Genomic DNA, 144,179 nt, shown 5'->3' with positions numbered 1-144,179 from the left:
ATTTCCTTCCTGCGGGCCGGGGTTCCATTCCTGGCTCAGAGGCTGGATGTTGTATTGTCTTCAGCATCATTTCATCCCCATTCGGCAAACAGATCTCCCAATGTGGCGTCGAATGTAATAAGACCTGCACTAAGGCGGCCGGACCTGCCCCTAAGTGGCCTCTCGGCCAATGACGCCAAACGCTCATTTCATTTCCATTGTATTGTTTTCACCTGTTCGGCGTGAAAAGTCTCAAAATCTTCACGTAACTCTTGTTTAGTTGATAAATCGTTTAAGTTTTTGGAACACAAGTGCAATCAGATAAGCAGGCAAACTCTTAGTTTGCAAATCGGATTCACGTGAAACATTCTCTATTGGCACATTTGCTTCACGTGAAACATCATCATTTTCAGAGACTGCATTTAACATTTCATTGAATGTCGTGTTCACACAGAAGATTCTCAGGTAAAATATATACGTCCGTCTCAGGGCTCTATTCTGGTTCGGGCTCGGAAACATAAGAATTTTCTACCTCCACAGTGTCTAGCTCGCTTTGTTCAGCGTCCATTTCAACATCACTGTTCACGTGTAATGCCATTTTGTTCACTTTTCCTATTTGCACCACAACAAATGTATTTAATAACGTAATTTTGAAAAAAATTGTAAACACCAAGATTTGAAGCAATATCTACAGAATTATGCAGAGAATCAATAGTGGCTAGCGTAAGCAATTTGCTTCATTGCTTTCACTACGAAACTGGACATTTGCCGTTATACAAAAGTTAAGTAAAGAGCAGCCATGTTGTGACACATACCTCATGAGACTTTTGTACATAAAATTAAATTAAATAAACGCTAATTTACGTTTATTAAACGACTGTCGAGAAGTGTTCTGATAATTTCAGTTGTACACACTGAAGCAGAAAGCTTGTTATGCCTAAAGTCTACAATTGAAGGAGCGATGCTGTCGCGTTATCTTCAACAACGTGTTTCTCATTTAAAATTGCTTTATACGTCTGTGTGCATTTTTATTTCGATTTCAAAATGATATTGATTTCGTCTCACACTGGTGACGCAGAATCCCATGAAAAATAAAAGAAAACAATTACACTTTTAGAATTCGCTTCTCGGTCTCGCAATTTATAACGAAATTTACCTGGTTCAGTTGACAATAAAAGATTTCTCTAAGTTATTTTGAGAGAGATAATCTGTATTTTAACGGCAAGACTTTGAAATAAAAAACTGAAACGGCGTAAGTGGTTTCCTTGGACAGTCATAAATAGGAAGATGCAAGACCGTATATCAGTAGTAAAATTTTGAAAAAAATCGTATTCAAGAAACCGTTCTTTGATTGATCATGCAAATCTGCATATAGGCGGTTATAATGGCAGCCGATCAATCACATCAACGTTGCAAAATTTCCACGTGGTGTCATATTACAAATTCAGAAACAAATAAGAAGTGGGGTAGGACAAGGAAAATGTGACTGTTAGTAAAAATTAGTATTGTCATAAAATGTAGAGCATGAGAAAGCACTGTACCTCGTTATTACATAGTATGTCAACGAAGAGAGAGACGACGAGAGAGAGTAAATATGTCGGTCACAAAACAGGAGAGAGGGTGACTGCGAAAGAGATGAAATACCTCGCGAAAAGGAAATTAAAGTTCATCACCTGTTTCATATGATCCAGAGCCTTATACTACCTATTAATTTTGCCGGCCGCGGTGGCCGTGCGGTTCTGGCGCTGCAGTCCGGAACTGCGGGACTGCTACGGTCGCAGGCTCGAATCCTGCCTCGGGAAAGGGTGTGTGTGATGTCCTTAGGTTAGTTAGGTTTAAGTAGTTCTAAGTTCTCGGGGACTTATGACCTAAGATGTTGAGTCCCATAGTGCTCAGAGCCAGCCAATTAATTTTGAAAAATGGCTATTACAACAATTCGTATTATAATCAATAACAATCCTGTTACATAAAGCCAAGTAAAAAACTTGTTAACAAAAATGACACACTGCTACAATGGTCTTCTGTTTTGTGCATGAAGTTGCGTTGTTTGAATACCGTATTATGTGGCAAGCGTCCGTGATCCCAGTTGCGCGGTCAGCACCGTGAACCATAATACCATTCAGTCCCTCGTTCAAGACCGACCAGACAACCCGAACCACTTCGCTTCGGAGCGCACCTTAGGCGGGAACCGAGGATGGTTTGTCCGAATATCATTATTCGGATGGTAATAAAAGTTGGTATAAAAGTGAGATTTGAAATAGTGACGTTCTTTAAAGGTTCCTATTGAGAATTTATTGAGCATCACTGAAGATGAAACATGAACTAGGCTTTATCAAATGTTAAAGACTGAATGTAAGAGATTTGGCGCTCCACCTCCTGTGTCGGCCGCCAATCACTTTATCACCCTACTAAACTGATGCAGTTTCGGGCGTAATTGGTAGTGACTGTACCATCTGTTGTTTTCATCTCGTCCCATTATTTACATGATGCCTCATCTGCGGTAAATTCAGCTACACCATGGAGTGAATTCTGGGAAGGAATCTTATGGCTCCAAAGCCATAAACATCACAATGGGCCCACAACAGAGTTCAAGCTGTCATAAAGGTGAATGGTGGAAACACCTCACATTAATGTCAATTAATGAGTTCAAGGTATCAAATAGTATACAGACGTCGTAGGACGGTCGCCAACACTGGAAGGAAGAACGTTAGGGAGAAATTTGTGCCTTGTGGACTATGGCCTATTGCCCACAAAACAAAACCAACGAAGACGCAAGCCTGCCTTGTGTTAGCGATCGTCATTTCTTTTGTGTTTGTGACTGATTCTTCGCAAGGTTTGCAGGTGAACTTTGTGAGGTTTGGAAGATAGGCAAAGAGGTACTGCTGGAAGTGAAACTGTGAGGACGGGTTTTGAGTCGCGCATGGGTAGCTCAGTCCGTAGAGGCAAAGGTCCCGAGTTCGAGTCTCGGTCCGGCATACGGTTTTAATCTGCCAGGAAATTTCATATCAGCACACTCTCGCGGCAGAGCGAAAATTTCATTCTGGTGACAATTATTGTTGTTTGCTGTGATGCAGGTGTGGCGATAAGCGTAGAATGTACATTATGACGTACAGCCAAGGTTTGCAGTACGTACACTATGTCATCAAAAGTATCCGGACCCTCCAAAACATACTTTTTCATGTTAGGTGCATTGTGCTGCCACCTTATGGAAGGTAGTCCGTATCAGCGACCTACTGTCATTAGATATCGCGAGAGCGCAGAATGGGGCGCTCCCCGGTACTCACGGACTTCGAACGTGGTCAGGTGATTGGGTGTCACTTGCGTCATACGTCTGTATGCGAGATTTCAACACTCCTAAACATACCTAGGTCCACTGTTTCCCATGTGATAGTGAAGTGGAAAAGTGATGGGACACGTGCAGCACAAAAGCGTACAGTCGTCTGCTGACTGACTGAGGAGCGGTTATAGGCGGTTCAGTCTGGAACTGCGCGACCACTACGGTCGCAGGTTCGAATCCTGCCTCGGGCATGGATGTGTGTGGTGTCCTTAGGTTAGTTAGGTTTAAGTACTTGTAAATTCTAGGGGACTGATGACCTCAGATGTTAAGTCCCATAGTGCTCAGAGCCATTTGAACCATTTGACTGACTGAGACCGCCCACTGTTGAAGAGGGTAGTAATGCGTAATAGGCAGACATGTATCCAGACCATCACACAGAAATTCCAAATTGCATTAGGATTCACTACAAGTACTATAACAGTTAGGCAGGAGGTGAGAAAACTTGGATTTCATGGTCGAGCGGCTGCTAATAAGCCACAAAATACGCAGAGAAATGCCAAACGACGCCTCGCTTGGTGTAAGGAGTGTAAACATTGGACGATTGAGCAGTGGAAAAACGTTGTGTGGAGTGGTACACAATGTGACGATCCGATGGCTGGGTGTGGGTGTGGCGGATTCCCGGTGAACGTTATCTGCCGGCGTGTGTAGTACCAACAGTAAAATTCATAGTCGATGGTGTTATGGTGTGGTCATGTTTTTCCTGGAGGGGGCTTGCACTCCTGGTTGTTTAGCTTTGCACAGCACATGCCTACATTTATGTCTGAAGCACCTTCTTGCTTCCCACTGCTGAAGAGCAATTCCGGGATGGTGACTGCATCTTTTAACACGATCGAGCACCTGTGCACAACGCACAGCCTGTAGCGGAGTGGCTATACGACAGGAACATCCCTGTAATGGACTGCCCTGCACAGAGGCCTTTTTGAACACCTTTGGAATGTTTTGCAATGCAGACGTCGTGCCAGGCCTCACCGACCGACATCGTTTCCTCTCCTGAGTGCAGCACTCCATGAAGAATGGGCTGCAATTCCCCAAGAAACCTTCCAGCACCTGTTTGAATGTATGCCTGCGATAGTGGAAGCTGTCATCAAGGCAAAGGGTGGGCCAACACCATATTTAATTCCAACATTACAGATGGAGAGCGCCACGAACTTGTAAGTCATTTTCAGCCAGGTGTCCTGATACTTTTGATGACATAGTGTACGCCTAGTACGGTTGCTGAGACGGTACCTTAGCAACTTTAACGGTCGCACACCATAGCGTCCTGCGTGATTCATGCCACCGCTGTAGAGCTGGTGCGTGCCACGTCGTTTGTAAAACTGCCGAGTTGCTCGTTTCCCGTTGTACTCGGCCAATAGCGACCTGAACGCTTGGGCTGTTTACTCTCTGTGGCGGACGTGTTGACTGATAGCCGTCCCTGGTGCGTCCTCTGGAGCAATAAACCCCTCGCTGTTTACTCTCACTGTATTTGCTTCTGTGTACGTATCTCGGACATGTGCAGCAGTCTAGCGCCTGTCAAATACACGCCTCTACTATGCGTCGCGCAGAATGAATCTTGCACCCATTGTAGCCGTCTCTGATCTTTAAATGTAAACAGACAGGAATCGGGTTCATCACGTTTTGTCTCTCTCTTCGATTATCGGAATTTACATTTGTCGCCGGGATGGTATATCGATTTCTTGAAAGAACGATCTCCTCCGTCAGGTTGCATCAGTACTTGGTACCGTCACTGCCATGTCATCTGTCCTAGTAACGCGTGGTGGGAGACTGCGCTGGACTAATGGCTCTGAGCACTATGGGACTTAACATCTGAGGTCATCAGTCCCCTAGAACTTAGAACTACTTAAACCTAACTAACCTAAGGACATCACACACATCCATGCCCGAGGCAGGATTCGAACCTGCGACCGTAGCAGTCGCGCGGTTCCTGACTGCGCGCCTAGAACCGCGAGACCACCGCGGCCGGCGCTGGACTAATGACCTGTATTTCACAAACTGTTGAATACATGAAATCGAGTTTTTAGGTTATGATAATAGACAGAAGACACGTAATTTTATTCTACGTTTAAGCTTCTCATCGCGTGCATCAACGGAGATATTAACCAAAGCACGTTTTTTCTAACCGAATGACGTTCAATTAATCTAACGGCATTCTAAAGCTGTTGAAAGGAAGTGTACAGTACCGCTCGTTATTGCTGGCATTGAAACTTTTGACGAAAATGTTGGGAAAAGGTGTTAAAGAAAACGACAAGCCGTTTGGTATTGGCTATTGTGTTGTACACTTCGACGACTAGGTCTCTCACACCAGCTTGCTTCGTTATGGGCAGAGTGAAGATATATCTAGTCAACTGAGATGTAATTCATTTACTTTTGTTCGCAGTTTGGACGGCAGATGTACAAGGTCAGCTTTGTTTGTTAGAAATTTAACGATAAGCCATGTTGTAGAGCATCAGTAAAGGATCTGGAAAACTATATCACGTATGTAAACATGCACATGCTTTGGTGACCTGTCTCTGTGAAACAAATAAGCAGAGATTTAGTTGTCAGTGTTTACACACCAACAGCCGACGTTCAGCACCAACATTAATGAGCATTAGACATCGAAAACCTAAAGGACTCGACTAATATGTGAAGTAGTGCATGAGTCCCGCAGTGCTATCCATAAATCCTTTAGAGTATCAGCAGGTGGTAAACAGCATGACGCAAGGTATCCCAGGTATTCTCAATAGTGTTCATGTCTTTGGAGTTTTGTGACGAATGGAAGTCTTTAAACTCAGAAGGGTCTTCCTGGAGTAACTCTGTGGCAATTCCGGATGTGTGGGGTGCCGCATAGTCCTGCTGGAACTGCCCATGTTTGTCGGAATGCACAATGGACATGAATGTATGCAGGTGATCAGACAGCATTCTTACGTACGTGGCACCTGTCAGAGTCGTGTCTATACGTGTCAGGGGTCCCCTGTCACACCAACTACACACGCCCCAAAACATTACAGAGCCTCCACAAACTTGAACAGTCCCCTGCTGACATACAGGGTCCATCGATTCATGAGGTTGTCTCCATCCGCTCGATACAATTTGAAATGAGATTCGTCTGACCAAGTATCATGTTTCTAGTCATCAACAGTCCAACGTCAGTGTTGACAGGCCTAAGCGAGGAGTAAACCTTTTTGTCGTACAGTCATCAAGGGTACACAGGTGGGCCTTCGCCTCCAAAAGCCGATATCGATGATGTTTCGTTGAATGGTTCGCACTCTGTCGACGGCCCAGCGTTGAGATCTGCAGCAATTTGCGGAAGGGTTACACTTCTGTCACGTTGAACGATTCTGTTGAGTCGTCGTTGGACCCGTTCCTGCAGGGTCTTTTTCCAGCCGCAGCTATGTTGGAGATTTGATGTTTTACCGGATTCCTGATATTCACGGTACACCCGGGAAATGGTCGTACGGGGAAATTCCCACTTCATCGCTACCTTGGCGATGCTGTGGCCTACCGCTCGTGCGCCGACTGTACGTTCAAAATCTCTTAAATCTTGATAACCTGCCATTGCAGTAGCAGTAACCGATCTAGCAACTGCGCCAGACGCTTGTTGTCTTATACAGGCGGTGCCGACCGCAACGCCGTATTTTGCCTGTTTACACATCTCTGTATTAGAGTATGCATGCCTGTACTAGTTTCTTTGGCGCTTCGGTGTATATCCCGGAGAAATGTAGGAAAGCGCGGGGGAATACTGACCCTATGAATTATCTCAGAAGGCAGATTACGGTAAAGCAAACTTACTTTCACAGCATTTGTGGATTTACTGAAACGTTCTGACAATGTTGGTTGCAATATACCTTTGAAATTCTGAAGGTAGGAGGAATAAAATACAGACAGCGAAATGCTATTTACAACTTGCATAGAAACAGACTGCAGTTGCAAGTGTCGAGGGACAGGAAAGGGAAGCAGTGGCTGAGAAGGGAGTGAGGCTGGGTTTTGGCCTTTCGCCGATGTTATTTGTGGGGTCTTGCCCACTCGTTGCTTATTGGGTGCCTAAAGGGGATGGGTGCAGCAATGGCAGAGAATTCTGAGTTATGTTCTAACAAGGGAACCTCCCCATCGCACCCCCCTTAGATTTAGTTATAAGTTGGCACAGTGGATAGGCCTTGAAAAACTGAACACAGATCAATCGAGAAAACAGGAAGAAGTTGTGTGGAACTATGAAAAAAATAAGCAAAATATACAAAATGGGTAGTCCATGCGTAAGATAGGCAATATCAAGGATAATATGACCCAAAGAGCGCCGTGGTCCCGTGGCTAGCGTGAGCAGTTGCGGAACGAGAGGTCCTTGGTTCATGTCTTCCCTCGAGTGAAAAGTTTAATTTTTTATTTTCAGACAATTATCAAAGTTCTTGCACTCAAACATAATTGATTTCGCTCTCCAAAATTCCAGGACAAGTTCAAATTTGCTTGGACATATGCAGGATTTGACGGTCTACACACGGAAAAATTTGAAAACGTTAAAAACATATGCTTTGACAGAGCACAGGGAAAAGTGTGCGACTGTGAAACTGTTGCATTAATTTGTTGCAGTTTATGTGACAAACTCTTATGTTTTCATCACTTTTTTGTGAATGATTATCACATCCATAACAAAACCTAAATGGGGCCAATTAGAAGAATCTTTTTACGCATTCGCCAAGTGTACAAGTTAGGTGGGTCGACAACGCATTCCTGTCATGCGACGCACATGCCGTCACCAGTGTCGTTTAGAATATATCAGACGTGTTTTCCTGTGGAGGAATCGGTTGACCTACGACCTTGTGATCAAATGTTTTCGGTTTCCATTGGAGAGGCAAGTCCTTTCGTCTACTAATCGCACGGTTTTGCGGTGCAGTCGAAAAATACAGTCACTAAACTTATTACAGTGAACAGATACGTCAATGAACGAACGGACAGATCATAATTTTGAGAAAATAGAGAAAGTAAAATTTTCACACGAAGGAAGACTTGAACCGAGGACTTCTCGTTCCGCAGCTGCTCACGCTAACCACGGGACCACGGCTCTTTTTAGCATGTACAGTCATTCATATTGCCTATCTTTCCATGGACTACACAGTTTGTATATTTTGCTTATTTTTTCATAGTTCCACACAATTTCTTCCGGTTTTCTCGATTGATCTGTGTTCAGTTTTTCAAGGCCTATTCACTGTGCCAACTTACAACTAAATCTGAGGGGGGTGCGATGGGGAGGTTGCCTTGTAAGTTGGAAACATCTAGCTCTGCAGCTCTAAGCCAATGCGTGTGTTATCCAACCATGCAGAGAAATGCTTTTTCTGATGTCCTAAGGACGAGTGTTCACAATGTTTCCCCTACAGCGAGTGCTCTCTTACTCTGCTCTACAAAACCTATCTCGTTCTGAAAGTCTCTTCGGGTTTGCTGCCGGATCCTAAAATCCACTTGACTCGATATTTCGGCGATCCAACTGTTCGCCATCTTCAGGAAATGCTGCTCCTGCTGAGGAGTCCCGCTGAGAACTGACGCAAGATTGCAATTCGACGTCCTATATAGGCTACCGTTCAGTACACGGCGCATGCGCCGCCCATCACAGTTTCTGCCTTCCAAAACAGGGAGGTGGCGCCGCCCTTAGTGAAACACTGCTGGCAACGATATGTCGCAATCAAGGCCGCACCGAAGAACGTTCCGTCTTGATCTGAGATAATACAGGATTCCACGGTTTGCTAAGAGGAAACCCATTGTCTCTGTTGATTAAATTATCTGCCAACCTAATTTCAATTGCCTCTTAATAGACACTATTCCAAAAACCGGAAATGTTGGCAATCACAACAGTTTCCTCAAATTTCATTTTGTGTCCCTCATTTAGGCAGTGTTCTGCTACGGCCGATTTTTCCGGCTGTTGTAGCCTCGTGTGGCGGCGATGTTCCACACACCTGTCATTCACTGTGCGAATAGAACGGCCAACGTAAGCTTTCCCAAATTGACACGGGATTTTGTATACCCTGGGTTTCCTAAGTCCCAAATCATCCTTCACAGAGCCGAGCAGAGCCCTAATCTTAGAAGGTGGACGGATCACACTCTTAATGTTAAAATTCCTTAAAATTCGTCCAATCTTAAACGATAAGCCTCCAGCATAAGGAAGAAAGGCCACAGATCTATGTTCCTCTTCGTACACCTCCGGAGATGGTCCAAATTCCATAGCCCGACGAATCTGTTTCTCGATGCATCCATTTTCCTTAAAAAGAGTCATCAAATGCTCAAGTTCTTGGGTTAAGCCGTCTGCGTCGGAAATGGCATATGCTCTCCGTACCAAAGTCCTAAGGACGCCACTACGTTGGTGTGGTGGATGACAACTCTTAGGGTGCAGATACCAATCAGTGTGTGTCGGCTTTCGGTGAACACTGTGTCCCAAAGTTCCATCTGTTTTTTTATAAACCATTACGTCTAAAAATGGAAGCATCCCATCATTTTCAACCTCCATAGTAAATTTGATACGGGGATGAAGACAGTTGAAGTGGCCCAAAAATCTGTTAGAGCATCACTTCCATGCGGCCAGACGAAGACGGTATCGTCCACGTATCTCCAGAAGCACGTTGGTTGCAAAGCTGAAGTCTTCAGTGCCATGGCCTCGAAGTCCTCCATAAATAAATTGGCGACTATGGGTGACAAAGGACTACCCATAGCCACTCCGTCATTGTGTCAAAAAATGTTACCGTTAAATAAAAAATTCATGGAGGTCAGCACATGACGACAAAGCTTCACCAGCTCTTCATCCACTTTTTCACTGATCAAACTAAGGGACTCTTCCAGAAGAACTCGTGTGAATAGGGATACCACATCGAAACTAACTAACAGATCTGACCTGCAAAGATCCCATTCGTCGAATCGTAGCCAGCAGTGTTTCACTAAGGGCGGCGCCACCTCCCCGTTTTGGAAGCCAGAAACCGTGATGCGCGGCGCATGCGCCGTGTACTGAACGGTGGCCTATATAGGACGTCGAATTGCAATCTTGCGTCAGTTCTCAGCGGGGCTCATCAGCAGAAGCAGCATTTCCTGAAGATGGCGAACAGTTGGATTGCCAAAATATCGAGTCAAGTTGATTTTAGGATCCGGCAGCAAACCCGAAGAGACTTTCAAGACTTATCACGCCGGGAAAGCCTACGTAATCACTATCTCGTTCTGTCAGTACCGGAATTTCACAGTCCATCTGCAACAGAATTTGCATGGTCCGACTAATAATAATAATTCAATAAACATACCAACTCTTACAGACTCTTCAGTGGTTAAACAATGAAGTACATTTCTTCCTCGAAGTGAGGTAGAAGCAGAAAGTCTTCCCCACTGTGTGACAGACTTCCAGTTGCAGTCAGTCAGAAAATGTGCACGTACACACACGTGAGATCTCTCTCGCACCACCAATGTAATTGCTGAGAATCAGTCATGCATGCCCCTCCTGCATTCTGAAGATAAATTGTTTCGCCACGTCTGGGGCTTGTAGCTGGATTCCATTTTAGCAGAATGACGTTTTCTCCTCTCTCTCATATATTATCTTTGTTAAAAGGCTTTTTTTAATCTTTGCATATATCGAAACTTTATAACAGACTTAGCAAGATTCATCAGTCAGCTTCACTTTGTTCAGCTGACAGAGCATGCTTCTCAGTATGCCAAAGACTGCGCTTACAACAGAAACATTTGTATAACAAATGCGGTTCCCCTGATGACTCTGGACTTTCACCAGCCACCTAAAAGCGCCAGGCTACAGCATGTTACACTAATCGTTTGCTGTAGTAAAAGAAAGTGAGACAGAACTAATTAGATCTGCAGTAATTGGCATATGGTACTGCTGCTTGCCCCTTTCATCAATTTTAGTGGTGTGACTTGAGTTACTGGTCAGATCTGCAATTTTGAATTATTGAACAGGTTATGGAACAGTTTTGGAAATAACTGTCAAGTAACAGTATATAGTGAAAGCTCTTTAAGCCGATCATTTGAATTTTTGTTAAAAGTGGTCATCATGAGGGGTGGTCGTCTTAACAGGTGATCGAGGTAAAATGCTATACTGAACATAATCATTTAAACACAATTAATGATAACCACTGCTATAATGAAAAACCAATTCCTATAGGGTATTCATAACCATAATAAGTATGTACCTAATCGTGTATCTAGTAAAATATGTAGAAATTGATAACTGCACTTACATTTTGATTTGCTTTTTTATTATCACATTCTCAATATCCTTTTCCATCTCAGATAGTTTCTGGTTGGAAAGCTCAGAAGCGAGGGGGTTATATATAGCAATACTATGTTATGCATCGCCTAATGGGAATGCCTTTAGAGGAATAGCGCCACCTCCACTATCACACTTTTGCTTCTCACCACACAGATGTTCTGGGTTCATTTCCGCAACGAAAACTTCCTAATTATAACCACTATTGAAGCATTCAGATCATTCGTTCACTGTAGAAATGTCTAATATTGGTAGCACTGGTAGCATTGGTAGACTTAGAAATTTTCAGCGTGCCGTATATTTACTCGACCCGTGTTGCAGAAAAACTCACTTCCGGTACGTGTTATTCTTATGAAGGATTCGCGCTCTGAGGTATGTCTAATATTGGTAGCACAAGTGAAATGTTGTTTATTGATTCGTCGCCACGTCTTCTCTAGCGTTCACATATTTTGAAGACTGAAAACCACAGTTAATGAAGCATTTTCTCATTGTTACATATTTCACTTCATTTCATGCACTTGTAATACAGTTGACAGCATCACCTACGGTCACCTACCTAAGTTATAGGTCATACATGGATATGGTGTTGTCCATTATCGGAGCTATGGAATGCAGAATCTTCTTTCGGTAAGTTAATTTAAAAATTTTGATCACACCTTGCTCAAGTGGCTGAACGCACTATGATGTGTTATTTGGAAAAAAATTTACTTCCACATTTGATAAGTTTTCACTGAAATAACATGGTGCTTTATCTAAAACGTAGGATTTCTGAATGCTCAATTTTTAATGAAAGTCATTCACCCAAGAAAGAGAAATGTCACGGGTCATCCACGCATTTCTATTTGCATGCCACGGGACGTCAAGAAAGGAAACTTCTTTTTATTGTTATTCTGTATGTATCACTAGTGGTTCTCCATTTTCACAGCAGAAATTAGCCAAGGACCTTTATTTCGCAATTATGCCGCCCTTGCTTAAAAAAATATACCAGTTCCATCCATGTTGGAAATGTCACTATCACAATAGCCACTCACAATTACAGTAAGTCTCGACATCGAGTCGGATACATCTTCATCAAGGTCTGCCTTTTCTCCACAGTCACCTCGGAAAACAATACTGAGTCGAACATGAAGCAGTCCAACCAGTCCTTACTTTAATTGAAATTAGGAACTCCAATATCAGAAGCAAATTTAAGTGCAATTTGTAGTATCATTTGGCCCCTAATAGACAATCCTTTGCCACGTGTCCTATTAAACAACTGTATAAGAGCTTTAATAACTCTCCAACTGGTTTCCACCGGGTTATGCCAAGTCAAATCAAGACAGGGTCTAAATCTCACAATCTCAGATTTTCTTGAAGTTTGGCATAGGTTTACTGCTGGTATAGGCTTAGAAAAATATGAAATTATATTGAAATAAGTCAACTCGTTCCCCAGCTACAGAGTTCTAAAATTAACATAACCGGGCTGAACAGCAGACATGGTATGAATACGATCGTACAGCATTTTTCACGCTCTTTAGTGTGGCATATGACATATGTGTTAATATAAAAAATCCTTTTCAAAATAAAATTCTACTTCTTAAATTTTTTTTCAAAAAGTACATATTTTGAAAAGCCCAAATATATTCCATAAATAGGTAGTGTTGTTGTGACAGGCAAAAATATGAATTTTGTATGGTCATATATCCATTAGTAAAAAATGAAGACTGGAATTCTATTTGCATTAATTGAACTGTGTACTCATGTTAATCGTTACTCACTGTCACAGAATGAGTGCCCTTCCAGAGTGGATGTATTCAGAGATTTTTGTTTGTAATAAGTTAGTTACTTGTGAACTGGTATTAAAATTACTTATAATTTAGGCCAACTATTTTATGCTTCAGTATTACAAGGTGTTATTAACTAACTTAAAATGAATCATCAAAATCTAAAAGTTTGTTGCTAATTTTTAAAACTTGATTCTCTACTTTAATATTAAGCCAGTTAAAGTGTTTTTCCCTCCTAAATATGGAAAAAGACACACTGAGAAAACTGTGTTACAGTCCGTAACAAAAAAAAGCAAATCACATTGTTACAGACAGCAGAAAGCACAGAAATGCCACATCATGGATGCCTGAATTGTATCCACAATTAGTCAGTGATTCTAACATTTGCGATAAATGCAGGAAGAAAACTATTATGTTAAAAATGCGCCGTTCCTAAGTAACAAAACTGTTGACCATGATAATCCTCATTCAGAAACATTATTGCACACTGATGCAGAATTTGTAACTACTTCAGTAGTTGTTCAGGCACTTAATACATCTCTTGCACTGTTATGCGAGACTCCCATTGAAAGTAAGAAAAATTTCCACAGTTATGATTCGTGAACTTTATTCTGCTTCTGCTGAATGTTTATCATCAGAAAGCCATAGTGGTGTTGCGAAAACTGAAGTTGTAAATATCTGAAAAATAAGTTTTCCGGTTGTACCAGTAGGACGAAAGGCTAGTGCTTCTAATAAGTTTGTTAGATAATAGGAGCATTAGAAAGATAATGATTAAGTTTAAAGAGCCGAACTACACGACCTGGCAGCCAAAAAGAATCCTGAAGCACAAGGCTTTTTGGAACACCCACATTTAAAACCAGGTAAAACATTTCCAATACAGACATTACGACTATACGTTCATTTTATGAAGATGATGTAGTCAGCAGTTCCGTGTCATATATTAAAGACTTCATGATAGTTATTGAATCAGACGGAAGTATAGCAAGGATTTCGAAAAGACTCATTTGCGGAAGCTTAAAGAAGCATACAAAAATTTTAGGCCCAAGTTTTCGAGCATAAAAATAGGTTTCACAAAATTTGATGAATTGAGACCCGAACATCGTATACTACCTGGTCAAAGTAGCATAAACACTGTTTGTGTGCACAGATCCCTAAAACATGAACTATTTATAGAAAATATTAAATTGAAAACTGTACCAAAAGGTAAAATTCAAAATTACATGAAATGCCTTGTAAAAGTGCTTTGTAACCAATCATCTATCGATTGCAACATGGGGAAAATCTGCTTACTGTTCAGATGGCACTCAGACGTCTAAAATGTTTTGAAGAATCCATTGCTGAAATCTCAGTGCAAAAACTACAGTTTCACCAGTGGGTCTGAGTTGACCGTTGTAATCTAGTGACTTTGGAGAAATGTTCAGAAGAGTTTATTGATTAATCTGCTGCAAGGTGTCCTCTTTGGTTCATAATGACTCCATTCACAATGACTCCACTGCCAAACAGCAGGGATATTTTCTTAACCGCACAAAACAAAATATGAAAGAATAAGAATTGGTTTTCACCTGTGACTTGCTGAATGTTGCAGCATAGTTCTACAAGATGAAGCTCAGACTTATTACAAACCAAAAGAAAAGGTCACAGACCTTCCAGTTTTGTATGTGTGACTTGCTGTAAGTTGCAGCATAGTTCTACAAGATGAAGCTCAGACTTATTACAAGACAAACGAACATGTCACAGTCCATCCCTTTTTGTATATTTCAAAGAAAAAAAAATAAGTTGAACATCTGAATTATGTAATTGTTTCTGACGGTTCTATTTTTCAGAGAGATCAGCTGCCAGAAAAACAACTTCCTAAACCTCTGTTTCCAAGAGGAACATTTTAAAGGGATAGCTGAGTGGCACTTTCTCACCACAGCACATGAGAAAGGGGCTTGTGACAGTGTTGGAGGATGTGTAGAGAGACCAGAATCTCGCGCCAGTTTGCAAAAGACCCAGTGGAAACCCAGTGAATACCCCAATGGAATTTTCTGAAATAGCAGCAGAAGATATTACCAATGTAGACTTTGCATATACGGCGGAATAAGACTATGTTGAATCAGATTGTCTAGTAAAAAATCGCTTTCAACAGGCATTGACTATCAGGGGAACACATTAATACCCTGCATTATCTGAAAACTACGTCAAAAACATTGGTGAATAACCTTTCCTTTGATTCAGAAGTTTGGGGAATGGAAGTGTCATAAATCTCCTAATAAATTATAATTAACAAACGTATCAGGCTACATTACTGTTGTCTATCAAGCAAACTGCCGGCTCAGGAATGTGTTACAGCAAAATGAATAACATGATGAAGTAACAGTAACTTTTCTTCATCCAACTGGACTATGTACATTCTTCTCATATCCAAGAAATTCTGATTTTCTGTGGAATCGGTAACGGATCTTTTGGTGAAAGTAAATCCTGTCACTCCTACCGGAAGATCTTATACGTTACTTGAAAGTAAAGCCTTTTCGAACTTAAAATGATAATCAGATCCTGTTACTTAATAGTTAGTTGTACTGTGGGCAGTTTACTCGAATCTTTATCACAACATTGTTTATGTTTACATTCATTAAAATTTCAGTGTTGGTAATGTTGTAATATTTAACGTGAGTACACAGTCGAATTACTGGAAATTGAGCTTCTGGTTTGTTTTTTTTACTAATGAAGAAATTATCACAAATGTATATTTTGACGTGTGATTTAACACAATATTCTTCTCAAAAGGAAATTTAAAATTTAATTTTTTTCCAAATAGCACACGTTTTAAAATTCCCAAATATATTTCATGTGCAGTGAAAGTTAATGTCTTTGAAGGGGATGTTTCCAGTCCATTCGAAGATTGTAACTAATAATAAATAAACTAAATAATTGAAGTCAGAACTTGAGTTATTTGGTTGCTCAATTTTCTATCACCGTCATGAAAATATCAAAATAAATAAATAAATAACAACTGATGCGTGGCAGTAGAGGCAGGACGCTTACCAGCAAGGGTGCCATACGATAGTGTCAAGGAGGGTGGTTCAATAATTTTAATATTCTGAAATACGAATGGCGATTTGTAAGTAGCAATAAAGAGTTTTAGTTACGATTCAACTAAAAACCCACTTAATGCAGACCTCTGAACCATTTACCTGAAAGAAAAACACTTAACTCCACTATATTTTTTCCTTTGCCTTAGAGCTAGAGGGTAAGGCCTGGTGCTGAACAAGCCTTTATTTCGGCAATAACAGTGTCTTGCTCTTATATTCAACAGTGTCCAGGTAGACTGGTCAATTGCCAGAAGGTGAGGATATCACGTGTAGTTGCGTTGCAACAAAATTATTTGAACAGTTTTCTAAACTGATTAACTATGAGCTGGGAAATATTAGGTCGATCGGTAGGCTAATAGTGAGTACTGATTTGGTTTACTGGCGAAAGGTGGAAGTAGTTACGTATGTAACCGGGGGACGAAACAGTACCTTCGCTATTAGTCACTAGCTTCCGATGGTGGAACAAATTATTATTTGGACAGTTATTAAGAGGTTAACGCGGACAGTTGCATCGTGAAAGATTCTCTCACAAAAGCAGTGTACCAAAGGCAAATCTTATTTGAAAGTAGAATACACTTAACTTTCCATGCTTAAGTTGAACTTAGGAAGTGTATTACTTGTCAAATCGATGACCCTAGTAAAATGATTTACATTGTCTTTTCAATGCAGCATTTTCCTCCTAAAATTGTGAAAAACTTTAATATTCAAAAGAGACGCGGCCGGCCGCAGTGGTCGAGCAGTTGTAGGTGCTTCAGTCTGGAACCGTGCTGCTGCTATGGTCGCAAGTTCGAATCCTGCCTCGGGCATGGATGTGTGTGATGTCCTTAGGTTATTGAGGTTTATGTACTTCTGTCTAGGGGACTGATGACCTCAGATGTTAAGTCCCATAGTGCTTAGAGCCATTTTGAAAAGAGACGCGGGTCTGTAAGAGCCCAAAATGGTCATATTAACACTATTCAACAAGAGTCTGGAACAGTATCGTAAAATGTAGTCTACGATGCTAGAGCTCTCATTGGCCTACGAACTTCATCCATTATCCTGATAGAGTTCACTTATTGGACAGTGTTTGATACGCTCATGCTTTTCGCAGTCATGTAAATATACAGCTGCCGCAGCGGCAACCCACGAGCAGTCCAGTATAAACAGCAGCTCCATTAAGTTTGTGTACAGCACTGCAGTAACATGCGTCGTAGATGCACACAATACTTTGCTTAAGTCAGGGTAGTGACTTCACTTTCAGCAAGTCGTACAGAGTAAGATGTTGCCGATCGGTTACATGTTGCCCAAAGTGGCATGTCTAAGGTGTAGAGAAAGTACAGGGAGACGGGGTATGTGAACGATAGACCTCGCACAGATCATGCTCGTATAACAACATCAATGCTAGATCGTTTTCTTCAAGTGTCGGCTCGCAGGCACGCTACTGAGGGAAATACTGGAAATGACTTCTTCCAGGCAAGGGTGATTCCTGTCTCTGACCAAACACTGCTTAGAAGATTACATCAGGGTGGTCTTCACTCCAGAAGACCAATGAGAATTATTGCACTTAACCAAGGGAACCGACGCAGTCGAAGGACCTGGGCTCTTGCACATAAACATCGGACTATTGCCGAATGGAATAATTTCATGTTTGCTGCCGAGAGCGGGACTGTTTTGCGATCGGACACTAGACGTGTTAGAATTTGGAGACGCACTGGACGTCAGCAGGAGCGCCTATTTGTTCAGGGAGTCAGTTCGTTTGCAGATGGAAGGAGCTATCTTAATGGAACGACCTCACAGACGTGAAGTCGGTGACAACTCCACCATAGTCGATGGCAGCGCTAGACACCACCGTATTCTAGCAGTGTTTTGGTATCTTCAGAGACGCAACGTTAACCGAATGCATTGGCCAGCACAGTCCCCAGACATGAATGTAACTCAGAATACATGGGACCTGTAGAAGTTAGTCATTGCACAACGTTAGAATCCACCTGACGATATTCAAAACTTAATTGAAGCTGCCATTGAGGAGTGGGACATCATACCCCGAGATAAACTTGGTGGTTTAATTCAGAGCATGCGTCGCAGAGTGGAAGAACGTATCCGGTGCAGTGAGTAGATACTCATTACAAGAGACTAGTAACCATCATCATGTGTTGAAGATTTCCATTGATTTGGTTTTCAAGATGTCCACTTAGGATAAAGCCTCATTTGCATTGTGATAATTTTTTTAACCGACCAAAATATTTCTTGTTTTCAGAAGGAAACATTTATTTTGTTAATAATATATTGCTTAAACCTCAGTGGGTGTACTATAAGAAGTCACAGTAGTAGACTCTATGATATTCCAAACATTAGTTGAAGTGTGTATTTTGCATTTAAGAGTGCTGTCTCACATTTGCACCCGTCATCGGTTGCCGCAAACTAACATAAAAAAAGGAAAGATGTAACTCACAGCACTTTTACCGAAATCGGATTTCTAAACTGTACGTCTCCTTCCTCAGAGTTTTTCCCGCGCTTTAGTGGGGACTGCTCTTTTAGCTCACTGTCTCCTTTTGACGTGAAAATATATTTGGTCAGGGCAGTGGACAGCTGTCTTCAGGTCTCTGTGAGTATTTATCGTGTTGTTAGTTACCGAAAAGAGTTTATGTGTTTCGTTAATATTGGGGTCAATCTGTCTTGCAAAAACTCTTAATCAGAAAACACAAACAGCGGTGAATGCAAGGCATTGCTCAGGAGTCGATCGTTGGACAGGCTCATTAACGATGCAGAATTTCTGAAACGTGTTACAACAAGTGATGAAAAAGCCGGTCACGTGGGATCAAAATGAAGGTCATGCCCACGGTGTTCCTCTATTCTACCCGCACAGTGCACCTAGAGATCTTGCCACAAGTCGTTAAGTAAAGAGTGCTACTTACAAGTCCAACATCATTTTCGAGAAGAAATCCGATGGAAAACTTCAGGGTTTGTGCCGAAACAATTCGTCGATTTTACATCACGATAATGCTGTTGCTTACGCGTCGTTGTTATTTGTGAATTTTTGGCCAAAAGACAATACTATAATGATGGCGAACCTTCTACATACGCCAGAGATGTCTACATGCCGCTTACTCTGTTCCCCAAAATACCTAAAACACCCTAAAGGAGAGGCGTCTTACAAGCATAGACGAGAGAGCTACCCCAAAGCTCGAGTGACAGAAGTAATTCGAGGAACAGTAAAAGCGATGGTAAAACTATGTATAGAATGGTTTATAAGGAAATGATACAGACGAGTAGATGTTTATTCTGTTAGAAAAATCGGTGTCCCCAGAGACACCAATCTCCTTTAATGATCACGTGCTATCTGAAAAGGATCAGCGGGGGAGGTGGCAGTGGTTAGCACACTGGTCTCGCATTCGGTGAACGACGCTTCAAAACCGTGTCCGGCCATCCTGATTTAGGTTTTCCGTGACTTCACTAAATCACTTCAGGCAAGTGCCGAGATGGTTCCTTTGAAACGGCACAGCTGACTTCCTTCCCCATCCTTCCCTAATCCGATGGGATCGATGACCTTTCTGTTTGGTCCCGTCTCCCAACGAACAAACCTACCAACCAAAGAAGTTCTGTTGGATTAAGAACAATTTACATCCCATAGGGGTGGGAATGAAAGGGGGGTTACACTGAAGCACAACTCATTGGCGCCTGGAAAACTTTTTGAATGAAATTTAGTATATTCGTGACCCATTTTCTGCATAAAAATACTGTGCAACTAAGATTCCCCACGGTGTTTATGGGTGGTGCAGTTGTTGACCGGTGTTTGTTTCCTGTTTTTTGGTGACTTCTGTTGTTCAGTTCGCAAGTATGACTACTGCCACGAGCAATTAATCTCGTCAACCTGTTTCGGTGTTGCTAGTCCCCCCTGGGTGCATCGTCATATGGCGGATGGAGGAACGCTCAGAAGATATAGTGGGTACGGAGGAAATAAAATACTCGTGGTCGAGAAAAACTACCATGGCCAAGGGCGGATCAAAATGTGCATCCAAACATAATGTGCCCTTGTCCTGCACTCTGGGCTTTTGCAGAGGGTTATTAACCCGCTCTCAAAGAAGGATACATTGCTCAGGACTCCCTAGAGAAGCCTCGAAATCAGGGATATCTGATCTGGAGTTGGACGCGGCGAGACAAAGCGGTCTTCGCTTTTGGAACCTGGAATGTAAGGAGCCTACTCCGGCCAAAACTGCAGAGAGTGTGAACAAGGTGTTAGCGACTTTTAAGCTGAAAGTTCTTGCTCTCCAGGTGAATAGACAGAAGAAAAAAATTGAGGATATCCAGCATACAGAGTGTGGCGAGCGGCATGTGTTGTTGTTATGTACATGACGCTGTAATAAAAGCAATGAAAGAGTTTAAGCCCCTCTGCAACAGAATCTCCTACATTGCAATCGCTTTTCTGAATAGTGACGTACCCCTGATTAAGGCACACCCGAACTGCGAGGATAAGGAGCAATTTATAAAGGAGAAATTTTACACTAAATCGGACTGTATGTATAATTCGTTGGAAACGAGGATGTTAAATCGTACTGGGAGATTTGAACTGCTAATTAGCTGTAGAATAAGTCTGTAAACCGCTGATCGGTAATGCGTGTCTGCACCAAGAAAGCAGTGACAAAGTCACCCACTTCATCAAGTTCCAAATTGACAATAATATCTTCATTATGAGCACAAAAAACATATGTAATTATATAAAGGGAGACGGATTTCACCAAATGGGAAAACAATAAATAAGAAACATCACGATTGTCTTTAGAAAAGGCGTGCATACACCCTCAAAGATATGTAAAGAGAAGCAGATTATGACACCCATCACTTCATATTGAAAATTAAGAAACGTTAAATTTAATAAGCTGTTCAGACTAAGTAAAAGGGCCACAAATTACAATAAACACAGATTACAAGAGACAGGGATTAAAGGAAAATGCGAGACAAAACTAGAATATCTAAGTAAATGTGTGGTGTAAAATTAAGGAAACAGTAAACAGGATAGCACCCGAAATTCTAGAAAAATGAAAGCGGTGAGATAAGGATTTATTCAGTCAAGTGGCCCAGCAAAATGCTGAAGAGAGAAGGTTGGCAAGGAAAGGGTGGTTAGAAAATATGAATGGTGTGGATTTAAAAGACAGTTATATCAGAATAAGGAAAGATACAGCAACCACACTAAGGCAGAAGAAAGGAACTTATAGAAAAAATTGAAGAGGGCTGTATCTATCGCAGGACACGACAAATGTACCAAAAATGATAAAAGTAACACAGAAATATAAGGAAAAGGAAACATTTGTTAAAAATACTTAAGGGAAAATACTCACGAAGGATAATTAAGTAGAAACGCGATGGTCAGAGTACTTCACACAATTACTAAATTGTGATGACCCCATTCAGTGACTTCCACGTGAGTTACCAGACACCGCAAACTGCAAAGTAGATGCCCCCAACGCAGAAAAAAGTAGACAAATAATCAAAGACATAAAGAACAATTAGGCCTTCGGTAAAGATAAAATTGCTAGGAGAGATGAGAAAACTGGAGGGCTGATACTCCTTAAAATAATGGCAAAACTTTTAAAGAATGTCTGGAAATATGACAGATTACCTGACGACTATAAAATATCTGTAATCTCCCTTGTACTAAAATAGAACGATATGATTATTATTGAAGGATTGCGCTCCTTAATGTAAGATACAAAATTTTATCACACTTTCTACTTAAGAAAATGATCCCAATAGCAGATGCAGTTACAGGGAACTATCAGTGAGGTGTCAGAAGGAAAATATCGACTACAGATCGCCTTTTTATGTTTAGATTGGTAACCGAGAAAGGTTGGAAACATAACGTTGATATTCACGTGGTGTTTTTACCTTTAACAAAAGCTTCTGACAGCCTACTTAGCGGCACTGTCACAAATCCATTAAAAGAGTTCCAGTTTCCATAAAAGTTAGTAAAGATAGTACATATGTATTCAGAGGAAACGTTTTGCTAAGTAAAGGTCACTACAGGAATTTCAGAACAGTTTGAAGTCGGAACTGGTCTTCTATAAGGAAACAAATTATCTGCAATACTGTTAGACTTAATTTTAGCCAAAAATTGCACCTAACTTTAATTAAACTGTATAATATCACAATGAAATACTTCGTACATGTGCACGATGTTGCTCTAACGAGTGGCAGCACATACGAATTGCAACTCATGGCATGTTCTTACAGAAATATAGCAAGAAAAGCAGGATTACTAACTGACAAGGATAAAACTGAGTATATGGTCGTGAGCATGGCATTGATCAAATCCCATTGTTGATTGTTCATTTTAATGAGAGTACACATACGAATATTTAAATATTTGGGAAGAATTTTCAGCCGATAGAGTAGAATGGAAATTGAAATTAAGACATCCATCACAGTAGCAAATAGATTTTATTTTAGGTTACGGGATGTGCTGTGCAGTAGAGAGGCTAGGACGGTTTTTAAAATCTGTCTACCAGAGTCCAAGTCCCTATGCTGTATATGTCTCTGAAACATTTAAAGTAAGGAAAAAAGATGAATAAAACCTGCTAGTTTTCAAGAGCAAGGTATTAAGGAAAATATTTCATCACAAGAGGGACACCCATTCACAGGAGTGGAAGACACTAAAAAAAAACAGGAACCCGCAAACATATACTCACAAGCTGATATTGTGCAAAGGATGTAGAAAAGCGGATTGATGTGGGCTGGAAATTCAAATTGGATGGAAGAGGAAAGAATAGCATAAGTAACATTCTGAGGAACTATGGAAGGCAGAAGGAGCCATGGAAGGCGACAGGCAAGATGCATGGATGTTATTAACAGACGTACAGAGGCGATGGGCCAAAGAAAAGAAGAATGGGCCATGGAACAGAAATGATTCCGGGAGTAATGTAAAGAATGCATATGATCTCTCAGGTCTGAGCAACAATAAAGAAGAAGATATTTCAGGACTTAATTTCAAGTCACAGGGCTAGATACGACATACAAATTTAACATCCTATCTGGAGCCTTTTGCTGTAAAACAACAGATAGTCGAACATACGAGTGTGCACTATTTATGACGTCCACGTATGATCAACATCTTCTCATCAGCTCCTGGATAGATTTTAACCAAACATGATACACATTTTACTAAATGTCTTTGAAGCATTGTGGGGACAAACACCATCAACCTCCTGTTTGAGTTGGTGTGAGTGTGACAACGTACTGATGGACAAAGGATCGATTGAGGATGGTGTGGGCCGATGGAAAGGGAATGAAGGGTTGAGGAGAGGAACAAAGGGGGAGAGGGAAGGAGAATGAGACAGTGAAAGAAGATAATGTGACAGAGGGGGTGGGGGAGGATGAGGTGGACAGAGAGGGATGGGTGGAGGACATAGACGGAGACAGGGGTGATAGACAGAGAGGAGGAGGCGATGGATAGGGCGCGAATTGAATGAAGATGGTGTAAGGTGTCAGGCATATCCAACACCTTCCACGAAAACCCTGACATGATAAGCAAATCCAGTTGTATGTCACATAGCTCCGAATAAATCGTGACATTAAATGAACCAAAGTAATACGAGTAACGAGTGAGCAAATGGAATACCACAGACTAACACAAGAATGCCTAAATGCATGTCATACCTTCCCACCGTGAGACAGACGCAGTTCCGAGGGGAGAAACGAGAACAGAAGCCGAGAGCAGAACCGTGTTAAGCTGGAAGGCCCTATGATAAGTGATGGACGGACACCCACGTCGCCAGCTAAGTGCTAGGACCACACCACCCGCAAGTATTAGCGTGAGACTATTTCGCTTCTCTGTTACGTCAAGACCGACCCCCAGTCAATGTTAAAAGCTAGAGCCCTCCAGAGGAACAGTATAGATCTTACGATAACACAAAAAGGGCTACACCACCCACAAGTTTTAGTGTGAGACTTTTTGCGTCTCTGTTAGGTTAGGACCACCCCCCAGCCGATGTTAAAAGATAGAGCCCTCCAGAAGAACGGTATAGATCTTACGATAACGCTAAAAGGACCACACCAACTGCAAGTTTTAGCGTTAGACTTTTTCGCGTCTCTGTTACGTTAGGACCACCCCCCCCACCCCCCCCCCCCCGCACATGTTAAAAGATAGAGCCCTCCAGAAGAACAGTATAGATCTTACGATAACGCTGAAAGGACCACACCAGCTGCAAGTTTTAGTGTGAGACTTTTTCGCGTCTCTGTTACGTTGCAAACTTTAAAAAACATTGCCCCACCACGAAAAGTATAACGTTTCTCATTGGATAGACAGAATTTTTGTAGGCAGAGCTTAAGGTTAACATTGAGACCCTGATTGGTCAGATGAAAACACAGCAGATAGTTTTTTTTAAAACAACTTTGGTAAATTGTAGTAAGGAGAAGTTAGGTAGGAGTTGCTTTCGAGAGGGCGAGCTGGACGGAGCTGTGCTGCCCACCGCCCCCTGACGAACACTGACAAGGTAATGAACGCATGCGATGCCGCGTAACAGCGCATGAAGCTTCACTCAGAACTGCAGAAGTCTCATCTGTTACACCCGCTTTTTGCGTAATACTAGTGTCGATCGTCAATTAAAGCTCATGGTGTTCACTTTTGCCACTTGAAGTAAAAATCTGAAACGCGATGATTTTTCAATTATATAGTTAATGAGAATCCACATCAGCCACTGTAATTTACGACGAGTTAGATAAGTAATTAAAGATAATTGAGGGTCACTGTAGACCATTTTGATAGTTTTCTCTCTTCTGAAACTTAATTTAAACCTAGATTATAGATGTGATATGGCATAGGTCATCCTTCGATGTATTGTTGAACTTGGAAACCCATTCAGGGAATATTCGTTCACATTTTTGTTGAACGCAGTTGGTTTCTACCATCCTGTATTAAAACATTTCCTATTATCAATAATGCAAATTATAAACGCTGTTTAGTGAGTAGAACAAAATTTCCAATGGTAAACTGAACTGCTTTTTCGATGTTATTTTACCAGCTAACTAAAAATAGAAAAGCCTTGAACCCCTTCCACTAAATTTAGTTAGTATTAAGATTCTTTTACAGGGAGTGCAGTGGAGTTGATGCTGAAATCATTAAGTATTTGGTTATATTATCGCTAGTCTCACTGAACGCTTGTGAATTCTACATGTCATGTGTGGTCTGGCGTCTCGTTACCAGCAACAGGTCCCAGGTTCAAACTAGTCAATTCCCTAAAAAACACGCTCAGAGCGTCGTTGCGCGAAAGTGGTAGGGAGACACGATATAGAACAAACAGACACCACGCAGAATGTTTAGAAAATGGCGACCCTGCCAGGATGGTAAAATACCATGATTGATGGACGACCACATGCCTAACTAGATCAGAAAAATATCCTGCTGAAAAATTTTCGTTAAAAAAAGAATTTTTTTTGGAAGTTATAGATAGTCGAAAACAGTAGCTGCAGCTATAGATAGTAATAAAGTATTCAACAGATAGACATTCTAGCAGAGACAACAGCGTAATTAAGTTATGAATTTTAAATAAGGTTAGAATAAAGTTTTCTCCTCAATGCAAGCGCATAGGTGGCGGATACATCGTTGACAAGTTGGTTCTGACCCAACAAGTAAGTGAATGGTTTGTCAAGTCGTGTGAACAAAAAGTTTATGAAACGCGTGAGATCGAATGAGCGCATGTTGACGCGAAGTAGGGCGCGTGAATTGCTTTTAAAACAGAAAATAAGGGATTCGGAAAGATTAGCAATGGCAGATCGAGACCTTGACCGAAATGAGGTAGAGACCCAGCATGAAAATGGACACAGAATAGACGACAGTACAACAGACTATGCAGTATCGCGAGAAATAGGACATATAACGCACCATAACGAGGATAATGTACGCCAAGACACAGAAAACCTAGGTCAGCATACGACAGAGGAGCAGAAAAGTAAAGAGACAGTCGATGAGGATTCTAACTTGCGTCTTGAATACGTAGAACCTATAGTACAAGTAATCAGAGCTGCCTCACCACAGAGTACTAGGAATGCGGGCAGAAACGTGTCACAGCACAGTTCAATGCATTCGGTTGCGAACCAACACTTGGGCGAAAACACAGAGCGTAGGACGTCGGAAGAAATGCAGTAGGACCCACCAAATTAACAGAATTATTACAATTAATAACGGAAACCATGACAAGACAAAATAAAGCAATTGCGAACCAAATTAAAATTCAAAATGCAGAAATGACGAAACAACATGCAGAAACCACGAGACAAATGCGTGAGATTAAAGAACAAACCAAAAAAATTCAGTTACACCGAAGTCATATTGAAGATGAGGCAAAAGAATCTCGAAAAGTGATAGGAAACTTAATAACAGGTCACAATCAATTGAGAACAGACATTGACAAGGTACAAGCGGACGTACAAACATTGCGTAATGACACTCAGGACGAGATCAAAACATTATGTAACAACACCCAGGGAGAAGTCAAGAAACTAGAGAAACAGATAAACGAAATTACTAGACAAGCAGCAGGTACAGCTCGTGAAATTGCTGAAAACAGTGTGCCACACAAACGTATCACGAAAGCAGCGCTGGAAAGATATGATAACCATATAGTCAAAACAGAAGCGCAAACGAAGCAACAGTTTCAGAAATTGCGAACAGAGTTGTTGCAAACCATTGAAGATCGTAGTGAACAGGATCGAACAAGCACAGTGTCTGCAACCACATCCGTTTCTGTAACAGCGCCGGAAAAGCAAGCAATTAACGAAGATATTACACATTTTCGATTCCAATCACAGGCGGAAAGTAACATACGTCAAATCAGACAGCCTGCGCAGCAACAAACACGTTTCGAAATTCTTGATGAACAAACGTCATCACAAACACATGCGGAACCACAAATGTATGTTTCAAGACAGTTTGGATCGTGCAAAGAAGCGGCAAGGTTAGCCAGACAAGATACCCAACCAATACGTGACAATGGAAAGCCAGGTCGCGGAGAGTACAGTGCAATGCATTCAGCTACACGTTCACAACCGATGGAAGAAAATTATTGCGTACCACTCCAACGATACTACGCAAGGGTAGGCGAAAGTTACAGTAGACAATATCCAATGGATCTACCACACCCGATAAGAACGACGGGAGAAATGATCAGAAACAAAAGTGGCGAAGAATCGCTAATTTCATATGGAAATATGACGAAGTACGACAACGATCATTTCCTCACAGTCAGAAAATTTCAACACTTTCGAGAAGGAAACTCATTACATCCACGAACTTTTATTGATCAATTCCGAGTAGGATTACCAGAATACTGGACGCTAGCACACAAATTAGACTTTATATGTGCACACATGTCAGGAACAGTCGCAGAAACCATGCAGAATGTTGCAGCGACATGCCGATCGTACGAAGATTTCAGAGAGCAATTTCTCTCACGATTTTGGTCCAGCGAAGCACAGAACAGAGTGAAGTACGAATTATTACAGAACCCATATTTTGAAAATTCAGGAGAGAAGAGTCCCGTGCAATTTTTCGAATTAATGGCAAAGAAAAATCAATGCTTAGACGTACCATACAGTTACGGAGAGTTGATTAAATTATGTGCAATGAAGCTACCATTGAAATACATGCAATCATTAGTAGGCCGCGGAGGCAATGACGTCGATGCATTTAAAAGTATTTTAAGGGAACTAGCGTTCATATTTTCGGAAGATGACGCAAGAAAAAGACGAAGCGCACGTGAAAACGAAAGCAAAAAGCAGTGGAGTCCACAAGACACAGTACGAAGAAACAATACTTACTAACCATGTGATAACTTCGCACCAAGAAACGACAATAGATTTCAACCAAGAACCGGTTATGGATTTAGAAGATAATATGGCAATAACTATAATTCACCCAGGAACGGCAACTGTTACAGAGGGAATAACGACAACCGGAACGGGTACTGGAGAACCAATAGACCGACAAATTATCAAGAAAGAAACCACTATCAACAAGCTGAAGAAGAAAAGAGAATACACATAGAAGAGGTGGAGGTAAGACCACCAAACCCCGATAAACGTTCGAATTGACAGCTAAGCGCCCGTGCCAAAGAGAATGATGCACCGACCCAGGACAACTGCAGCACCCTGAACAGAGAAGTAAAAATCTTATCACGAGAAGAGAAGAAGGAAGAAACAAATCTGCAGGGACCAGATGAAAACGAAGACAAGAAAATAACAATATCGTGTTGGGACGAAATTAATTGGGAGAATACTGACGAGGAAGATGAATTACCAGAGGCATGCACAACGAAAGTAGGAGGAAAGGACGAAGTAATGAGTATTGCAGTGCTATTTGAGATGGAAACCAGGGAAAGCGAATTCAGTGAGGATAATGCGTAGTCGACAGAAGTTGAAAGTAAGTTACGACTGGGCACACAACCCAACGTATATAATGAAGGCAGTTAGGAAGCGATAATTAGAGCATTTAGATGCGATTATGTGGAAGTAGCGACGAAGAAGGAGAAGATAGACGAGGATGAGGAAAAAGTAGAGGATGTTGAAGAAAGCGTAAATGAAGGAAGAAATAGAGAAGAGGAAATAAAAGAGAGAGAAGTAGCAGTCGAAGCTAATCCAACAGAAAGTTGGAATTCACAAGGGAAATTTCTAAGAGGACTCATGTATGATTCAGTGGAGGATTCGTTGATGCAAGAAGAAGAAGCGAACCAACCCTTTCAAATTCAACCAGTTGTGAAGGCCATGGTAAGGCATATCCCACTCAATATTGTAATTGATAGCGGAAGTGATCTGACTGCGATCTCAGAAAATTTATTCGTGCAGTGTAATGCCAATGAGGAATTGCCAGTTCTGAAAACACGTAAGATTAAAGTAAGAAGTCTTATTAGAAAAAATTCTGCGGGAGCTACGGGACAAACAAGGTTAACTCATTCATGCCAAGGTCAAAAGATCGAAGCCAACTTCGTGATTATACCTAAACTAATTGTAGAATTTAGGTGCTGATATTTTAAATGAGAGACGAGCGATAATAGATATGGGGAAAGGTAGCGTAGCATTCGGGAATATCACACTTCTCTTTGAGCAAAAGCTAAAATTAGAAGAAATACCAGTTATAAACCAACAATTAAGAATGATGCGAGATAAAGAGGATGAAGAATTAGAATGGTATGCACAAAAGGGGGAATTGCCTCAACTCATGTTAGAAGTCCATAAAAAAATCGACGAAAAATTGCAAGAAGTTCAAGATATTTCGGAACACAGTAAAAGAGAATTAGAGGGTATTTTACGAGATAAAGCAGAGGTACTTTTACCTAAGACTGGCAGTATTAAACGCTTTCAGTACAAGTTTGAAGATTAATTTTATTACTGGTAAATAATAAGCACAATATTTCAAGATTATTTTGCAGATAAGATCGTCAGGAGAGAGAAGGTTGAAGAGAGAGGAAGGTGGGAAAAAGAAAGTAGTTTCAATAGAAACAAAAACAAAAATAACACCAACAGTACCATAGATTAAGGTGAATGGATAAAACGTAGATAGTGTAACAGCATCAAATACTAAAATGCTATACACCACAACACTACACAAAAATAAAAAACGAATTAGAGGGATCTTCTAGAAATTAAGACTAAAAATATCTTACAATTGTAACATGGAATGGGTGCCGAAATTTGTAAAGCTTTTAAAAAGGTGCAAAATAATGTAGGTACTAGACATATGTTAGATGACTATAAGTAAAACTTTTTCCAAGAACCATTGTAAAAACTCCAGCAAAGACCAGATGCAACGACCCACAAGTTGCAACGCGAGAAGTATCAAGAAAGAAAAGGACGTAATTAGCAGGACACGATTCCTACAAGGCAGAAGTGTCGAGAGAAGGGAAAGGACAGCGAGACCAAGAGAAGGCCCTTGTAACTGAAGTGGGCAATAAATCTAACTGCTAGGCGGAACCCTGCTGGAACAGAACACAGAGCCGCACAGTGATGGAACCCTGCAGAGACGCGACAGGACGCCGCCGAACGCTGCCCAGGTGCCCCCACTCAGTGGAGCGAGCAAAAAAAAAACGGCCCGACGAGAAGACCGCTTGGGCAAGCCACCACTGGCAAAAAATATGTGTAAAAGTCACACTACCGCCATTAAACAGCACACTGATGCATGAAGCTGAAGAAAACGTCCACAAAGTAGAAATGACATGTCCAAACCATTTATCAAACTGTTACTAAGAGGAGAACTTCAAAGCGACTAGTTATCAATAAATATTTCCATATCCTGCCCAGAGAAGAACCAAGAAGCCAGTAAGAAGCAGAGCAAAAGCAGGAATAACAGAAGTTGAAGATTCGCAAGATTGAGACCAAGAAAGAAGATGGGTGAACAACAGACAGCATACCTTCCCAAATCCCTATCCTATTGTAAACTAGTCGTCTGCAAAGTATTACAACGAAAAACGACCGCTTTCAGCGACACATAACGAGGACTTTCACGCATATAAAGCCAGTAAACCACGAGATTCTGCACTCACAGCTCCATTCCATTATGGGACCTCCACAACAGCAACACACACTTGCAAAACCAACAAGGAACGACGAACGAAGCTGTGCATCAAATACTTGCCCACATCAATCTCGCTCAAGTCCACCACCTTCGTGCAAACTCATTCACCAACCTCATGCTTAAACAATCATAGGATTGCGTGAATGTGTGAAATCAAATTATGTGATGCAGGAATTGTGCAAAAGAAATGTGTAAAAAACTAAATAAGTTAAGCACCCTATGCAGCTAAGATACCACAAAATAGCAGTCATTGACTATGGACTTAATTAAAAAATAGACTATCTATAAAAATAAGTCATTAGTTCTGAAATGGACAGTATATAAAGAACAAAAGTAAGGCATAATAAACACTAAAACTATGTGCCACTTATTTTCTCCTCATAAAAATAAGAAAATAACTATATTTTACTTATTTTCTCCATATAAAAACAAAGAATAAAAAATTATGTTGTTGGATGTTTTTATAACATTTGTACTATATGTTAGGATAATATCTCAACACTTGTGTATGCATATTTCTTTGTCGAAACAATTCTTGGAAATAATTCTTACTTGTTGGTGTAACAATGTTGAAATGAGTATCTAGAAACAAAAACAATTTACTTGCACATGATATTTACAAAATGTGTCAGGAATAGATTTAACTTAATTACTACATTTATAAAAACAATATTTCTAAGAAAATCGATGTGAAAGGCTCCTCACTTTCGATAACAAACTTCTTAAAAAACAAACTTCACACTTAAATAAGGAAAGAAAATAATTAAAAATTAATAATATCATAAAAATATTCTTCTCTTGTCATTTTTAAGAATAATGTCGAAGAATATAAAAATATAAATTAGTAATACAAACTAGCATAGAACCAGAATAACGTGGCTGGACAGTAGGCAACAAAATTTAGATAATGCAATCATTTTTGACTGACTTAGACAACATTACAATCATTGCCTAACTTCAGTCCAAAAATTAAGTTCGACGGGGGGTGATATGTAAGGTGTCAGGCAAATCCAACACCTTCCATGAAAACCCTGACATGATAAGCAAATCCAGTTGTATGTCACATAGCTCCGAATAAATCGTGACATTAAATTAACCAAAGTAATACGAGTAACGAGTGAGCAAACGGAATACCACAGACTAACTCAAGAATGCCTAAATGCATGTCATACCTTCCCACCGTGAGACAGACGCAGTTCCGAGGGGAGAAACGAGAACAGAAGCCAAGAGCAGAACCGTGTTAAGCTGGAAGGCCCTATGATAAGTGATGGACGGACACCCACGTCGCCAGCTAAGTGCTAGGACCACACCACACGCAAGTTTTAGCGTGACACTTTTTCGCTTCTCTGTTACGTCAAGACTGACCCCCAGTCAATGTTAAAAGTTAGAGCCCTCCAGAGGAACAGTATAGATCTTACAATAACACGAAAAGGGCTACACCACCCACAAGTTTTAGTGTGAGACTTTTTGCGTCTCTGTTAGGTTAGGACCACCCCCCAGCACATGTTAAAAGATACAGCCCTCCAGAAGAACAGTATAGATCTTACGATAACGCTAAAAGGACTACACCAGCTGCAAGTTTTAGCGTGCCACTTTTTCGCGTCTCTGTTACGTTGCAAACTTTAAAAAACAATGCCCCACCTCGAAAAGTTGTAACGTTTCTCATAGGATAGACAGAATTTTTGTAGGCAGAGCTTAAGGTTAACATTGAGTTCCTGATTGGTCAGATGAAAACACAGCCAGATAGTTTTTTTTTAATCCAACTTTGGTAAATTGTAGTAAGGAGAAGTTAGGTAGGAGTTGCTTTCGAGAGGGCGAGCTGGACGGAGCTGTGCTGCCCACCGCCCCCTGACGAACACTGACAAGGTAATGAACGCACGCGATGCCGCATAACAGCGCATGAAGCATCACTCAGAACTGCAGAAGTCTCATCTGTTACGCCCGCTTTTTGCGTAATACTAGTGTCGATCGTCAACTAAAGCTCATGGTGTTCACTTTTGCCACTTGAAGTAAAAATCTGAAACGCGATGATTTTTCTATTATATAGTTATTGAGAATCCACATCAGCCACTGTAATTTACGACAAGTTAGATAAGTAATTAAAGATAATTGAGGGTCACTGTAGACCATTTTGATAGTTTTCTCTTTTGTGAAACTTAATTTAAACCTAGATTATAGATGTGATATGGCATAGGTCATCCTTCGATCCAATGTAGAACTTGGAAACCCATTCAGGGAATATTCGTTCACATTTTTGTTGAATGCAGTTGGTTTTTACCATCCTGTATTAAAACATTTCCTTTTATCAATAGTGCAATTTGTAAACGATGTTTAGTGAGTAGGATAAAATTTCCAATGGTAAACTGAACTGCTTTTTCGACGTTATTTTACCAGCTAACTAAAAATAGGAAAGCCTTGAACCCCCACCACTAAATTTAGTTATTGTTAAGATTCTTTTACAGGGAGTGCAGTGGAGTTGATGCTGAAATCATTACGTATTTGGATATATCATCGCTAGTCTTACTGAAATCTTCTGAATTCTACATGTCATGTGTGGTCTGGCGTCTCGTTACCAGCAACAGGTCCCAGGTTCAAACTAGTCAATTCCCTAAAAAACACGCTCAGAACGTCGTTGCGCGAAAGTGGTAGGGAGACACGATATAGAACAGACAGACACCACGCAGAATGTTTAGAATGGGCAGAGAAAGAGGTGTCGAAAAGATGGGGAACAAGAAGAGCGAGGAGGAGATGGACATACACAGATGGAAGGAGGAGGTACGCAAGTGGAAGATTGGAATAAATAAATACCCATGCATTTCATGGTTTCTTAGCTTGTTTAATGTAAATGAAAAGATACGAGGAAAACGGTCTGATACGAACAGGCCTTACTAATGGAAGACAAACGTGCTGTTGAAAAAGGCTTTATACCAACCGAGTGATCAGGATGTTTGACGCCTATTGAAGAGGCAGATGGTTGACTATGCAATGCTTGTTTCAATGTAACGCACTGAATATGTCAACCTGAATATGATTATTACATGTACTGTGATTCTTTATGGTCTATGAAAGTGTAATGAGTAATTCATGAGAAGCTGGAAACAACGCAAGGGACACGAGTAGGATAACTACGACGTGCTTTAGAGAGCAACTAATTGCCTTAAAGTAGAATCCGTGGGCACAGGCAGTCTGTCCGGGACCCTAGTCATCTATGAGCACATATAGAGTGTAATCGGTGAAATTCTGCGGTTTGGTAATGCATATGAGGTCGACAAACTCTGTTATACGTGTCACGTATATCACACGTGGTTGCAGCAGGAGCTATGGTCTCCAGTAGGGTGGACTGTATTCATAATCACAGTGACGCGGTTCTAGACGCTATAGTCTGGAACCGCGCGACCACTACGGACGCAGGTTCGAATCCTGCCTTGTGCATGGATGTGTGTGATGTCCTTAGGTTAATTAAAGTAGTTCAAAGTTCTACGGGACTGATGACCTCAGATGTTATGTCCCATAGTGCTCAGAGCCACTTGAACCATTTGAATTTTGTACAGGTGTGGGGGGCCTAACAGTTCATATGTGTGAGGATTTAGCAATGTGACAGAGGCAGCCCTGTCAACATGAAATTTCACACGTTTCCCACACAGTAGTTAATGAACAAAAGGTTTGTTGTGCTGGCATAGCACCAAAGAAACGGCATGCTTGCTAGATTTGCTAATGCCTTTTGCAGGCTCTGAATATTTTACATTATTGACATGGGCCTTGTGACACAACGGCCAGCATCTGTCTCAAACTAGCACACAACTGACAGCTTATAATGGACAAGATGTTCCTATTGCCAGAAAATGTACTTTGCCCACCGTGTAGCGCTTGCATACGAGAACTTTGGCTTTTACGGTGCTACAATCACGCGAAGGCATTTGGTCTTGATTCATTTTATTTGTTTGGCTGTAACATTCAGGACAATGTGTTGTCAGTGTCTACATTCAATACAACAGACAGTATAACTACCTTGCTAAAAGAATTCCCAGAACTCTGTTCTGAAGGTTTAGGCAAGACTAACAATTTTGTTGAACATATTACTCGGAAAGACACTGCTCAGACGAAATTTTGCCGGGCCAGAACTGTTCCCATTGTATTACGTGACAAAGTCGCTGCTGAACTTAAAGAATTGTAAGAAAGCGGAGGTATTTCCCCCATACTAACGAGTCAATGGGCAAATCCACTGACTTTGCTCCCCAAACATTCAAGTCGCATTCGCCTCTGTGTTGACTTTAAGTCTACACTCATCCCACAAACTGTCATTGATACTTATCCATTGCCACTCCCAGAGGATTTCATGCGCAGATTAGGCGCTGGTCGCTACTTATCAAAAGTTGATTTGCGCGACACGTATCTTCAACTACGGTTCAAAGAAGACTCTGAAAAAGGGTGTGTAGTAAATGCCCATTTGAGTATGTTTAAATATTTGGATTTGTCTTTTAGCAGTGCTTCCGCACCAGTCATTTTCCAACGGTATTTGGAACAGCTGACTGCACTAGTACCAAACTGTAAAACTATTTGAATGATATAGCCGTAGCAGGTCGTACGGGTGAGGAACAAGGTGCAAATTTGCGTACTCTGTTTGGTGTGTTTTCTGATGCAGAACTAAAGTGTAGACTGGAAAAGTGTGATTTTCTTTTAAATCTGAGTTGCAATATGGTGGTCGTGTCATAAACAGTCAAGGTGTACATCCTTTGCAGTTGCATTTATCATCCATAACAAATTTGGCATTTCCTCGCAACATCACAGTATTGCAGTCAGTCTTAGGGAAAATGAAATATTATATTCGGTTCATACCGACTGATGTAGCACCACATTTCGAAATCTCCTATTCTCTTCTTGTCTAAACTATTTATCGTCCATGTTTCACTTCCATACATGCCTACACTACATACAAATACTTTCGGAAACGACTTCCTGAGACTTAAATCAATACTCGATGTTAACAAATTTCTCTTCTTCAGAAACGCTTTCCTTGTCGTTACCAGTCTACATTTTATTTCCCTCTACTTCAACCATCAGTTATATTGCTCCCCAAATAGCAAAACTCCTTTACTACTTTAAGTGTCTCACTTCCTAATCTAATTCCCTCAGCATCACCCGACTTAATTCGACTACATTCCATTATCCTTGTTTTTCTTTTGTTGATGTTCATCTTACACCCTCCTTTCAAGACACTGTCCATTCCGTTCAACTGCTCATCCAAGTCCTTTGCTGTCTCTGACAGAATTACAATCGGCGAACCTCAAAGTTTTTATTTCTTCTCCATGGATTTTAATACTGACTCCGAACATAACTAATGATGAGGTATTGAACAGAATTGGGGAGAAGAGGAGTTTGTGGCACAGGTTGACTAGAAAAAGGGATCGGTTGGTGGGAAATGTTCTGAGGCATCAAGCGATCACAAATTTAGTATTGGAGGGCAGCGTGGAGGGTAAAAATCGTAGAGGGAGACCAAGAGATGAATACACTAAGCAGATTCAGAAGGATGTAGGCTGCAGTAGGTACTGGGAGATGAAGAAGCTTGCACAGGATAGAGTAGCATGGAGAGCTGCATCAAACCAGTCTCAGGAGTGAAGACCACAACAACAACAAGCGAATGCTGCACAAATCGAGGCACCATTGCATCGCTTATGTCGCAATAATGTCCCGTTTGCTTGACAGATGAATGCCAAATAGCTTTTCAAAAACTTAAAGACGTATTGGCAAGTGATCGATGTTTAGTTCACTTTGATCCTGAAAAACCAGTTGTATTGCTAGTTGACGCTTCCTCTTACGAAATTGGAGCAGTGCTTTCGCACAGAATTGGTGATAAAGACAGGCCTATTGCTTTCGCATCAAAAAGGCTGTCCAAAACTCATTGTAACTATTCAGAAATTGCGATAGAGGTTTTGACTATCGTGTATGGTATCACCAAATTTCACACTATTTGTACGGCACAAAATCTTACTTAATAACGGATAACAAGCCGCTAATGTCCTTGCTTCATCCGACGAAACCGATTAATTTACGAACTGCCCAAAAATTGCAACCATGGAATTTGTTGTTGTCTCAATAGCAGTACGAGATTGTGTATCGTCCGTCAGCTCAACATGGTAACGCGGACGTACTTTCACATCTTCCGATTGGCTCTGACACAGACTTTGACGCTTCTGCTGCATCTTGATGTAACATCGATGCTCAGAATTCTGAATTGATTCAATCCTCCCCTCTGAACTATAGGGAAATTGCACGGGCCGCGGAAGATGATTCGGATTAGAACATTATACTGACATATATTCGCACATCTTGGCCTCGTTTCTTGCACAGTATAAAGAACTCTGTAGAGCGCCGATATTTTTCACGTCGGCATAGCCTTGCTGTACAGAAAGGTGTGATTCTTGTTCAAAGTGACTGCGGACAGTCACGTGTGTTGATCCCTAAAGCGTTGCAAATAAAAGTGTTGCAGTTACTTCACCAAGGACTCTGGGGGATTGTTTGTACAAAGCAGCAAGCGCCTCGAAACTGTACTTGACATGGTATGTACAACCCAAATAGAACAGATGACGACACCGTGTCACGCGTGTACGGAAAATCAGTCCGCTCCTCCACAAAAATTCTCTGCTTGGTCTAAGTCGCAATCGCCATGGCAGTATGTGCACATAGACTTCGTGGGACATTTTTGGAACACTCGTTGTTTGATTGTGGTTGACTCGTATAGCAAGTTTCCTTTTGCTGTGCCAATGAACTCGACAATGTCACGCCGCACAATTCACGTGTTCTCCTCTATTTTTTTGCCTCGAAGGTTTACCTTAAGTAATAGTGTCAGACTATGGACCTTACTTCACTTGAAATGGATTTGAAAAATTCTATGAACGCAATGGCGTACAGCATGTAACTAGTGCACCGTTCCATCCACAGTCAAAGGGCGAAGCGGAACGTTTTGTCAGAACCTTCAAACAACAGATGGGCCAACTTCGCTCCGCACACACCAGGGATCAAGCATTGCAACTGTTTATTTCCTCCTATCGTTGGCACCCACGAGATGGACCCTCGGCGGCGGATTTGCTTCACAGCCGCCGCCATCGGACGCTGCTCCACCTTCCTCAGCATCCGAAGGAAGGTCGCAAGTATCGCTTCGCGCCACGTGACGTTGTCTTTTACAGGGTTTCAGCGGCAGCAGACGGCGGACGCGAGGCAAGATAGTCCGGCGACTTGCAGCTGGCATTTTATTTCAGGTCCAGATGGCTTGCAGCCCCGACATCAAAATCGACTTCGCTACTGTCATGTGCACGGTGATCCTTCTATGTCTCTTCCCCCAGATTCACGGATCCAGACGAGAGCGCGGCCCCAGCAGCCGCCAGAGGGTGTCATCACGACACCGCGGGACGAAGCCTTCGCTTTCTCCGCCTCCTCTCGTCCTACCGATGGAGTCGGATCCGCCCACACCACAACTGCTGTCGCCTTCCACATCTGGTTATTGGCCTCCTGAGATGGACGCGTACCCTTCTGGTCGTTTCCGGGGGACATCTCCGCCAGAGCGAAGGCCAGATGGTAGGGTACGGCCAGAAGCTTGACGTCCCCTGCAGCCACAGCTTCCGGTCCAGCGCTCCCTACACGATGACGGTCCGTTGTTTTGGTGAGGGAGGGGGGGTGAGGTCTGTACGCGAAGAGCATATAAGCGCCGTTCCAGCCATCTTCGGCCGCACTGGGAGAGCGCCACTAAAAGACGAGCTGTCATCCTAACGCATTAGTCCTGACTTACGTGTTGTTCGCTTGGAAATGGTATATATCGAAGGACATTGATTATTTGCATGTCGCCAATGCCTCCGACATCTGTTTGTGAAAAGGCAGGGTTAAGTACGTGAATTCAATTTTCTGTAATAAATTCCTTTAACAAGATTTGCCTGAATAGTGTCTAGCTGTTCGAGAAAACAGTTTCTTAGGCACCCTACATTTAAACTAGCGGGCAGGATTCCACAGTAACATGTTTAGAAAGAGAAAAAATACACCGCATAGCCCAGTGCTAGAATGGAATGAGATGCGTGTAACTTTATCTCCGAAAGGGCTATTTAAGTATTTGTAGTAGTGTGTGTGGTACTCTCTTCTGCCATTAACAAATGTTCCATTAAAACTTAGAGTATCCCATGGCGAATACATGGATACGGACTCCATGTTGACATCTAAATGTAATGTCTACGAAGAAAAATGTACATGGTAATCAAGTGGTGAATTGGAATCAGATGCATTTAACATACGTCCCAGATGACTGTCAGGGCTCTTTCAGTACAGTGATGCTCTGTAGGGTACTTCTTTCCATAATTAACAAATTTTTCATTAAAACTACAGTGTTCTGCACCATAAAAATGTGATGTCACCGCCAGGCACCATACTTGCTAGGTGGTAGCCTCTAAATCGGCCTCGGTCCGTTAGTATACGTCGGACCAGCGTGTCGCCACTATCAGTGATTGCAGACCGAGCGCCGCCACACGGCAGGTATAGTCTAGAGACTCCCTAGCACTCGCCCGGTTGTACAGCCGACTTTGCTAGCGATGGTTCACTGACTACATACGCTCTCATTTGCAGAGACGACAGTTTAGCATAGCCTTCAGCTACGTCATTTGCTACGACCTAGCAAGGCGCAATATTCTTCAAGAATGTATTCTGAACTGATAATATTGTGGATCTAGTACCATCAAGAGCGACGTTCATCATTAATGGATTAAAGTTAAGTACCAAGTAGCTACGTCCGCTTTCTGAATTCTAATTCCTTGTTATGTTCCAGACCTCAGGTCAGTATAGTTCTTCCCTTCTCACGCCGGCCTGCGTGAGCTAAAACGCGTGCATTTCGGCCTCCCCTAGTAACATGGTGTTGGCTCTTCAGCCAACACAACAAAACATCTCATACTGATTTTTGAAATTTTTTTCCATATCACTAGCATTAAGACATATGCTCATATGAGAACAATTTGTTACCATAATTATAAAGCAGAGCTTAAAAACCAGGTTATTTTTACAGGGGGAAGATATAAACATTCTTTCCAAACATTACGTGTCACATGTATCCGTTCTGATTATCAAAGTACCTAAGCTAGTACTCATCCATAGAATTTCTCTAGAGTGTATACAGTGACTAGTGTTAAAGTACCGATACATGATATCATCTTTCCGTACAATATGTAGTGCATATGTTACGAACTCAAGCAGCTTCAGGTCTTTACCCTAAAGTAATTTCACATCTGGACGTAGGCAGCATTCGGATTTTCTTTTTCTCCCTTCAATACACCCCAGTACAGAATTTAGTCGCTACTAGCTTAGTAGGATGTACATGCCGCAAAACAGTTGTTAGCGGATCACATGCCACTCTGTAGCATAGATCTTAACACTAGCACTCTGCTGGGAGACGAAATGATGTTTTTTTTTTTTTAACCCCATGTAAAACGACCAATGCTGACAAAACGGTGGCATTGTACGTCAGTTCATTGCTTCCAACAAAAAAAACAAAAAAAAAAAACTTTCCTTAACACAGGTCATGAGGCGTTAAAATTATAATGTAACCATAGCTATCATGTTAAAAGCAGACTTTCGTGTGATGATCTGTGAAGAAAAACAAGAGTAGAACACATCGATAATGCCTTAGCCTTTTGGGTTCATTTTCTGGAATCTCAAGGGAAGCAGTACATATACTAGTGGAACAGTGCTGTCAGCTGAGATTTCGAGAGAATTAGCAGTGATCTGTGATTCGGCGGGGGACGTCTCTTATTCGTCGGAATCAATTGGACTCAAATGCTATTCGTCGAAGACTGTGATATTCATTAGAATATGTCAGCAGTGATACTCTGACAAAACGCGAGTTGAGATGTGAACTCTGTACCACTTGTTTGCTTCTTCTAAATATTTTGGGCAAATGTATTACAACCTCTCACAAACGTCCGCGAAGTGACTGCGGTTACTCAACTAGGGGCTAGTGCGAAGGTTATAACTGAGAGCGAATCAGCAGCAGAAATGCCATCATTTGTCTTCTCGATAAATAAATGACGATATTTCTCTGTGACTCTAAATGAGTGAACTTACATCTTCATAGGTAGACTAAATTTACTTCTACATCTGTACACATACTTAGCAAGCCATCATACGGTGCATGGTTGATGGTACCCTGTACTATTGCTAGGTATTTCCTTTCCCATTCCTATTCGTCTCGCAGATAGAGCGAAGGAGAAAAATACCACCTCCATGCCAGCGTATGTGCACTAATTGGTCGTTAATGGTAGTATATGTTGGCGGCAGTGGAACCATTCTGCAGTCAGCTTCAAATGTAGGTTCTCTAAATTTTCTCCATAGCGTTCCTTGAAAAGAACATCGGCTTTCCTCCAGGGATTCCCATTAAAGTTCTCGAAGAATCCACCCATTGATTTGGTGTGAGTCAGTAGGAACGCTTCTACAGGGCTGTATTCTCGGGGAAGCCCAGGTCTGCAGGCCCATACACTAGTCAGGCAGCAGATAGGAATTTTGATATTGTTCACTAGGCCAGATTTTGTGGCGTATTTCGAAAACACATTTCAGAACGTTTGAGTTTGCAGGTAGGAGGAGGAGAAGCATATTGTTCAACGTCTTAGTATTTATCCCAGTGACATTTAAGGGCCTAATCCTGAGAATAATAGGATAACTTTTGCGTGTCTGGTATCATTAACAATTGTCCGGCATGGCGAGTGGTGTGTTGTCGGCTGGGAGTGGTGCTGTCCTGACATGTGAGTGGTGGTAGTGGATGTGGCAGCTGTTCACATGCGACGCGGCGGCGGTGGGAGTGATCGGGACGAAGTGTCATGTGGGTGGAGCAGAGAGTGAAACATCCCACTGTCGCCGGCCGAAGTGGCCGTGCGGTTAAAGGCGCTGCAGTCTGGAACCGCAAGACCGCTACGGTCGCAGGTTCGAATCCTGCCTCGGGCATGGATGTTTGTGATGTCCTTAGGTTAGTTAGGTTTAAGCAGTTCTAAGTTCTAGGGGACTAATGACCTCGGCAGTTGAGTCCCATAGTGCTCAGAGCCAACCATCCCACTGTCCCCATAGGACCCGACAGGTCTCAGCATGATTTGCTCGTCAATAGTATACCAGAATTGTGTGCGACTTGCTTCAGGCAGCCCGACAATGCAACCAAAAGACAGAAAGTACTTAGCGTTGGATATCTTGAGCTATTTGATGATGTTAACACCCATTTTGGTATGGGAATAAAGACTACCACAGCGCCGAGTGATCGCGTGGTTCGAGGCGCCATGTCACGGATTGAGCGGCCCTCTCGCCGGAGGTTCGACTCCTCCCTTAGGCAACGGTGTGTGTGTTGCTCTTAGCATAAGTTATTGTTAAGTAGTGTGTAAGTATAGGGACAGACGACCTCAGCAGTTTGGTCCCTTAGGAATTCACACACGCATTTTGTAAGGGTTATCTTTCCTGTGGTAAGCTCACAGTGTCGTCACTGAAGCGTCTATGACGGTGACCTGACGAGTGTAATCTAACTGCAAGAATAAGATCACTCACCATGTGAAGGGACTATCATGATCAGTTCAGTTAATTAGTCAATCAGTTTGACATCTATGACATGTCGCTGGTCGGATATAACCGAGGGTAAGAGTACGGTGGATATGATTCGCAAGTTGGATCAGTTTTTCACCGTGTGGTGATCTTTTAACAAGGTTCTCAACCTCCCATCTACACAAGGAGCGATGGTCGCCCTAATAATATCAGGTACATTACGAAATTCATAAAGCGAGACGTTATGTTAACCTGGCATTTACAGCCCCTTTGTGCCGCCATTTGGTTACCTTAAAAGACTTCGTAGGTGGTGGTGCATTTGCTACCTTAAGAGAATTCGAAAGTGAGGGGGCATCCTGTGACAGAGGCAGAGCGTGATCTTAGCGTCATGGGCCAAAAATGAGTGCAATATTTTAGCCTTGTGACGCAGGACATAACAGATATTAAATTGATTAGGAAATACTTTTTTTCCTAGTGAGTGAATACTTAGAGGAAATATACAATATGTCATACTGTCGTACAGGATTTTCACAACGAGTAACGACAATTCAGCATATGGGAAATGCTTGTATGCTCTGATCTCTTTTGTCTTCGAAAATAACTAGTATAAAATGGAGAAATCTACACTACACTTGACAAATTCGATGCGTATGGACAAGAACATCCCCATTTCCGATTGGGTAAAGTGTATTATTTAAACTGGTGAATCTACGTCTGGGGCGGAATTTCATTTGAAGCCATACCTACGAGCTGTGCTCTCGCAATGTACTAGGAGTTAGCGACGCCCGTCTGTGGCCAGCGGCAGAAGAGGTCTTGAGGCTTCGGCTGGACAGAAGCGACGGCTTAGCGTCTCGAGACTGGCGGGTACAATGAAACGCTCCGACCTGTCGTCCCTCGCCCACAGTTGCGGTGGCAGTATCTGGCGTTGGCGTTCGCGGTGCCCTGTGGGTGGGTTAACAGCGAACTAACCAGTATGGTGGCTGGGCGGCGACTGAAGCAGACGCCATTGTTGCGCATATCTACCGATTTTCGCGTAGACATTTAAAAAGATTCAATATGACAAATGTTTGCACTAGACGATTAGTTGACGGCTGGGCAATCACAGTGACAGCTTTTGCGGGCTGTGAGTGTCTGGTATGGGTGGAGTGTAGATGCTGGGAGATGAGCGTGCAACTGCCGGTGTGGCTGACGTGTTTGCAGCTCTCTAGTCCTCTCCTGGCACTCCTGCAGTCGAATATGCTTAGCGCAAAGCGGAAACGTTATGATGGTATTGAGTCGGGCAGTACATGGATGAGGGTGCACATGTTCCGAAACGCTAGTGCATACATAATCTCAGATGTACTTAGCACTAAAATGTATTGTGGTGTTTCTTTTTTCGAAATTTAATTACTTTGTTTGCAAAATGTGTGTGTGTGTGTGTGTGTGTGTGTGTGTGTGTGTGTGTGTGTGCGTGCGTGCATGGTACTCAATTCCTGAAGACCTCATATAAATTTCCTTACAAAGAAGAATCGTCGTTAAGTGGTGATGAGTGTCCTAAGTGATCTATTTCACTTACACAATCGATAGATTTTTTCCTGCCATTTCCTGCCATGTTTCGTATCACAAACATGCCATCTCATCATATGTCCTGTGATATCATAAGGTTGGCCTATTTTTCTCACCAAAATAGAGAAAACCCTAGCCCCACATTTTCCACCAATTCAATTAATGTTTAATTAAATAAACAGTATATTGCTGAACTTTACTGCCCATTTCATAACATGATACCCTCCAAGCTTGGAAGCTGAACACCTACTGACTCTTTTAATGCAGTTTAACGATTTGGGAAAGATAGACTTCAGTATGACAATCTATCAATAGAATAATACCCTCAAAAATAAATGAAGACAATATCTTGCATCCTTTTCCTCCAGCAGCCCAGCACAGACTGTGTCTTCTTCCAGCCAGTTCACAAGTGGAGCATGAGAGCAGAATAGGGGAGGGGATGTGCAGAGGTGGGGCAAAAACGAATGGTGGCTCGGGACTGACCTGGGGAGTGGATGAGAAGAAATAGTCGGAATACTGGTGACACTTTTCCTAGAGAGATGGGGGAAGGAGGGGAGGGGTTTCTCAGAAGGACAGATTATCCCCAGGGGTTCATAAATCAATTAACATAATACTAGGTTAAGTGAATGGGAGGAGAATACTGGGCCCCCTTAATGCCTGCTTGCGTTTTATTGTATGCTGAGAGAGGACAAGTTACTCTCTCACCTATTTTTCGTATAAGGAAAATTATTAAAGATTTTACTATAACCTGACACACCTTGAGTGAGACTCTAGAAAGTTAACATCCAGAGCAGATATTGATCGAGACTGTTAGGGCACTAAAAACATGAGGTATTTTTATGGTTCTTAGCTCACAGAAAAGGCATGTTTGAAGTTGAAAGCAATTGGCGGCAGCTCCCCCTCAGTAAATCATACCAGACAGGTCCACAACCATACAGGGCAGACAGAGCAGCCTGTCGTTGAGACAGGTCTCGAGCAGAACAATGCCACGATACCTGCATTGGCGCCAGTCAAAGGCTGGGCTATGGGCGATGACTGAAGGGATGCATCTACACAGTGGAGTCGTAAACTGGGCATTGTGTGCAGAGCCATGCCTAATAAAAATAATTCACAAGTTTTCATGTTCGCTGATACAGCAAATAGGCCTGTGACCCATTTCCATCGGCTGCCTCGGTTGTATAAGGAACTCTGTTGTCTGAGGAGGGTTTGCAGATAGAATGTTTATTACATCTCATAGCCAGGACTAAGAAGCTCCAAGGCACAGGCGATTTAGAAAAAGATCTATAAGATTGCATCTGTTCGGTTGTTGCTGTGAGAGGCCACATGACTTTGGAGAAAAACATCTTCCCCACCACGAAAACTGAAAAAAGCCAGTAATTGGCGGTTTCTTTTTTTTCCAGTGATGCAGGTTTCTTAACACTTTCCCTGGTTAAACAGGAATTGGTGCAATCGTTAGGGAGTGGAGACATAGCGCCTCTAGAGCGCTGACATTGGCTCGAGATTGCGTGAAGGCGGTGTCGTTCGTGCACTTTGCGGGAAAACGGATTTTTTTCTGAAGAGGGGCGGGGCACTCAGGTGCTGGACTTTGGTCTGGTAAGAGCGACTTCTGGTTGAAGCTCTGGCATGTGTGGATGGTGCTTGGGACCTGTCCTTAGAATGACTTCACTTGCGAGTAGTTTAGAAGCTCTCACTGTACCTACAGTGCGACTTCAGACGTCTCAGACTACTCGTTTACCAAAGCCACACTTATTAGTTTTTGGTTTACCAGGCTTGACATTTGGTATTCTTGTGCACTCTGTCATATAAGTGAACCAAATTGGTCCTTGGTATGACCAGCAAAGGAGTGTGTCACACACAGAAATCTACTGTAATTTCAGGGCACTGGTAGAGAGTAAATTGCGATCTGTCTGCATGATCTCACAACTGTGAGATATTTGCATTTCTCTCCAGGTGTATGTTACATCATTGCATGAAGCAAACAGGGTAATGTACTGCTGCTCCGGCATTGTCAGGGCATACAGATCTCAATCGCCACTTGCTCTCAGCTGCACCTATGTAGTGAAACCACAGTAGATTTAATCAGTCAAAGTCTGCTCAACATCAAATCAGTTCAGAGTGCGTTATACAAATTTTTACGGCCAGAGTATTTGACTCACTGCTGTCACATATGATCCTTGTCCATTGTGGTCTTAAACCACCTGTTAGTTGCTTATGGTATTCAACCAATTACTTGTTTAGCATAATCTATACCTGTCTTAGTTTTGGGAAAATAAGTGTTGTTAGTAAATTAAATTTTGAATACATTCACAATCATTTACAACAGACACACAGGGTTATCTTTCAATGCTACCTACACAAACATGGCAGCACAGAATCGGATTACCTGCCTAATATTTGTCACTACATCATGATCCAATAATCACTTTTGGAATATATATTTTTTTCTTTGTTGTTACTTCATCCTCTCTATCCTCATGAGTGAGATTTGGCTAGCAACGGTCCAAAATTGTGGTTCCCAACTCCATCCCCATGAACCACGCAGCTTATCACTGGTGGGGAGGTTTGCATTCCTCAGCAATACAGATAGCATACTGTAGTTGCAACCACAATCGAGGGGTATCTGATAAGAAGCGCAACAAACGTGTAGTGCCTGAAGAAGGGCAGCAGACTTTTCAGTAGATGCAGGGGCAACGGTCTGGATGGCCAAATGTAGGAGTAGGTTTATAGATGAATAATAAAATATAAATATGGGTAAGCTACTATGAACAGCATGATGAATACATTACTGTAGCCAAAATAGGAGCAAAGCCCACACGCATAAGGTAGTACAAGTTTGTATGCCAACAAGCGCCACAGATGAGGGGGAGATTGAGGAGAGGAAATATATGATCAGATAAAAGAAATTATTCAGATAGTTAAGCTATACCAAAATGTAATAGTCCTTGGGGACTGGAATTTGAAAGTAGGATAAGGAAGAGAAGAACATTAGAAGGTGAATGTGGACTGGTTAAAGAAATGAAAGCGGAAACCAAATGGTAGAATTTTGCACAGAGCATTATTTAGTCATAGCTAACTCTTGGTTTAAGAAACATGAAAGAAGGTTGTATACATGAAAGAGACAGATTGTATACATGGAAGAGACGTTTTCAAGTCAGAACGATCCAGATTGATTATAAAATTGTAAGGCAGAGATTTCGAAACCAGGTTTTAAATGGTAAGACATTTCCAGGGGCAGATGTGGATTCTGAGCAAAATTTATTGGATGGGACCTAGATAAACCAAAAGTACTAGAGGTTGTAGGGAGTTTCAGAGGGAGCATTAGGGAACGGCTGTCAAGAATAGCGGAAAGGAATGCAGTAGATGAAGAGTGGGTAGCTTTGAAGGATGAAATAGTGAAGACAACAGAGGATAGTGTTTGCGAAAAGACCAGGGCTAGTAGAAATCCATAGGTAATGTAAGAGATATTGAATTTATTTGATGAAAGGGGGAAATATAAAAATGCAGTAAATGAAGGAGGCGAAAGGGATTACAAACGTCTAAAAAAAGGGATCGGCAGGAGGCGCAAAATGGCTAAGCAGGAATGGGTAGAGGACAAATGGGCAGAGGTAGAAGCATATATCACTGGCGCTATAATAAATGCTGCCTCCTGGAAAGTTAAAGAGACCTTTGGAGAAAAGAGAACCACCTCTATGCATATCAAAACCAGTTGTCACGAAAGAAGGAAAATAAGAAAGGGGGAGGAAGTGTAAACAGGGAAAGGAGGAAGGTGGAAGGTGTATATAGAGGGTCTATACAAGGGAGATGGAGTTGAGGGCAATATTATGGAAATGGAAGAGGACGTAGATGAAGATGAGAAAGGAGTAGAGAGGTTAAGGAAAGGCAAACCTACGTTTATAGAATTATAGAAAGCTTTTGACAATGTACCAAAGGCGACAAGGGTAAAATACAGGGAGCAAAAGGCTATTTCTATTTTGTACAGAAACCATATGGCAGTTATAACAGTCGATGGGCACAAGAAGGAAGCAGTGGTTGAGCAGGGAGTGAGACAGGGTTGCAGCCTATGTCCTATGTTATTCAATCTGTGTATTGAGCAAGGAGTAAAAGAAACAAAAAACAGATTTGGAGTAGGAATTAAAGTTCAGGGGGAAAAAATAAAAACTTAGAAGTTTGCCGATAACATTGTAATTCTGTCAGGGACAGCAAAGGATTTGGAAGAGCAGTTGAACGGAATGGACAGTGTCTTGAAAGTAGGATATAAGATGAACGTCAACAAAAGCAAAACGAGACTAATGGTGTAGTCGAATTCAATTAGGAATAAAATTAGGAAGTGAGACACTTAAAGTAGTAGATGAATTATGCTATTTGGGAAGCAAAATAACTGATAATGGTCAAAATAGAGAGGACATAAAATGTAGACTTGCAGTGACACGAAAAGCATTTCTGAAAAGACAAATTTGTTAACATCAAGTATAGATTTAAGTGACAGGAAGTCCTCTGTGAAAGATTTTGTATTGAGTGCAGCTATGTATGAAAGTGAAACATAGATGATAAACAGCTTAGACAAGAAGAGAACAGTAGCTATTAAATGTGATGCTACAGAAGAGTGCTGATGATTAGATGGATCAACCATGTCACTAATAAGGAGTTTCTCAGTAGAATTAGGGCGATCAGAAATTTATGGTACAGCCCGACTAGAAGAAGGGATAGGTTGGTTAGACACTTTCTGTGGTATCAGGGGAACACCAATTAGGTACTGTGGTGAAGTGTACGAGGTAAATATCGTAGAGTGCGACCAAGAGATGAATACAGTAAGCTAATTCAGAAGGATGTAGTTTGCAGTAGCTACTCAGACATGAAGAGGGATGCACATGCTAGAGTACCATGGAGAGCTGCATAAAACCAGTCTTCATACTGAACTATAGACCTTCTTTCTCTTTGCTAAAGAATGACAAAGAAATATTTGATACAACGTTAGATACTTGTGTACTTTCAACATTGCAGGACAGTCAGCAATCATGACAATCTAGTACATAAGAAATTATCAATCTCGATTGTGGTAATGAAACCACTTTTTACCTAGGTTTCAGCCCAAACAATCGATCCTTCCTCAGAAGATATACCTGATTCTATAATATGTCTACGACGCGTAGTAGCATTTTAAAAATGCGGTACATACGTACAAAGTCAACACCAATGCTTGACTTAAGCCCTGGTGTGCGCCTCGTCTCCATGGATGCCTTACGGTGAGCCTCGGGAACTCACGTGAAACTAAGTAGGACTAGACAACAGGATGCAAATCAACATGGCGGGGAACATTGTGCATGTCTAACTAACACCATGACTGTCGAAGATAAAGGACCAATGCAGTTGTATCTTAAATAACTTATAGTAAGGTTGAGGATTTTAAACATAATGCCTCTGCCCCAGGTTATGACTAAAGTGTAATCCTACATGTTGTGCCTTCAGATTTCAAAGTTTAGTTCAACCGTTTATAATTTTCAAATCGATTCATTCTGGGCTACGGGCAATGATTGGCTTGCTCGACGTAAAGACGAAATTGCGAATAAACATGACAAGAAGCATTGTAGCTTGATGAGTATGGTTAATGTAGACAAGAAGTCAACTAGTTACAATAGAGCAACAACCGTACCAAAAGAAAATTATTAACGTGTCAGTAATAAAACTAATATTATTTTTTCACCTTCTGATAGTGCACTATTAGCAAAGGGCTTAAATATAATGTTGAATCTGGGATTACAGAAACAAAAATCATGGAAAATCTAACAGTAGATCTTAAAGTCGGTTTAGAGTGGTCGAAACCCACAAGAAATACCCAAAGACGCATAGTCTTTCAGTTTTCCAAAATTTTAGAGAGTAATATAAAGAACAATCAAAAGGATGGTGACATACGTAAGACCATAAAAAGTATCAATCAGAAGTTAATACAGAACGATGCCATAGTTACGAAATTCGACAAAGGGAATTCGATAGTTATTTCCACTAAAACGGAATATATAAATAAAACAGAAGCGTCCTTAAATGAAAATGGGATTGTCCCACTTGATACTGATCCCACTCCCGTGGTGCAGAAAGAAATAAGGGTTGGGCTTCAGAACTCTAAAAATTTAATAGGCGAGTTCCGCAAAAAGTGACTTATCAATATGAATCCCAAACCACGTAAGACGAGGAGTCAGTTTAAGATTTACAAATGTAATCATCCGATAGGCCCGATCGTAGATAGTACAGGGAATGCCTACCACAAGTTAGCTAGATTTCTGCATCAGAAAATAAAAGATAATTTTGTGGTTGCAAAGAATTACGCCGTTAAAAATTCTACGGAGTTAGCCTACGCGTAACGTGCTCTGAAAACTCCAAGTTAGTGTCTTTCGATATAACAAGTCTATTCACCAATGTTCCGCTGGATCAAACTCTCCAGATTTTAGAAGGTAATCTGCATCAATATAAGAAAATGTCGGACAATGAAATAGATGAGTAAATTAAACTTCTGCATATTGTGTTGAAACATAATTATTTCATATTTATCGAAAAAGTATATTCCTAACCGTGTGGACCAGCAATGGAAAGCCCGCTGCCTGGCATACTGTCTGAAATTTTTCTAAATTATTTAGAACGTGCTTTTTTCGCCAGTAAGGTAAACATCATGGATAATATAACCTTTTACGCAAGATACGTAGACGATATACTTATTATTGACGGTAACCAAAACGACATAGACAAAGTTTTCCTAACATTTAACGAGCTCCATGCGAAGATTAATTTTACACTTCAAAATGAATCCTCTAACAGATCTTTAAATTATTTAGATCCTACCCGCAGTATAGTAGATAGGCAAATTGCTTCAGCATTTTTCGTAAAAGTAGATACTCTGATAATATCATACCGGCCGTTTCCGCCCATCCGCAAGCTCATAAGTTAGCTGTCTTTCATTCCAGCATACATCGTGCCCTGACAATTCCCCTGTCTCCTGATGCTTTAGAATCTGAATTAGTAGTAATTGAGGAAATTGCCTGAAATAATTGTTACAAGGCTGACTTGGTGAAGCAAATGTACAAGAAGAAACTAAATAAAAGAAATAACACGTCATCTACATTAGATAATGGAGGAGAAAATGAACCTGCTGTCGTTTTATCTATTCCCTTCATGCACACTGTTTCTTACATATTAGGTCGAATGCTTAAGAATCATGTGTTTAAGGTAGCATTTTCAACGAATAATAACCTGAAAAAAACTTTGCTCAATACACTGCAGGTATTACATGACAAAGTATTTCAGTCCAGGATTTATCAAATCATCTGTGGGGATTGCTCGAACTATTATATCGGTGAAACTGGCAGGGATAAGATATAAGGAGCACATTCCAACCAAAAGAGGTGACGGCACACGAGGTTCCTCCTTCACTGAAGACCTGATATAAATGGCACATGGGTCTAATCCCCTAACCAGCACGGAGCTACTTAATTATGAGATTAAAGGTACTAGATTAGAAAAACTAGGAGAAATGGAGATTTTTAAACATCTGCAGTTTAATAAGGATAATCTCATTAATGAGCTACTTCAGTTAAAAAAAACGAAACAAGAGTATTTTTGAATGTGTTACGCCATTATTCAGAATGTCATGACCAGATAATGGTTGGTGGGCAGGAGCCGTGCAGTTTTTCGGAGGCGGTGTGACACAGATGGTCGGTGTTTGATGCATTTTATTTTAGGTATCCCTTAAGGTATGGCTAAAATGCGTGCATTTCAGCACGTTACATTTTGTTATATGATTCCCATCAGGTGGACTTTCCACATACGGTGCTTACATAATGTGGCACACATGGTTTTCAAATAATTAAGATTCCTGCATCTATCTCATAGACAATAGTTATATTCACATAAGTGATTACTAGCCCACGAGAGGTGAAATGGAGCCTGAGGTGACAAGATGAAGTTTAGCTGGTCCGTCTCGACATTTTGGGATTTAATTCCTTATACATTTCTTTGTAGTTGATATCACGAGACGACTTCATGCTTGTCCATTTATGGCATGCACATTGGCATATTAGAAGATATCTTTTTTTAATTCTTCCCTATGAAGAACATGCCGTTTCCCATGTCAAGTGTCCACAAAATTTTCCTATGTGTTTTTTCGGATGAAGCACGTTTTATGATATCATATCTATTTAACAATAGTCTTTAATATTAGAGGCGATAATTCTCCTTTGTAGAGTGTAGTGGAATTGACCTCTGTCGGTCGATAAAGTATAAGGGCGATGAAAGGGTGCTGCACGTCCGTTCACACAATTACCATATTTTCTCACACATAAAATTTAATTTGACCTTCGTTGATCATTTTCTATTACATGGCGATGAAGTATTGATGTTCGTTCACGTTATTTTTAGTAATGAGGTAAAAAATTAATCTTCATAATATTCTTCATTCAGCGCGTCTCAGCAATAAGAAGTGTATCTACATCAACTGATAAAAACACCTACTCGACCGTCTGTGTACAGAATAACCGAGATATTCCATTATGGCGTTTATATACTACAATTTCACTGTTTTATGTCCTATGTCATCTTTCATGAATAACGACGGGTGTATAATGCAGCATTCTACATCTACATCTACATTGATACTCCGCAAGCCACCCAACGGTGTGTGGCGGAGGGCACCTTACGTGCCACTGTCATTACCTCCCTTTCCTGTTCCAGTCGCGTATGGTTCGCGGGAAGAACGACTGTCTGAAAGCCTCCGTGCGCGCTCTAATCTCTCTAATTTTACATTCGTGATCTCCTCGGGAAGTATAAGTAGGGGGAAGCAATATATTCGATACCTCATCCAGAAACGCATCCTCTCGAAACCTGGCGAGCAAGCTACACCGCGATGCAGAGCGCCTCTCTTGCAGAGTCTGCCACTTGAGTTTATTAAACATCTCCGTAACGCTATCACGGTTACCAAATAACCCAGTGACGAAACGCGCCGCTCTTCTTTGGATCTTCTCTATCTCCTCCGTCAACCCGACCTGGTACGGATCCCACACTGATGAGCAATACTCAAGTATAGGTCGAACGAGTGTTTTGTAAGCCACCTCCTTTGTTGATGGACTACATTTTCTAAGCACTCTCCCAATGAATCTCAACCTGGTACCCGCCGTTGTGAAAGGGCCGATATATTCTAATAGTACAAGTTGGGGTAGTGGGTTCGCACTTACATAAATCCATGCACAGTTTGTTCCATTTTAGTCATAACCTGGTGCAGAGGTTTAATGTTTAAGATTCTCAATCTTTATATAAGTTATTTATTTATAATATAACTGCATTGGTCTTTTATCCTAGACAGTCATGGTCTCAGGCATGCGCAATTTTTCGCGCCATGTTGATTTGCATTGCGTTATCTAGTCCTACTTAGTTACACGTGAGGTCCTTAAGCCCACCGCATGGCGTCCATGGAGACGAGGCGCACGCCAGAGCGTAAGTCTTGGTGTCGACTTAGTTCGCATGTAACGCATTTTTAAAATGCCACTACGCCTATTCAGGCTGTTTTAGTTTTATTTCTAGAACATGCCCTCTTAGACAAATTATAGATTGAGGTATATCTTCTGAAGATGGCTCAATTATTTGGGCTGAAACCAATGAAAAGGTTTGTTCCATTACCGCAATCCAGGCTGATAGATTCTTATATATTAGATATTTGTGTTAGTTGTAAAATGATTTGCGTGTCCCAGTCTACCTATAGTGAAGGTATGACTTGACTCCGGGAAAGAATTGCGTTATTTTCACAAGTGTATTATGACTCTCGTCCCCTTGCACACGTAGAAATGCCTGGGTTGCTCCACAGTTCATAACTTTGATTTATAGAACATTATATCTGTTGAGGTACTTCTTTGCACTTGCAGTATCGGAAAGTGTATTTAGCATTGTAAAAGCTTAACAGTGTTTTGAATGGGCTGAAGAATATAATTTCTGTGCAGATTATAAACAAAAGTTCATAGTCATCAGTAACCCTAGACGTTATTACATGCAACACTAACATATTTCGAGTGTCACATTAAAAATTTAAGTATGGTTTGATGCTGAGGATATTAATTTTGTTAGAAAGTAAAACTAAATTAGTTCTTGACTGTGAAAGTCCATATGGAGACATACCAATGAACGTCATTAATAAAAATTGCTGTGTCAACAATATCGACTAAAGTTTGTTGTTATTTTTCCCTTTTTTAATGGTAGAAATGAATTTCCTGTGAATTTAGCAATTTGCTATAGTCATGTCTTAGATATCATATCCCAGCCCTGCCATGGTATTTTACTGTCGCCATGAAGAGACTGACATTTGAATGAAGTACTATTGAGTGGGAAAATAAAGGTCTTGAAAAAGCTGATCTTCGAACCTCCACTATGTGATTGTTACCAAGCATACTACTGTGAGCTATTCAATTTTCATTTTCTTAATCGTTATTTTAAACATTTCTAAATTTTTGATGCAGAAGTTGTTCTCAGCAATTTGTTCATCCCTTGAATATAAGAATTTGCTGTTTTACATGCAGTAACTAGCATTATAAATACATGAGTACATTATGTAAATTTCAGAAGCAGGGTACCTACTTTAGGATTATAATTTCTCGAAAATACACATTTTCACTAACGATAAATTCGACTAACCAGTGTAATAGTTACAGTTCACTGCAGTGACTGTTTATTAGGACAGTGGGTTTAGTTGGCATACTAAAGATTCGCCCTACACTTTGTCTCCTCATGTCAGTCAATTTTCTCCAGAATCGGTGACATTCTGGTAAACTGAATACATAAAATCGCAATCGATTTTTATCTATATCGGTTCAAGTGGGAGGGGTACAGTACATGGTTTCATCAATAGAAAGTCCATCCTTTTCCATGGTAGTCTGAAAGTACGATACCTAATCACATATTATAGGTCTAACAGAACTTTGAAGTTTTAGCAACTCGGAATGAACATAGAGACATGAATATGTAAGAGGTGGTTAATAGCTTGATACCTACCATCCAGCTGTGCATTTGTAAATAATCGCTTTAAATCAGATTGTTATGAAGGTAATCGGGCCATAAGTTTATGTCTAGTGCTGTTTAAATTCATTTAATGTCCTGATCACCTTATACATTGTAACGAAACACTTAAGTCTTTCTATAAGGACACTGGTAAAATGAATATAAAACAAGTCATATGTGTAAACAGCATATTCGTTTTATTCAATTATAAATTTCAGATTACCATAGGATCTCATTCCACTTTGGGCTCACAACAGTGAAAAGAGAAATCCATTGAGTATACCTGAAATGCATATTTTAGCTGAATCTATAAAAATTGAATCTGAAACATACATTGTTTGAATATTACAGACAGTCTCATTTTGCATTACCTCCATGCCCTTCTGTAATGTGAAATAAAATTAAAAAAAAAATAAAGACAGTACTTACAGTAAATTACATACTAAGCGAAAACATCAGATGAAAGAATATCATCATTGAGCAAGTAATGCTAAAATCGTCTTCAGTAAGATGAATTTTTACCAATGGAAACATAATATTACTTTAGCTCTTTGTCAAAACTGTCAATTGTGTTTTCACTTTAATAACGCTGTTATTGGTTGAACTGAAGCACAGATTCAATATTTCCGTAAATTCTCTTCGTTGTGTTATTTATTTAAGATTTAGAGTCGTTTGAGAAAGCAACAACAAGTTCTAAGACACCGATTTAATCACTACTACAGAACACATTGCTGAGGAAAAAGACAGAGGAAAATTTCATCATTCTGTGCACTTATCCTACATAATTTACACTCATAGACACATAGATTAGCTACAGCCTAGACAAACACCAATTATTGTAGAAAATACTTGTCTGTATTTATGTTAAATGACAGTGTTGAAACGTTTTTAAGTACATTACCCTGTAGTTTCACCTGTGAAAATTTGTATAGTTACAAAAATAAATTTGTATTATCATTTACTGAGCTAGTTATGACACTTTAGAGGATGGAGAACATGTAATTATTTTTCAAGTGGGACATTTCTTCTCATGATTTTCACATGCAACCTGTTGGTTTATTGATCTCATCTGATGTAAATGATCAAAGCACTTGGCTTTGGTAATCTGTTGAACAATTTTCGATGTGATCAATATGTGAAGATTTAACTTTAAATCAGCTGTCATCTCAGTGATGCATAAATGTTCATGAAAGGTTAGTTTCATAGTAATTCCGATTAATAAAAATGGTAAACAGCATTCTACAATCCAGCTACTTACCAGTGACGAAAAGGTTGATCTCACTTTTATTCAAAATGTAGAGCATTCCACATAATGAAATGAAATTCACCATTTATATTACCAGAGATTTTCTAGTTAATTAAAGGGCAACATAGCCTATTGAAAACCAGCAACTGCTGTCAGAGTCATTATCTCTGGTCCTGGTGAAGTTGGACATACCTTTGGAAAACATTATTAATTGTTTAATTTCACTGTATGCCTCTTTAATCTTCGTGTTAGTCATAATGAAAATTGTCTTAATAACAAGGTAGAAACATGCCCCTTACTCGATTCATATTCTGTGTAGCAGTTTAATAAATATCTATAAAGGAGTAACAATAGCTGTTCAGCCAGTTGCATCTTTCATAATGGGTAACAATATTCCTTATACAAACGAACATGTTGTACGATAAGGTAAGTCACTCACGTGTAAAAAAAGGAAAGCAGAAAATGCAAACTTCTCTCGAATTATTTCACCCTTGTTTTAACTCTTTGAAGCACATCACATCAGGTACAAGCACTCACTTCGTTGCAGTCACATAGCAAGTGGACTTAGGATTTCAAATGGTTCAACAATCTCTGGAGATAATACCAGAAATTACGATTATTGAATTCCGAGTAACAACGGGAAGTGGGAAGCCCTGTGTATTTTCAATGTCACACAAATGTCGAGTGCACTTCCGTGCAGGAAACTGCGTGGTTGTGATGGTGATGATGATTAATGTTGTTTGCTACTGGCGGTGCACAGTTGTCTCCCATTGCCAACGACGCTCCAGCATTCGCCGCATGCCCGGCACCACGCTTGATGAGTGGGCAGAACAGTTGCGAAAAGGTGGTGCGGAACTGCCGGCTCATGGTGCAATACAGGATGAAGTTGACGGCGCCGTTGAAGAGCGCCAGCATGTCCATCACCTCGCTGAACAGCTTGTAGCAGTTGAGGAAGAAGCACGGCCGCAGCAGCACGCTCAGTACGCCGAGCACGCCGCTGGGCACCTCGGTTGCCAGGAACAACAGCAGCACGGCCACGAGCATGCGCGTGGTACGGTGCGCGCGCTGACCGCGGCCCGTCAGCGCCGCGTGCCGCCGCCCGCTGCGAACCAACGTGCGCACCAGCCACACGCTCAGCAGCGAGAGCATGGCGCACGGCACCAGCCGCAGCACCACCTGCAACAGCCGCGGCGTCGAAACAATGGAAACGCGTCATGGCGAGCTGGTGACAGCAACACTGTCTGCAGGAGTGATGGCAGAAGCCACACACTCAGCAGTGAGAGCATAGCGCATGGCACCAGCATAGCACCACCTGCAACAGCCGTGGCGCCAAAACAATCGAAACGTGTCGTGACGAGATGGTGACAACAACACTGTCTGCAGCAGTCATGGCAGCAGCTACCAACCAAGACACAGCAGCAGTGGGGAAGTAACCAATGCTGAGACTTTTACGAGTCCCAATCCAGCAGTGTACTGTATAGTATCGTCCATGTCCTTTGGTCGTTTAGTTTTTCAATTTTTGCATATTAATATAAGATTCAATAGACCAAGATCTCGCATATTCGTTTGTGTCGGATTTTGTCGACATTTTACAAGTTTCTAGACAGAAACGAATTATCTAGTCTCACATGTGTGCTTTGGTCATTCAGTTTTTTAAACTCTGTACGTAAAAAAAATTTATTAGACACAGTTCTCGTATTTTCGTCACTGTCTATACCAAAGTTTGGTAGCGTATGTCGATAGTCGTTTGTTTGTTCATTAATAATTGGCAACCAATGCTGTACAATCGCAATAAAATCATAAGATGTTCAATTGACTTTCTTATTAGAACACATTACGGGCTTTTGGATTACACCCATCTTCAGACATCTCTTACAAAAAAGTACAAAAAATAAGTAAACAGCACACTCAACACGTCTCAACGATACAGAAAATGAGATCGGGTCATATGAATTACATACCACAAACTTCAATTCCTTCCTAACCAACTAGGCATATAGCGTAGACAACTCAAAGAAAGTGTCCAATAACATACGACTATAGCTCGAACAATGGAAAATCCAGGATGGAACGCAACATTAGTGGAGAGGGAAAGTTGCTACTCAACCATATAGCGGAGATGCTGAGTAGCGATATGCACAACAAAAAGATTCACACAATTGTAGCTTTCGGCCTGTGCATGCGTGTGTGAGTGTGTGTGTGTGTGTGTGTGTGTGTGTGTGTGTTGTGCTGACAAAGGCCTTAATGGCTGAAAGCTGTAATTGTGTAATTCTGTTTGTTGTGCTTATCGTGACTCAGCATCTCAGCTATATGGTGAAATACGAATAAAACTACAACAAATGCAGTTTTGGAGCAGAGCATATACTGACACTACACACGTCAACTAGCAGTGAAGTGCGCTCGTTAGGGGGCTTTGCATGGTCATGTGCGCCATGCATTCACATGTAATTTAATAATTACTCAGCATATAACACCTAACAGGGTGTAATTACGACTAGCAACTGGAATGGTCCTCCCCCATGAACCATGGACCTTGCCATTGGTGGGGAGGTTTGCGTGCCTCAGCGATACAGATAGCCGTACCGAAGGTGCAACCACAACGGAGGGGTACCTGTTGAGCGGCCAGACAAACGTGTGGTTCCTGAAGAGGGGCAGCAGCCTTTTCAGTAGTTGCAAGGGCAACAGTCTGGATGATTGACTGATCTGGCCTTGTAACAATAACCAAAACGGCCTTGCTGTGCTGGTACTACGAATGGCTGAAAGCAAGGGGAAACTACGGCCGAAATTTTTCCCGAGGGCATGCTTTACTGTATGATTAAATGATGATGTCGTCCTCTTGGAAAAAATAATCCGGAGGTAAAATAGTCCCCCATTCGGATCTCCAGGCGGGGACTACTCAAGAGGACGTCGTTATCTGGAGCGAGAAAACTGGCGTTCTACGGATCGGAGCGTGGAATGTCAGGTCCCTTAATCGGGCAGGTAAGTTAGAAAATTTGAAAAGGGAAATGGATAGGTTAAAGTTAGATATAGTGGGAATTAGTGAAGTTCGGTGGCAGGAGGAACAAGACTTCTGGTCAGGTGACTACAGGGTTATAAACACAAACTCTAATAGGGGTAATGCAGGAGTAGGTCTAATAATGAATAGGAAAATAAGAATGCGGGTAAGTTACTACAAACAGCATAGTGAATTCATTACTGTGGCCAAGATACACTCCTGGAAATGGAAAAAGGAAGACATTGACACCGGTGTGTCAGACCCCACCATACTTGCTCCGGACACTGCGAGAGGGCTGTACAAGTAATGATCACACGCACGGCACAGCGGACACACCAGGAACCGCGGTGTTGGCCGTCGAATGGCGCTAGCTGCGCAGCATTTGTGCACCGCCGCCGTCTGTGTCAGCCAGTTTGCCGTGGCATACGGAGCTCCATCGCAGTCTTTAACACTGGTAGCATGCCGCGACAGCGTGGACGTGAACCGTATGTGCAGTTGACGGACTTTGAGCGAGGGCGTATAGTGGGCATGCGGGAGGCCGGGTGGACGTACCGCCGAATTGCTCAACACGTGGGGCGTGAGGTCTCCACAGTACATCGATGTTGTCGCCAGTGGTCGGCGGAAGGTGCACGTGCCCGTCGACCTGGGACCGGATCGCAGCGACGCACGGATGCACGCCAAGACCGTAGGATCCTATGCAGTGCCGTAGGGGACCGCACCGCCACTTCCCAGCAAATTAGGGACACTGTTGCTCCTGGGGTATCGGCGAGGACCATTCGCAACCGTCTCCATGAAGCTGGGCTACGGTCCCGCACACCGTTAGGCCGTCTTCCGCTCACGCCCCAACATTGTGCAGCCCGCCTCCAGTGGTGTCGCGACAGGCGTGAATGGAGGGACGAATGGAGACGTGTCGTCTTCAGCGATGAGAGTCGCTTCTGCCTTGGTGCCAATGATGGTCGTATGCGTGTTTGGCGCCGTGCAGGTGAGCGCCACAATCAGGACTGCATACGACCGAGGCACACAGGGCCAACACCCGGCATCATGGTGTGGGGAGCGATCTCCTACACTGGCCGTACACCACTGGTGATCGTCGAGGGGACACTGAATAGTGCACGGTACATCCAAACCGTCATCGAACCCATCGTTCTACCATTCCTAGACCGGCCAGGGAACTTGCTGTTCCAACAGGACAATGCACGTCCGCATGTATCCCGTTCCACCCAACGTGCTCTAGAAGATGTAAGTCAACTACCCTGGCCAGCAAGGTCTCCGGATCTGTCCCCCATTGAGCATGTTTGGGACTGGATGAAGCGTCGTCTCACGCGGTCTGCACGTCCAGCACGAACGCTGGTCCAACTGAGGCGCCAGGTGGAAATGGCATGGCAAGCCGTTCCACAGGACTACATCCAGCATCTCTACGATCGTCTCCATGGGAGAATAGCAGCCTGCATTGCTGCGAAAGGTGGATATACACTGTACTAGTGCCGACATTGTGCATGCTCTGTTGTCTGTGTCTATGTGCCTGTGGTTCTTTCAGTGTGATCATGTGATGTATCTGACCCCAGGAATGTGTCAATAAAGTTTCCCCTTCCTGGGACAATGAATTCACGGTGTTCTTATTTCAATTTCCAGGAGTGTATATTCGAAGCCCACACCTACTACAGTACTACAAGTTTATATGCCAACTAGCTCTACAGATGACGAAGAAATTGAAGAAATGTATGATGAAATAAAAGAAATTATTAAGAAAGTGAAGGGTGACGAAAATTTAATAGTCATGGGTGACTGGAATACGGTAGTAGGAAAAGGGAGAGAAGGAAACGTAGTAGGTGAATATGGATTGAAGTTAAGAAATGAAAGAGGAAGCCGCCTGGTAGAATTTTGCACAGAGCACAACATAATCATAGCTAACACTTGGTTTAAGAATCATGAAAGAAAGTTGTATACATGGAAGAACCATGGAGATACCAATGGGTATCAGATAGATTATATAATGGTAAGACAGAGATTTAGGAACGAGGGTTTAAATTGTAAGACATTTCCAGGGGCAGATGTGGGCTCTGACCACAATCTACTGGTTATGACCTGTAGATTAAAACTGAAGAAACTGCAAAACGTTGAGAGCTTAAGGAGATGGGACCTGGATAAACTGAAAGAACCAGAGGTTGTACAGAGTTTCAGGGAGAGCATAAGGGAACAATTGACAGGAATGGGGGAAAGAAATACAGTAGAAGAAGAATGGGTAGCTTTGGGGGATAAAGTAGTGAAGGCAGCAGAGGATCAAGTAGGTAAAATGACGAGGGCTAGTAGAAATCCTTGGGTAACAGAACAAATATTGAATTTAATTGATGAAAGGAGAAAATATAAAAATGCAGTAAATAAAGCAGGCAAAAAGGAATACAAACGTCTCAAAAATGAGATCGACAGGAAGTGCAAAATGGCTAAGCAGGGATGGCTAGAGGACAAATGTAAGGATGTAGAGGCATATCTCACTAGGGGTAAGATAGATACTGCCTACACGAAAATTAAAGAGACCTTTGGAAATAAGAGAACCACTTGTATGAACATCAAGAGCCCAGATGGAAACCCAGTTCTAAGCAAAGAAGGGAAAGCAAGAGAGGTGGAAGCACTATGTAGAGGGTCTATACAAGGGCGATGTACTTGAGGACAGTATTATGGAAATGGAAGAGGATGTAGATGAAGATGGAATGGGAGATTCGATACTGCGTGAAGAGTTTGACAGAGCACTGAAGGACCTGACTCGAAACAAGGCCCCCGGGGTAGACAACATTCTATTGGAACTACTGACACCTACGCAGAGCCAGTCCTGACAAAACTCTCCCATCTGGTGAGCAAGATGTATGAAACAGGCGAAATACCCTCAGACTTCAAGAAGAATATAATAATTCCAATCCCAAAGAAAGCAGGTGTTGACAGATGTGAAAATTACCGAACAATCAGTTTCATAAGCCACAGCTGCAAAATACTAACACGAATTCTTAGCAGACGAATGGAAAAACTGGTAGAAGCCGACCTCGGGGAAGATCAGTTTGGATTCTGTAGAAATACTGGAACACATGAGGCAATACTGACCTTACGACTTATCTTACAAGAAAGATTAAGGAAAGGTAAACCTACGTTTCTAGCATTTGTAGAGTTAGAGAAATCTTTTGACAATGTTGACTGAAATACTCTCTTTCAAATTCTAAAGGTGGCAGGGGTAAAATACAGGGAGCGAAAGGCTATTTACTATTTGTACAGAAGCCAAATGGCAGTTATAATAGTCGAGGGACATGAAAGGAAAGCAGTTGTTGGGAAGGGAGTAAGACAGGGTTGTAACCTCTCCCGCATGTTATTCAATCTGTATATTGAGCAAGCAGTAAAGGAAACAAGAGAAAAATTCGGAGTAGGTATTAAAATCCATGGAGAAGAAATAAAAACTTTGATGACATTGTAATTCTGCCAGAGACAGCAAAGGACTTGAAAGAGCAGTTGAACGGAATGGATAGCGTCTTGAAAGGAGGATATAAGATGAACATCAACGAAAGCAAAACGAGGATAATGAAATGTAGTCGAATTAAGTCGGGTGATGATGAGAAAATGAGATTAGGAAATGAGACACTTAAAGTAGTAAAGGAGTTTTGCTATTTGGGGAGCAACATAACAGATGATGGTCGAAGTAGAGAGGATATAAAATGTAGACTGGCAATGGCAAGGAAAGTGTTTCTGAAGAAGAGAAATTTGTTAACATCGAGTACAGATTTAAGTGTCAGGAAGTCATTTCAGAACGTATTTGTATGGAGTGTAGCCATGTATGCAAATGAAACATGGACGATAAATAGTTTGGACAAGAAGAGAATAGAAGCTTTCGAAATGTGGTGCTACAGAAGAATGCTGAAGGTTAGATGGGTAGATCACATAACTAATGAGGAATTATTGAATAGGATTGGGGAGAAGTTTGTGGCACAACTTGACCAGAAGAACGGATCGGTTGGTAGGATATGTTCTGAGGAATCAAGGGATCACCAATTTAGTATTGGAGGGCAGCGTGGAGTGTAAAAATCGTAGAGGGAGACCAAGAGATGAATACACTTAGCAGATTCAGAAAGATGTAGGTTGCAGTAGGTACTGGGAGATGAAGAAGCTTGCACAGGATAGGGTAGCATGGAGAGCTGTATCAAACTAGTCTCAGGACTGAAGACCACAACAACAACAACAACTGGAATGGTACTTCTGTACACGTTAACACTAAAGGATGTGTAAAAAAATTTTAGACGCTTCAAAATTTTTACATTGCCACACTATATCTATAGCCAGTAGTGACACTAAGCACAACTCAAACCATATGCCAATATAAAATAAATAATAGGGGGGAACCTCTTCGTGAATGGACCTTTCAACCTCCCAAATATCTAAAAGTATACCACCAACTTAAATATAACCAACATTATCCATCTTAAACTAAAACCCTATGATCAGCTCATGTTCACAAGCGACCTTAGGCGCCATCTATTAAAGCCAACGGCAAACACGTTGGCGGCAGCCATCCGCCTATTGAACTACAGCCAAGCGATATTCATGGGCCATGATTGCCGAAATAGAAGCCTTCAAACAACTACTTACACCCCTCAACCAACTGGGAAAAAATTAATGGTGAGAGGAACAACATTTTCATTAAATCCCAAATCACACACATGGGTTATACCTCATACACCCCTTATATAAACTAATGGCATCACAATTGCCCAAGTCCTACTTATGCTATCCGGATATTGGAGAGCTTCAGAATTTACTATTTTTAAAACTAAACATTTAAAGTGTTAAAATTTTGAGTTCTAAAACCAATAAAATAAACCATTGTCTCGCCAAGGAGCACCCAAAGGGTATTGTGGTGAACAAATCCGTATATGTCAATCTATATACTTATCTAACTTTCCCCATATGACAAACTAGCCAACAACTCAGCAAAAACCGAGCCTATTATAACGGTACATGCACGGAACACCGCCAGCGCCCATAAAATATACTATCATAACTTCTTATAAGGGGCTCACAGACATCCGTTGTGTAGTTTTCCATCGTCTTTAGTATGAATAGGAACTGCGATTCCTGTGTCCAGATGCGAGCTGAGTTGGTGACGCATTTCTCTTAGCTCCAGGCTGTGTAGGTTTCGGTTAGACAGCAGGAGACTACCCATGGGGATCCAACAAGCGTGCAGTATGACCCACAAGTCCGCCGGTCGGTATGCACTCGTGGCCAGTCCAAGTATGCCTCCAAAGAAGTTGACCCATCACCAGTGGACGAGGGGGGGGGGGGGTCACCTTTGGGTTCCAGACTTTGCAAAAGACTTTCTGGAAGGTCGAACATAATCTCACCAGGTGCTGTCTATGGCTGGCATTGTCTCTCAGCCACAAACTGTCGCTTATCCTGTTTCAAAGGAAAACTCTCAACCTGCAAGGTCCACGCAGTCACAGAGGGTACTATTATTGGTATCTGGTAGTTTCAGTAGTAGTTGCATTATGAGGCCCCTTTGGGGTACGCCTGCTAAGAAGAGGAGGATAGCAACATGCACTCCTTCTGCGTACCAGGTAGAGTCATTCCAGATATGGAACGAGTCCTTGCCAACCAGAGCAGAGCGAGCGGCCAACATCAGGTGACTGGTTATGTCGGTACCAATAATGTGAGTAGCTATGGATACATAAAGATTCTCTTTAGTTTCGAAAGGCTATTACAAGTGGTACACGCTGCCAGTCTCGCTTGCAAGATGGAAGTAGAGCTCATCATTTACAGCGTAGTAGACAGGACCGATTGCAGACCTCTGCTGAAGAGCCAAGTGGGGAGGTTCTGAGTCAGAGGCTCAGGCAGTTCTGTGACTGCGTAGCCTGCAGATTCCTCGATTTGCCGCGTAGGGTGACGGGGTTTCGCATTCCGCTAAATTGGTCAGGAAATGCAGGAGGCGGCTACATGGGTAGCGGGGGCTGTTTGGCATGGAGGTTTATTAGGCTAGAGAGCCTTTCGGAAACACAGAACGGGCTCCAGTCTCAAATGGTGCAGGCTGAACACAGGAAAAACATGGATCTAGAAACTATCGATACAATAGTTGTAGATTGTCTTGGCAGCGTGGGGAAAGTACCAGAGTCCCAAGCGCTAATAGAGAGCACTGATTTTCTAATCGCTATAACACAGAAGCCTGTCTCAAGCCAAAGATAAGTTCAGCCGAAATTTTTGGGAAGAAACTAACAGTGTTCAGAAACGTTAGCCTGAAAACATTTGGCGATGACGTGTTTGTTACTGTTGGAAGTGCTTTATCCTGTAGCGAACCTGAAGTAGATCGTTGCTGTTGGTTATTGTGGGTAGAGGTCTTTCTTGGGAACCGGGATAATATGATAAATAGATATTTTCACCTACTTCCAAACTCAGATCATACAATCGCTGAAAGTCTCAAAGAAAACTTGATTCAAATTTCAAGCACATACCCGATTTATTCAGTTATAGTTGGTTGTGACTTCAATTTACCCTCGACGTGTTGAAGAAGGTACGTATTTATATCCGGAGATGCCCGAAATTGTGCTAAACGCATTCTCTGAAAACTATTTCAGCCAATCAGTTCATGAGCTCACCGAATAGTATGTTGTTGTGGTCTCCAGTCCTGAGACTGATTTGATGCAGCTCTCCATGCTACCCTATTCTGTGCAAGCTTCTTCATCTCCCAGTACTTACCGCAACCTACATCCTTCTGAATCTGCTTAGTGTATTCATCTCTTGGTCTCCCTCTACGATTTTTACCCTCTACGCTGCCCTCCAATACTAAATTTGTGATCGCTTGATGCCTCAGAACATTGCCTACTAACCGGTCTCTTCTTGTAGTCAAGTTGTGCCACAAACTCCTCTTCTCCCCAATTCTATTCAATGCTTCATCATTAGTTATGTGATCTACCCATCTAACCTTCAGCATTCTTCTGTAGCACCACATTTCGAAAGCGTCTATTCTCTTCTTGTCCAAACTATTTATTGTCCATGTTTCACTTCCATACATAGCTACACTCCATACAAATACGTTCAGAAATAACTTCCTGGCGCTTAAATCTATACTCGTTGTTAACAAATTTCTCTTCTTCGGAAACGCTTTCCTTCCCATTGCCAGTCTACATTTTATATCTTCTCTACTTCGACCATCATCAGTTATTTTGCTCCCCAAAAGGCAAAACTCCTTTACTACTTTAAGTGCCTCATTTCCTGATCTAATTCCCTCAGCATCACCCGACTTAATTCGACTACATTTCATTATACTCGTTTTGTTTTTGTTGATGTTCATCTTACATCCTCCTTTCAACACACTGTCCATTCCGTTCAACTGCTCTTCCAAGTCCTTTGTTGTCTCTGATAGAATTACAATGTCATCGGCGAACCTCAATGTTTTTATTTCTTCTCCATGGATTTTAATACCTACTCCGAATTTTTCTTTTGTTTCCTTTACTGCTTGCTCAATATACAGATTCAATAACACCGGGGAGCGGCTACAACCCTGTCTCACTCCCTTCCCAACCACTGCTTCTCTTTGATGTCCCTCGACTCTTATAACTGCCATCTGGTAAGTAGCCTTTCGCTCCCTGTATTTTACCCCTGCCACCTTTAGAATTTGAAAGAGAATATTCCAGTCAACATTGTCAAAAGCTTTCTCTAACTCTACAAATGCTAGAAACGTAGGTTTACCTTTCCTTAATCTTTCTTGTAAGATAAGTCGTAAGGTCAGTATTGCCTCATGTGTTCCAGTATTTCTACAGAATCCAAACTGATCTTCCCCGAGGTCGGCTTCTACCAGTTTTTCCATTCGTCTGTATAAAATTCGTGTTAGTATTTTGCAGCTGTGACTCATTAAACTGATAGTTCGATAATATTCACATCTGTCAACGCTTGCTTTCCATGGGATTGGAATTATTATATTCTTCTTGAAGTCAGAGGTTATTTCGCCTGTCTCATATATCTCGCTCACCAGATGGTAGAGTTTTGTCAGGACTGGCTCTCCCAAGGCCGTCAGTAGTTCTGATGGAATGTTGTCTACTCCCGGATCCTTGTTCGACTCAGGTCTTTCAGTGCTCCTTCAAACTCTTCACGCAGTATCGTATCTCCCATTTCATCTTCATCTACATCCTCTTCCACTTCCATAATATTGTCCTCAAGTACATCGCCCTTGTGTAGACCCCCTACATACTCCTTCCACCTTTCTGCTTTCCCTTCTTTGCTTAGAACTGGGTTTCCAACTGATCTCATGATATTCATACAAGTGGCTCTCTTTTCTCCAAAGGTCTCTTTAATTTTCCTGTAGGCAGTGTCTATCTTACTCCTAGTGAGATATGCCTCTACATCCTTACATTTGTCCTCTAGCCATCCCTGCTTAGCCATTTAGCACTTCCTGTCGATCTCATTTTTGAGACGTTTGTATTCCTTTTTGCCTGCTTCATTTACTGCATTTTTATATTTTCTCCTTTCATCAATTAAACTCAGTATTTGTTCTGTTACCCAAGGATTTCTACTAGCCCTCGTCTTTTTACCTACTCGATCCTCTGCTGCCTTCACTACTTCATCCCTCAGTGGTACCCATTTTTCTTCTACTATTCTTCTTTCTCCCATTCCTGTCAGTTGTTCCCTTATGCTCTCCCTGAAACTCTGTACAACCTCTGGCTTAGTCAGTTTATCCTGGTCCCATCTCCTGAAATTCCCACCTTTTTGCAGTTTCTGCAGTTTTAACCTAACCGAATATTATATGGTTGTGAAAACACACTTCACCACTTAGAAACAAATAATCCCGATCAACTAACGGCTTTGGAAACGGATACATGGATTCGTAAATATAGGGCTGTTGTTGCGAGATTGAATAACATAACTCCGAGAAATAAACAAAAAGTATTTCTATTCATAAAGTACATAAAAATTCGTTTGATGTCTTCGTGAGAGGAAATCTCCATTTCTTCCAAATTAACAAACTAAATGTAGACAAAATGTGGCTTTAACTCAAAGAAAAAGCGACGGCAATTGAGAGATTCATACTAAATAAATTAACAAGTGACAACCTGATCCCGCATGGCAAACGCAACACGTGTGAACACTGTTTCAGTAAGAACGAAAGAATCATGCCAAATTCAAACGAACGGAAAACCTTCAGGATTGGCCACTTTCACAGAAGCTCAAAATTTAAAGCGAACGTCAATGCGAGGTGCTAATAATAGTTTCCACAACGAAACTTTGTCTCGAAACCTGGCTGAAAGTCGAAAGAGATTCTGGTCGTATGTGAAGTATGCTAGCGGCAAGACACAATCAATGTCTTTCTGCACGATAGCAATGGAAATACCATCGATGACAGTGCTGCTAAAGCGGAGTTACTAAACTCAGGGTTCCGAAATTCCTTCATCGAAGGAGACGACGTAAGTATTCCAGAATGCGAATCAAAAACAGGTGCCAACATCAGTAACATCGAAATAGGTTTCCTCGGCGTAGTGAAGCAACTTAAATCACTTTATAAACGCAAGTTTCCGGTCAAAATTGTGTATCAGTTAGGTTCCTTTCAGAGTATGCTGGTGCAACAGCTCCGTACAATTGTATACAACCGCTCGTTCGACGGAATATCCATACTCAAAGCCTGGAAAGTTGCACAGGTCATGCTAGTATTCAAGAAGGGGAGAAAGAATAATCCACTAAATTACTGACCTATATAATTAACGTCGATATGCAACAGGATTTTAGAACATATACCGTTTTCGAACATTATGAATTACCTCGAAGACATCTGTCTATTGACACCTAGTCTACGCGGATCTAGGAAACATCATTTTGGTGAAATCCAAAAAGCGTTGAGCGCTACCGATAACGGATTTCAAATTGGCGCCGAATTTCTAGACTGCGAGAGGGCTTTTGAGACCGTACCTCAACAGTGACTTGCAATATAATTGCGTTCTTATGGAATATCGTCTGAGTTATGTGACTGTGTTCGTAATTTCCTGCCAGAGAGGTCATAGTTTGTAGTAACTGACGGAAAGTCATCGAGTTAGAGCGAAAGGATTTCTGACTTTCCCCAAGGTAGTATTATACGCCTTCTGTTGTCCCTAATCTATGTAAACGATTCAGATTTATCGTCTTGTGAAGTCATCAGAATATCCGTACGAACTGAAAAACGACTTAGATAATGCGAAAATTGGCAATTAACCGTAAATAATGAAAACTGTGAGGTCATTTACATGAGCGCTAGAAGGAATCCCTTAAACTTCGTTTACATAATAAAGGAAGGAAATCTAAAGGCCATAAATACAACTAAATACCTAGGAATTACAGTTATGAATAACTTAAATTGGAATGAACACATAGAAAATGCGGGAAGGGGAATCAAAGACTGCGTTTTGCTGGCAGAACACAGAAGATTCTGCGGAGGTACTAAAGTAGACTGCCTAGACTACGTATGTCCTTTCGCTTTTGGAGTACTGTTGTGTGGTGTGGGATCCATACCTGGCAGGACTAATTGAGTACATCGAGGTAATTCGAAGAAGGACAGCTCGTATTGTATTATTGGGCAATTGTGGAGAGGGTGTCACGGATATGATACAGGATTTGGGATGAACATCATTAAAACAAACGAGTTTCGGGTTGCGGCGTTTTCTTCTCACGATATTTCAATTACCGGCTTTCTCCTCCGAATGCTAAAATAATTTGTTGACGCCGTCCTGCATAGGGAGAAACGATCGTCAAAATAAAATAAAGGGCATTCAGAGCTCGCATGGAATGACATAGGTGTTCGTTTCTTCTGCGTGAGGTTCGAGAGTGGAATAACAGAGAATTATTCTGAAGGTGGTTCGATGAACCCTATGCCAGGCACTTAAGTGAGATTTTTCACGTATCCACGTAGATATGGATGTAAATGTGGTCACAGTCACTAGCGTGGACCAGTATTATCACCACTACCAGCCATTACAGAATAACAGGTCTGGCACCATAATGCACACAGTATAGGTTTGGTATTAGTTGCAACTTGTCAACTTGCTTTGCTGCCTCCCACTGAAGCTCACGACTGATCACCGAAAGCATGACATGTGGCACCACAACAAACACAATGTTCCACAGGCACACCATGAAGGGCATGCAGACGGAACACTGCCCACAACAGCCATGGCACTGAGCATTAAAGAGGGGCACAACCACTAGTCTCAACAGCTGTATCACCATCTGTTGACGTAATGAAACAGAAACAACAATTCTGTCACCTTAATGCAAATAGTGAAGTAGATGCGTTAGATGCAGTTTGTAATCGTGTAGTACTGCCTGCTGTTGCATACCATCCACGCTGAGCAGTGCAAGTTTGACACATGCCACAAGCCCCAGTACCACCAGTAACTGTCACCCGTTAACAGTTAAGATGCTGTGGTGACACCGATGTGTACAGCCATAGCTCTGATCACTGTCATCGTATCAATAACTGCAGTGGGATTTAACTACATGCTTCCATCAGCTGCGAACACACTTGCAGTTGTAATTCACAAACAGTTCTGCACCTTATGCATGCGGTGCACTGCACCTACTGCTTGCAGCCCAGAACCACAGCGTGCATCCTTGCAGTGTTTTCCCGTATACGAACATGCCATGAGATGAGCTGATAGAGCGTGGAACATGGTTTTTGCCTCAGCACATATGCGATAACTACAGCACCGACACTTTAATTGCAGGAAGCCACCCACAGATTCCATCCAAAGCGCTACTTCTAACAAGCACGTTGTCACAAATTAAAAAGAGGCACAGTCACCAATATTCACAAGATGTATCACGACCCAACAGTTCTTCCACTATAACGTATGTCATCCAGTGCCCACAAGTACTGCTCGCTGCTTCTCTCTGTACACTGGAGTGTACACCAGCTGTAGCGTGTCGAATCATACCATAGAACATGGTACCAGTCACAGCAGCACGTGCAACACACAAAGCAGCACTAATCATAGAGTACAGTTGTCACCCCTAAGTTCGAGCCAGATAACTGCCTTCATCAGTGACGACATAGACGTTTTAACAGGAGTGTAATCGCCAACCACCTGCATTACTGCGTTTGGGTGAAGCTGAGTTAAAGTTATGGAACCACAGTGCACGTAGTGCAGTCCAAACTCTGGCTATGAGACGTGAGAGACGCATGGTTCCTCCCACTGTGTACCGTCATGTGTGCCAACTGCGGGCAACTAGGCACCTGGTAAGTCGTGACATCACTTAATTAGTGCCTTCCTAGCACCACTCCAAACTGGAATGAGGGAAAATTTACAGGATGTATGTCTGGATAGCAACCATTAGCTCCCTCGTTTGTTCTTACGAGTTTGAAGCATTAAATTCGTTCTAATGCCTGCAATAATATAAGATTCTCTAAATATTCTTTTCTCGCTTCTAACGTTTTGCCAAAAATTCACTTCTTTTCTTATATGCTCAAAGAGCTTTTCATTAGGCCTCTCATTGTAAGTAAATAGACCGGTAAGAAATGCTTCTGTATCTCTGTTAACTTTCTCGACATCCCTCATTAATCCGACCATATGGAGATCCCAAACATTTGAGTATTGTTCTTGTACTCCATACGCAGTCTTCTATGCACTTGAACTAAATTTTTCTAGAACTCTCCTAATAAACTGTTGGTGGCCATTCACCTTCTGCACAGCAGAGATTAAGTTGTTAATTCATTTAATGGGGCTTGGTAACGTAACGTTTCTATACCTATGTGACGTCGCCTAGTCATGGAACTATGATGTTACAAAATTGCATATAATTAATTATCTACTCAAACAGGACTAGAATAATTGTCCCACGAGTCCCCATTACCTTAGATTTACCCATATACATAGCAGCATATTGAAAGACTAATTCCTTGTACATTCTGAAAACAACAGCACTTACAGGTACACAACAGTGACATCTGTAAGTAGACTTAAAATGCTGCTCACCCTATCTGACAAATCATTTGTGTACTTGTAGAAGAGGTATGGTCCTAACACATTCCCCTTGGGCATTCTGAAGTTACCCTGGTCTCTGAGGAACACTCGCTGCCCACCAGAAAACCGTAGGTTCTATTACGACGGTGGCCGAGCGGTTCTAGGCGCTTCAGTCCGGAACCGCGTGACTGCTACGGTCGCAGGTTCGAATCCTGCTTCGGGCATGGATGTGTGTGATGTCCTTAGGTTAGTTAGGTTTAAGTAGTTCTAAGTCTATGGGACTAATGACCTCAGATGTTAAGTCCCGTGTTGCTTAGAGCCATTTTAATCATTTTATTACGAGGTTTATCCAGAGAGTAAGCTCCAATCGGTCGCGAAATGGACACCACAATGAAAACCCGACGAAGCTTTCCACAGATGTGTTGGGTAGTGTCTCTAGCATGAGCGTCGATCCCATCTACATCTACATCTACATCCATACTCCGCAAGCCACCTGACGGGGTGTGTAGGAGGGTACCCTAAGTACCTCTATCGATTCTCCCTTCTATTCCAGTCTCGTATTGTTCGTGGAGAGGATTGTCGGTATGCTTCTGTGTGGGCTCTAATCTCTCTGATTTTATCCTCACGGTCTATTCGTGAGATATACATAGGAGGGAGCAATATACTGCTTGACTCTTCGGTGAAGGTATGTTTTTGAAACTTTCACAAAAGCCCGTACCGAGCTACTGAGCGTCTCTCCTGCAGAGTCTTCCACTGGAGTTTATCTATCATCTCCGTAACGCTTTCGTGATATTTAATGATCCTCTAACGAAGTGCGCTGCACTCCGTTGGATCTTCTCTATCTCTTCTATCAATCCTATCTGGTACCGATCCCACACTGTTTAGCAGTATTCAAGCAGTGGGCGAACAAGCGTACTGTAACCTACTTCCTTTGTTTCCGGATTGCATTTCCTTAGGATTCTTCCAATGAATCTCAGTCTGGCATCTGCTTTACCGACGATCAACTTTATATGATCATTCCATTTTAAATCACTCCTAATGCGTACTCCCAGATAATTTATGGAATTAACTGCTTCCAGTTGCTGACCTGCTATTTTGTAGTTAAATGATAGGGGAACTATCTTTCTATGTATTCGCAGCACATTACACTTGTCTACATTGAGATTGAATTGCCATTCCCTGCACCCTGCGTCTATTCGCTGCAGATCCTCCTGCATTTCAGTACAATTTTCCATTGATACAACCTCTCGATACACCACAGCATCATCTGCAAAAAGCCTCAGTGAACTTCCGATGTCATCCACAAGGTCATTTATGTATATTGTGAATAGCAACGGTCCTATGACGCTCCCCTGCGGCACACCTGAAATCACTCTCACTTCGGAAGACTTCTCTCCATTGAGAATGGCATGCTGCGTTCTGTTATCTAGGAACTCTTCAATCCAAACACACAATTGGTCTGATAGTCCATATGCTCCTACTTTGTTCATTAAACGACTGTGGGGAACTGTACCGAACGCCTTGCGGAAGTCAAGAAACGCGGCATCTACGTGTGAACCCGTGTCTACGGCTCTCTGAGTCTCGTGGACGAATAGCGCGAGCTGGGTTTCACACGACCGTCTTTTTCGAAACCCATGCTGATTCTTACAGAGTAGATTTCTAGTCTCCAGAAAAGTCAGTATACTCGAACACAATACGTGTTCCAAAATTCTACAACTGATCGACGTTAGAGATATAGGTGTATAGTTCTACACATCTGTTCGACGTCCCTTCTTGAAAACGGGGATGACCTGTGCCCTTTTCCAATCCTTTGGAACGCTACGCTCTTCTAGAGCCCTACGGTACACCGCTGCAAGAAGAGGGGCAAGTTCCTTCGCGTACTATGTGTAAAATCGAACTGGTATCCCATCAGGTCCAGCGGTCTTCCCTCTTTTGAGCGATTTTAATTGTTTCTCTATCCCTCTGTCGTCTATTTCGATATCTACCATTTTGTCATCTGTGCGACAATCTAGAGAAGGAACTACAGTGCAGTCTTCCTCTGTGAAACAGCTTTGGAAAAAGACATTTAGTATTTCGTCCTTTAGTCTGTCATCCTCTGTTTCAGTACCATTTTGGTCACAGAGTGTCTGGCCATTTTGTTTTGAGCCACCTACCGCTTTAAGACCAAAATTTCTTAGGATTTTCTGCCAAGTCAGTACATAGAACTTTACTTTCGAATTCATCATACATCAAGACACTATTTTCCGTTGTGACCGCATTGTGAGCGAGTAAAAGTGACTAGAACAACGATGTCTCCCGCCAAGTAGGAGGGTCCGCCGAGAGGTTTCGCCTTAATGAATGCAGCCCATCTAACACAGCTGTCACACACTTCCTTCTTCATGGCAATTCTCAGCCGCACTCTGCAGGGGCAGTGAAGACGCTCCTGCATCCTTTTCGATGGGAAGTGTTCGATTACCAACTACACAGCCCTAATTGGTTCGTCCGGAGTATCTCTATTCACATGAAACGCTGGATACGAAGACAACACTTGGGCGTAGGCTACGAGCTATAGACCAGCGTAGAGAATTATCGGAAAGCACAGGCGACTGCCTTCTATGACGATGGTGTTGGAAATTTGGTATAACACTCCGACAAATGTCTAAGTCGGAGCGGCAAGTATGTAGAGAAGTATCTGGAAAGTGTAGCTAACTATTGCAAATTAAATGTTTCTGATTTTCACTGTGGTCTCCATTTAGCAACCGATCGCAACTTACTTTCTGGACAATCCTCGTATTACAAAAAGCCTTCAGTCCTGTCATACAGCAGTAGACTCTCACTGATTGGAACCTCAAGAAAGCAAATTTGTGCTGAAATCGATGCTTTGGTCAACTTAATAGAATTATCGATATGTCGACGATATCTGTTATGTTTTGGTAAACTTTATAAATGCAAGGAATTGTGATGACAGACCACTCGAAACACTCCATAATTCGAACAAAACCCGATTATTCGAATTGTTCAGATACGAAAGAAAGAATCAGAGAGCCAAAGCAATTAAAACCGAAGAAAATTAGGATGTACCCAAAAGGATAAAAGTATATGTCGGTGGTAATCCTAATCCTGCAGCAGAAAGATAAGATTGCTGAAAACATAAGGTGGGAGGACAGCGAATCCAGCGAGGTCAGTTCCCACATCTTGAGAAATGCTTTATTAATTTCGATGGCAAAATGTTTCTGCTGAGGGATCAATTTTAAAGAGAATTTGAGTTTTACATTGAGCAGTGACGGGTTCATCTTATGTGCAAGGTGGCACACAATTACTTTTAAAAAAGACTTAACTTCCTTTTCAAGAAATTTAGTAATGAAAACGCTAGTTTTGGTGAGACTGTTTGTTCGAAATGTAAAGTTGAGTGAAATTAAAGTTCTGTTAGGTACTGTCGAAAACTCGTGTGAGACTTTCGTCTAAAATATTAAAACATTATAAGGTAATAGTTGTAGCAGTAACAATTATAACTGCAATTTAAATAACGTCGTCTTTTACCATACATTTTACCATATATATATTTTAGCGCACATGTTTTCTGGACATTTTTTTCTTATTTTCGTCCATACTACCAATTCTCAAAATATGACAAGCAAAGAACTTGCAGTAGAAGAGATTTTTTTCAGAGTAAAGAAGATGAAAAATTGCCCGTATCTCTTAAGGTACGCATTTTCGACCATATGTTTAGTGAGACTTTTTCGCTTCTAGTATCGTGTGATATCAAATGTATGCGTTTACGCTATTAATTATGATACACCCTGTATATACCTGAGTAGATAAAAGACGACATTCTTTAAATTGCAGTTATACCTGTTACCACTTCACCTTGCAAATGAATACATTCGTTAGAGAAACTTCAGTATGGTACCATTTTCAGCCTATACTCATACTTTGCATTTCTCTTGATTCCATCGTATTGGACGGTCTTTCAGTTTCTTTTTTAACTTTTTTTAGGTTGTCTGAGCTGAGGTTGAGAAATGGTTAACAGAGTACAGCACAGTACACTGTGGAACACATTCTAAACATATACAAATATGCAGATATGCAGCTATTTTTATGTGTATTACCTTAATATCGACACACATCAGTGTCTTGTTTGTTTTTCCTCTACATCGAACAGTTTTCCCACAAACAGCTCACAGACTTTACGACAAGGCTCCAACTACACCACTAAGTGGACTACACCTGTCAGTATAGACTACTCGTTTTGCGTCCACATGTCAACACTTCAACATCTGACCTACTGCTCTGCAGACGATAAGACTTGCCCTTGCCATATGTACTTTGAGGTCATAACCAACATAAGACATACTATTCTTGTAGCTATAATTACTGGTCTGTAAATGAAGTAATCACTGATGAAATATTGTTCAGTACATCTTCGTCAGTCAGCAACAGAAATATCTGAAACTTGTAGCGGTTACATCTTGTAGAATATGTCTGTTGATATGCAGGATATTGTGTTCGGCTCGAGCCACGCTTTATAATTCCACGCTGATAATATCAAGTATGTGTAACAAAGACAGATTTGCTGGTCAAAGTGTTGACGCAGTACTGACCGAGTAGAGCCAGAAGCTGGCGTGGTAGAGCAGCCGGTCATCGCGCTCGGCGGCGTCGCTGAGCCCCACGTGGTAGAGCGTCACCTCGCCCTCCGGCTCTCGCACCTGCGTCTCGCGGATCTCGAAGATGGCGATGGGTGGGCTGCAGGCGAGGACGGGCAGCGCGTAGCACAGCGCGATGGCCGCGTGACAGCGCCGAAGCGTGCACAGCGTGCGCGCGCGCTCCGGGTACCTGCCGGAGAGCAGGGGAAGGGGAGCTGCGGTCAGTCAGCACCTGAGGTACGTTGGCCTGCTGCACGGTGGCCAAGGGAGAAATGGCCTCGAAAACATTACGTGAACCTCAAGGTAGGCAACCCAGCTCACACTATCTCTCCTGGAAGCTGATGATGTAACTGAGGTTGCCTATCATGATGTGCACAAATGGCACTACTGTGCAAAACTTATGGACGACCTTAATAAATTAACATATTAACTAATGGGAGGAAGTAAATGAAAATGTGAGAGCATGTTTCCACGGGTTTCCCTGTCATGCAGACAAAGATTGACATGACTTGGCGTGAGGTCTGCGTGATTGTAGCGCAAAATGGGACTGATCTCCAACAAGTAACAACTGCATAACGTTAGAAGATTGTGTGTGTTAGTTAGGTAGGATGTACGGTGTACAGAAATGGTGTACGTCATTACACTGTGGCTTCAGACAACATTTAGATTACTTCAAATGGGGAAGAATTATATGGAAACTAGAAGTGTGACGAAGTGTGATGAGTGCAGCTCAGTAGTTTGGTAATGATAACATCATTTTCGCTTGCATGGGGTGCGTTTCAGACCAAAGGCACTGCTGCCCGAGGGAGAGCACTGGTCGACCGTAGTAAACTACACCAGCAGAAGACCCTTCTTTGTCCAACAGGCAACAAGGCACTCAGGTCGAACAATGGTTGCAATTACAGTCACAGTTAACAGTCCGCCGGCCGAAGTGGCCGTGCGGTTCTAGGCGCTGCAGTCTGGAACCACGCGACCGCTACGTTCGCAGTTTCGAATCCTGCCTCGGGCATGGATATGTGTGATGTCCTTATGTTAGGTTTAACTAGTTCTAAGTTTTAGAAGACAATGTCAAGTTGAGTGCCATAGTGCTCAGAGCCATTTGAACCATTTGAACAGTTAACAGGACACCAAGGAATGCAATCTCACACTTCACTGCGGCACAGCGACTGTGCAAGTGTGGTCTCTGTCTTGCGAGCAGTACACTGTATCTTGTTGACACTCCCACATCGAAGGCTTCGTTTGGGATGGTGCATAGAGACTGTATCAGCGAGGAGTTGAGTTCCATGCTGTCTGAGTAGTCATCCTGATGTGGCGTGTGGTGGGAACACGTAATACACTGAGGCATGTGGCGTCACCACTTCGACAATGCCTCCAAACGCGTGAATGTGGCGTGGTGGCATACCGGATCGCCTCGTCTAAAGGAAGCTCAGTTTGCCCCAAATTTCGGAACAGTGATGGTCAGTATCTTCTTTCCATGAAGAAGGACCTCTTCTCATCGACTGAGCAGTATTGCAACAGAATTGTGAGGCTCAAGGAGCCCATCAAGAACAAGTTCGGGTGAAAGCTCTTGAAAAAGATCGTGATTCTCCATGACAAAGCTAGAGTACACTTGAACTTCTCCAGAAAATTTCTGGGGGAGGTCCTGGAACATTGTCCTTACAGCATCGTCTGGACATATTACTCATATATCTTCAGCTCCTTAAATTAATCTCTGGAAGATCAGAAGTTCGTCTGTGCAGGACACTGTGGAAAACTGAATCTTTTAGCAACCCACGAGTTTCTACACCAAAGCGATTCACTCCCTTCCTAAGCCTTGAGATTGGTGTGTTATTTTCAGTATCAATTATGTATAGTTATACTGTTCCACACGTAATTGTTATTAACATTTCCTTGCATGTAACTGTATTCTTGTTTTCATTTCATCATGTCTTACACTTCATATGCCCTGGGACTGGATGATGCAGGTTGTGTTGGTCCTAAGGTGCACGAAATACTGGGTGGTTAAAATTAAAGTGAAGCTACTCACGGAGATACAGTGTCAGCATTAATCATCATAGTGCAGCGAAACTTGATAGGTATGCTAATGTGTTGATGTGGAACTAATTTACAGTAGAAAAATATTAGTTCCACATGGTTCAAATGGCTCTGAGCAGTATGGGACTTAACATCTTAGGTCATCAGTCCCCTAGAACTTAGAACTACTTAAACCTAACCAACCTAAGGACATCACACACATCCCTGCCCGACACAGGATTCGAACCTGCGACGGTAGCACACCCGTGGTTCTGGACCGCAGCGCCTAGAACCGCACGGCCACCGCGGCCGGGTATTAGTTCCAACTATTGCCACCTGGTGCACATTTGACATTGTATGCTGATGGTGTGACATACATGCTGTCACTTGACAGGCAATAATATGAGTGAAAAATAACGCTGTCGAAAACAGAGACTGTGCAAAGAGCATAGAGACTGTATCAGCGAGCAGTTGGGTTCCATGCTGAACTCGGATGAGAGCAGACTCAGTCTGACTAGTGATCCTGGACTTACCTTTCAAGCAGTGAGTGGTGTGAACACATAATGCACCGAGGAATGTGGCGCCACCACTGCTTGTCAAACTGTTTTTGCCAACAGCAGCAATTGAAATGCCGCATTCAGGGAGTATCACTGACTGGACAGTCTGAGGAGAGGACCAGTGCCATTAAATAGTTTAAAGAATTTGATAATAAAATTCGAAAATATGGGTGAGGTCAGTGTGGCATGAGGAAGAATATGGCATCCTATGCCAGTGGAATTGCGAGAGACATATTCGGTCTCTACCTGGTCTCAAGTGTACAGGGATGTGTGGTTGAGATTTCACTGTAGCTGCCACCAGCAATTCCCAATCACGTCGTTTTGTGGATGCAGCTACTCCTTGAAATCCTGAACTCATACTGAACAAACTGTGTAAGTGAAATTTCGTAAAACAAATTCGTTTGGTTTCGATTTAACACATTAATGTATCTACCAAGTTTCACTGCTGGACGACAATTACAGCAGACACAAGGCCTACAGGAGTAGCTATACTTTAATTATAACATCTCAGTCAATCTTATGCCCCGTTATCGGATGTACCAAGTTGGGTTGCCTGCTGTGTGGAGTGACCGCGTGGTTTGAGGTGCCATGTCACTCTTTGTGTGGCCCTTCCCACTGGAGGTTCGAGTCCTCCCTTGGGAATGGGTGACTCTATGTTGGCATAAGTTAGGTTAAATTAGTTTAAGTAGTGTGTAAGTCTAGGGACCGATAACTTCAGCAATTTGGTACCTTAGGACTTCACACGCACACACACACACACACACACACACACACACACATTTGGATTGCCTATCTTAAGGTGAGTGAAATATTTTCTGGGGCAGTTTTGCTCTGCTCCTTTCTACATGTCAGCAGTGAACGACCGGTACTCACCTAAGTGAGATGTATCTCCAGACAGCCAGCGCAAGCGTGAGGCAGACGCTGACCGAGTGCAGCAGCAAGGAGAGGTGAGCGTGCGCGAGCAGAAGCGCGGCCCAGCCGTAGGGGAACTCCCGCTGCTCGGGCAGCACGACGTACAGGTAGGCGGCGACGGGCACGTACTCGAGCATCAGCAGCATGTCGGCGACGGCGAGCGCCGTCAGCAGGCGGTTGATGGGCGCGGCGGCCAGCTCGCGCCGCGTCAGCACCGCCACGTTGAGCGCGTTGGCCGCCGTGCCGAGCGCGCACACCAGCAGCGCACAGTAGCCGTGCGCGCGCCGGTACGCCAGCAGCGCCTCCTGCAGCGCGCCGCCGCAGTAGCACGCCGGCCTGCGCACAAGGGCGGCACACATCTCAGCAATCTGCTGTGGCGACCACTGGTGGGTCTCGCAAAACTGTAGACCTGCTAGTGGTGCCACAGATATGGATGAGGTCGACTTGTTGTCAGTCGATCATGGCGTATTGTTGTCACAACGTTTCGATGAGATTCGTACTCGCCATCTTCTGGCGTTATTTTCCCCTCAAGATGACGAGGAAGAAACTTGTAGAATCTTAGAACGCTTTGCACTCCGACTGGCTTCCTGTATCCGCCTTCCGTCCCCTACACAAACCCTGTACGACCTCATCCCCTTCGCCCACCTACTCCTCTTCCATGAACACGTCCGCACCCTGTACATTGCCTGCCAACTCGATTCCCCCCCCCCCCCCAACACACCCTGTTGCCCCCTCCCTCTCGGCCCCATGGCCGCGCCTTTACCGCTCTGAGCACTATGGGACTTAACATCTGTGGTCATCAGTCCCCTAGAACTTAAAACTACTTAAACCTAACTAACCTAAGGACATCACACACATCCATGCCCGAGGCAGGATTCGAACCGGCGATCGTAGCGGTCACGCGGTTCCAGACTGAAGCGCCTAGAACCGCACGGCCACACCGGCCGGCGTTTACCGTTGTCTACCACCCTATCTCCATGCCCTTCACCTCCTTTCCCAAGCCAACTTTCGGCACCTAGCCCTCCCATATGATGAACTTCGCCCTGACGTCTACCCCTCCTGCCAACTCTAATCCGACTTTCTTCCTGCCTCCTCCTCAGGGCTCCCTCTCCTGCCCCTCCCTACTCCTGAGCAGCTTTCTCCCTCCTACACCCCATCCCTCTCTTGTGCTCCCCTTCACTGTCCCTGCACTCCCTCCTGCCTTGTCTTCCCTCTTCATATCCCTCCCTGTCAGTCTCCTGCCCCTTGGTGCACCTCCTGCCCCCTTCTTTTCCTCTTCCTCCACTCTCGGCATCACCACCAAATATTCCTCCCCTCTTTTTCCCTCCTCTCCAGCCTCCAGTACCTCAGCAGGTCCTATCAGCGGTTTTTTATTTTTCATGAGAGCTCCGTCGTTTCCAGTGTTGTATTTAAGTGTCTTGTTATGTGTCATTTTTATCCTATGGCCACCTTTTAACTTGCATTTGCCTCCAGTGCTCATTTCAGTGCACTTTGATTTGACAGATGTGTTCTTTTAACTTCATGTCGACTTTTAGCTGTTCCCCAGGGCACGTCCGCATCAGTGTATATTTTAACTCCCATAATCCCTATTTACTGTGTTTTTTATATCCCCCTTTTATCCCCCCTTTTTATGTATTTTTGTAAAGCCCATTGGCCGTAGAGCGGGTGGATTGTGCAACTGCCAGCCCTCCCCTGTCCATATGGGATAGGGAAATAAAATTAGAATGAAGGAAAAAAAATCTTGTTGAAACGTTGTGACATCATGAAGCCAACCAATAAAATTCGCCAAGAAAGTCTGCACTCTATTATGTTGCAAGTAACTTGGTCTGCTTGATTCTCTATACAGCTTGTAAAATATTGTTCATGGCTGTTCCTGTGGAGCTGTCTGCTCCCTCTGCTGTCAGGGGCATTTCACCTCTCCTGTGCAATCTGGTACATGCAGGCCTACGAGGAGAACACGACAAGTGCCATAACCTGATTTTCCAGAAATTTCGCTGAATGGGAAAGGAGTGGAAATAAGTAAATTCACGTCTCAGCCTATCAATAGACATTCGACTGTGTCTGAGAAAACGACCGTCGTAGTTTCCGACATATTCTAGAAGCATTTTAGGGAACGAGAAGCTCAGCCCAAATAGTGGCGTAGTGGGCAGTTTCGCGACCTCTCACTTTTTTGCCCTGTGATTGAAACCTAAATATTATTTTGATTTATTTCATTTTTTCATGTATCTACCGATGTCCGCAGAAGGCTACTACATGAATGTTACTTATCAAGTTAGAGGATAGAAGGGTGTATTGTAAAATTACAGCTGGGTTTCACAGTAAGTGCCATACATTCATCACGTAATTTATATATGGTATTTTCAGGGCTTGTAATCTTTTTAAATTATCACACCATTATCGTTATATTTCATTCTTATATAAATTCCTAATTCTTATATATTATTTGCAAGTTTATTCTTCAGGAAGAATTGGTGCATTCCTTCGGATGATACCGATCGTAGAAACATTCGAAACACAGGCAGGCAGGTTTGCTACAGCGACATTTCGTCGTAAGAATCTCACTCAGGGTAGAAATGTCGTAAAAACTGCTGAAAATTTCATGCGTTGGGAACAATGTGGCAGAGAAGTACACACAACGGATCACTTGTTCAAAAATTACTGCTTGGTACTGATTATGAGTCAAAATACATAACAGGAATTCACCTAAAACAGTTAAAAATAATTTTACCAATCATTTGTTGTTGTTTTTTTAAGTTCATTCACCAGACATACAATTAATGGAAGAACAAGGTAAAGGTACTTCAGCATACACTGTGAAATCATTCGTGTAGTAATATTCTAAGGCCATGGTTAGAGAAATTAAAAACAAAAATAAAAATAACTATCGGGTATCGAACACCAGGCGCAAAAGTATGGAGGCGGCACGCTAGCCACTAGTTTGAACTGCATAGTCGCTAAAAGGCACATAAAGTACCTGAAAAACCTAGACGAGACACGTGTTCGCTTCTTATGATTCCTCTTTCAGAGCTAAATTTAAGAGAAATTGGATTATGGTACTTGTTGTGTTTTCCTCGTTAGTCCCACCCTTCGATGACAGGTAGGCCCTTCCTGTAATCCAGAAGTTCTGTAAAGTCCTGGCTAGAGCGGCATTTTCCAGAGCAGTGCTATGAGTGTGGGCAGGAAACAGCCAGTGGTCGTGTCTGCATCCTGTTCCCCATCCTCACTGGACGAAGAGTTTCCAGGAGTTTTGAGGCGGATGCCTATTGTGGAATCCCCTGGAAGCCCTCGCGTGGGTAGGCGGTAAGTCATTTGCCCACTGGAGTGGAGGCGATAGTTCAAAGCGTTACGCAGCTGTGAAGTAGGGAGGTGTTTATAATTCATAGCCAAGATATTTACTTTTCCAAAATGTAAATCCTACAAAGAGTCGAAACTCATTAACGACAGCCAGTTTCCCACATGCTCTGTTCTTTTATTTCGAAATATAGACATTCCTTCTTTATTTAAGTATAATCTAATTTCATCACCTTCGGCAACATAGTGCCACATTACAATGAAAAATATTACGCTCGCAGCATGTTATATTCCATTCTTCAGTACGAGGAAGAAACCGTTAGTGACGACATCGCAAGTAGCTAATTATATATGGAATATAAGGTTCTGTGAACAGGAAGCTTTTAATCGTAATGTACCTTGATAACCCAAATGGGGTAAATTTTCTTATTTCTAAATAAATGAATCCAGTTTTTATTTAAAAATAAAAGAACAGCTTACACAGGAAAAGGAGTTCATTTGAGAAGTTGATATGAGGTGAGTAAGCGTACATAATCGATACTGCTGAAAAAACTAGAAAATTCTTTCTTGTGCCGTTTCATAGACTTCTTTTTAGTCATTTTACGGTATTCCACGTTGCAGACAATTCAGAAATGATATGTGCGAAAAAGCCTCAGAGCACAGTGCGGCAAGATTAGCTCGCTATATGTGATGTTTATAAAAAGTTGGCAAGGTCAAATTATAGCTAACGAAATGCTGTTTTGGTGTGTATTTCGTAATACTGAGTTTAATCTGTCACCACTTAATATCTTTATGGAGATTTTCCTCAATAGGTCATCCAAAGTACAGCACTATTAAGAATGCAAAATCCTCAAGGATAATCCCACTTTATTCATAAGCGAGGTGACATATAGTTCAACATTGTAAGAGTACACGTCATTATACAAAATGAAACACACATGTCTCAGTAAAAGATAGTCGCATTACTACACAATGTACCCCCTCTGGAGCCAATGTAGGCATATGTTCTGGCATGCGGACAATCATAGATGTGCCGAATAGCTCCCTCCATCCTGCACCTTCTGTCGCAGTTAGTCAATGGTTCTTGCAGGCCCTGGAGAACGTGTAAGATGCCACGTCATCATCTCACATATGTGTCCAATTGGCGGGAGATCTGATGATATATGCTGTTCAGTGCCGCTGTTATACACCAAGACGAGCATGTTGGATTGCACTAGCCATATGTTGACGCGCATTGTCCTGCTCTAAAAATACATCGAATCCCTGTCAAAGACATGGCACTAGTATGGGGATAACAATCTGTGCAATGTATCAGACAGTGTTGCTTTATCCTGCAGAAACATTATATATGATCGCGAGATGCAACTGATGCCTAGGATGGGACCTGTGTGTCATTAGCGAATGTAGTCTCTAGTAGGCATGTCAAAGTCTACGACATACATGTGTACATCAATCACTTGCATACAGAAAGAACCCACTCTCGTCACTGATGACGAGACTGCACCAACCTACACGCCAATCAACACATTCACGACACTAGAATAGCCATGCTTGACTGTTTTTTTTATTTTATTTATTTATTTTTTATTTACACGTCAAGTTCCGTAGGACCAAATTGAGGAGCAAATCTCCAAGGTCATAGAACGTGTCAGTACATGTACTTACAACATAAAAGTAATAACACATACAAATAAATGTTCATAAACCTGAGAAAAAGTCTGTCCATAAGTTTAAATAAACGCTATCAGCAATACAAAAGAATCAGCTTAATTTTTCAAGGAACTCCTCGACAGAATAGAAGGAGTGGCCCATGAGGAAACTCTTCAGTTTAGATTTCAAAGCGCGTGGATTACTGCCAAGATTGTTGAATTCGAGTGGCAGCTTATTGAATATGTATGCAGCAGTATACTGCACACCTTTTTGCACTAGAGTTAAGGAAGTCCGATCCAAAGGGAGGTTTGATTTCTGCCGAGTATTAACTGAGTGGAAGCTGCTTATTCTTGGGAATAAACTAATATTGGCAACAAGAAACGACAATAAGGAATATACATATTGATAGGCAAGAGGTTCGTAAACTCACACCACTTATTGCTTTAACCGCCCGTTTCTGAGCCAAAAATATCCTTGTAGAATGGGAAGAGTTACCACAAAATGTAATACCATACGACATAAGTGAATGAAAATAAGCAAAGTAGACTAATTTATGTGTCGAAGTATCACTCACTTTTGATACCGTTCGAAATGTAAAAATGGCAGTATTAAGTCTTTGAACAAGATCGTGAATGTGGGCTTTCCACGACAGCTTACTAGTTACGTGAACACTGAGAAATTTGAACTGTTCAGTTTCACTAATCATATGCCCGTTCTGTGAGTTTAAAACGTCAGTTTTTGTTGAATTGTGTGTTAGAAACTGTATAATCTGAGTTATCAAGATTGTGAATAATGACTTTTGCTGCCTGTTGCTAAAGTAAGAGGTGAACCAATTGTGAGCTACTCCCCTTATTCCGTAATGGTCCAACATCTGGAGCAATATTGTGAGATCAACACAGTCAAATGCCTTAGTTAAATCGAAGAATACGCCAAGCTTTCGAAACTTTTTATTTAGCCCATCCAGTACCTCACAGAGAAAAGAGAATATAGCATTGTCAGTTGTTAAACGACTTGTAAAGCCAAACTGTACATTTGATAGCAAATCGTGTGATATAAAGTGATCAATTAACCTTACATACACAGCTATTTCGATAACTTTTGCAAACACTGATGGCATAGAAATAGGTCTAAAATTATCTATATAATCCCTTTCTTCCTTCTTATAAAGCGGCTTTACTACTGAGTACTTTAATCGCTCAGGAAACTGACCATTCCTAAAACAAAAATTACAAATATGGCTAAATACAGGGCTAACATGTGCAGCACACTACCTTAATATTCTGCTAGTCACTCCATCTTAACCATGAGAGTCCTTAGTCTTCAGTGATTTTATTATTGACTCAATCTCCCTCTTGTCTGTATCACAGAGGAGTATTTCAGACATCAATCTCGGAAAGGCATTTACTAAGTAATTTATATGATTTCCTGTAAAAACTAAATTTTTATTTAATTCACCAGCAATGCTCGGAAGTGATTGTTAAATACTGTACATATATCTGATTTATCAGTAACAGAAATATTATTACTGCGAACTGACTTTATATCATCGACCTTGTGCTGCTGACCAGACACTTCCTTCACAACTGACCATATGGCTTTAACTTTATCCTGTGAATTAGCTATTCTATTTGCATACCACATACCCTTTGCCTTGCTAATAACATTTTTAAGCACCTTACAATACTGTTTTTAATGGGCTACTGTAGTTTGTTTGTGACTACTTCTAACATTTTGATATAATTCCCACTTTGTTCTACAAGATATCCTTATCCCACTAGTCAGCCAACCGGGCTGTCCATTACTGCTAGTACACCGTTTAGAATGTTCTAATGGAAAGCAACTCTCAAAGAGCATGAGAAATGTGTTATGGAAAACATTGTATTTATCATCTATATTTTCGGCACTATAAACATCTTCCCACTCTTGTTCCATGACAAGTTTTAAAAAACTCTCTATTGCTGTTGGATTAACTTTCCTACATAGTTTGTAATTAAGTATGACATTGGTTTGAGTACAAAAGCCTTTTGGTGTTAAAATTTGGACATCATGGTCTGAAAGGCCATTCACCCTTTTACTAACAGAATGCCCATCTAGTAATGAAGAATGAATAAAAATATTGTCTATGACTGTGCTACTGTTCCCCTGCACCCTAGCTGGAAAAAACACAGTTTGCATCAGATAATATGAATTTAGGAGATCTACCAACATCTTTTTTCTTGCACAATCATATACAAAATTAATATTGAAGTCACCACATATAACTACTTTCTGGTACTCCCTACAAAGTGAATCAAGGACCCTCTCTAGCTTAAGCAAAAATGCTCTGAAGTCGGAGTTAGGGGACCTATAAACAACAACAATTAGAAGTTTAGTTTCACTAAATTCAACTAACGCTGCACAGCTTTCAAATATCTGTTCAGTGCAGTGTCGTGATACGTCTATGGACTCAAATGGAATGATGTTTCTTATGTACAGAGCCACTCCCCACCCCACAAGGAATTCCTTGAGAAACAGCCAGCTAATCTGTAGCCTAATAAAGGAAGCCTCTGAATTATCAAATTATTTAAGTGGTGTTCTGATATATCAATAATTTCGGAGTTAACATCAACTAGCAGTTCATTAAATTTATATCTAATACCTCTTATATTTCTATGAAATATGCTAATTCCTTCTCTACTTGGAAACATTACATCCTCTGAAGGTGAGCCCTTAGTTGGAGGGACTTCCTTTAAGCAGGTATACCTATCAGCTGACTTCAATCTAAAAAAGGTGGAGCTCTAACACCAGCTACTACAAGAATTTTTCCATGGTAACAGCACTACCACGACCACCACCACCCGCTACACTGTCACCTATAAGGTTAGCCAGCCTCCCCTTTCCATACCTACTGAGGTGCAGGCCATGCCTAGTGAAACCCCATCTACTGATAGACCCAACTGGCACCACTGAGATGTGATCTGTGCCCTCCGCCATCAGTGCCCTCCACAGCCCCACATTAACGCACCTAACAGCCGCATTAAGGTGAGGCCGATCATGACGCTGAAACAGTTGCACGAAATGCACATTAGTGCCACCAGTTCGAGTAGCTATCGTAACCAAGTCACCACTGACATCATATTCCCCGTCCGTATCGAGACTGTTCCCTGCTCCGCCCACTATCTCTACCTGATCCTCGTTCGTAAAATTCTTACATAACTCCCCTACGCTTTCAGCCACCTGAGCCAACCCTGCACTATGCATCACGATGCTGGTGAGCTGGTACTCACTCCCCAACACTTCCTGCAACTGCTGGCCCACACCTCTACCGTGGGAACTACCTAGCAGCAGAACCTTCTTTCTGCTAGACTTTGTAACTAACCTACGCCTCCTAATTGCTGAGGACTGCTGCAAGTTCCCTACATCTACAGCTACACGAGGCTCCTCTCCACTCAACTCCGACAGTTGGTCGTATCTATTGCATGTATGCAATGTAAAACTGTCTAAAAACCTCCTCTTCCTAGCTACCGTCTTGCCAACTACCAGTTCCCATTCCCCCCCACCCGTCACCCTCCTCAACCTATATAGTTCCTCCTTTGCGCAGTAACTTCACCTGAAGGGCACAGATCTGACGCTCCTGCTCCTCTATTAACTTGTTTCTACTACAGATTCTACATTCCCAGGAGAGGATCTCCCTAAAATGACCACTGCATTCCCCACTGCAGTCCCCCCAATGCAAATACTTTGAACAAATCCCACACCGTAATCCACTATCACAAATCTAAGACAGAGCCCACACTTATCACTCATGGTAAAATTTTCAGTTACTGAAAAAAAACTATACGTCTACGTTACCAACGTACAGTTACACCTGTGGAATTATTTAAGAACTAACAATAATGGTCTCGAAATTCTCTGCCTACTAAGAAAGCAGCTTCTTGTATTAATACTACTACAACACAGGCAATGCCAATACCAGCAGAACTTCGCAAGCTAAAACCAAAAAATTAAAACGACCACTGTAACACTAAGCGAAGTTAAAACACTGGATCAAAATTTTACTGAAATATTTCGCTAGAAAGAATAATAAACGTCAGCACGAAATTTACTAAACGACTTCAACACAATGAAAACTTTAAAAAGTACAGCGAGTGAACGATTATAAAAGTTTATGAAGTCGTTATGATGTCAGTGGTAACGTGGCCAGAAGCACATGTGATGTCAGTCCTGCTGCCAGCAGAGGGATGCTAGTGGGCTGTGATGACGCAGAAAGTGGAGCATGTGCCCAAATTTCGTCGCTGGACGATGTTCGGTCAGCCACCGCTGCTCGAGCATTGCGTCCATTATGACGTATGTTTGTATAACACGGTTGCCCAGAATTTAGTCTACAAGTGTGGGAATGTCTCACAGACCACGGTTGAAAATGGGAACACAAAACTAATACATTGTGTCCAACATTTGCAGCAATCCATCCACATCTCCACCTTTCAGCAGGCCACCAGGTGACCCTATTGAAATGGCTGATGCTGTTGTGCGGCAGTACGCACATGTCAGTGGGGTATGGTTTTACCGTAGAGTGAATATTGCAAACACTTTCCACCTCCAAACTCAGCACAGTTACTACCTGCGGAGTCAAAAGAGAGAATGAACAGAAAGGCCTGCTGAGCGCCAACTGATCACCGATTGCAGTGAAAAGTGAATCACTAGCACTAGAACCACTGTGATGTCACTGAATACAGTCAATGAGTGTGTTGCTTTTTTCCCGGTGGTGTAATTCTGAGGTGGTCTATTGACTTTTAACAGTTTTCAATACAGTGCCCAGATCTCGGAATCTTTCTGAACGCAGTCTTATAGCTACAAGGGGTGATTATTAGACGAAGAGTAGTCTAACACGTTTGACCTAGGCTCAGCTTCAATGAGGGTTTGGCGGTCCTCAATTAGACTAGTTTTAATAGTATCGCAGTGCCATGAATTAATCCTAATCTCCCAGTAATGCTTTCTCATTGAATCTTCGGAGCAATATGTCGCTAGATTTGTCTCTGAATGCTGTCTGTAACTGTGAATGAAACTTAACGCGGCACCATGTTTCCAACTGGAACGTAAATGTGAAAAGAGTTATTTTCATCATGAGTAAAACTTCTGTTCTGCCATCATATAGTCAAAAGACAGCCCGGATAATCAAATACGTACGTGAGCTTAGTACAAATGATAATAACAGAGAACTTGGTATTGACAATTATGGAAACTTAGCATCCTTAGAGTATTGTTTCCAGTATACTAAGACATATAGGACAAGGAGTAATGATCGATTCTTAAAACGCAGTTGGCTGTTGGAGGGACAGAGCAGCAGCAGTAGGTGTTGAGACTGATGTCTGCAGCACAGCTGACTCTCTACGTGGCAGAAATTTGTAAATCAGATTGCTGGTTTTGTCTTCTTCATGACTGGACTTAATAACACTGAGATTATCAATAGATGAATAATATTACCGATACTATGCAAACATCTGCAGTCGGGAGTAAGTAACGTGAAATATATTCTCTCCGTGGAGTCATGTCTTGATTAGTAACAATTGTTTGGAGCGCACTACACAAAGAAATACCGTTGTATTTGCTTTATTCTACTGAAAGACCTGAAAAGGGGGTTTCTTATTACAGTGTACACATCGATCCCTACGTGCAACCACCTTTCATTTCCTATTTTCTTCCGTAAATTATTGCTTTAATAATTAATGTACGTTTTGTAACAGACTGTATAACTATACTGTATCTTCACATGTATTTGGGCTGTCTTCACATGTATTTGGGGTGTAATGATGACGCACTTTGTAGGTATATCTGCTTGATCTGAGTTCTTATGGTAGAGGATTTGAAGTTCGACTGTAGTTAGTTTCTCAATTGGTTACTCAGAGACATTCTTTTCGATACTTGTATAGATGTAGGTGGCCGCGGAATGTAGCTTTGCAGTCAACATTATTACGCAAATATAGGTTAGAGCTATGTTAAACCCAGAGATTGTTAAGAAATTGCACTTCTGGATTTGAACTCTCTCTCTCTCTCTCTCTCTCTCTCTCTCTCTGTGTGTGTGCGTGTGTGTGTGTGTGTGTGTGTGTGTGTGTGTGTGTGTGAGTGTGTGTGTGTTGTAGAGCTGTATCAAGGAGGAACAAAGATTTTACAGTCCATTTCTTAAGTACAACAATGTGAAGATTAAACGGACAGAAAGTACCGAATTTGTGGGTCATACGCACATTTTGCGACTAAAATAAATGTGCACGCTCTGATAAAATAAATTTGGAAAGAACATGTGCACCCTCCGATATAATAAACTGGGAACGACCGTGTACTGTTGACTCTGTTAAACGTATTTTGTCCTGAAGGGTCATAAACTGTTAACCTAGGAACCGCCCGTTGTTGCTGAGAATTTCAGCCTGTCGCAAAGTGTCGAACGGTGGAGTCCTAGCGCAGTACTTTATCTCATTGAATTAAATAGACATTTTTGAAATGCAACTTCGGCGATACGCCATTACCAAGACCATCCACATTGTCTTGCTACAGAGGCGGTCGCATATTTTATTGCAGCCTCATCGCGGTTACGTCATCCCGCTGTATGTCCTGTCTGCATTTCCACTCTTCTTTGACGAAGCTCAGCGGCGATGAGAAAAGCTATTGAGAACTTCGTACGCAATTACTTGTTTGTGAGAGTGAGCTAAATATTCACTAAAATAGAATGTTGATTAAAGCTAGAGAGAGAATGAAAATGTTCTCACTTTCGAGAAAGAACTCATTTGTAACTAAACTAAACATTATAACTGGTCACCAATAGAAAGTTACGTAATGTGAACATTTTACTTTGGGGTCGATCAAACGATTCAAACTGGAATACACTATAGTGTTATTTATTGTTTCATAGAGATAGCTATAGGTGAACAGAACGCAGTTATTGTTAATCGAGTGGTTTTCAAGTGCCAGATAATGAATTTCATGCTGAATTATTTGTCGCTGGCGTCTGCTAACACGAGTCATTACACCAGCCAGCACCAAAATATGAACTTGTTTGTACAGCACGGCAATCATTTTAGTTGTTCATTTAACATAATATAGGAAACACATTTGCACTCATTCGCGTTTTATTTATTTGGCAGTTTAGGAAAGAGGCACGTTATTTCAACATTTTACTGCCTAATACGTTTTAAAGAGAACGTGTGTGTTGTGTGTGGTGAAGTTACGCTTATCTCCAGTACACAGGAAGGGACACCAGAATTTGCGCAGAAAATTCTTTTTAGTAGAGACAATGATGTTTCTGGCCGTAGCCTATGTAATGTTCTGTTCCCCAAGAACAGGCTAGATGGAATAGTTCAACTGTATTACAAACTGGATAATACAGGAAGTAATTTCGGAGACGGTACAGCTGAATTAAAGAACATTTAATTACATTCCATAGGCATTAATGATATGCATTTTTAGTGTTTAGCAACAGGAAACAATATACTGATATTCCTGTGGAGAATGATTGTTTCCAAGTTAAATATTTTATGGTGTTCAAACTCTATAAAGTGACCTAGTATTTTGTGTGTGATGTAGCATCAGTTCGATCTACTCCGGATGTAAAACTAGGCTTTCTATCCACTCAAGTGCCGCCTCGAATGTCTCAAGTGATTTTTCGTCCGGCTCTACACAGTCCCGATATCGCTAGTACTGAAAGTCTGACATACGTGATTAAAAGGTGCTTGCAGGCATTCTGGTCGCACCACGAACTATCAACAATGTCCTTTGTCGTACCCAACAGCCCATCACAGCACGATTCCAACTGGAGGACGGATATGGTTCTCGGGGATCGCCTTGTCGTCTGTGGACAGCCTGGTATCGACCTGGATGAGACTCATCACTGAATGCCACACAATGGCTTTTAATGTCCCCCTAGCGTCTAGCTCTCCACCATGCCGGTCTCGGCTTTCAGTGGCGTGGGTGTCTGAGATGAATGGACGGTGGTAACCTGTTCGCGGTGAGACTGTGCCAGTACGTGTGCAGTGACGACCTCAATTTTGACGGCTTGGCAATCCGCTGGAGCCACTAATTAATTTTGCTGATATCTGACTGTTCATATGTCGCGAACTAGAGTCGTGGTAGAGACGTATGTTGTTGGTTTGATGGGCCCTGGTACTCACAGCTAGAGGGCATGTGGCTGCCAGCGGTTGCTTTTGGGGACTCCTGCTTTCTGGTACGGGCATCGAGAAGCCGCGACTGATTAAATTAGTCGGAGACAAACCTTGCCGTCTCGCTTAAGGATTCATAGCGGCGAGTTGCGAGAAGAACAATGGATGTCGCGTGCAACCTGGTTGGCACATTCGTAGCCCACTCTGCAGGCTTAAATTTTACACCAACTCGAAGACCGCCTGTACGAGTTAGAGGCAATAACACCCTAGCTTGGAATCCTGGAAGTCACGGCTCCTTCACACCTGAGTGGACTTAACTGTTTATTTTATTTATTTTTTGGGTACTTGTTACTGTGAGGCCGTGTCTGCGTTAATGTGGAATTGGACCTGCGATATTAACGCGCCTCCGAGTGTGTATGATAATCGGTCGGTGGTCCGCCCCCAGTAGCTAAGTGGTCACCGCGACAGAATGTCAGTCCTAAGGGCCCGGGTTCGATTCCTGACTGGGTCGGAGATTTTCTCCGCTCAGGGTGTTGTGTTGTCCTAATAATTATCATCATCTCATCCCCATCGACGCCGAAGTCACCAAAGTGCCGTAAAATCGAAAGACTTGCACCCGGTGAACGGTCTACGAGACGGGAGGCCCTAGTCACACGAAATTTACAACGGTCGGTGTAACTGACGGTAATTTTTTGTTACAGGCCATATTACACACAAGCGTACGAGCATTCTGTGTAATAAATTGACTTGATGAAATGAAATTTACAACATAATTAGTGTTGGAGGGAAGGCACCCTTTGTAGATGAGTGCGCCCTACTCATTGCACTACCAGGTGCTGCAAATTCGTCTTGTAATTTAAAGATAGTTTTAAGGAGTGTTATGCTTGTAATTTGTATGTGTAGTTGCTTCTGCAACTTGTTAAAACTTCCTAAATTTTAAGCTTTCTCGTCTGTAGTTTTATTTAGCAGATTACAGTTCACTTCTGTCGTGTTTTCGCAGGTTACCTTTGGCAGGGGTCGATGTGTCCCTTCTCTCCGGGCACGGAGCAGAGGCTTGTTTTCCTACTGCTGCTGTGGCACTTCCATCGTCAACGACTAGGTTGTCCCGCTGTCTGATTCCTCTACCAACCGCACCATGTTGGATCGAGTTATGTAGAGTTGATCGTTTATTGCGTACCACAGTGAGTGTCACCAATTAAGTTGGAACTATTAATCAACATATTTGATTAATTCAGTAAGTTCACGTGGTTTGAAGCGTACTCCACAAGCCCGAAGTTCCTCCTCACTATACCTGCTCTTCAACGCTCATTTAAAAATTGCACCCTTATTGCTACTTCTGGAGCGTGTTTACATTTTAGACCGTTTACTTATGGATATGAACTGTTGAGCATTTCCACAGTCATTAGCTAACTCCACTCATTGTGGATGTTTCCTGTTTGTTCCCTGTTGGCTGTGATAGCCGCCTGCCGTATTTGCCAGTTTATTTGTATTTTGGGGAATTGTATATTTATTTAAGGGTGTTCTCCAGTGCCCTTGCTGGTGTGTGCCATTTGGAAATCACCTCTAAATTACATGCGTTCTGAGCTTTGCTTGTATTTAGGGGGGTTGTGTATTTTATTGCTTAAGGTATTTTATTAAGGCTTGTATATTACTAAGGGACTTACAAACGCCACAATCAGTGGTGTGACATGTTATCCTTTTTGTGTTTTGTATGAGCGTTATCCAGTTGTTCAACGTGTTATCAGTACTTGGGGATTGTTGAACCCGCTTGCAGCCACCCCTAGGTGGTGTGACTTCTTACTTGTGTTTGGGCAATGTATATTCCTGGCTTCAAGCCCTGCTCTTAACGACATAAATTGTTAAAGTTTATTATTAACGAATTGAGCCGGTTCAAGACCTTTAAATTATCGTGGGCATAGTTATTCTCTTAACAAGGCTTTTCAGATTGTGATTATAATATTGTTGTTAAGCTATGAAGTGTATTCTATGGCCGGCCGGTGTGGCCGAGCAGTTCTAGGCGCTTCAGTTTGGAGCCGCGCGACCGCTACGGTCGCAGGTTCGAATCCTGGATGTGTGTGGATGAGTGTGATGTCATTAGGTTAGTTATCACTAAGTAGTTCGAAGTTCTAGGGGACTGATGACCTCAGATGTTAAGTCCTATGGTGCCCAGAGCCATTTCTTTTGTATTCTATGAAACAACAAACGACGAAATATGTGGGTCCACCTTCCGTGTGTTTTTCCTTAAAATTATCCCAACCCTTGTTGTAAGGTATCAGTACGCTTTGTTCAGATTTCAGCTGTTATCCACCCACCTGATCGACAGAAAACGAAGGATTGATGCCTACTCTTCTTGTGACGCTGTCCACCTCGTCCCTTACTCGTCCTTCGGTTATTGCACTACGGCAGTGTCTCAAACCTATTGGCTGAAATTGAAATAGGTGAATAGTTGTTCTACGACAGATTTATATTTAGATACGGAACCAATCGTCGAAAATCTGCAAGCATATTTATTGTGTTACGTACCTGAACAGCGTGAACTGCGAAAAAACAACGTAGGTCGTAGTAATTGTTCAAAGCGACGACTGTCAGTCTCGGTGAGTGTACTGCGATGGCACATGTAGTTCAGCAGCACGCTCGCAAAGATCACGGCTGAGTGTTGAACACTGGATCAGGCAGCAGTGATAAGCAGCGTACGCCACCGACCACCAAACGGAAACGCTGCACACAGCTTATAGCCGATGTGTCATGCGACGGCTGCATGCATCGCACTAGTGAATTAACCTGTGCTGCGTGCACACCACTATTCCTTGTGTCAGTTGTCCAGTGCATCAGACAGTCTGTGTTTGTCCACGTTGAGGTGTGCTATTGCGTGCAGTGCATGACACATACTCCAAAACGGAACGTTACTCGTCACTAGAGTTGGTTGACATAAATTTAATGTATGGTTCGGCAGAATGTAGTGCTGTGAATGTTCACAAATGTACAGGAACGCTTTCGCAACGGTCGTCAGCCGAACTGTAAGAAGTTTATCTGAATGGTTACCATCTTACGATGGATAGAGTCGTTCACGCCATAAAGAGATGTCTAGCGTTCAGTTCCACCAATGGATTATCCACCATCAGCAGCGAAATTTGTCTCAATACTATTGCACCGAGGCCTCCAACGAAATGAGTATTTCCAGTTCCTCGTACACGCCGCGAAGTACAAAATTATCCACGCATACTGGAACTGTTAATTCGCCCAGTAGATTGCTTACATGCACTACCTTCTGCGTATAAAACAATGCCTTTCATCTAATGCTTCATTGTTCTCCAGTGGCTCAACAAAAACTAATACATCGAAATTCACGGTTACCCAAATCAACTTCACAACTGGTTCAAATGGCACTGAGCATTATGGGACTTAACTTCTGAGGTCATCAGTGTCCTAGAACTTAGAACTACTTAAACCTAACTAAGGACATCACACACATCCATGCCCGAGGCAGGATTGAAACCTGTGACCGTAGCGGTCACGTGGTTCCAGACTGCAGCGCCTAGAACCGCTCGGCCACACTGGCCTGCGCCGCGATGTACAATGGTCCCTTACTTGTACAACACTTTTCGCCGTATCCGTCCACAGTCCTCAACTTGATGCGAGTGCATACAATGCATCTGCGATAAAAATGTAGAGAAACTCAGTGGCATGGAGGCCACCATACTAACCTGCTGTCCCTAGTAGGTCGTGGCTTGTGGACTGAGCAAGAAGCAAACGATACCCACTGTCCGCTGTGAGGAGGCGCAACCATGTCTGCAGCATCCTCGGTCATGTTCGCAGGAAAGACATGAGGGGCCACACAAATCGTCCATGTGATAAAATATCACAAGGTGATTTAAAGCATACATTCCATTCGTTTGACTGCTTTCGTGATCTGCTAGTAACTTTCGTTAAGTGTCTACGCTGTTCCCCCTAATACCACCAGTATCCTCGCTCCCGAAATTCCGAAGTCTTCTAAACTGATCATGGACGTTTTAAGAAGCTGTAGCCTGCACATGTTTTTGCATGGCTCTTCCCACAGAGAGCTTCTATACCATGCCGTGTACTGTGTCAGGCGGCATAGCTGTAACTGAGTACTAGTAGTCTATACTTCGTCGAAACTAAAGAAGAACCCGAAGATCACGTCACAGTATTACTACAGAACAATTTACAGTATTACTACTTTTTTTTAATACGATTTTCTGTCAGCAGTCTGAAAAAAATTTATGTCCTGCCTTTTGTCACGATAGTTTTGTGGTCTAAACAGAAGGTTGTTTACATTATCAGATTTAACACATATGTACTACATGCTAGCTGCACTGAATGTCCACTGAATACAAACTAAAAAAAATAAAACGTCGTTCAGCATAGAAGCTTCATAACTATTACGAAATAAAGGCGCTAGTGGTGGGTCAGGGACTAGAACGAGAGTACGGAGAGTCTGCACAGAATACGGTGTGCGCTGCGACAAGTTTTGGTGGAAAGGGCTGGACGAGTTCATTCGTTTGTTCAAGAAGGGAGGCCGACAACGTTTGACCGTTTTTGGCTAATCACCGAAATGCTGCGATGGTAGGTTCGAGGTGCATGACCCGCAATATTTGTCAAATGATTTTGTGGAAAATATTCCGTAAAAAAATACATTGTTACATTTATATGTCAGCTCCATGAGGAAGTGCCATCATTTAGTTAATGGTCATAGGGACTGTGATACTTGCATGTAAGTAAGATACGGTGCAAACTTCGAGAAAGTTTCCAGTGAGTAACAGAGGTTGCTATAGTTATGTGTTCGGTGTATGAAATTCGGCGTATGAAATTTAGCTGACATACTCAAGCTTCCTTTAGACGTAATGGAGAACTCTATCTGTCACCAAACCGTAGAAAATTGATCTGATGTAGTACACTCATTTGTGTTTGCCCGCACTAGCGATAATACCAGAATTAAACATCTACAACAACTCTCATACACTGAAGAGCCAAAGAAACTGGTGCGCCTTCCTAATATCGTGTAGTGCCCACGCGAGCACGCAGAAATGCTGCTACACAACGTGGCATGGACTCGACTAATGACTGAGGTAGTGCTAGAGGGAACTGACATCATGAATCCTGCATGGCTGTCCATAATTCCGTAAGAGTACGGGGGCGGGGGGGGGGGGGGGGGTGCAGGTCTCTTCCGAACAGCATGTTGCAAAGCATCACCAATATGCTCAATAACGTTCATGTCTGGGGAGTCTGGTGGCCAGCGGAAGAGTTTAAACTCAGAACAGTGCTCCCAGAACCACTATGTAGCAATTATGGACGTGTGGTGTGTCGCAGTGTCCTGCTGGAATTGTCCAAGTCCGTAGGAATGCACATCAATGGATGCAGGTGATCACACAAGAGTCTTACGTACGTTTGACCCTTGAGAGTCGTATCACTCCTACAGGACGCGCCCCACACCACTACAGAGCCTTCACCAACTTCAACGGTCCCCTGCTGAAATGCAGGATCCACGAATTCATGAAGTTGTCTCCATACCCGTACACGTCCATCTGCGATACAATTCGGAACGAGACTCGTCCGGCCAGGCAAAATGTTTCCAGTCGTCAACAGTCCAATGTCAGCGTTGACGGTCCCAGGCGAGGCGTAAACCTTTGTGTCCTGCAGCACAGGAGTGGGCCTTCGGCTCCGAAAGCCCATATCGATTATGTTTCGTTGGATGTTTCGCACGCTGACACTTGTCGATAGCCCAATATTGAAGTCTGCAGCAATTTGTGGAAGGGTTGGACCTCTGACACACTGAACTATTGGTTTCAGTCGTCGTTGGACCCGTTCTTGCAAGATCTATTTCCAGCAGCAGCAATGTCTGAGATTTGATGTTTTACTGGATTCCTGATATTCACGGTAAACACGTGAAATGGCCGTATGGAAAAATCCCCACTTCATCGGTACCTCAGCGATGTCGTGTCCCACCGCTCATGCGCTGACTGTAACACCACGTTCAAACTCACTTAAATCTTGATAACCTGCCATTGTAGCAGCAGTAACCCATCTAACAACTGCGGGAGGCACTCATCTTATACAGGCATTGCCGATCACAGCGCTGTATCCTGCCTGTTTGCATATCTCTGTATGCGAATACGCATGCCTATACCAATTTACTTTGGCACTTCAGTGTATTTCATAAACGGTTTAGGAGATTGGAATGAGATTTTGTCAAATGATAGCATACAAGGAGAAGAGTATTTTGCCATATGATTATGAAGTACAACTTCATTATGTACCGCGTTATTCAACTAACTACTGGTGTTTGCGGTGAAATAATTGTAACGTCTAAGGGCCATCGATAGCTGGTGAAACGAGAAATGCCGTGGGTTACGGAAGAGCGTAACAGAGGATTTTAGTGGTTTATTTTTGTACCGAGAATGTGTTTTTTCAGTAGCTGTTGACTTTACTTTCCCTCAGTTCATCACTTAATGATATTAATAAACCGCTGTTACACAATTTCCTCGGAGTTGTCTTCGCAGCATGCTAGTGAAGTAACACTATGTAAATTCTCTTGTGTTTCATAAGAAGAAGGAAATTTTAATATGGCAATAAGAGAAATGTGGGTTTCACTCAACATTTTCAACTCGTGATGCATCTCGGAAAAAATAAATCAATGATTTAGTGGCATTTTCAGCCGAATTCTTTGCAGATACTAACTAAAGCAGACGTCACACAGAGCTTTTTAAATGGTTATTATGCAAGTGGGAATGTGGAGGGACTCCACTTACGTGGGGACGTAGGCAAAGTTGATCAAAAGTGATACAAAAATTTTCCACCAGATAGTTCTGTAGCATATTAGAAATACTGTCTCCAAATTTCATACATTAATTCGAACTACAAATGATAAAAAAAAGCTGTCTTGTTTCAATCACTGCTCAGCACCACACCAACTTTTTAGACGTCACCCTTCTTGTTTGCGATGTTTTATTACTTAAAGCATTGGAAGAGTACAGAACGCTGTGGACCCGTTTACGTCGTGTTATCTTCCGCTAGCTAATTTTGCAGCTGTTGTGGTCTCTGCTGCAGAAATATAAACATTTAAGTTCTGCTGCCAATGCGAGAATTAGGACTGCGTTCAAGGTTATTTTGTATGATTTACCGTTTAAATTGCCAATATATGATGGTAAAGAGTTTAAGAAAGTGGCTAAAGCTCGCCATGTACGTGTGAATAACAAGTTTCTACAAGTGAGTCAACATAATTCCGCGGAAGATAGTTAATAAGACGACGAGCAGTTCATAGACGAAGCTTGGTACCAACGTAGAATTTCAGTCCTCTAAAGAGAAATGGAATTGTGGTTTCAGGATAATTGATTTAGAAATTATGTGTTCTACTATTAGAAATTCATGTGCATGTGGTAACTGTGGCAATAAATCCTTAAGATCATGTGACAGCAATAACAGAGATTGTATTGTGTGTAATATGCACTCGTTTTGTGACAGCTGTCAAACTGAGATTCAGTTCAAAACATCAAGTGCTAAGAATTGGTTGTATGAAGCCCAAACATAAGATTATGCTATGGGACAAGTGTGTTGGTGTTACAAGGGAAGGTAGCAATTTATTTTGTGCAGTAATGAATACGTCACTTCTGCCTGCCTCGTATTCAACACTGAACAATCATCTTCTGAGCGCCTTGGAAACAGAATTCAACAGCAGTTTGTCAGCAGCAGTGAAAGAGGCAGTTTTATTTAACATAGACATTCTGACAGAAGTAAATGACCCTTTGCCTTCTACAGATGCATGTGTTTCATGTGACAGCACATAGACGAAAAGTGGCCACACCTCCCTACACGGTGTTTCATCAGTTATAAGTGTTGACACAGGAAAAGTTTTGGGTTTGCAGTTGATGTCCAAATATTGTTCTATATGTGCACCGAGGAAAATGTTAGGCAAAAAGGAAGACAGGCAATGGAAAATAGAACGCAAAATAATATGCAGCTCGTATTATGATGTTTCTAGTGGTGGTATGGAGCCAAAAGGGATGAAATTAATATTTCATCAGAGCGAAATGAGACATGCAGATATGTGAAATTTCTTGGAGATTCTAGTGCTTTCAAATCTGTTGTAGAAAACAAGCCATATGGAAATAGATGCACCATTGAAAAGATATAATGTGTGGGGCAATTTCAGAAATGGACGGGCAGGAGACTTCTGAAACTGAAACGAGAACAACAAGGTGTGAAACTCAAAGATGGAGAGCCACTGGGTGAGCTATAACACCTGGCTGACATAGAGATCCACACTTTGCAAATATATTATGGCAAAGCATTAAGGCAAAGTACCAGAGAATTGAAACCAATGCAGAAGTCAGTGTGGGCAAAATTTTACACAAGCTGTTGCCTGATGAGAAGCCAGCACATCAATTGTGTGGTATATCGTGGCGCAAATGTTAGGAGGCAAAAGCACAAAACAAAACCTATACACATAAACACACTCTTCCTGAAGCAGTCTTAAGTACCATAAAGCCAACAGTCCAGTTTCTAGCTAATCCAGATTTGTCCATCGTGGAACACAAAACCCAAATGAGAGCTTCAACAGTCTCATTTGGAAGAGACGCCCATGAACAACATTTAGCTCATCTACTGTTGTTAAAACTGCGACATATGATGCATGCCTGGTGTTTAATGATGGTAACATTGCAAGAATAAGGACCCTTAATCGACTAGGATTTGTTGCAGGTTGCTTCACCGAGAAGCTCTTGAAGAAGACAGATACTGCACACGTTGCACGTTCTGAACTGCCTGTAAAGCATATAGCCAAAAGTGCACACCTGATACATCAGTTAAAAAGGAAACAGATACACAAAGAACAGGAAGACCAACTGTAGGGTTCTGGTCAACACTAAGGTACTCGTTTATGGTGTAAATCCTTATAAAATCGTTTATGCGCATTTCCCAGAATTTTCATTTTTTAGTGTATAAGGAACATTTTCCCCAGAACCACTGGATTTACAAAAGTGAAGTTTTCTGCAGGCTTTTTTCACTGTATAACACAACTTCCTGTGGTATACATTTTTTCTAAGTGTATTTCTGTCAAAATTATTTGCTTTTCTGTAAAATTAAAATTGCTTTCTTTCATACACAATTTCTTTTAATGTAAGAGTTCTAAAACTGTTGTTAAAAACCTGTTCATATCTGCTTATCTGATTACTAGGAATTACCTGCCACAATATGAAAGTTCGATGTAAAGTAATTTTTGTGTGACGGCATGTGTTGCGAAAATTTCCAACAATGTCATGGTGAAACTTTTTGAGAAAAAATTTGAAAAATTTCCAAAATGTAGCCCATGACATAATTATCTCACATGCAAAATTTTGTTCGATTACCTTTCAAACACGAAAACGTGTGTAAGATTATGTGAACACGTCCATTTTCACCTACATTCCCCCTTAATACTTACAGAAAATGTGAGTGAAGGCTTTAGTTCAGAATGGCACTTCCCCTCAAGCACTCAGTATTTCCTCTACATCACCAGCCCTCATCCCCCACCACTACCGCTCTCCCCGTGCATGCCCTGCCAACTGCAAATCTATCAGCCACAATATTCTGTGAACACTCTGCTCCTTTATTTCAGTATCACTAAGCAAATTCACGCATCAGTGTTATGTCAAAGCAATGTGATGCATCGTCAGATATTATTTCTATCTTTAACGTATTTGCCTACACCCATTAACATGTCTAACAGAAACCATTATTCTGGACTGGTCAACTTTACGTTGAATATGGGCTCATACAGGAGAGAGCTGTCCTACTTCCGAAAACGTAAGCTACTTTTAACATTTCATTGCTTCCCTATGAAACGAAGTTCGTGTCTATAATTATGGTAACAGGTGAATGCAGTCTATGAGGCTTAGTTGCTGGAGACTGAGCAGTCAGTTGTGAATTTCACCGTTATGATACATTTGAATTGGCACAGAATGTCAGCTAAAGAGATATGGTGCAAGAAGAGCCAGAACGTGGCAATGGAGCCAACTCGTTTCCCTTGCTCCGACTGATATGTTTCATATGCCGAGTTCCTCATATATTTCAAGGACTCATTCTCACAAACTAAGAAATTCTTGGTTTTCCAGCAACGTGTTGTCATCCATCTATGTAGCTGAGGTGAGCTGATAGTGTGGTCCTCAACATTAAAGTTGCTGATTGAAGTTCTAGAGCTAAGATTATTTTTCGTTAGTAATGTTTTATGAGAAACGGATGTAGAGGGGATGGGGGATGGGAATGGTGTAGGGAGGGGATCAGTAGGGAGTGGATCACTTCGTATCATAAGGTATCCTATTGAACCCTGTATTGTATGAAATGTTTGCAGTTGAAAAACATGTTGGCCCCATTTATATACCAGCATGTTGCATATGTAATTTCTTTTAATCACACTTATTGTGACGAATTATTTCGGTTTACAGGCGTTAAGAAATCGAAATAGTAATGGGCGCCATCTGCAGGAGTGTATTAGTATTGTTTAATATAAACAAAATACCCTATCTGACATAAAAGGGATACATATAAGAGGAGATGATCGGATGTTGACGTAACTAGGACAGTCACACGTCCTCAGAAGGTTCATAAATGATTAGATTTGGAATTATATGGAATGGCTACCAGAGTGCATTAGTATGTTTCGTGTTTAGTGTTGTTACCCGTCTTGGTAGGGTATAAGTGGGACACGAGTAGCCTCAGAGGTTGAGTGATCACTGTGAAAGGCACGGAGATGCTAACGAAATCGTGTGAGACGCTGTTGTCAGCACCTGAATAAGTTTGACGGGGACCTCATAGTGGGTCTCCATTTGGCTGGCTGGTGGAATCATACAATTTCCAGGTCTGTGGTGCATACGGGTGCGTCAGTTGCCCGATGTTGGGCTGCATGGAAGTGTGAGGGCAGCCATATTTGTCGTCATGGTTCCGACTAACCACGCATGGCCTCCGCGAGGGAGGATCGTTATACTTTGTACCACAGGAGTGCCTACAGTACACCTTGTAATGCCACTTCCTCGGACGAGAAATGAAAATAAAAGAATTAGCTCCAAAATTCCCAAAGATTTCCCCAAAACAAGTTCCAAATTACATGAAAAGGTAACATGCAAACAAATTTCCAGTTAACACTATTATTTGGATATTAACCAGAAACTGAATCAGGAATATAATACCTAGTAATTTATTAACATACGAAAGAAAGATAGGATTCCAGTAAAATCAAACTGAAAATTCAAAATCATAGTAAATCGCAAAATCATTAGAATTAAAATTCGCAGAGTAGAACCGACGTTCCCAAAGACTACTCCGTGTGAATACTCTTTGAGATTCGTGAGTAATGGCTAAGGATAATTCAGTCCATTGTTACTACATTACGAGAGTTAGCCAAAGCAGGCCATACTTTTGAACGCTCGTATTTGTAGATGGAATTAGATTGTTTTTTTCAGAACTGATTATTTCGATCTACTATGACGCAGAGAAACGATACTTTGACTTTAGAATTCAGAGGACTTGCATATATTAGACAGAAGTGACTTTTAATTAAATAGCCTGAAGTTAACACTATTTAGAAAGTGAACATAGATAGACAATTTCATTCGTAATAACTAATAGACCATGGAACTTAGCGATAGTTATGGAGCATATAACTTATAATTCCCCCCCAACACCTGGGAAAGCTTCTTCCTCACGGCTCTGTGTAATAAACCAGCATATCGCGTCAATTCACTCATTTATCATTCAAGTTTTACAATATTATTTATAGACATAATGTGTTGCGATATTCTTTGACTGAAGCGCTCGGCGCTTATACAGAAACTCTTTGACGTTAGGAATTAATAACACTGTTATGACTGATTATAGATTTGAGATTACAACCAGTCTATAGGGAATTTGGTGTCGCTGGAACTAATTTGAACTTATCATAAATATTTAAATAGCAACTAATAAACCGTCGATTATAAACGATTTAATTACGACATTTGGTGAAGTAAATATCTATCACTAATCGCGAGTTCAGTTCATCGATGTTCGGTTTATAACGTCGATACCGATACATAAGAACTAACAATCTCATTGCTCTACCGCTGAAATGCTGTTACAAGCTCTACGTAGTGAGTATCGTGTTGAGGAACCTGAAGAGTGTCTGCCATCCTACGATATTGATAATGTCCTGAGGGTGCTGTGAATGCTGTTTCAGGTCTGTCTTCTGGGCATACTTCAAATTGGTGGTAACCGTTCCTAAGATCTGCTGGCAAATTCCCATTCTCCCCAAAAGTGTAATTTTTCCATAATATTCGGTATCGGTTATGGTGTGTGTTTAGGAAATAGTACTCTCAACAGAACCTGTACTTCCTGATTCTGTCGGATGACGATTATGGTACAATCACAATATTATCTGATCACAGGCTGTGTCTACGTTCGATAGTGCTTTCGGTTAGTTTTTGATCTATACATTCCTCTATCAGCTTCTGCAAGTGCTTTGGTATTGTATATGATTTCTTGTAGACTAGTGTATTATTACCTGTTGTAATGAAATGTAGTATATTACTGGCGACGGACTATCTGAGTTAAACATAACTGAGTATTTTAACAACAATGTTGCAATGGCTTCCTGGTCACTGTCCTTCATGTGGCTTCCCTTTGCACACAGCGCAGATGCAAAATGGTTCAAATGGCTCTGAGCACTATGGGACTTAACTTCTGAGGTCATCAGTCCCCCAGAACTTAGAACTACTTAAACCTAACTAGCCTAAGGACATCACACACATCCATGCCCGAGGCAGGATTCGAACCTGCGACCGTAGCTGTCACTCGGTTCCAGACTGTAACGCCTAGAAACGCACGGCCACTCCGGCCGGCAGTGCAGATGTATTGACGGTTTGCTTGCGGCTGTCATCATCTGATGATCTATCGATATCCTTATCGGGTACATCTAAATTTATTACTTTTAATGTCTTCAGGAGATTCATGTAGTCCATCTAAAATTATCCACCCTTACTGGAACTGTTAATTCGCCCTGTACATTGCTTACGTGCGCTACCTTCTGCGTATAAAACAATGGCTTTCATCTAATGCTTCATTGTTCTCCAGTGGCTCAACAGAAACTAATACATCGAAATTCACAGTTATCCAAATCAACTTCAAAAATGGTTCATATGGCTCTGACCACTGTGGGACTTAACTTCTGAGGTCATCAGTCCCCTAGAACTTAGAACCACTTAAACCAAACAAACTAAGGACATTACACACATCTATGCCCGAGGCAGGATTCGAACCTGCGACCGCAGCAGTCACGCGGTTCCAGACTGTAGAGCGTAGAACCGCTCGGCCACCCCAGCCGGCCCAAATCAACTCCCGGTACCTGCAGGTACTTTGTCACATATTCTTAGTTCAGCTGGTGCCACTTAAGCAATCAGTGCACCTTGCAACATTGAAAAACTTACAGCTGATACACGCATTGGAATTAATTCCCACTAAGTTCAACAGAAAGCTGCTAAAGATCAGTTTTGGTGTGCAGTCTGTCTAGGAAGTCAGTCGTGGAATATTCTTGACCTACAGTTGGCAACACTTCCATTTGCTCACGAAGCGCTTTAGTTCCTATCATAAAGCTGAGGTGTGTTGTCTGCAGTGGCCTTATGTCACTATTTTCTAAGCCACGTAATTTGTGTTTAGGAGCGTTTAGTCTTCTCTTGCTATCGAGGTCCAGACTACTGACATACACGTGTTCCAGTGATTACTGCAAATTTATGTTACTTGCCGTGTACTAAACCCATCAAGCAACGAACCGTGGCTGCCCATGTCTTTGCAGTATTTTGGTTTGCTGTAAATGCTTTCTGACGGAAGAAACATTCCCATTAGCATTTAATGCCTATTTCTCTTTCGTTTAACCTGCTTCTTATTTCTGATTTTGCTTGCCTTGTGACCAAAGAAATATAACACTGTGACTGAGATATTGCACCTTCAAACGCCCTTTCTTCTCACACTGATAACATTTTTTTCGGATACAAAGCTTTGTCGATCGTTGCCTATTTTCATAGTAGTGTAGATTTCCTGTAAGTGCACAGCAATGCGAGGTTCTGCAACTATATCATCCGGATTTTCCATCCGGACACTACATGAAAGTTCCACGGGAATTTCTCATAGACAGACGTCTAGAACCCTCCTTTCCGCTTCCCTGAGAATGACTCGATCCGCTTCTGGATTCTGTGTCATTTCACAAGTCTGTATGTTCACTTTTATAATTCTGTAAGAAACGCTCAAACAATTTGATTGACTTCTTGCACTATCTACTCAACTACTCTCAAAAAAATCTAGCACTCTTTACGATATCCTTAACGTAATTGTTTGCTAATTGTTCAAATGTGCAAGCTTTGCTAGGCGTTTCGTGGTATGTCACATACGTTTTATTCTCATCCGTCAGCTGTAGGTTGGTCATCAGCGGACTCTTCTCATCTGCCTAATTTCCCAGTTCGGCTGTCGCTAATATATCATTTATGAGTACTGTCACGTTCTCTGTAGTTTTACTAGAGAAGGGTATTATAAAGTTATCTGTTAAATGATCTATGGAGGAGGAGGAGCAGGACGAGGAGAAGGTTCAAATGGCTCTGAGCACTATGGGACTCAACTGCTGAGGTCATTAGTCCCCTATAACTTAGAACTAGTTAAACCTAACTAACCTAAGGACATCACAAACATCCATGCCCGAGGCAGGATTCGAACATGCGACCGTAGCGGTCTTGCGGTTCCAGACTGCAACGCCTTTAACCGCACGGCCACTTCGGCCGGCCGAGGAGAAGGAGGAGGAGGATATACTCACTACTGCCTTAACCACATCTGAGCCCGAGAGGGACTGTTGCACAGCTTCCGAAGCTTTTAATTGCTTGCTTAGTTCACGATTATTTATTTCTGCTGGGTATTATCGTCTAACAATTTCAATATTTTCTCCATCACAGGGGATACAGCATCTTCGTTCAACATCTTTCCAACATCTTTGTTCAGTTGGTTATCTCTTTTACAGTTACAAGACTTATACGGAAAAGACACTTCTACTTTCAAAATCAGCAGCAAAACTCGACAGACATGACTGCTTCCGATATTTATATAAACAATCTAAACTAATCTTTACATCTAATCATTGCACAGTGACTGAGTACCATCGTGTGTTGCTTGACCATAATGCTTACTAGTGGCGCAAGTAGCTGGTTCCAGTGTATAACCTGCCACACTGTCCAGTTAAAATACAAATCTTACACTTCGAGGCTACGAAATAAGATTCCTTACTTCCTCTAAATTGCGACAGGTCTACCGGTTTATCAGATCTGACGAAAGACAGTTTGCATGTTGTATGTCATAAAATAACTTTGAGGTTCGCCGATGACATTGCAATTCTGTCAGAGACAGCAAAGGACTTGGAAGAGCAGTTGAATGGAATGGACAGTGTCTTGAAAGGAGGATATAAGATGAACATCAACAAAAGCAAAATAAGGATAATGGAATGTAGTCTAATTAAGTCGGGTGATGCTGAGGGAATTAGATTAGGAAATGAGGCACTTAAAGTAGTAAAGGAGTTTTGCTATTTGGGGCGCTAAATAACTGATGATGGTCGAAGTAGAGAGGATATAAAATGTAGGCTGGCAATGGCAAGGAAAGCGTTTCTGAAGATGAGAAATTTGTTAACATCCAGTACTGATTTAAGTGTTAGGAAGTCATTTCTGAAAGTATTCGTATGGAGTGTAGCCATGTATGGAAGTGAAACATGGACGATAAATAGTTTGGACAAGAAGAGAATAGAAGCTTTCGAAAAGTGGTGCTACAGAAGAATGCTGAAGATTAGATGGGTAGATCACATAACTAATGAGGAAGTATTGAATAGGATTGGGGAGAAGAGAAGTTTGTGGCACAACTTGACCAGAAGAAGGGATCGGTTGGTAGGACATGTTCTGAGGCATCAAGGGATCACCAATTTGGTACTGGAGGGCAGCGTGGAGGGTAAAAATCGTAGAGGGAGACCAAGAGATGAATACACTAGGCAGATTCAGAAGGATGTAGGTTGCAGGAGGTACTGGGAGATGAAAAAGCTTGCACAGGATAGAGTAGCATGGAGAGCTGCATCAAACCAGTCTCAGGACTGAAGACCACAACAACAAATGCCATAAAATAGTGTTAAATTGTTAGTAGAAAATCACGTTGCACTAGTAGCTGAGACATGTGAACACCGTTCGACAGGTCAGAACCCTGTTACTAACGATGTAACGCCCTCTCCTAGCTCGTAAATCATTCCAGGACATCAATGTCATGAAGATGTTGTCAGAGAACCAGTTCTGGCACCAAATTGTAGAGGTGCCAAGTGGAGAAAGTCATACATTGCTAGGATGATGTTTCGGAACCTGTACAGCATCTTTTGAAGCTAATAAAATATGATTAGGATTTTAATATTCAGATTTGCAATTCTTCGTCTTCTAGTTAGGCTTAGCTGTTGCCTTGTGCCAGTGGCAGAGAGGACTTCTGCGGCCTTTGTTGTCAGAGAGCAGCGCTGTCAGCTAATGTCAGCTGTTGCCTTGTGCCAGTGGCATGGAGAAATTCTGCTGGTAGGCAATGCCGGCTGTTGCCTTGTGCCAGTGGCATGGAGAAATTCTGCTGATAGGCAATGCCAGCTGATGCCTCATGCCAGTGACAAGGAGGAATTCCACTCACTTCTGTTGTCAGCTTGGCTGTGTTGGAACCCAATACCACTATATAAGCAGTTCAGCCGAAGCCCCGCAAGCTGATGCCTGGCAGGCGAAGCTGTAGCGTGAGGTTATACCCCCACACTTAATTAGGCCGTCTTCTGTCCTGCTCCTGAAGATGCTGATGACAGACAGTGACCCATCAGAAGTCTAGTAGTTGGCAGATCCTGACCCCACCGGAACAATAGGTACTGGAAACTAGAGGTGCTAGCAGGGACGATCAGGTACAGGAGTAATGGATGCACCTGTCACCCATCAATGACAATTTGTTTATATAATAAATAACCAATGACGTGCTTTTGTAGGAAGATCCTCAATATCCCCATCAGCGATGGGGTAGACAGTCAGTGTGATTTCCTACGAGTGGCAGATCATGCTTACGGCAAGCAACATGTTCACTAAAACGGATGGAACAGCTAACACATGAATAGCAGTACGCAATAATATTCATTGAATCGATTACATTAGTACGAACGGCAGCGGTACTAGTGAGAAACTGAATTCAGAACTGGAGAAGCGCAGTATTTATGGAGATGGGTGGGAGGCATGACGTGGAGCTCTTTTCATTGTGAAAGAGTGCGGCCTGCTTCTTTAATAGAGATCAGCGGTTCCTGTTCCGCTATTCTTCCTTAACAATTAATTACATGCTATTAACTGCATTATCAAGTCTATGATAGGTGTTATTGTGTCTCACATACAGCGTGTTCCATGAAACAAGGGCTGACGAATATATATCTGTTTCTCCACCACACAGTGGACGCTCTGCTGCATGTGTAACTTATGCCTGGCGATCAGTGACGATACAAGAACGTCTGCTCATGTTCACGAACAATTTTCAATGCTGATAGCTTCTTTCTGCAACAAGCTATGTCAACACCTCTCCCTGGATGTCGCCTGTGGATACACTAGAGTGAATTTAAGGAAAATTTTAATTTACTCTCTTAACCTACGCTGTCGCGTACCGGTACAATGCACGTCATAACAGCATCACATTTGCGCCTGCCATTCTAGACTATTCTACGCCATCACATACCACTGGTCAGAGACTACCAACATCCAGATTATGAGATTAGCGTCCAATCGATAGGCTGCCGTTAACTTCACATTATGTGCGGCGGAGAGTTAAGTGGTGCTGTGACTGACGGCTGATGAATAGCATTGCATTGTGTTCGATGAACTGCGGTTCTGTACTACCCCACGTTAACGTCGTCAGCGTGGATGGTGTCACGTGTGGAGAGGGCCATTTCTTCCATGTTTAGGAGAAGCAGAGCAGTGTAGCTTCTGACGTCATGGTCTGCGGAGGCGTGCCGCGAAGAGTAGCCGAGCGGTCTAGGCATCTTGTCACGGTCCGCGCGGCTGAACCCGTCGGAGGTTCGCGTCCTCCTTATGGCATAGGTGTGTGTGTTGTTCTTAGTGTAACTTATTTCAAGTTATCAGAATGAGATTTTCACTCTGCTGCGGAGTTTGCGCTGATATTAAACTTCCTGGCAGATTAAAACTGTGTGCCGGACCGAGACTCGAATTCGGGACCTTTGACTTAAGCGGGCCAGTGCTCTACTAACAGAGCTACCCAAGCACTACTCTCGCCCCGTCCTCACAACTTTACTTCTGCCAGTACCTCGTCTCCCACCTCCCAAACTTTCCAGAAGCTTCGCTTAGGATGGTAGGAGACTAGGTACTGGCAGAAGTAAAGCTGTGATGACGGAGCGTGATCCGTGCTTGGGTAGGTCAGTTGGGAGAGCACTTGCCCATGTAAGGCAAAGATCCCGAGTCTCTGTGGGGCACACAGTTTTAATCTGCGAGGAAGTTTCATAGTTATAAGATAGATTAAAGCAGTGTGGAAGCTTAGGGACCGACGACTTCAGCAATTTGGTCCCATAAAACCGTACCACAAGTATCCTATTTTCTGCGGAGACGTCAGGTGTAATATCAGGTGATTTACGTAACTCTGGTGTGACAACCATGATTCACGAACATCCTAGATCTTCACATGTTACCTCTCGTGCAACATCATCGTATTGCTATTTTTCAATAGCACAATGTTCGTCCACACACCTGTCTGTAAAGCCTGTCTGCGTCATGTTGAGGTAATCCAGAGGCCAGCATATTCGCCAGATCTGTCCCCAATAGTACATGTGTGGGGTTAGTTCTGATGTCGACTCCGTCCCGGTGCCGGTATCCAGGAAATGGACAGATCAGAAATTACTGGGCCACCTTGCATGAGGAGGAGAAACAACTCCCAACGGAACCAGTGCATACATCCTGTCATCATATTCATTACACATCTGATTTGATTTTGATATCTTTGAAATATCATCACATGATCTCTCAAACCATTAAGATCCGTTCCGTTTCCCCCTCACCTACTAGGCGTTTCACTTATTTCGTTAGGCAGTGAATATCTTCTTTACTCGACAGAAAAATCACTGCAGTTAGTCTTTGTAAGATTCTATTACAGATATTTACCAATGGCATTCTACAATTAATAAGATAATATATCGATTTTGCAACAGTTACCCCAGGATCACATTCCTGTACTTTAGTTACTGCTTTGAGATAAGTCAAACATCTGCGGCTAGCGTTCTACTGGAGTACATTTTAGCACGTTGTTCTCAGACTAATTGTAGTGAGCTGGCGATGCGAAGCTCACGGCGCGTTACGTACAGTCAGGCAGCGTTTCAGTGTGGCAAGCGTGAAGAGGGGCAAGCAACAAGTCTAACGTAACATGTGGCTGTACTCACACGAATGGCGGCGGCACAGTCTGCATGGAGAAGTTGATGAGAATGGCCCACTCTTCCCACGACAGGTTGAACCGCGCCATCAGCTCCGTGGCGTTCTCCATGGACAACATGGCGCCGGCTTCCTCTTACACCAGCCGCCGGCGAATCACTTAGCGGGACGAAGAATGCCTTTTGGACGTCACATAACTCGCGTTTAGCTGCAAAAAAAGAAAAGTTTGACGTTGTAAACAAAGTACTAAAAATGATAAAATAACATTTCAAATTACATATTTTGTACTATGTGAATGTAATTTTACACTAAAGCGCCAAAGAATCTGGTATGGGCATACGTATCCAAATACAGACATATGGAAACAGGTAGAATACGGCATTGCAGTCGGCAACACTTATGTAAGACAAGTCCCTGGCGCAGTTTCTAGATGGGTTACTGCTGCTACAATGGCAGCTTATCAAGATTTAAGTGAGTTTGAGCGTGCTGTTCTAATCGGCGGACGAGTGATAGGACCCTGAACTGCCGAGGCAGCGATGAAGTGGGGATTTTCCCGTGCGATCATTTCACGAGTGTACCGTGAATATCAGGAATCCGGTAAAATATCAAATCTCCGACATTACAGCGGCCGGAAAAACATCCTGCAAGAACGCGACCAACGACAACTGTAGAGAATCGTTCAGCTTGACGGAAGAGCAGCGCTTCCACAATTTGCTGCAGATTTCAATGCTGGGCCATCAGGGTGTGTCAACGCGCGAATGATTCAACGAAACATCATCGATATGGGCTTTTGAAGCCGAGGGTCCACTCGTATACCCTTGATGATCGCACAACACTAAGCTTTACGCCTCCCCTGGTCCTTTCACCACCGACATTGGACTGTTGATGACTGAAAACATGTTGCCTGGTCGGACGAGTCTTGTTTCAAATTCTATTGAGCGGATGGACGTCTACGGTTGTGGAGACAACTGTAAGAGCACATCACTTGCAGCGCCTCTCTCATGACAATATGCACAGTGAAAAATGCGCCCTAAGCCCTCATCAATCCATCGACCTTGCATAGCAGTGGACTGTTCAAGCTAGTGGAGGCTCTCTAATGATGTAGGGCGTGTGCAGTTGGAGTGATATGGGACCCCTGATACATCTAGACACTACTCTGATCGTACGTAAGCATGCTGTGTGATCACATGCAACTGTTCATGTGCATTGTGCATTCCGACGGACTTCGGCAAATCAAGCACAAAATTGCGTCATCCCACACGTCCAGAAATGCTGCACAGTGTCTCCAGGGACACTCTTCTCAGTTTAAGCACTTCCTATGGCTATCAAACTGCCTAGACACCAACGTTAATGAGCATATCTAGGATGCCTCTCACGGAATTATGGACAGACTTACAGGATTCATAGTCTCATTTCCCACCAGCACTACTTCAGACATTAGTCGAGTCCGTGCCACGTCGTGCTGCGGCACTTCTGCGTGCTCGAGGGGGCCCAAAACGATATAAGGCAGGTATACAAGTTTCTTTGGCTCTTCAGTGTATTTTCTTTTGTAAGGACGGTACGTGGACGGGCATGCTGTGAATAGGAAAGTGATAATGTTATCTGAGGGAGCTTACGACTTGAAGGCTCTGTCCATTTCAGCATTTACTACTGTTATTTATTGGTTCACTCATTTACACCGAACTCATTTACAACAGTGTATACGAAACATATCACTATAGTCTTAATTTTTTCCGTAGACCGCTACGGTACCTTACTTTGCTGGTGCAAACTGAACAAAGCATCAGAAAGGAAAGAATATCTGAGCTACCTCTGACACTGATGGATGACGAGGTCGCTGTTGACAGCAAAACTCATATTATCACTCACTATTCAGCTGTTAGTGATGTGTCTAGAATGATACCTGCCTCAGGAATTATCATTGTGGAGGAGAGAATACTGCATAGTTTTCCATTGCTGTAATGTTTAGTTTTTATTTTTTCTTTGTATTTATACATCCTTCTGAGCGTCTTATAATTATATGCTACAGAAGTATCCATGAAGGAGCAGCATTTTCATATACGATGATCGTGATTAGATGAGATGCAACAGTTTTGCGGGTTATTATTTTGTGGTTCCACTAAATTTCTAATTAATAGTTTTCTACAGATGTGAGGGCATCAGATATGCAGTACAGAGCAAGACACGATAAAGTTCTACTAGTGTTCTACTTCTTGGTGAATTTTTTTGGCGTCACACATTGAAGAACATGACACCAACTCCAGCTGCCCCACCTCATAACAACTTATTGCTGCACTGACAGTGACACTGAAGACAAACGAAAATAATCTCCATCCGGTGTTTGTCAACGCCAAATAAAACGACAAAACTTGACGTAGCCATATAAAAAAATCAAAATTTAATCTTTCATTTGCAGCGCTCTCTAAACAAAGTTACAATTACAGAAGTGTTTCCAACTTGTAATCAAACGACGCAAACTAGTATCTACGTTTTCCCTCTTATAGTGTAATGGACAGAAATTTACATTCTCATACTTTTCAATTTCAGTTTCTTACAGATTTACTCTTTTATATAACTTAAGAAGATTCTGTGATGGAAATACTGCTTTGGTTTGTACTGAGGAAAATCTTAGTTTGGAAGTAATTTTCATTTAACTCTTACTTCTGTGTCTTTGCTTCTACAAATATGAAAAAATTAATAGCATTTCTTTAACCTGCTTCTTTAACATGCTATCTGTTGTATCCTAGCCAGTACTGCCACCCGAGCCCGCTGCCAAAAAGGTTGGCAGCATCAAAGTCCGGACGCCGTCCGCATAAGCAGCGCCAGCGATACAGGAAGTCGCCGCAAGTCTGCGCGCGCCACCGCTGGCTTCTGGCTTCTTAAGCGCTGGAGTCGCGAGCGCTAGGACAGTTCTGTATTCGCCGCTCAGTTGTATACTCGCCACCGATTTGTGTACTTGCTAGTCAGTTGTGTGTTCATCGCGGCAGAGTTGTTGTTTGTCGTCAGCCGACGCTGACCTAGCCGCTCCGACTCGAACTAGACAGATCTCTGTAGACACGGAGTTCACTACTGTTTCTGTATCTTCGTTAATAAAGATAAGTACCGACTTTTATTTAATCAGAGTGTTTGGGTTTTCATCTTTCTGTTCACTGTTCCAGCGGACCTCTCGGCCCGCTATTAAAAGTGTGGCGGTGACTTCGTAAGCCGTTTCTGCAGCGAATTGCTTGTCGCTTCGAACACCGCCACAAAACTGTCACTTTGAGTCCCGGAACTGAATGTAATACAGGTACTACATAACGTTTTAATTTTATCTTGTCTATCCCAACATACAAAAAGTGTACTAAAGTCCCTTGGTGAAGTTTGAAAACTGCTTTGAAGCACAATTTCTTCCACTTAAAGCTAATGGAACAGCTATAACACATATAACGTCCCGTTTATACCATTGGCAACTTATTAAACAGTTTTAATGAAACCCCTCTAAAACTTGTTGTAAAGTTAACCTCAAAGCGTGACGCTTTGTGGTGTAATTTATAGTCCCGTACCACTTCACCACCGTTTTTCGAAATCCGGTGTGTCAGTGATCAGAACCAGTGGTTCACAGTTTCAAAGCATGAACAACGACAACGTTCACTGTAATTGTATCCAAGCTGAATTAGCATAAATCGAAGAAAATTAAAAAACGCCATACACACATTCGTAGTAACACTTCTATACCTTCTTAGGCTGCATTTCAGATAATTCTTGAAGTGACAAATTTTACTACAGATCTGATTGTGTGTGTAAAATTTATAGATGTTAAGCCATTTCAGAATATTACGAAAAATTTATAAAAAATGAATTTTCATTGAATAATTAAATGATCGTATGGCATTGTTGCCAGGGGGGGTCCCGTTCGGGTTCAGCCCCCAAGTGCAAGTCTCATTTCAGTCGGCGCTACTTTGGGCTACTGGCGCTCGATGATGAGGATGAAATGTTGATGATAACACAACACCCAGTCCCTAAGCGGATAAGATCTCCAACGCGGCCGAGAATCGAACCCGGGCAAGCACGTTACCACCCAGCTAAACGGGCGGACATGTATTTTTATTATAACGTCTAAAGCAAGAATCATTGATCGGTGGTTAAAGTGCGTGTTATGCAAACACGGCGCAGTTGTCATTCATTACAGTGATTATATGAGTTCATATTTTAAACTCAGAAGCTGCAATCGAATTCTCCAGTGGCGTTGGAATAGATGATAAGCAGTCAATTTATAAGTCACAAGTGGCAAACTGTATCTACGAGTGACGTCATTTGGATTACGTGTTAGGATGAGAACATTAATACGGTAACGCCTACGGTTTCATTTTAAATAAGCAGTGATATCTGTGTTGAAAATGAATAGTTTCGGGAGTTTATATCGTCGTCAGCATTAACGTTCAACTGGATGCCGTAAGTTACCTACTTAGTGAATCTGATTTTACGTACTACTCTCGAAGGAACAGGCGTTGCCAATGGGAAAAAATTATTGACAAAATCAGGTACCATAGTGGTGAGTTTCCTAACTCACAGTTGGGAGGACTGCGTTTCATACCCCTATTTAAACAGCCAGGTGTAAGTGCTCTGTGGTGTCATAAAATCTATAAAGAAAGATTCTTATGAAAACGATATGACCAGTTTCTTCACCCGGCTCTTCCTCAAAGTTAACATGACCTTAAACATATCGGAACGACCTGATATGCAGGTCGATTGTAAAGCAATGCAGTGGGAGCTGTATATAACGAACTCAGACTTCAAACAGCGATAGACATAGTCATCAGCTGTGTACATACATGTAGTACCCCTATTAAACTCATTTCTATCCAGCCAAAACGTCTCATCACTTGAATACACTTCTATCCAAAAATAAAGATAGTACCTTCTACTCCAGCCTTTTTCCAGCCAGATTATGGGTGAACGGATCATCCTGTGTCGAGTCTGAGTATGTCTGCCACTATTTTCGAATGATGTGAAATTTTTTCCGAGAAGCATAACACCATTAGCATGACAGCGACAATTTTTGATCTCTATTGCGATTTCAGGTGCTTCTTGTGTAGCATTATGCAAATAGATGTGTTATTAGGCTCACGCTTTATGGACTGATCTTTGCTTCAGTTTTCACTAAAAATAAATAAAGTGCCCTAAGCTGAACTTCCTCTACTACGGTTGAACAGTTGGGGGTGCATTTGGGCTTTCCTTCCAGAAGGGGCAGGGTTCAAGTCCTTGTAATTGTCCAACCATTTTAGAAATTTCGACCAATTTTTAATTTACTACCAATATTCGAAATTGCTGCCAATAGGGCTGGATGGAGACGGGAGGGTTTGGGAGGAGTGGGGGAGGAGATCGACGTGCTGGCTGGGGAATGCCTATGATGGCATTGTTAGATTTAATTAATTTGTTGTATATTAATTTGATATCAAAAGTGAACTTATGTGACCATGATCCGCCTACCACCGTGGCGGTGTAGCAAAGTATGACTCATCATAACAGGCAGTACACTGTAGCCAAAGTTCACGTATCATGCAGATGTAAAACAGACAGTGTCTCTAAACGTAAAACTTGTGCAGTGTTTGTTGCCTGCACACCTACCTGTCATTTGGAAAACGAGCGTGTAAGTGGACGATGAATGTTTTTGGGCAGAAGAAAGAGTGAAATGTCTTGATGTATAGAGAATGTCACAGGAGACCCCGTGAAGCCTGGTGTCAAGAACACAGTATATGGTCATTGGAACAGCGGTCCCTGGTTATGTTCACGGAAGAGTCCAGGTATAGTCTGAACAGTGAATCTCGCCTGATTTTCATCTGGTGCGCACCAGGAACCAGATGCCAACCCCTTAATCTCCTTGAATGGGACCTGTATGGAGGTCGTAATTTGATGGTGTGGGGTGGGATTATGATTGGTGCACATACACCCGTACATGTCTTTGAGAGAGGAATTGTAACAGGTCAGGTGTATCGGGACGTCATTTTGAACCGGTATGTCAGCCTTTACAGGTGTTCATTCGGTCCCACCTTCCTCCTGATTGATGATAGCGCGCGGCCCCACCGAGCTACCGTCGTGGCGGAGTACCTTGAAACAGAAAATATCAGGCGAATGGAGTGGTCTGCCTGTTCTCCAGACCTATACCACATCAAGCACGTCTGGGATTCTCTCTGTCTACGTATCGCTGCACGTCTTTACACCCCTACGACACTTCAGGAGCTCCGACAGACACTGGTGCAAGATTGGGAGGCTATACCCCAGCAGCTGCTCGACCACCTGATCCAGAGCATGCCACCCCGTTGTGCGGCCTGTGTACGTGTGCATAGTGATCATATGCCATACTGATGTCGGGGTACATGCGCAAGAAACAGGGGAGTTTTGTAGCACATGTATTTCGGTACGGTTTTCTCAACTTATCACCAATACACAGAACTGTGTCGTGTGTGTTCTCTTTGCGCCTATGCTATTAGCGCCAGTTTTATGTGGTGCCACATTGTGTGGCACCACATTTTGCAATTATCCTTATTTTATGAGCACGAGTGTAGTATCATCACAACACTTCGTCGAAGTACCATCCAAACCACGTGTCGCTGTAGCAAATACTTCATATCGCCGATTCACGTAACCAGGTTTTGTGAATGGGTACGTCAAAAAATGCAAACAATCCCCACATTCTTTGCCAAGCTATTATTTTCCAATGAATCTACATCCACAGACAATGGTAGAATACCACACATTACTGAAGTATAGACAGTTCTCACTGCTTGCGGATAGCTGACCATCAGCGCTTTTGAACGGTTAATAATAGTGTGGCATCATGGGGAACAAAGTTACTGGTGCATATTTTATTGACGGTAGGTTGAACGGACGCAAATATGAAACGTTTCTGGAACAGGAACTACCGGTTCTACTTCAGAATGTTGCCCTGGACGTTCGACAACGTATGTGGTTTCAGAATAATGGTTGCCCAGTACATAGCCGGCCGGAGTGGCCGTGCGGTTCTAGGGGCTACAGTCTGGAACCGAGCGACGGCTACGGTCGCAGGTTCGAATCCGGCCTCGGGCATGGATGTCTGTGCAGTCCTTAGGTTAGTTAGGTTTAAGTAGTTCTAAGTTCTAGGGACTGATGACCTCAGAAGTTAAGTCCCATAGTGCTCAGAGCCATTTGAACCTTTTTTGAACGCAGTACATCACGCACATAAAGAACAGGAGGTATTAGACCATGTTTGCATTTGTCGGTGGATAAGCAGAGGTGCCAATAATAGGGGCCCGATAGGCCAACTAGGTCGGCGTCAAGGAATTTGTTTTTGAGGGGCTATTTGGAAGGTAAGGTGCACCAGCAAGTGCCAACAGGCTTTAAACAGATGATCTACTGTATCAAACACGCCTGTGCTCATATTCCCACTTTCCGCAGATATACTTCTGCCAGAGTACGGTCACTTGAAAAGCGAATTATTGAGCGATCTGAAGTTAGTGCTAATACATTTGAACACTTACTCTAATTGGAAAAGGAGAGTATTGTTCACTTGAAACCACAGTCACGGTAGCGTATCCAGTAAACCCTTCTTCGATATGTTGGAGGACAGCGTTGTTTGGATTTTCCAATTAGAAGTTATGAGGTACTGGCCTGTCTTACCCTTGCAGGCATCTTCGTATGCCATTGGCCGTACGATATTGAAGAGCCACTCAGTAGCATGTAGTATATTACGATTGTTTACTCATTTATATTTCTTTGATTAGAGCGCCATCTGTGGCGAAACGAAGGAAGTGCATGAGACAAAACGTGTATCGATTTTGTCGTAAATCGTAATCTGCTGTAAAAGACGAGGGTTTCCTTTAAAGATTTTGAAGTGCGGTATCGTTGAACGGCCCCTTCTGAGACAAACAACTTGGAACAATAACTTTTTTGATATGATGTGTAGCTGTAGAGATATTTCAGTGTCTTCAGTTAAAACGACCACCCTGTATTTACCTGACGGCTTAAACTAAAATGAAATAACTTTTTAAGCTATGTGCGTTTCAATTGAAGAATTTCCATATTTTGTTTCTTCATTCTTCGTCCTCTGGTGTAGATTTATTTTTAGTTTATTTCTGAATCTACAGCATACATAATCAATTAAAAAGTACCAAAAATACCATGTTCAGCTCTTTTGATGGCAAACGAAAGCAAAAGATTTCTCTTTCGTATGTACAGTAGTACTCCCAACGTAAAACTACTTAACCACTTTCTTAGTGTCAAATGCGACTCGCCTAAACAGACTCAATGCACTTTTCATAAGAAAGCTTAATTGTCAACATAATTCATAGTTATTTAAATTATAAATAGCGAGTAACGATAGCAGCTTAATATAAATTTCCCTATCTTTACTGTGACCACATTTATTTAAATTTAACTTACGTTTGCACACTTTAACAGTACGCGTAATTTGACTGGTATCCTTTTTCCTAAGTTATTTATAGAAGTGTTATAAAGTAATTTCATTTTTTCTTCTCCATATAACATTTTTAGTTTTACATATTGTTTCAGCGTTAAAAAAATTCCGAAGCCAAGAAAAGGGTCTCATGTGTGCCAATAAGCAAATTTCTAAGATTCCATGTGCACAGGTGAGCAACATTTGTGGACAAAAGTAACTTTCACATTGTGTGTCATTGCCAATAATATGGCTCGATCAAACTAAGAATGTGCATATAATGAACAGTTACAGTACATTACAGAAGGCAAATGGAAGGAATATGAAATGAAATAAACAGAAATGACAATAAGTGCACTGAAGTCTTGCGCTGAACTCAGTGCAATTCGTGATGGTCTCCTGAACATTACGAAAGGTGGAATACGGTTCGTAATAGAATGTGTGATATCACCACCTATGGCAATGTGTGGTGCGCAATGTGCTCCCATTCTGGCGCCAAGGTTGGTAAGGAGTTCTTGCTGTTCATCAACATGGTTGACAGCTGCTGGATCCTCGTTGGTGCATGTGGACGTGCTACAATATGTGTCTTCAACGCATCGCGTACATACTCGATGGGATTTAATATGGAGGAACTGTGAGGCACGCCCATTCGCCGATTGTTCTCTCGTTCGAAGAGCTCCTCCATCTGTGTCATTTGATGAGGTGGTGCTTTGTCTGCTTTGGAAAGACATACATGTGGACGGAGTACCCCAGACAATAATGTTGACTGATGAATGTACCATGTTCAAAGGTTTGGAGGTCAGTATGTCCATGGAACACCATGTCTCTCAACACTAGACTAAATAGACCACGAAAACGACAATTATCGACCATGTTCCTGGACGCACTACGTACTTCCACCACTAGCCGTTATGTCCAGCATTATCGGGAATGATGTTTTGGTGGTATGATGTTGAGAGCCTTAATGTTGCATGGGCATAATGACATCCAAATCTTTCAACACAGTATACTCACTGGCCAACATTATTGGTCACTGTACTACTTCGCCATGTGTGTGCTTCGAAGGATGGATAGAGCCCGAATATCACTTTCATCCATGACAAGCGCACGATCACATCGAATAACTCAGGTGAATGAGCCCCTGGAACGAGTGAATATTTCGCGAATGCACTGGTCTGCCCATTCTCCAATTAAAATCCCATGGAGAACTTGTTGGGATACACCAGGGCGCTATATAAAAACTCTTGCACGTATACTAACGACCGTTAAGCAGTTGTCGTTTATGTTGGTGTAGGAAATGGAATGCTCTACCACAACAACTCTTTACCAATTTGTGGTCAACTTGGGAACACATTGCAGTAAATAAACTGCCTTCTGTGGTGGTCACACATCCTATTCAGTATTTGTAATGTTTAACAATATAATATCCAGGGTGAAATAGTGACAACGTTATGAAAAGGGTAAATTACTATCGGCCATATACTCGAAATGTTGAATCACATGTAGCCACAACAATAAGACTGTCAGACTGGTAATCTTTCCACCAGAAAGACCTTCACTGTGATTAGACAAGACACACACACACACACACACACACACACACACACACACACACACACACACACATGGCTGCCAAGGCCAGACATTGAGCAGTGCATGATGGCATAAATTGTTGGTGGTAGGGGTAAGGAGGAGGCTGTGGCAGGGAGAGGAAGATGGCAGGGTAGGGATAGGGGTCGGTAAAGTGCTGCTTGTGGGAGTATACACCGGTGAGGTGGAGAGAGAGCAGGCTACTAGGTGCAGAAGAGAGTGCAGGGGGCGGGGGTTAGCGGAAAAGGAGGAAAGTAAAAAGACTATAGGTGTGTTGGCGGTACAGAGTGCTGTGTAGTGCTAGAGTGTCAACAGAGGTGGGGCTAGGTGAGTCTGGGACAATGCCTAACGAAAGGCTTACAGGAATGTAGGATATAATGCAGGGAGAGTTCTCACCTGTGCAATTCAGAAAAGCTGATGTTGGTAAGAAGGATGCAGATGGCACAGGCTGTGAAGCAGACAGCTTGTTGGTTATCATGCCTAAGTAGAATGCAGCACAGTGATTGCACCATAGCTTGAAGATTACAAGGTGTGCTGTGATCTACATGTGCATAATAGAAAACAAGCTGTCTGTCCATGTGAATGGCCACTAACAAAATTTGGCCAAGAAACAGCTGAGTCATCCAGTTGTTGAACATGCTGCCCCCCATCTAACCTGTTGACTGCACCTTCTGCCCTGCCCTCTCTACCTCACCCCTGTATGCTCAGACCACCTGCTATGCCTTCCCCTCCCCGCCCCTGCCTCCTCCTTACATACGTCACCCAGATTGCGTCTCCCGTCATGTGCTGATGCTCGCAGTCTGGCCTTGGAAGCCAGAGAATATGACCGTGTGTGTGTGTGTGTGTGTGTGTGTGTGTGTGTGTGTGTGTTGCGTTTGGGTGAGTATTTGTATGCATGTTGTAGAACTCCGATGAAGGGCTTTTTGGCCAGAAGCTAACGCCTTTGACAATCTTTTTGTTGTTCCTATCTGCGACCCAACATGTCCAGAGTATGGTGAGTAATAATTTATCTTTTCCATAATACTGTCATCTGTAATGTTTAGGTGACCATTACGAGTTGTGGTGAATTCAGTGCAACTATTGTTCTTGAATAAAAATGCAATTTCTCTTCACCTCATTGTATATTTCTTTTTGTTACATTCTATACAATATTGTAACAGTTCTATGTATGGTCGAGGTTTTATCGAACTATCAAACTTGGGGGTGACACGTCTAGTGAAAGTTACTTTTGTCCTTAAGTTTTGCGCACCATTCTAATACGCACTTTTATTACTACAGACTTGGATTTTTCTGGGTTCAATTGTTATTGCAGAGCTTATAACGTTTATTCTACACGCTGCACCTCATCTTTGCACTGAGATATGAATTACGAAAGGCAATAATTATTTTTCTAAATATGTAACATTTAAAATCATGAATTCCAAATAATTTTAACTGCAGTTGTATTCCCTATGAATTCAGTTAGTTGTTCAGTTACGTGGACTAGATGTGGTCGTCGTCTATATTTATCACGCCTTAGTCACTCTTTTTGACCCTGTATGGCTAAATTACTTATATAGTTGCACACATGATTGAAACTCAAATGCATAAAAGAATTTGCTTTCATTCATAAATATTCGAGAATAAAATGTTAAAATTATACTTCTCTAAAGTGTAAAACCGATAATGACTTTACCCTCGCATTTTAACGTTTGTTGCGTGTGTTTGGCAACAATTATAAGGGACATTACACTGAACTGTCCGATAGCGAACATAATTTTGTCGCAAGCCGGACCACTGACCGCACCGTGTTGATGCCGTAGATCCTGCCCCCCCCCTCTTTTTGCCGCTACCCTCCCCCCCCCCCCTTGCCCCACCCCGGAGTGCCCATCGGCAGGCAGCGTCATGCCCTGCGCCAAACAACTTAATTAGGCCGAGCGCTGCCGCTGCTGAATAGATAAGCGACCGCCCGGCCATTACCGACTGATCCCCTTCCCCTGAACATCGGCTGCCCGCAACTCAGTCTACAGCCTGCCGCAGCGGGTCCCTATACCTCCCAGTCGATAAGGACGTTACAGATTTTCGGGAATTAAATCGTGATGTAATTTAATAACGCAGCCATTCAACTGCGGCAAACCTGTAGGCAACAGAGAACTGCGCCGACTAGACATATTGAGTGACTGAATGTTGTCGTTCCAAAGAGATATTGTTTACTACATGGAACTTGTTTTTATGAGAATTCACGGTTCTTTAATGAAACATAATAATTAGAATTTATCACTAAAACTTGTATTAGTCTGAGAAATCAGGTCTGTTATTCACAGGAAAGGTGTGTAAGAAAGAGATACAGTTCACGATTTTTATGCAATGTTGTGACCTGGCCCAATAGTTAAAGAATTAGTAAAATTATGTATTGTGTCCGTGTTCACCACCGTATTCAGCAGTGCTGGGGAAGAAGACTCGTTATTTAGAATACGCTACACATAAGGTTCCTTTGTCTCTTACAGTCAGTACCGCCAGATCAAAATGAATCATGTGCACTCAGATACAATCGGGTTCGTGTTTTCGGCGGACACAGCCGCATGTGTATTCGGTCGGATTTTGTCTAATTTCGTAATGAGTTTGAAATATTTTAAACAGTCCTCTTATTGGATTTTATGGTTCAAAATGGCTCTGAGTACTATGGGACTTAACAGCTGAGGTCATCAGTCCCCTAGAACTTAGAACTACTTAAACCTAACTAACCTAAGGACATCACACACATCCAGGCATGACCACCGCGGCCGGCAGGATTTTATGTTGGTCATTGATTTTCTAAACATTATATTACTGGTTTGTAGGTAACTACTGCTCCCTGTAACCATTCTCTATCTTCTATGCACCAAGTAGACAACGATACAGCAACATACCCGCCAGAGCGTTATAGGAACTGGATAATTTATCGTGTCATTTTAGTAGTATTTACTTACAGGCTATTTTAATATTTTTGATGACTTAAATATTGTGATTTATCTGTTTTTTGGGGTTTGGTGTGGTCATAATGTCACCCCTTCCCCAGCAGGACAGGAAATCTTTTTCGCCATTCTTCTTGCTCGCTGTTCCGATAAATATTTTCGAAGTAGCAAGATTCACTTCGTGATTTGTGCGAGCATGTCAACACCGAAATATTGAGTTAGGCTATTCTGGTAGAATTTCGGGGGAGTATTGTTTCAGATTCGAGTTAGGGTACTGTGTTACCTCTTTTCTACTTACGGAATTCCCTTGTTTAGGTGTCAACTGTTGGTCACGGAAACGGCGAGCCTGTCTCATGTCGTTTCTCACTCCGCACAGGCAGATACTGGCCTGGTCGTCCATCTTACTCTCAGAAACTCGACACACGCTGTAGGAAAAGGAACACGGGCAAAAAAAAAGTTACAGCCCACACAGACAGACGATATAAATGGCTTTCCCTCCTGCTTTGTAGTAAATCACAACGTGGTGACGGGCACTGCGCCCCGCCTCAAGAGATATGAGACGAATATCGGAAAAGACTGCTGAGATGTACGAAACAACTATACTCGAAATTCTGTCACCGGCAGAAGCAGAGTTGGAAATCTAGAACTAAGAATGTAGAACATTTCGTTGCCACATGTTTCTTTACAAGTCACCGCCGTATGTAAAGCAGTGGTCACTTGCAGACACACATTTTCTCCTTTGCGTCCTACTTAAGATAATGAAGTTCGATAGACAAATTCATTATGAATTAATTATTATATTATGGCATAAATTACACTACACATGCTGTTAAGATAAATTTAATGGCATTCTTCAATATAAAAGGAGGGTGAAATTGACTTTTGGGAATTCGTTCACACAACTGTAATGCAGTTTTCCAGTTTGTGGAAGGGAAATCGAATGATATGTAAGTGTAACTGCAATAGTAGATGTTAAAACAATGTGTAACGAAAGTAAAAGAACAGTCCGTAGCACTATTTCACTATTTATAGGTAATCGGGGTGATAAAGCAAACAAAGAAGAAACGGACACTAAATACTTCACACCAATTAATGAGCAGAAACGTGGAGATAGCTATTTCATCTAATTCATTGATGTGATACTTGATTGACAATTAGCCGTTTTGTGAAAGGACTCAAACATTTCATATTAGATAATAAATATTAATATTGGAAAAGTTAGTTTACGGGTCAAAAACTGACATGGCAAGCAGTTTCTCTTAACTATCTTCTGTTCAGAAATGTAATAAGAACTATAGAACCATTACGTGTAAGAAAGCTTCGGATCAGACGTTTGCCACGTATTTTCATAGCTGTCAGCGAGTTAAGTGTAATACAGTTTGCATACTGTATGTTGTGTAAGGGCACACATCAAAGAAAATATCCAAATGGGACGGAAATCGGAAAATGCGGTATATATGCACGGACCAACTAAGGATTAGAATTTCAGAAATAATGAATGATTTGTTCACGAAAAATAGCTTTACAAAATGAGCGCGTCAGTAACATTAACGGAAAATAGCTTCAAATACTGAGCAAATGAACAACGCATTGGTCCATCTCTGGTCATTATTCAATCTGTTATTCGTCTTGACATTGATTATAAAGTTGCTGCATGTCCTCCTGAGGCATATAGTGCCAAATTCTCTCACATAAGAGCGTTAGATCGTCAGAAGCCCGAGCTGTTTAGAGGGCCCTCTCCATAATGCTACAAGCGTTCCAAGCTGAGGAGAAATCCGGTGGCCTTGCTGGCCAAGACCGGGTTTGGCCGTGTGCTGGTGGGTATGGCATTGGTGAATTGTAATCCCTGATGGCTTTCCATGAAGGGCAACAAACTGCGTCGCAGAATATCGTCGACGTACTGCTGCTCTGTATGGATGCCGCAGATGAGAACCAAAGCAGTCCTACTATGAAAATAATGACACTCCAGACCATCACTCCTGGTTGTCGGTCCGTATGGCAGACGACAGTCATGATGGTACACCACCGTTGTCTGGAGCGTCTCCAGAAACGTCCTCGCCCTGGTATCAAATTGCCTGTGTAGAAGTGTCTCCAGTGATGAGTCCTGGTTCGAACTAAGCCCCGATTACCAGTGAAGACGGACCTTCAGACACTCTGGGCAGCGGTGGGATACCAACCTGACTGTCGCCCACAAGACAGTTCGACAGCCAAGAGTGATGGTGCAATTTCGTTTCATAGCAGGAACCCCTTCGCTTGTCATACATGGCACCCTTAAAGCGCAATGCACGTCGACGGTGCTCAGTGCACCACTTTGTTGCTCTTCATGGCAAGCCATACTGGGTTTACATTTCTGCAAGATAATGTCCCCCCGCTCTCGGCGAGAGCCTCTACAGTTAGCCTTCGTGCTTTCCATATCATATCTTTGCCAGTCATGTCATTGGATCTCTCCACAACTGAGAACACTTGAGGCAATATGTGTTGTGCCTTCTAACTCTCCTGGTCTTTCGAAGATGCTATGAACTAATTGGACTCAATCAGGCACGATATCATTCATGATGATGTCCAACAACTCTAACAGATAATGTCAAACGGAATAACAGCCTGGACAAGGACCAGGACATAGCGCAATGTTCCCCGCCATGTTGATATGCAGCGCGTCATCTAGTCCTGCTTAGTTTCACGTGAGCTCCCGAGGCCCTCTACACGGCGTCCATGGAGACGAGGCGCTTGGTGGTGACTTGGTACGTATGTACGGCATTTTTAAAATGTGACTACGCCTATTCAGGCAGTTTTAGTTTTATTTATAGACCATGCCCTCGTAGATATATTATAGAATCAGGCACATATTCTGAAGATGGCTCACATACTTGGGCTGAAATCTAGGTAAACGTTGGTTTCATAGCAGCAAGCGAGGCTGATAGTTTCTTATATATTTCTGCAGTATTTGTAACACATTCTGTCTCGATGCCACGTCAGAGTTTTGTGATATATCCACTGGGTTGTACACTACTGGCCCCCACTAGTTTGGCACCGGTGGCGACACCTACATCGTGCTGACATGAAGGAAGTTTCCAACCGATATCTCATACACAAACAGAAGTTGCCGGCGTTGCCTGGTGCAACGCTGTTATGATGCCTCATGTAAGGAGGAGAAATGCGTACCATCACGTTTCCGACTTTGATAAAGGTCGGAATGCAGCCTATCGCGATTGCGGTTTATAGTATCGCGACATTGCTGCTCGCGTTGGTGGAGATCAAAAACGGTTCAAATGGCTCTGAGCACTATGGGACACAACATCTTAGGTCATAAGTCCCCTAGAACTTAGAACTACTTAAACCTAACTAACCTAAGGACGTCACACACACCCATGTCCGAGGCAGGATTCGAACCTGCGACCGTAGCAGTCCCGCGGTTCCGGACTGCAGCGCCAGAACCGCACGGCCACCGCGGCCAGCCGGTGGAGATCCAATGACTGTTAGCAGAATATGGAATCGGTGGGTTCAGGAGGGTAATACGGAACGCCGTGCTGGATCCCAACGGCCTCATATCACTAGCAGTAGAGATGACTGGTATCTTATCTGCATGGCTGTAACGGATCGTGCAGCCACGTCTCGGTCCCAGAGTCAGCAGATGGGGACGTTTGCAAGTCAACAACCATCTGCAAGAACAGTTCGACGACCTTTGCAGCAGCATGGACTTTCAACTCGGAGACCATGGCTGCTGTTACCGTTGACGCTGCAGGAGCGCCTGTGATGGTTTACTCAACGACGAACCTGGGTGCACGAATGGTAAAACGTCATTTTTTCGGATGAATCTAGGTTCTGTTTACAGCATCATTATGGTCGCATCCGTGTTTGGCGACATCGCGGTGAACGCACATTGGAAGCGTGTATTCGTCATCTCCATACTGGCGTATCATCCGGCGTGATGGTATGGGGTGCCATTGGTTACACGTCTCGGTCACCTCTTGTCCGCATTGACGGCACTTTGAACAGTGGACGTTACATTTCAGATGTTTTACGACCCGTGGCTGTACCCTTCATTCGATCCCTGCGAAACTCTACATTTCAGCACGATAATGCACGGCCGTATGTTGCAGGTCCTGTACGGGCCTTTCTGGATACGGAACATGTTCGACTGTTGCCCTGGTCAGCACATTCTCCAGATCTCTCACCAATTGAAAACATCGGTCAATGGTGACCGAGCAACTGGCTCGTCACAATACACCAGTCACTACTCTTGATGAACTGTGGTATCGTGTTGAAGCTGCTTGGGCAGCTGTACCTGTACACGCCATCCAAGCTCTGTCTGACTTAATGCCCAGACGCATCAAGGCCGTTATTACGACCAGAGGTGATTGTTCTGGGTACTGATTTCTCAGGATCTATACACCCAAATTGCTTGAAAATGTAATCACATGTCAGTTCTAGTATAATATATTTGTCCATTGAATACCCGTTTATCATCTGCATTTCTTCTTGGTGTAGCAATTTTAATGGCCAGTAGTGTATGTATTGGTTAATTGAGAACGATCACATACTGTAAATGGTGTGCTGATTGAGGTCGTAAGAATTAAACACAGACTCTTCGGATCTATACAGTTACGCTTTCTGGTAGAAATGGTGTCTGCGATTTCGAATCAAGTCTTTCTATTCAACCACATTCCTGCGTTGGATCCTACGTAGAAGTGTTTTAATGATTACAGCGACTAGTACATCATAATCGCGACACTCTCATGCTTCGAAACGAGTCACCTTTTTCGAACTTATCTGCTACAGTAAAATTCCGACGTGGTTTAAGATAGTCACTATGCATCTTATTACTGCTTCCCAGACTCTGCTCTGCCAACCTTGCTGCTTTGCGCATGTGGTCGTCCCAATTTAAGTCGGAACTGATCAGAAGTCGGAGAGAGCTACATCTACCAACTTCTGCATCCCATGTAGAAACAGAGTGAGACACGTTCATGCGATTGGACCGTGTTTTGACTATTCTGTAGAAATGGGAATATGTCGTAGCTCCGCCAACCGTGTGCGATGAGTAATGTCTACGTCAAACGAAGCTTTCTCCTGTGCTACGAGCGAGGTTGTATAAAAGAGAGTGCAAATAGTTAGGATGGTGTTCCTTAACAGGAAAACTGGAAAGACTCAACATCACAGGTGATCAAGTGGTTCTGAGCACTATGGGACTTAACATCTGTGGTCATCAGTCCCCTAGAACTTAGAACTACTTAAACCTAACTAACCTAAGGACATCACACACATCCATGCCCGAGGCAGGATTCGAACCTGCGACCGTAGCACATCACACAGGTATTTCAATTCAAAGCAGATCTGCGCCCCTCGGGGCCCATTCATTCTATCATCGTTATTCTGTACCATTCAACAGAGAAAAATTACGAACTATAAAATCTCCGATAACTACACTCGATAGAGTGACTGATAAGACTATTACCTCAACCCTCTGTACTGATATACCGAAAAAAAGTACCGTGTGCATGCCAGCATTGAGCATACGCATCGACCCTATTAAATATTCAGGTATTGATCTTAGGTACAGACCGGTGTAAAGTGTCAACGCCTGTACTGTAGGAGGACCATACCCCACAGACAAACAGTCGCAAGAGAGGGCCCTGTGTCAATATTTGAAACACTGTTTTTTCTTCTGTTGTAACACGCTTTGTACATGCCACACATTTTGTTTTTTTCCTCCACAACTTCGAAGTCTGCGTCAGGTTCTAAACTGACATTACCACCTTCTGATCCATTGCCTCTCTAAAAAACCTAGACGTACCACAGTGTAAATCACGTTGTTGCTGCTGCTGCCACAACGCACACACATACACTGGATTATTTTAAATAATACACAGTAACAACATAAGGAAACTGGAAAATTTTTGTGGTGTGGAGCGTTTCCAAACTGCTGTTCTAAGATGGTGACTGACCACCTCTAGATTAACTCATCTGTCACAGTGACAGGACAGCTGATGGCTCTGTATTACTTTCGAGTGATTCCTCATACTGAAGTCATGTACACGATCACAGTTTCCGTGCTAGACATCCCCAGAAGGTGTTACCCCTCAACCAACAATCTTTCTCCACCTCAAACAAGCAGTCTCAGTCAATTATTATGTGGTAATCAACAGTGTACTGGTGAATGGGCGGGATGGAAAAGACACCATTGATGTATAGTAATAATAAGCATCACAGTTGATAGTGAAAACAATTTTAGCAATGTTATCGTAATTTCAACACTGACCAGTGACACGGTAGAATGCATCTCAGAGTATGTATCTCCGCTAAACCACCCCTCCTGTACTTTGCGAGTACCATTTCAAACGTAGATCCATGACTACGCAGTGTGTAAATTCATTGTTAATTCTTGAACATATACATCAAAGCATCCACACAGTGATGTACATATTTCTAGCACTTCGGGAACAGTGCATAATTTACCATCTTTCACTATGCCTATGGAAGTCACGGGTCATTCCCGCATTCTTGCCGGCCGGAGTGGCCGAGCGGTTCTCGGCTCTACAGTCCGGAACCACGCGACCGCTACGGTCGTAGGTTCGAATCCTACCTCGGACATGGATTCATGTGATGTCCTTAGATTAGTTAGGTTTAAGTAGTTCTAAGTTCTTAAGACAAAGTTAGAGGCTAAAGGATCTCCTCGTACTATCTTTAACCAGCCCACCCTGTAGCACTTTCACTGATTCAATCTGCAGCTGACCAGAAGTATACTGATACATGCCACGTCACGTCAAAGAATGGAGTGTACCGAATCCATGACTGCTGTTCGCATCCATTCAAGTGCACAAGTCTTGTCCAGATCCGTGCACGTCTAGGAGGTTAGCACCCCTTATCGTGTATGATAGTGGATATGAAAGTCTTGTAACAGCTGAAAGTTAAGAAGAACAAGAAACAGGCGGTTTTTATGCTTCAGACAGACGGAGTTCGAAGCATTTTACGTAAATCAACTACGCTATCAATTCTAAAGAATTTTTCTAATATCTTGGGTCGGAATCAAGGAGGAACTTGTAAGAGAGAACATAAGTACATGCATTCCTAAGGCTACACTATCCTGCACTTAAAACTGGCTGTAACGTTAGATCATTGCAGTTTGCAACCTATTATTCACGCAGAAGGAAACGCCATTTATGTACCAGTGTAAGAAATATGTTAACAGCGCATGACATACAACGGTCTTACAGTTTTCCGTTCTTACGGGTTTCTCTACGATAAACTATAGTCACAAACCGCAAAATGAAAAAAAACTACCTCCTCAAAACATCGATTATGTGTGATACATGCACAATATAGCTTTCCAGAGGTTTATAGCGTCCACTGTTCAGACATTATAGCTTGCTCGCATCACTCGTATAAAGTGACTATAAGTAACACAGAATATCTCTTACAAAGAAACATATAAACGCATAGCAGTGGTGTTTGAGACGTGAAATTACACGTCATGCCTCCACTAGCTCTGTAAACAGGACTTCTGTCAAGCAGCTACTATATACACAGGGATTGCAGTGCCTCATAGACACCTGTCACCAACTTACAATCACCTTAGTTATGAAACTGAAGTCTCGATTTTATATCCAATATGTGACAGCGGAATGGCGGACGTCGCATAAATCTCCATTCGTTTAGAGGCATGTGTCGAAATAGGATGGTCACATTTCATCATACATGATATGGTAGTCCTCCAGTTTGCACATGAAGGACTTCACAGGCGAGATAAGTTTCTAGTGACTCAGTGGTTTACAGCATGCTCCACCTCGCTGAACCTCGCTAAAGTTTCGGGTTTCTAGTCAAATAATTTCCAGTTTTTCGGAGTTATACTGTGTAAGCGACACTGCTATGAAAGCGATAGTACTATGTGCATGATAACGACGCAAAAATCATGATATTCTAGCAAAGCACGTAAAAATACATATGTTCTTGTATGTCAGAGAATGAAGATTGGTGTAGAAAGCAAGCAAGCGTGCAGGTCGTGGTCAGAAACAGTAATGCTTTTGCGCCAGTGGGAAACGTCCCAGCCTTTGTTCAACAGTTCGGAGCATGACCTCAGTTTGATGGGGGTGCTCTGGACACACATCGGTCCAATGTGTGTGCGAGGGCAGATTACATACTGTCGGCTACAGTGGATGACCCACCAAGATCGGGGGAAATATACACTGTTGTGAGGAGAATATGCGGTGCTGGTGCTTATGCTATCTGTCTTCGTAATATATGTACGAGTGTCTGGTCGTCGACAGCCATAAGTAGAATGCAGAAGTGCTGATTTTGTATGGCGCAGGATTCGAATTGCGTGTTTACTACATCGATATGGTATGTGGTAAAATAACATTATTGGGGATTGGTTTCACCCTTAATCTTAAAGTTTTCCTCGACGGTAGCACAGTACTGTATTTGAGGGAGTGACTTTCAGTATTTCTTGATCTGTAGACCATTTTTGTAAGGTTTAACTGTCATTGCGGTATGCTGATCTCAGCGAAGTAGTGTTGCCGCTGCAAGTCTCGTCCGCAGAAAATGGGTCATAGTGCTCCCACACCAGCAGCAGTATTTCGGTGGGTTTCACACCGAAAAATTCAAGCTTTTCTCAACAATAGCAGGGCAGTGTAGTTGAGGCAGTATCGTCCCGTATCGAATTATTTGTAGACCTCCATCACAGAGTAAAGTTGTCAGTGAATTCTGCCAATTTGCATAAAATACTACTGCCCTGAAAGTCTCGTCTACAGAAAGAAATGGCGGGCAGAACTCCGACATTGGCAGCAACAGCATTTGGCGGATGAATTCAGTAAGATCCAATCAGAATGCACCGTTCATTCTCAAGACGTCCTTTGTGCTAGGACATAGAAGCCTCTACAGACTGGTCCGAAGAAGATGGGATTAATTTATCTACAGAAACTTCTGAGAGTAATGTGATGTCTTCTTAGTTCAACTGCTCAAAGGGAAGTTGAAGCAAACCGTCCATCTCTGGCATGATGTGTTGCCTCATCCGCCATTGTGCCATTAGGACATGTCCAACAGCTGTAGGACACCGAAAATTCCAGCCATTTTTCTCTTCTGTAGGACAGTGATTCAAATACTGTTTGTGTAATTTCTCTAATTTTCCGTCTATGTACTCTCTTTCCAAAAAACAAGTATGCTTTTATGATTAACAGTGGTTTTGCAAGCATGCACAGTCTTGATTAGGCTTTTAGCGATGAGAAAAATGGCGAACGATTACCGTTTCTAAAACGTATGTCGAAAGCGAGACATTACGATTACAGTTAAGAGTAACACGTGATCAACGAGCTGTCCCATTAGGTTCGGTAGGAAGAATGCATCATGTGTCATTCTGATACATTTTCGTAAACAGTTTCTGAAAGCATTGCAAAAGATTTCTTTAGCACGTCCAGATGGAGACTTGGCTGTTATATCCATAGACACGTGACGTCAGTATAACACCGACAACCTTTTATCTGCGCCTGCGAGGGTGAGTCGCTAGGAAAATATCTCGCTGGACTCGCAGGTACAAAGGCTATGCGTCAGCCACAGTGGTTAGGTAAATGCGTGGGCTGCCGGAGGCGTCTCGCATTTTGTATAGGCTGGACTGGCATGCTCGACCAACACACATCCGGTCATCATTCCGGCTCGTACCTCAGTAGGGAACAGGTGGCCGATACGCTGCGGTAGAATTTTTTAACGATAGTTCGAAAGCATTTTTATGTACAATGAGTGTTGTGCAAGGTATTTTTTTGGCTGTTTAAGTATTGTGAGCATGTTTGTAGAGCATTATACATGTGTTATTTTGTGAATTTTAGGCGTAGTTAATGTTTTTGTATATCAGTGCACTGCATTATTTGATGAATATGTCTGTAGGCTTTATTTTGGTGGTTTATAACTACTGTGCACGTTTGCAGAGCGTTTTAGATTTATTGTTTTGACACTTTACGAGTTGTTTGCTGTCTGTACATCAGCGTACTGCATTATTTCCGTAATTTACTAGTAGTTTGCAAGTCTGTAGACTATTTATTAACACTCCATGCACGTCAGGGTGAGTGTTTTGCATCAGCATAATAAATAAACTAGGTGAAATCCATCCCTAAATAAGTTGTTCCAACTTCACACTGGGAATAAATAAAGTTCATTCCTTCCTCTTCAGCAGCTGAACACAAGTCCTTTTCCCCCCAATTTTCCCCTGACCGCCATATTGAATTATGTCATGAGAAGGGGAAAGGGGAGGCACGACTGCGTCCTCTGGTAGCGGTCCTGTGTACTTCGACCTCATGGTGAACACATTGAATGGACCTACTGCCTATGACAACTCAAATTGTTTTAATAAACAATGCATTCAAATGGTTCAAATGGCTCTGAGCACTATGGGACTCAGCTGCTGTGGTCATAAGTCCCCTAGAACTTAGAACTACTTAAACCTAAGTAAGCTAAGGACATCACACACTTCCATGCCCGAGGCAGGATTCGAGCCTGCGACCGTAGCGGTCCTTTGGTTCCAGACTGTAGCGCCTTTAACCGCTCGTCCACTCCGGCCGGCAACAATGCATTCACAATAAAGAGTTACGTCCATCCTATCCAGCAACCTAGCACAGACTGAGTCCTGTTCCCGCCAATTCCAAGGCAGTTGTGGTGGTTAGATGACTTACGGTAGTGAAGATAGCCCAACTATAATATTTTCCCACCAACATTTGTACTTCCATCCATGACGTCATTTCGGCATTGTTACATCTATCACCGCCATCTTATATTCGCGTCTTAAATAAATGTGCCAACAGTGCAGAGCGAGGTGATGCCAGGTTTGGCCTAGTAGTGTCAGTTTCCTTGGAAGGTATTCTTGCTTGTGCCGGGAACCGAGCAATCCTCAATGCTACCAGTGACAGAATAAGACTGCACGCATTCCATAATGGAACCCTGCTCTCATTCTTCATTTACTGGCTCGAGAATGCATGCTGCAGCAGTCAGCGCATGTCTCAACAGTGCGTGCCGGGCAGTGGGCGCCAGCAGCACGCGGGAGCTGCAGGTGCTGTTATCAGGGTATGTTTTTATTTTGCAAGATATGTTCTAAGTGATCTATCTGAGATGCACGGCCCTACCCTGTGTTTAAATGTTCCGATAAATAGTCAGTATATATTATTTGCACTAATAAATAATTTATTTTATTTAATTTTTATTTTTTAGCTATTTTTTTTACCGAGATCGGAATGAGGGACTGAACTGTGGCTTGTGAGATCGAAGCAGTATGGCTTTTGAGTGAACTGCATCAGTAGAATGCAAGGAAAGAAAAAAAATGCTCTCCGACATACACAAAAGGGTATCGAATTAATTAAATTGTCAATCAATTTGATAGCACCATTTTTATATCAAAACGGCACTGTTGTCCTGAGAGGGAGGAAAGAAGTCTGGAGGATTTACCACTGGGGCAGAGGAGGTGGTGGGGTACCTTATGGCATGTGGTGACATGGAACAGAGCAGTAATTAATAAGTCAATCATTTTGTAGCGCAATAGATCTATTTTTTATATCAAAAGTGGTGCCAGAGAGGAAGCCACTCATTACATTCAAGGGAGAAGGAGGGGATGACATGCAAAACCCACGACATCATCGGTTGGAGGCGTAATTAATTGATCAGTTAATTAATTTTACTTTAATTTAAAAAGTGTGCACAGAACAATAGGTTAAAGAATCAGAAGTGATGTAGAGGAACAATAGGTTATGGGCTGTTATGTAGCATAACAATAGATTAATGGGGAGGGCGTTAATTTGCCCCGGAATGTGTGCACAAATAAAATGGCTTGTAGCCCCCTCTACCCCACTACTATTTTACATATGCTATACATGTTTTGAATATATACACTACGTAAATATGCAAATAAATGAATAAAGGAGAATTGTTTTTATCTACACTCTGTAAAATTTCTTGACTGAGTTCAGATTTATACTTGAAACTCTCATGAACATGCGGTCAGAGATAGGCTACATATTTTTTTTAAATATGTATATATACAATATGGATACTTAATATTTAACAAGAAAACATTGTTAACAAAAATATCGAATATATCTTGATCGATGTACTTCAAATTTTTACACGATATTAGTGAACAAACGGACAGATATACATTTTTGTAACACGTGTGTGTGTGTGTGAGTGTGTGTGTGTGTGAGTGTGTGTGTGTGTGTGTGTGTGTGTGTGTGTGTGTGTGTGTGTGTGCGTGTAATAGGGAAACGATGTTCACAAACATCTTCCAAAAGTTGCTTCAAAATTTTAGACGTTGCTAAATTTTAGACGTTGCTCTAACATAGGTTCACACGCAGGCTATTTACGTTTTTAACACATAATCTACAGATGTATCTAAAGTTTAACAGGGAAATGTTGTTCTCAAAAAACTCGAAAAGTTCTTTACCGATTTTCTTCGCGTGTATACAAGATGCTCTAACAAACATTCAGATGAACATGAGCTACGTAATTTTCAGCAATAATTAGGTTCACAGCTTTTTTGTTGAAACGGTCTCTGAGAAGACAAATGCTTTCCTCTGGTCTCTTGTGAAAATCTGCTTTTTGTCTTTTCTCGCAGTCATTTTTAACTATGAGAGCAGGGTATACAGGGTGTCCCAGCTATCTTGTCCACCCGAAATATCTCTGGAACAATAGCAGCTATTAGTAAACGACTTTCACCGGTATCAATGTAGGGCTGGGGCCCATGAATGTACTTAATTGGAAACATTCTAAAACGAAAGCATATGTGTTTTTTTAACATCAACTTGTTTTTTTTAATGTATCCCCTACATTTTTTCTTCAGACATCCATAGCATGACAAAGCACATACACAATTGCGTTGATTGCATCGCAATATTCCCATTAGATCGCGAGATATTGAGACGCGAAGTTGACGCTTGAAACACCTGACATGCGCTGCTAGCGCTCGTCCTGAGGCTCAGGCGTGAACCCCATGCTGCCCGTAATCGCGATGTGATTGACATGTGTAATCACACCTCCATACTTCTCAAGAGGTCCGAAACGAATAATATGGTCTGCTGCCATCAACTCTCATAAGCACATAATGGTTTCCCTCTTGCACGTTTTACGTATCTATGTACACAATATGAACCAGTACCGATCGGTGTACATCCGTGAGGTTCTCTTATTTATCCTGCATACCGAAAATAAGGTTTATCCAATGCGTTATATGACCCATTGTGCCTGTCGCGCAGGGCCTGGCTCTACCTAGTCAAGTGTCCAACGTAGTTCCCACTACTGCCACAGTTACCACTTCGCCTTGTTTATGATTTGCGACCCATGCAAACTCCTGTACTCCACCACCCTCCAGGCATCCCATTTGTTGTTGCTTTGGCGTGCAGTACACCGCTTGCCAGTGTAGTCGTGCATCAGAGTAATCTAGTGACGGTACGGAGGTAGTACACATTGTGAATAAACGTTGTGTTGTGGAACTTATACTGTACAGTATAATGTACACACATGAAGATATGGTAAAAATGCTGATGATCTATGGAGAATGTACGTAGACGGGAAATACGTTATGAGATTGCTTGTTTGTTGATAGTACTGTTAACGAACATTATGATTATTAAGTTAATATGTCTGTTTTCTACCCTACTCTACATACCTGTACTGTACCCTGTTGTAGGTGGACGAAATGCTGTTCAGGCAGAACGACTGTACAGAAGACGATTCCCTGACAAGCCATCGCCTTCGCGCCGGATGTCTGGTCGTCTCACATCTCGTCTACGTGAAACGGGAAGCTTATGTCCAAGACCTCGACACCGTCCTAGAACACGTACAGATGAACGTGCTGAAGTTGCTGTGCTCGCTACCATAGCTGTGAATCCTCAAATCAGCACACGTCAAATTGAACGTGAAGTTGGTGTGTCGAAATCAAGTGCACAGGGCATTCTTAAACGTCATAAATTTCATCCTTACCATGTTCATTTACACCAGGATCTTCATGGAAATGACTTCCGCAGTAGGGTAACATTTTGTCGGTGGGCTCAGCAAAAACTTCTGACTAATCCAAATTTTTTTGCAGATGTTTTCTTTACCGACGAGGCATCATTCTCCAACAAAGGAATTGTCAATATGAGGAATATGCATTATTAGCCCGCAGGCAATCCAAAATGGCTCTGTCAGGTAGAGCATCAACGTCCGTGGAAAGTTAATGTTTGGTGTGGGATTATTGGAGATACCATTATCGGACCTTTCTTTATAAATGGCACCCAAAATGGCAGACAATACTCCAGATTTACACGACACAATCTTCCTGTTCTCTTGGACACCGTACCTCTGAACCGGAGAATGGTCATGTGGTATCAGTATGACGGATGCCCTGCACATAACGCCTTATGAGCACGACGACTTCTGAACCGTAAATTCCCTGGTAGGTGGATTGGACAAGGTGGCCCAGTTAGGTTGCCTGTCCGATCTCCGGACCTTACACCGCTGGATTATTTTCTTTGGGGAGCAGTGAAGGATGCTGTTTACCAACTTGAACCAACAACCCCAGAGGACATGAAGCAACGCATTATTGATGCTTGTACAGCCATCAAAGGGGAAACAGTAGCACGAAGTAGGGCATCCTTCATCCGCAGAGTGACCCTATGTATGCAAGCCAATGGGCATCACTTTGGGCATGAGATTTGAACGCTATGTTTAGTATGTAGTGCTGGTATCACAGTGGAAGTTTCTACAAAGGGCCATTTTACCCAGTGATGTTAAGAAACATTTGTTTGCAACAATTTGTCATTTAACGCATTAGATAAACATAACATTGATAATTATGTGATAATAAAACTAATTGGTTAAGCATGTTTACATTCTTCTTCTATGTCCTACCTGAACTTCCCAAATCAAAACATTTTTACCTAAACAACGGTAAAACCTTTACTCCACTTGCTCGTTTCACTAAAACCATCAACAAGAATTTTACTATTACTAGTGAATGATTTACTGTCACTTGCGCTAGATCTACAGTAAAGTAAAGTTTTAACGTTGAACGGCATTACCTTTTTAGTAACGGATTAACGATAAGCGAAGTTAACTTTGTGACTAACGTTGCGGTACACAGATATGTTACAGAACCGCATAGCCCCTAGCCTGTGGGATAAATACCTGCTGGAATGTACGACGTTAATGCAGGATGGCAGCAGACCGTATTATTCGTTTCGGACCTCTTGATAAGTATGGAAGTGTGATTACACATGTCAATCACATCGCGATTACGGGCAGCATGGGGTTCACGCCTGAGCCTCAGGACGAGCGCTAGCAGCGCATGTCGGGTGTTTCAAGCGTCAACTTAGCGTCATAATATCTCGGGATCTAATGGGAATATTGCGATGCAATCAACGCCATTGTGTATGTGCTTTATCATGCTACGGATTGCTGAAGAAAAAAAACAGGAGGTCCATTTAAAAAAAACATAAGTTAGTGTTAAAAAGCACATATACTTTCGTTTTAGAATGTTTCCAAAACGGTGAAACTCGTTTTCTAATAGCTGTTATTGTTCCAGAGATATTTTGGGTGGACAAGATAGCTGAGACACCCTGTATAATCTTTAGACAAATGGTTTTTACCATATTTCTTTAAAAAAATCTGTGTCTAGAAATACGCGCTGTTTTGTTTTCTTCCTCGCAGTCAGTTTTCACAGAAAACACAGGAACACTGTGTTCATATCTTATCAGGCTGTGATTAGAACACTATTAAGGAATTTGAATTTACACTAATATTAAACGAGACTCAGGATCAAAGACATGGGGTAGAGGAAATACAGGATATGCAAAGGGAATGGGAGGAAGAAATGCACATAGAATATGGAGATGGCCAAAGAGATGTGGCTGGATGAGAGAAGAACGTGATGGACAGGGATAAGAGAAGGGGAGGAGGAGCAGATGGACAAAGATATGTGATTTTTGGGGGGGGGGATATCGACAGAGGGGAGAAGGGGATTAGGACGTATATTAAATTCCCATAGATATGTAGCAATTGCGAAGTATTGTTGAGTTCGCTAGTAGATCTATAACCCTGAACTCATAGGAATAGAGTTACCTTAATGTTTCCGTATTTTTTCCTCCCTTTAAATTTTGATCGTTTACAATTTTAGACCGCTGTTTATAACTAAATTAATTATGTGTACATCTTAATAGTGTGTGGGAAAAAGTTTTAATTTAATTGTAAACTGTACAAACTTGAACTTGCCCATCATATCATCTAATTTGTCAATGAATCTGTCAGATTTTTTCTAGCTGAAATCTCATACTCGCTGCAAACTAATTGATTAGCTTTCCTCAGATTTATATCATAATGTCGTTTCACAAAATGAAGAGTGTTCATTCGCTTTCATTTTTGACTTAATGAGCCAGTGCTTTATTTTCCGTTGGAATTCACGTTTGTACATAACATTTTACAAATCGCCTTCACCCAATGACTAACAAACAAGATATCTAAGCCTTTAATATGATCGTACGATATAGTTTCCTGTTCTTCAGTCCATGTATTCGGAACACACTACTTATGTCATAGGTCTTGCTGCCACTCATTTGTTTTCTCATAAAGCTTCTTGGAATATTATTTCTCACTCGTTTCCCTGGTCGTCATCTCAAAATCTCCGACTTTGTTTACGGTTTTCTTTGTGTTATTGTCATCCCGTTTATGTCCAGACTTCACCAGCTAATAGAAATATTGGCCAGGTGCAAGTAAGAGTCTTGCACTTAGGGTTCCAAACAAATTTAATTACGTATAGCGACAGTTCATAAATTCCAGGGATAGATGAATTCCTCAATATTTGCCTATTTTCGGCATTGACACTGGACAAATATCGGTCCCAGGGATTCCACTACTCTCGAGAATGCTTTCATTTCAATTTCGAAGTCTATAACAAATGACCAAAGAAAAATGTTTTCATATGATAATATAAGAAAAAATAATAGCATTCTGATTTTTTTTATTTTATTTGTACTATGAAACCACTATTCTTGAAATAATTAATGATTCTACCTCAACGGGAAATAATCTACAGCTTTGTGGGTATCAAAATACACTCCTGGAAATTGAAATAAGAACACCGTGAATTCATTGTCCCAGGAAGGGGAAACTTTATTGACACATTCCTGGGGTCAGATACATGACATGATCACACTGACAGAACCACAGGCACATAGACACAGGCAACAGAGCATGCACAATGTCGGCACTAGTACAGTGTATATCCACCTTTCGCAGCAATGTAGGCTGCTATTCTCCCATGGAGACGATCGTAGAGATGCTGGATGTAGTCCTGTGGAACGGCTTGCCATGCCATTTCCATCTGGCGCCTCAGTTGGACCAGCGTTCGTGCTGGACGTGCAGACCGCGTGAGACGACGCTTCATCCAGTCCCAAACATGCTCAATGGGGGACAGATCCGGAGATCTTGCTGGCCAGGGTAGTTGACTTACACCTTCTAGAGCACGTTGGGTGGCACGGGATACATGCGGACGTGCATTGTCCTATTGGAACAGCAAGTTCCCTTGCCGGTCTAGGAATGGTAGAACGATGGGTTCGATGACGGTTTGGATGTACCGTGCACTATTCAGTGTCCCCTCGACGATCACCAGTGGTGTACGGCCAGTGTAGGAGATCGCTCCCCACACCATGATGCCTGGTGTTGGCCCTGTGAGCCTCGGTCGTATGCAGTCCTGATTGTGGCGCTCACCTGCACGGCGCCAAACACGCATACGACCATCAATTGCACCAAGGCAGAAGCGACTCTCATCGCTGAAGACGACACGTCTCCATTCGTCCCTCCATTCACGCCTGTCGCGACACCACTGGAGGCGGGCTGCACGATGTTGGGGCGTGAGCGGAAGACGGCCTAACGGTGTGCGGGACCGTAGCCCAGCTTCATGGAGACAGTTGCGAATGGTCCTCGCCGATACCCCAGGAGCAACAGTGTCCCTAATTTGCTGGGAAGTGGCGGTGCGGTCCCCTACGGCACTGCGTAGGATCCTACGATCTTGGCGTGCATCCGTGCGTCGCTGCGGTCCGGTCCCAGGTCGACGGGCACGTGCACCTTCCGCCGACCACTGGCGACAACATCGATGTACTGTGGAGACCTCACGCCCCACGTGTTGAGCAATTCGGCGGTACGTCCACCCGGCCTCCCGCATGCCCACTATACGCCCTCGCTCAAAGTCCGTCAACTGCACATACGGTTCACGTCCACGCTGTCGCGGCATGCTACCAGTTTTAAAGACTGCGATGGAGCTCCGTATGCCACGGCAAACTGGCTGACACTGACGGCGGCGGTGCACAAATGCTGCGCAGCTAGCGCCATTCGACGGCCAACACCGCGGTTCCTGGTGTGTCCGCTGTGCCGTGCGTGTGATCATTGCTTGTACAGCCCTCTCGCAGTGTCCGGA

The 144,179-nt window shown here is 42.3% G+C and overlaps 1 protein-coding gene across 1 annotated transcript; it reads right to left on the bottom strand.

Moving 5' to 3' along the window:
* Window positions 1–53,091: 53,091 nt before the first annotated feature.
* On the bottom strand, window positions 53,092–112,955 carry LOC124616593 (G-protein coupled receptor dmsr-1-like; the record flags this gene model as incomplete). The annotated part of the gene is made up of 5 exons (XM_047144914.1): window positions 112,846–112,955; window positions 80,269–80,643; window positions 76,784–77,015; window positions 57,097–57,440; window positions 53,092–53,131 (listed from the first exon to the last, which is right to left on the bottom strand). Coding segments are annotated over exons 1-5 (1,101 nt in total), but the record flags the coding sequence as incomplete, so codon positions are not given.
* Between the last annotated feature and the right edge of the window lie 31,224 nt (window positions 112,956–144,179).

The sequence above is a fragment of the Schistocerca americana genome, chromosome 5 (assembly GCF_021461395.2).
Source record: "Schistocerca americana isolate TAMUIC-IGC-003095 chromosome 5, iqSchAmer2.1, whole genome shotgun sequence".
Taxonomy (NCBI): domain Eukaryota; kingdom Metazoa; phylum Arthropoda; class Insecta; order Orthoptera; family Acrididae; genus Schistocerca; species Schistocerca americana.
Note: the sequence above shows the minus strand (reverse complement) of the source record. Positions and strands in the feature narration are given on the sequence as shown.